Source organism: Cavia porcellus, unplaced genomic scaffold (assembly GCF_034190915.1).
Source record: "Cavia porcellus strain 051 isolate PalLab524CR breed Dunkin Hartley unplaced genomic scaffold, mCavPor4.1 scaffold_12, whole genome shotgun sequence".
Taxonomy (NCBI): Eukaryota; Metazoa; Chordata; class Mammalia; order Rodentia; family Caviidae; genus Cavia; species Cavia porcellus.
In genome coordinates, this window is record NW_026947495.1 from 63,201,525 (window position 1) to 63,345,703 (window position 144,179).

The following is a 144,179-nucleotide window of genomic DNA, read 5'->3' on the forward strand; positions in this document are numbered from 1 at the left end:
CAGAAAATTCCTAATTATGACCATAACATCAAATGTATTAGTAAAGAGATAGTGAGCAAAAATCAAGATAGTGGTGCTCTGGTCTAGATCTAAAACATCCCCCAAAGGTCTCACATTTGAAGTTGGCCCTGGATGAAGGCGAGTCACTGGGGTCAGGCAATGACTTGGCAGGGTATATTCTCTCTCAGCTCCTCCCTTCTGCTTCCTGGCTCTTATAATATAAGCAGGTTTCCTTTCTGTGGTCTTCCACCATGTGGTTTCTCTGTTGGAGTAGGCTGAACATGGACTGAACTCTCTGAAACAATGAACTAAAATAAACTCCTCTAAATTTTAAGTGCTGAGTATTTTGTCCCAGTGACAAAAACATGATTGATACAGGTGGGAACGTAGCTCAGTGGTGGCAGAGCACTTGCCTAGTGTGTGAATGTGTCTGGGTTCAATCCACAGTACTGTGTGTGTACATACATACATATTCATATATATGGCTATATATAGAAAGACTAGGTAAGCAAGAAAGACATGGTAAGCAAAATACAGAAGCAGGTGGGTAGGGATTTTGAGGATTTTATTAAGCCCAAACGATTTTATATGCAATTTAAATATCCTACCCAAATACTGGGTTCATGCAATTGAGAGATGAGCTCCTATACTGACACCCTACCTTGGCACAGTGCTTGGCTCATCTCCAGCTCAGCCCGTTTACTACAACAGGTACTGAGAACCCACTAAGGAATGAATGGTCCCCCCATCAATGTGCCCACAGTTTCAACTGTGTTTAAGCAGTTTCACTTTCCCAATTGTGTTATTTGTAGGGTTTCAGGTAGGCGAAGCACACACACTGGTATTAACGAAGTCCATTACTTACTTGTGAGAATCTTAAATTATACATGCAGCTGGTACCAAGCCAGGTTTTAGTTTGGTTTCCTTTAGTCCTGTTTTTGTTTGAGATTAAGAGGGCAAAAAAATAGAAACTGAGAAACATGGCCTATCTTTAGTGTTCACAGTGAAACGGGAGCAGACAATTAAATGAAGAGGTCTGGAGATGCTGTTATATAAATGGTGTAAAGTACAAGAGGAACAAAAAAGCAGATACTTGTTTGGAAAAACTAAAGAATATGTCAGATTACAGAGCATCTAGCATGAATAGCACCATGAAGAGCAGTGTATGTCACTCAGAAATACAAAATACTCAACTGTGACCAACATATAAGAGCGAGAAGTGGGAAACAGGCTGGAAAAGTGATTTAAAATTCTGAAAAGCTTCCATATAACCTGCCTAAAGAGTTTGCTGTTAAGCAAATCAGTATTTTTTAAAGGTTTGTAAGGAAAAATTATCTGGGTTTCTCCTGCTCAATAACTGAAAAATTTTGAGATTTAAAAAATTCCCTAAACTGCAAAATCTTTAGTTACATCATTTCCTCACCCATATACTCTAAATATGCATATGCTACCGGTAATATTGTTTCTTCTGTATATTTGGTACCAAGGATATAATACATTCAGCTAGTACCAAGCCAGGTACCCAGGACATGGTCCTTTTCATATCATTATGAAGTGATTCCGATGGAGGGTGTGTGAACAATCTGACAAATATGAGATTACGGGAAAAAAAAAAAAAAAAAAAAAACTATCCTGAAGTAACATAGTTACCCCTGTATTATAATCCAAATACTGAATATACTGTAATCTAAATATTGTAATTCCTTTTCCAGTCCACCCCACAATTCAGAAAGTTCTATTTGTAATCCCACAGAAATGTCACTGCAATCCCAGTGAGTTAAATCCAGTCTACTACCTCCAATGCAACCCATGGTAAAAGTAAAGACATCAAGACATATTCAAAGTTATGGGCAGCCAAGGGGTCCTAAGCCTGTTCCACTTGAGGATGTGCAGACAAAAGGCCTCTCTCAGAATTTATCTTGTGAAGAAAGGAGTAGTTCAAGGATGAGTGACAGTTAGGATGGGAATTAAATGAGCAAGGTGAGCGAGCTTAGCCAGGCAGAGAGCAAGCACCTCTGCAACATGCAGGGAGAAACTTATGCAGAAAGACCAGACTGCACAAGCATATGAATGAAGTTAGGAGGCTGTTGCTTCAGTTTCTCATATGTAAATCTTGTGCATTGGGAAGTCATAGCCTCTTATTTTGAGGCTCCTACCCAGGTGACCCTGGAGCTATTTGGCTCTGCCACCCTGCTGCATTCAGCCATTTTATAGGGAACACAGTGCAAGGAAACAGGAAGCTGTCAGTTGACCTTAAGGATTACATATCAGTACCCTAGCTGGCCTTATTTGAATTGCTTAGGACCAAGTGAAGGGAGAAAGACACAGCATAGACAGCTCTGTGCACATCAGTGCATGAAGACAGGGTTTGGTTTCACTAATGCTGAAGCAATTGTTCTGCATTCATTCAAGGGGAGTTGTCCAGGTTGTCTCCTACACCATAAAGTAAGTTATCACAAAAATATGAAAAACCAAAGACTTCTTTCAGCTACCTAAGAAGTAGTGTGCTCACTAGTAATAAAAACAGTAAAAAGATACTAGGTTCAAATTTATCCTCTCTCCCATTGGAAAATAATCTTTGCCTGATCAGATTCACTGGGAGACTTCTAAGAGAATGCATGTGATGTACCTAAAGTACACTGCCTGACTGGCCACGAGTGGGTAACCAAAAAATGCTTATTCAATTCTCTACTTTCTCACTGTTCGAACTCAGACATGTTTATTTCCATCAAAATAAATTATTTTTCCCAGTTCTCCTAAGTCAAGTGCCAGAGATCTGGTAAAAGTCTTTGGCAGCTTAAAATTTGGCCTGTTCTCAAAGAATCCTGGACTAAGAATTTTAATATCTAATTTATGAGGGAGATTTTTGAGAATACTTTTTAATCTTCCCAGAGTACTTCAAACTTCTATCAGTTTGGGCCCACATTTCCGCAAAAACAGAAGGTATAAATACTTGATAGAATGTGTTGTGCAGGATATTTGTTTTAAAACACATCAAATAACATGGAATTATATAACCAGACATAACTTGATATTTTCTTCTAAGTCCACCAATAGCACAAACAACAGGAGCTCAATAACAGAAATGGAAAATTAAGTGTAAAGTTTCATGAAAAGGCACCAATGTAGGAAGATACCTTCTATCCAATCAATTAAATGATATTTAAAAGGCATTTTAAAATAGTATTGAAGTGGAAAATATAGACTAATTTTTGAGGAAAAGTATTGACAATGTAAACAGTTCATGGATTAATTTTATACTTATGATTCTCATTTTTAGCAAATACACCTTTACATGTTTATATATGTGTATATTTACCTGTCAGTAGATTAATAAATTTAGAAATTTAATAAATTTGAAACAAAGCAGACCAGGGACTTAGTTCAGCAGCTCCAGCGCTTGCCTGGTAAGCACAAGGTCATGAGTTTGATTCCTGATACAAGAAAAAAACAATTGCAACAAAGCATTGAGTTGAGATCTAAGTTTTAGCTTGGCTCAGGTTTCCAGAATGCCAATGACTTAATCATCTAGCATTTCTGCAACTCAGCATACAATATTTAATGAAGGCTATATTATCAGAACCTCTCAATACATGCACGTTTACACACATACACAAAGCTATCAGCCTCCTGATTCAATATATTCTCTATGTTAATGTGTTCTGAATGCATACAACATATACATAATGAAAAATAAAAATTTTGTAAAGGGAATAGCTTAAGCAGCAGCAGCAAAAATTATCAAATGGGTTTTCAATGCTCCCTGTACCTATGAGTAGGAAAATTAGCTAGAAGGGTTTGAGAAGGCTGAGGCATTAGGGAAAACTCTGTACACTGTATACAGGAAACATTAGAATAGCCACAATAAAATCTGAGTAGCTGAAGGGAAGTGATAGGACTTGTATGAACTGATGGCAGAGGTCACTAGGAGCAAAGTTATACAGGGCTTTTTAGGTCATTGTAAGTACATTTGGACCTTATCCCAAGAACAGTGAGGAATCACAAAGCAATGGTCTTGCATAATTCACTTCCCATTTTTGAAAACGCAGGCTGCATTACACAAAACAGAAGGAGAAACAGTTAAGAAGGAGCTTTAGCAATCTATAGTGATGGTGGAGGCATAAATTAGAGGGCAGTACAACCACAACAGTTAAGAGTAAGGGCTTCAAGGAACAGAGACGTAGAGCAAAGGTGGAGCATACTTGTGTGTGAGGCAGGCCCAGGTTCAATCCCCAGCACTGAATATAGTAATGACAGTAATAGTAGTAATAATGTATTTTAAGTATTGTCTATATTCAATTCCCTGATTTTCTACTTACCAAATGTACAATTTTGAGCAAGTTGTTCATACTCTCTATAGCTGTTTTTGTTAATACACAGGTAAGAATTTTCATAGGACTGCTGACAAATAACAAAATCATACTCAGCAGTTATCATGTTGCCTGGTAGAATAATGCAAATGTTTATTTCATTATTAATGCAATGTGAATTAGAGAAATGAGATTATAAATGTAAGACACTTAGGAGATACCAATGAACAGTTTAGATATAAAGGAAAGGGTAACTGAGCAAACTCTAATTTCTGATTTTAATAGTTGTGCTATTTGGTAGATGAAAAACACAAAGTTTGAAGAATATGTGTTCATTTTGTTTAATACATCAATTGAGAGAGCTGTGAAGGAAACAGACCAAAGACAGAGATTTAACATTCAGAGAGCAACAGCAATTTAATCCACGGGCACTGTTGAGAGTTCCTAGAAAAACAGTATACAGTATGAGAAGCAACAACAGGCATAACCTAGGGAGCACCACTATTTAACGGTTGTGCGGGGGAGAAGTCTGCAAAGGACACTGAGAGCAAGAGGCCAGAAAAGAAAAAGAAAACAAAAACTCATTTCAGAAGAAGCACTCAATAAATCCAAACTGCTAAGCAATGAAATAAGAACTGAAAATTTTCATTGGATTTAGCAACAAAGTTACTTGTTCATACAATAAGCAAAGCACTGTACAAGGCTCTTAAGACACAGATTGTAAAAATCAGACCCTTGGTTACATTATTACAGTCTTGCTTATACATTATAGGCTTCATGCTGTGAAGACAATAAATGAATAAACAAATGAAACAATTTAAAACTGTGGTAAGGACAATGAGAAATAGAGTTACATGATAGAACCCATAAGCAAAGGCCAGCGTCACATATGGAGTTTAGGAGAGCATCTTTCTGAGGACAGAAAATTTTAGCTAAAATACACAAACAGGAAAGAACTAGTACGGCCAGAAAATCAAAAGGATGAGGCCCACGTGTCTACAGTTCAAAGATGGGAGTGGAAAGGGGACAGCAAAGACGATGTTTGCAGATTGCACTCAGGGCACAGAGGAAAAGTTTAGATGGTGACCTGTTGAGTCACACAGGAAAATTAACAGTACCCCTCGGTACTTAATAGTTCGGTTTTCCTCATTAAAACTATTCTTAATCAAAAACTGGACATATTACTACTCTTTCAGCCATTAATTATTTATTACAATTGTATCAGAATAAATTTTTCTATTATGAAAGATGCTATACAATCACAAGCACATTATCCAGTGCATTAATTGTACTGTCTGTTTTTAACTTTTTCCACATTTCTTTAAACATAGTTTTCATAATATCTGATTGGTTCTGTCAATTATGTTTCTCTGAGGTATTCATTTTCAAGCAATGCATTTCAGAATTTGAATGTTATAACAAGACTGCAAAGTGCTGCTAAAATGTGTATGGGCCAATAACACATAAACACACACACACACACAAACCGGTGAAATTCTTCTTAAAATAATTATATTCCAGAGTGTCAGTTTCCTGTTTTTTCAATCTATGCATTTATATACATATATGTATGGTGTGAGGCTGATAGAGGAAAGTGGCTTCATTCTGAGAAGTTCAACTGCATGTGTATATTATTTTTTAATTTCCTTATCTGCCTGAAGAAAGATTTATAGCCCCTTTCATATTTTACAAGGATGTCAGTAATAACAAATGCTATTTAGTTAACATTCATTATCAGTCAGTAAGGGCCCAGTTTTTGATCACCTCAATACTTCTAAAAACAGGTATTATTCTTTCCATTTGACTAATGAGGAAACAGTGTACAGCAAGGCTAGGTAACTTGTCCAAGATTTCAAAACTGAAATTGAAGTTCAGTTTCACCTGTTTAAAAATGTAGCTACTAGTTACCTCAAGATTAACAGATTGGGTTCTTTAGAAATATACCTCAGATATGAGATATTAAGTCATAAAAATGAATTTTTAAATAGTAAAAGTTTTATTCAACTTTTAATAAACTGTGTACACTAAAATATTGCCTAAACTCTCCTTATATAGTCTTCCCTTTGGCATAATTTGATTTTTTTATAATATTTGAGAAGATAATAAAAAGATAACCATCCTGTAGGTAGATTCTAAGAATTACCATTCTGGGCAACATTTTTTTCCTTCTTGATCCTACATATACTTATTTAATTCGATGAACTACTAGCAATTAACTGCATAGTCTCACAAAGCATATTTGTCTCCTCAAAATTAAAAACTACAATCAGGTGTGGTGGCGCACATCTGTAATCTCAGTAGTCAGGAGGTTGAGGCAGGAGGATCATCACAAGTTTGAGACTAGTCTGAGAGATTAGTCTGGGCTACAAAATGAGTTCAAGGGCACCTGAACTGCATGGAGAGACTTTGCCTCAAAAAGAGCAAAAAAAAAAAAAAAAAAACAGAAAAAGAAAAAATACTACAAACAGCCTACCTCTCATTTGTACTGCTACTGAATAAAAAGCATAATTTGCTCTAAATAAATTCATCATACTATGAAGCGCTTCCTAAGATTTTTCAGCTAGCCAAGTCATCCACACCAAGACACTATTTGAAGTCTAGATGTATAACAAAAATAAACTGCTACCACATTATCTTTATTTCCTTGATAAAATACACACAGAACACAAAATTCACTCATGGATCATCATTATGTAACAAGTATAAATAATACTAAGAATTCAAGTACAGTCAAGTGCACATATATTTCCTATACGTTAATATGTAAACATAAACTAGTTATATACATCATGTGCCTTTGGCCCAGCTGCAAAATAAAAAACATCAAAAGAAACACTGCACTTGACTGTTCAACTGCATTCTTATTGCAAGTTTGTACCAACGTCTAGTAGTTACAGTTACAACTTTCATTTAATGTAAACACCTAAGTAGAAATTTATTCCTCACTGGCAAATATCTCCAGTTAAAACTTTGTTTTTAATAACAAAGTATTGCATTTTTATTCCTAAACACTATTAGAGAAATTATTCCTAACCAAAGTCCTTCCTATGCCAAAATAGTATTATTTATAGATAATATGCACAGAAAACAAGAATGCTTTTTTGTTGTTTTGACTTTTAGAGTGGACATAAAATATCTGAAAGCTGTCTAAATAGTGTTCGTCTTTGTATGTTCAAACGGATTTTACTTCACTGATACCACTTGCTTATAATTTTAGCATCCAGTATATATAACTTTGACATACTGAAATTGATCTGAATTTAAATGATATAAAGCATATACTTAGAAGAGCCGAAAAAATACTTGTTTTTTAAAGTACCATCAAAAAGTAAAAACTGACATTAACAAGACAACAAATATCCAGTTGAAGGCACGTGGAAAGATTTACTACTTTGTCATCGAAGATTCTCCACCTAGTTCAAGATCACAAGTAGAATCCACTGTGGGAACTGCCGATTTGACTTCAGTTCCTGAGGTTTCCTCATTTGTAGTCTCTTCTTGTTTTTCCTCTAGTTCCTCTGAGCCAGATGCTTTTTCAATCAGTTGGTGTGTCTGCTCTGTAGGTGATATTTTGTCATCTGTCTGCTCTGTACTATTATCAAGAACATCTTGGTCATCTAAAGATTCTGAAAAGACAGAGATTCAAGACTTGAGGAACTTCCAAATGTTAAAACTGCTAAAAACAAAAAAAACCACAATTAAAAGATAAACATTCACACATGTGGGTGGGCATACACACACAACAGAACGGTCTAGATATACTTAAAAATCTTTCTTTTTTTGCCACTACTGAAGCTTAAACTTCAAGCCTCATGTATACTAGGAAGGTGCTGTCTCCCTGGCTACATCTCCAACTCATTCAAATCTTTTAAAGCAAGTACTGAATCCTCTATGGATGCCATTTATGAGTTATATGAAGAAAAAAATATTTTACTAAGTCCATAACCACACTTTTCATACTTTCATACAAATTAAGCTCCTAAAGATACATTTGTAAATTGAATGTCCAAAAGTCAAAAGTCCCAACAGAATCATGTGCTGTAAGACAACAGTACAGCACACACATGTACCATATTTATGAGGTCAGACTTCCTCAAAGGACTGTATCCCAGTAGCCAGCTTGGAAGCAATATGTCAAAGCGTACTTTCATGTGCATGTATGCATGCACACATATGTGTACGTTTACGTGGTGTATTCCTATCCTTATGTATCACTATATTCAAGGACTGGGGAAGCCAGGATTTCCCAGGCCTTTTTCCAAAGTCATGATCTCCCATTATCTCTCTGCAAGACCTTGCAATTTAAACCTCTGAAGCAGAATATGCTATGTACCTAGCATGCTAGGAAAAAGAAAGGAAGGCAAGTAAGATTCTTGATCTTGACTTGGAAATTTACTCTTTTTGGGTGTTATTAAATTTAAATTCTTTAACAATAATAACTTAATAACAAGTTTATTAAGTAAACTATCTTTAATTCTCTAAAGTATAAAGAACAGGATACAGGAGGAGATGACAGAAGCACATAAGGTTTTGGCCACGATATTTTCAAGTCAGCGATAAAAATAACAGTTTTGAGGTATTTCTTTTTGTTGTTGTAATAAATACCAATTAATACCCTAAAAGAAACCTGTTTAAGTCACATTAGTTAACAAACAAAAAAAGCTGGTATTTCCTACCCTCATGGAAGATTCTACTGCAAATGTTACTGATTCAAAAAATCTGGGGGCAAGCCAATCTACTTAGTAAAAAGTTTTAGTCAAATTCCCATAAAAAAACTTTTTTGGCAAAGAAAATTACGCACTATATTCATGTTAACATGGAAGTCTTAGAAATTCATGGTTTTATTGGAGACTTCTAACAAAAACAAATTATCTATTTTTCACATACAACATGACAGAGATTTAAAAATATTTTCAAAGTATTATGTTCTGGACTCTAAGTTTACCAAATTAATTACAACTACCTTCCTCCTTTTTATAATACAATGAAAAGTCCAAATATCCAGTTGGGAACATACAACTTAATGAGATTTTACTACATGAAAATTTCATAGGGTCACAAAAAGTAGGAAGGAATATTCATAAACCATATTTGTGACAAATATCATAAAAATATTATTTGTATCTTAATGTGAATATTTGGTACTGCTGTACCACTTGGACATTTAACAAAAATCAAGGTAGAAAAGCAGTAGGTCACTTGAGTTTTATATGAATGTTCCACAGCAGAAAGGCAAAGCAAAAGGGCAAACAAAACTCCACAGATAGGTACAAAATCATTTCTGATGCAAAGGCAAGTCGAACCTGTGCAAAACTTAAGAAGTGCTAACCATTTCTAATTCTACCCTCATAGAATTTATCCAATTGGAATTTTAAGTATTTTCCATAATTCTTCAGTCATAAAGCAATACTTGATTGGCAACAATTTTATAATCTGTTCAGTACAGTTTCTGAAACATACCGATAAAGCCACACAATTAAAAAAAAAAAAGAGCTCAGACTCTAGGATACAACTCACCAATCAACACGTGTAAGTGAACATAGGAACACACAGATTATCATAATTCAGACAGGTTGCTTCAATATACACTAAAACACAAGCAGTATCAAAGTTCAAGGTTTACCATTAAATTTTGTATTCAGAAACAGATACTTAACTAGTCAAAGCCAATTTAAAAATTCTTAAGTTTATAAAAAAATAGTTAATACAAAGTAGAAACAGTATGGAAAGTTTAAAATGTATATAATATATAAATTTAATATGCTACAAAGTTTCCTGTCAATACTGTATTTTAGAGAATATACAGAAGACTAAAAAAAAAATGGCAAAATGATGAGTAGGTCTTGAATATAATCAAACAGCCATTAATAACTACTTTTCTTTACTGGGTTGATTTTTAGAAAACCAATAGTATTAACAATACAAAAAACTTAGTATATGACATACCTATAATGTAAATATCAGTTGGTCTACATGAGATATGTATTTTATGTTTAGAAGCCAATTTCATGTTTAAGAAAAAATATGATCTAAACAAACTAGGTAAAATAAATAAGGTATAAAAGATGAACAGAAAACTGCATATCAATTTCATAACTAAACCTCAGAGATTTATAATAAGACTAACAATGCCCTACTTCAAAACAACTTATTTCTATGGCAGAGAATCATTTGATTAGTCAATAAAAACAGTATATTTTTCCTATGAAGTTGTAGATGAAAATAGCTTAGTGGTACAAAAAATGTTCAGACATATCTTTCTACAAGATACTAAAAGAAAAACCAAGCTTTGTGTTCTCACTAAATAAAAAGGCCTACTTTTGCCTTTTGACCCAGTTGAAGACTAAGGGGTCTAAATCTGGCCACCTAAAATAACAGTTCTGTCAGTGTAAAAAAATTTTAATCAAGTTTGGTGTCTATTATGCAAAGTAAACACTGTAACACAATGGGATACAATGAACACAAATTAAAATGAAAACAAAATGGAACTTCTTTTCCTACTCCTTTCCCTCCCTACATTAACATTACTGACAGAAAAAGTTTTTTCTATCAAATAGCAAATCAATCAGCAACTAGTTTTTTGGGCAAAATCTCAACTCAGACAAGTCAAATTCATATAACTGAATAATAAATACCATTGCCCCCATAAACTATACACATGCAAAAAAATGTAAGAATTTTACCTTGTACCTTTAAGTGTTTTAACCCTATCTCTTAAAAAAGTAATTTTCTAAGAAAAATAAAAAAATTATCTAGCAAAACAACTTCATTTATTTTTGCCCTGCTGACATAAATATTTCACCTTTCTAGCGAGAAGTCTGTAAACCCAGGTTGAACCAGGAAAATCACAAATACCAGGACAGCTTCGCTAACTTAGCAAGACCTTGTTTCAAAATAAAATTTTACAAAGGGCTGGAGATATAGATCAGTGACACAGTAGGTGCCTAGAATGTATATGACTGTGGGTTGAATCCCTTGTACCATTTTAAAAAAAGGCCTTCCTAATACATCAATGTTCGGTTTATATGTAAGACTTACAAACTTATACAAAGAGCATCATTAAATTAAAATTCGCAATTTGTCTTCAACTTCATAGGTTTCAAACAAGGTAGTTTTTGTAAGAACTCCTGTCTTATAGAAAAAGGCAAACATATTTAACAAACAAAGGCATGAATACTATTCCAACTCAACCCAATGATTCAATATGATTCAAATTATAACCACTTTTCAGAAAATACCTAGTTTTCAACACAGAATACCACTTAATTATTTACTGCCGGTGAACAAATTAAGCATTATTTGTTTCATTATTAAGCAATGAACTAAAATCTAAGTATTAGGTGGAGTTGTTTTAAATAAAGTAGTCAGTAGCCCAGCAGAATTTTAAATTTAAAATAGACATGCAACACAGGCAAATTGGTATCTTGAGAAAGCTGAACATAATTAAATATTTTAAAAGACATAAATTTAGGGGGTCTGATAAATACACAAAACTCAACAAAATGTTCACTATCACATAGTTTAAAGAGCATCATAACAAAAACACTAAAAGTAGAATTTTCCCTCACTTAACATAACCTAGTGACAAATATACTTTGTAAATGAAACAAACATCAGAAATCAGAGTACCAAGGAAATTCTCACCATATATAATTTTACTATTTTTCAAGTTTTTTAGATATCATGAGTTTTATTATTTACAATTGTATAAAAGCTATTTTCTGCCAAAATAATTACATTAGACCTAGAAAAACAAAACAGAACAATCAAAATAAAATGTGAACTTTTAAACATGCTAACCAAAATAAATCACTTTAATAGTATACTAACAATGCAGAAAAAGATTACCACATTAATAAGAATGCTATGTATCACATAATTTAAAAAGCTTATTTTTTAAAGGCAAAACTGATAAACCACTTTAATAACATTTAGCAGAGAATCAAGTATTACTAAACTTAATTTAATCATAAAAGAAACAGGGATCTAAAAACAGTTCTTTATTTGCACACTATATCTTACACGCTGTCATATAGAAAAAAAAAAATCCATACAGCCTAATTTCTTGTTACCAAAGTTTCTAATTTCTTGTTACCTAATTTCTTGTTACCTAGTTTCTCTGTTACCAAAGTATCAGGATAACAGTTATAGGGAGAAAAAAATTATAAATTCAAATGAACAATTTATGGGACAAATTTCTTCTAGGTCTCTTTGTTGAAAACCTTTCAAGATTTCCTACGTTGTTCTAAAGAGTATGCCAGAAATTCTAAAAGTCTTGTGCCTCATTTTAAGTCAAAATCTTCTAATATCACAATCCAGGCAAAAAACTTTAAAGGCTTGTGTCACGGAGTGTGGAAAAAGTTTCTTCTATTAATTCTAGATCATTCATACAAATGGTTATCAATACTTGTTGAAAGAAAAGTACAGATGAAAGAAAGTTACCTTTTGGGTGCGTCTATAAATTCAGTAACCTAATCTTTAGCTTCTGCTGCTATCAAAAACTTATTTCAGAATACAGAGATTAAAGTAAGTGTTTTTTCTTTTTTCAGTCCTCAGTTTTCCACATCACTGAAGAAATCAGAAATCTAAGCTTCCAGTTACACTGGCTGTTGGCAAAAGGTAGAGGAATGAGATGGTATCATCTGAAATACTTCCACTTGTTTACTAAAGGAATCCAGCTTGGAAGTGATAACCATATCACAGGGTGGTGACAGGAGTCTTTGAAAAAAGTTTCCATCTTCTGGAAAGCCAAAGAAGAAACAGATGCTCACGGCCATTTGAGTGAATCCAAAGAGAAGAAAGAAAACTGTTACTACTCCAGAAATGACTTTAACCGAATGGAACTGCTGCTTCAGTTTCATCAGACCCTGCCTCAAATTTGGTCTCACCTATTAACATTACCTTATTAGGGCTGAGTTTGAGCCAGTTAGACTTCTTTCCGGAGAGTTCAGACAGAAAATGAGACATCTGGGGTATTGCTCCTCCTAGATTAGATGAGAAGGAAAGGTACAGCTGGGTGTTGTTTGCTATCTCCCCATCTTGACCTTAGCAGAAGAAATAAAGCATGGGACCTATTATAAAACTTTTTATTTTCTTGAGTGCTTTTTCTGTTCTTTTCTTTTTAACATCTTTTTTTAATCCCAACTATTGGTTTTCAAGTATTCACTTTAGCTTTCATAAGCAAGGTTACTCATGGAAAGGACTTCAATTTTTCCTCTAGGCATCTTCAGTATGAAATCCTTTAATTTTCAGTTCCAAGGGGCTGCAATGGCAAGGCAGATGGTTTGCATGTGACAGCATGCAGTTCAGAGCATGACAAGCAAAAGAGAAAAATGTGACTTTGTTTGGAGTTGATGTTGCAGACTTGAAGAAGACGAATGCATTCTTCCAGTGTCGGAAGTATATAGGCCTCAGTCATAACTATCCGTAGGCAGATTCATTTTGGTGTTTGTTAGTAAGCCAAAAGCCAAGCCTAGTTCAACACACATTTTAGGTTCACTCTTCAAAGCCTAAAAAGAATTTCAGCTCTTACACTAAATTTCTGGTATCTTAAAATTCACTGCTTTCATGTAATAGTCTCATTAAAGCCAATTTTGTAATATTTAGTGCTTCTACGAGGAAATCAAATATATGCAAATGGTAATTCCTAGAAATTAAAAGGATGAATACTACCTGCTAAATAAATTGCGAACTAAACTTCCAATATACACACTACATCAGAGAGAGCACCAAAATATCATGATCTGTGTTATAATTTTAGCAATGTTCATAACTGAGGCAATTAACAAACTGACCAAATATTAATAGTAATAAATAGCTGGTTATTAACAGACCTTCTATCTCATCCTTTCAAGTAGTTTTTTATGAAACTTCCTCAAAAGTTCCTAAAATACAATGGCAAGGTAAATTCTAAAACACAAGTTCAGACAAATTCTATTTCTGTAAGACAAGTTTGATTTTATACCAAAGACAAATCTCACAGACCTCGAAACCATTTCAATAGAATACAGTTTTACTGATGTAATCATCTAAAAAATGCGAACTTCCAGTTCCAAAGTTTTCTGCTTTCTGGTAATTTTCACCAATCTGAGTGGCAGACACATACCTGTTATATCAATATTAATCATACCTCTTCAAAATACTTTGTCCTTATAATTTTTAATAATCTGATTTGCATGGATAAATTTAAAAATAATTTCATGAAAATATTACCAGTAAAGTCTCCCAACAGATTTTTTAGAAGAGCTAACTCTTTATAACACTTTAACCTAGCTGGTGCCAAATGCTGCTCATCACAATATCATCTGTATTTTAAAATTTTTTTTTTCTTTTGGTTTTGAGGACTGAACTCACTGAGCTAAGTCCCCAGTACTTAAAATTTGTATTTTAAAACTGATACATGTTTCCAGGTGTGGTGGTATACATCTGTAATCCCAGTACTCAGGAGGCTGAAGCAAGAGGATCGCTGCAAATTCAAGGCCAGCCTGAACTACAAAGTGAGAACTTGTCTCAAAATAAATAAATAAACGAACAAATAAACATACATACATATCATACCACACAGGAGGCCAGCAGAGCAACAGCAGAACATACACATGCTGCAAAACGGTAAGTTAATCCACTGTTATCTGTAAGCATTATGCTCTTAATATTGTTAAACGGCATTCATTATAAAGAGACAAAGAACTGACATATTCATACCTTCACTGAACTGGTTCTCTGATGAAAGCATACTTTCTGATGGCAAAAGACCAACTGAACTTGAATCTTCTACTGCCTGCTTTTTCTCAAAACTAAACTCTGGAAGCCTTGGAGCCTGAGGTCTGGTTTTTCTCGCAGGATTCAAGAAAAAACAGTAGGCACATCGAAAAGCTGCAGAGAAGTTTTAAAAAACAAGCAAAATCACAAACCAAACAAAGTTCAAATACTCAAAAGATAACTCAGAAGACTACTTTTGAAAATAACCAAGAATATTTCAAAAGTAATTTATACCTTGTGAAAAATATGTTACTTTAATAATATTATGTTTGGTATTCTAACCAGAACTAATTTTAAGGCATAGTTCCTAATGATTATTAGAACTCTAATTTTCAGGCAGGAATGTCTTAAGTTAAATAGCAGGTCAATGATAACAAAATGATATTAATAATAATTCAAATACATGACTGAACTTAAATTAAATGAATGAATAGAATCACTAGATGTTCTAAAATCCAGAAACTTGTTCATTTGCTTTTAAAGAAATGCAGTATGTCCTATTTCAAAAGTATGATTTATCAGATGAGAATTTCATATTGGCAGCAAGTGAGATACATCTGAGTTTAAAAGAAAAAAAGACGTTTAAACTTCACTCAAAAACCATTATATCAGACACTTGATACGTGGGTACTGGATTCCTCATTTTTTTTTTTTTGTCTTTTTCCTTTTTATCGATACCAGGGATCGAACTCACGACTGCCTGCTTGCAAGGCAGGCGCTTATGCCGCTGAGCTAAATCCCCAGCCCCCGGATTCCTCATTTTTAAAAGCTCTTCAGGTAATTCTGATGCACAAAGTTTGAGAACAACTGACCTAGAAGATGTTCATTATAAGAAGAAGAAACTTGAGCTTCTTACTTTGCTCAGAGTATTAAATATGTTTTGCCAATGTGTACAGAGACAGTATCTAAAACAAAACAGCATTATATGGGAAATGGCACAGAATGAAATATTTAAAAGTAAAATATTTAAGTCTAACTGCCCAGCAATTCTTACCAATGTATTCAAATTCTTCTTTCAAAGCCATGCCATTATGAGAAAAACACTGTTGACATATAAGGGCATACCTATAAAAGAGAAAAAAATGAATATATTAATTACAAAAGCAGACCCAGCTCATAAAAGGGCTATTTTAGCCATCACAGATAATATGCCATTAACAGATTAAAAATTACTTAGTATATCATAAACAACACTCCTTAAAGCAAAATTTAACTATTTAAAAACAAAATTTACATGCCAAGCTAAAAAGAAAGCTAAGCAATAGTTGAATATATCGTTACTAAGTTAGCAAAAAAAATCTGACAAAAGAATGCTTAAATTCAGTATTTCCCAGTGTATATTCCTAAGGATGACAGCTCCCAAATAGCTAGTCACATCTAAGTTTGGAAAAGATAGAACTCCTATAGAGTCACATTGAATATAATTGAAACCTCTGAGAAATCTTACAGAAAAGAACACCCCCCCCCAAAAAAAAGGCTTTTTTTTTTTTTTTTTTTTTTTTTTAAATAATCTGGACCAACAGTCACTCTCTATGTATTCTGGCATCTGTGCTTTTCTCAGTTATACTTAACCATCTTCTTCACTTTCTATTTATAAATATTCTCTATTCTCTGTGTCTATATTCAACAAATGCACGGCTTGATCAAAAGTCATTCTATTTGAACATATAATCGACTACATTAACATAAAAATCCAGTATCTTTAAAACTCATATAAACTAGTAAAGTTGTCAAACATTCATTTTACTATACAATGGTCTATGTGTGTTTGTTTTTTTGAGACAGGGCCCTGCTATGTAGTCTAGGCTGGTCTTGAACTCATAGCTATCATTCTGCCTCAGTCTCCCAAGTATCGGGATTATGAGTATGTGGTATCACATTGGCTGATTTTTCTTTTTAAGTCTATACTATGATCTACTCATATCATACCTAGCTTCTTAGAGTTATGGCAAAGGCCAAATAAGATAAGTGGAAAAGTATTTTAACAACTCTAAGTGTTAAACAAATGTAAGTTGTTCTCATCATATTAAATATGTTACCATCCTATAATGACACCTATTAAATTCTATTTCTAACAACTTACTAGGTTTTTATTATTTTTATACTCTTCAAGTTTAAAAGTTTCAATGAAATAATTCAGATTCTCTAAAATTAATCTTACAGCAGTTAAGATTATTTTTTCCAAATCAGTTTTAACTAGACTTTGTTCAAACTGAACAATTAAATATGTACTATTTTAGAGAGTTATAAATATTTTATCATGCTCTAAAAATCAGAAAGTAGGAGCCAAAAAATTAAGGAGCATCCAGTGAGTATACACACAGATATCCTGACAAAGTTTTCCATTTTCCTTCATCTACCACCCTTATAAAACAATACCTGTTCTGTGGACCATCACCAACTAAATATTCAACAATTCTATCCAGTGCACCTCGTTCTCGGGGAAGAATGGGTCTTGCTAAGGGTGGACCTGGAGGATGAAGACCTGGTAAATAAAAAATACACATCAAGTTTATATGTACAAAATATATATATAAAACAATTCAGTTACCAAGAACTACCTATACTTGTTAAGACTTTTTAAAAATTTTGGACAACAGCAAAACATTAATTTTTATAAATCTCTGTACAACATTTAAAGTTTCACTAAAAATACTGCACTACAAAAAAGTACTTACATATATGCTATGTCAAAACCATCAACATAATTTACTAGAAGATAAAAATATGCTAGGTTCTGGGCAAACTAATTTTTAAAACACCCCAACTCTAAAAGTCTTTAATAATAAAGTAGGAGACTTCCACTTTGAACTTGGAATACCAGGGATCAGACCCTACAAAAAAAAAAAAAAAAAAAAAAAAAGAAGACTAAAAAACAAGACACGCCCTACAAGTACCCCAGTTTATTGCCTGGAGGGAGAAAGGAGAGTACAGTAGTCTCCAATGGTTGAGAAGATACTGCTAGAGAGGCCAAGGTATCTCAGATTCACATAAAAGCATACCAACAAAGATGAGAAAAGGCACAGAGAATATTCATAATCTTTAGATCTTCAGGTCTCCCAGAGTGTTACGCAGACCATTGATTAGTACATATATTGAAAGAAACTACCTAAAAATAGAAAAACCATCCACAACAGATGAAAGAAAATAGTATTCATGCAAGGTCAGAAATAGTGTCTATTTTTACCAAAGAGAGTGGAAAATCTCGTAACACATGGATCACCAGGTAAAACAAAGACAAAGGTTTTATAACAGAATGAAAAAAAAGATCCAATAAGGTAAACTGTGTAATGTCTGGCATTCAATCAAAAATTAGTAGACACATGAGTAAATAGTAAAATACTATTCATAAGGATAAAAATTAAATAATATTGGCTCAGATATAGCAGAGATACTTAAATTAGTAGGCAAATATGTTGAAGCACTTATTATGTCTGTTTTCCATACATCTAAGACTCTGGAGGAAATGATTCAGTTAAGTAGTAACATGGAAAACTATCCCAAATGAACTTCTACAGATAAACATAAACAAAATATAGGATGAAAAGTTCACAGATGGTGTTGAACAATCTGGACATTACAAGAAAAAAAAAGATAACACTGGAGACCTTGAAGACATGCAACAATAGAAATCATACATAAACACTTCAAAAAGGGTTGCCAAATTTTTAAAGGAAAAAAATCAGTCAGATAAAGAGACAGACAAATATAGGGGGTGTGTGTGTGTGTGCATGTGTGTGAAGAAGAGAGAAGGAAATCATACAACAATCATACACAATTTTTTTCTAAATTCAATAGAAATTACAACACCACATATTCAAGAACATTAAACAAATCTCAAGCACAAGAAGCAGAACTTTGTATTACAAGACAATGGAACTGCTTACAAGATAAACAGAGAAAAGAAGGACAGCAATCTTTTTAACAGTGGAAAAAAAAGCAATCCAGAAGACAATGAAACAATATCTCTAAAGTTCTGAGAGGAAAAAAAAAGTATCACACTATGGGGGGGGAGGGGATCAAGTTATATCATATGCAAGTACAGATCCTCTATCATAAATGTGATCATGCATATCTAAAATGTACCAATAAAAAAGTATCCAACTAGAATTCTGAATGTAAACATTTTTTAAATGAAGGCAAAATGAAGACTTTTTTCATACATTCAAAACTGCAAGAATTCATTATCAAAAGCACTACACTACAAGAAATGTTAAAAAGAAATCCTGCAAGCTGGAACACAGTAATAGCAGACGGCTGAATCTACACAAAGGAATGAGAGGCATCTGAAATGATTACCATATGGCTATCTATGGGACACTTTTACACTTGAATTTCTTTAAAAGACAATTGAGTAAATAAAGGAAAAATAATATATTCTGGGTTTTATAATGTATGTAGAAGTAAAATATCTAATAATATTAGCACAAAGGTCAGGAAAAGGATACATAATATATTATTAACTTAAAAACTATGTGAAATGGTATCATCATTTGAAGAGGAACTGTCATGAATTAAAGATATATACTGTAAACCCCAAAATAAGCACTAAAATAACACAAAAAAACTTATAGCTAATAAGGCAGCCAATAAATAGATAGACACGATAGATACAGATATAGATATATGATCCAAGCCAGCTGTGGTGGGGCACACTTGCAATCCCAGTACTCAGTAAGCTGAGACAGGAAGATCTCCATAAATTTGAGGCCAGCCTGAGCCACACAGCAATACTGTCTCAAAAAACAACAATAATCATATAATCATAATCATAAGCCAGAGGATGGCAGAAAATAAAGCAAATACCAATTACAAAAAAACAAATGATACAATTAGGGGAAAAATCAGATGGGATATTTAAACCAAAGACATGTCATTAGAGTAAATTTATATGACCTAATTAACCTCATAATAAAGACAGAATGGATCACAAAAGCAGACATCAATATATGCTGTCTACACACACACACGTTATCAAAGACACGGAACAAACAAGTTAAAGGTAAGATGACAGAAAAAAAAAACATGAATATACTAACTAATCAAATTAAGTCTGTAGAAGTCAACAAGAAGCGCAAGCCCTCCCTGCAAATCGGAGTCATGCACAGGCTGCTGGGGGGACAGCCAGCCTTTTCCTATGAGTCAGTGCCATTCACAGACTGCAGAGGAAGAGAACAAGGCACTTCGAAGCAAGCCCTCCCTGCAAATCGGTCCCATGCACCTGCTGCTAGGAGAACCAGATGCCAGCCCCTTCCAGCACACAGGCTGGGAAACAAAAAAAGCCAAATTGCTCCCGTGGCCATAAGCCACGGGCTGATCTGGAGAAACACAGGCTGCAATGACATGTACTGCGGGGGAATACAATTTAATGCTTGTAGTGTTCAGAGTTTCACTGACTTTGCAAGTCTAAAGTCAGTGGTCTAGTCATCTTTCAGAGGATGGCAATAAGCAGTACAGCATCTATGAGGGATCGGATCTGCTTCTGTGGGTGGTGGCCACTGTTGATTCCCCATTGTCTTGTTTTGAAGTCCTGTATCATTTTCATTGTTTTGTTGGGTTGGGTTGGGTTTTGTTCTGATTTGTTTTGTTTGATTTTATTGTTACCTGAAGGTATGGACAAATATTTTAAAGATAACAAGATATATTAGGGTAGCTAGTTTAGATTTACTATTATCTTGTTTTGAAGTCTTGTTTTGTTTTTATTGGTTCTATTTTGTTTTTTATTTTAAATTTTTATTGTTAAATTTTTATGGTTTTGTTTTTATTGGTTCTATTCTGCTCTGTTTTGTTTGATTTTTACTATATCTGAAGATATCTGAAGACAGTAGGAGGCATTTTGTAACCATTGTTGATTTCTTATTGTTCTGAAGTCTGTTTCACTTACACTGGTTTGTTTTGATTGGCTTTGTTCTGTTTTGTTTTGCTTAGTTTTATTCTCTTTAAAATAAAAAAAAAATTTTAAGTCTGTTGTAGTTATATTAATGCAAGATGGGAGAGATTTTAAAACAAACAAAAAGAAAAGTAACTGCACAGTAACAGAAGAGTCAATTTATCAAGTAGAATAATAATCCCAAGCAAATATGGGGTTATCATCACAGCTTTAAAAATCATGAAATAAAAACTGATAAAAACATAAATAATAGACAAATACATAATGACAGTTGATAGTTTCAACATTCTTCTCAGTTGATAAAATAAGTGGATAGAAAATCAGCAACAATATGGAAGATCTGAACAAGATTCTACTACTAACTTAATCTAATTAATATAACACCAGTACTACCTAATACGTATAAAATATATGTTCTTTTCAAGCAAATGGAAAACATTCAAGTCATGACAAGGGACACAGAACAATTCTCAATATATTTAAGAAGATTCAAAGCCAGCCTGGGCTACAGTAAGTTCAAGGACAGTCTGAATTACATAGTGAGACCCAGTCTCAAAAGTTAAATAAATAAATAAATAAATAAATAAATAAATAAATAAATAAATAGTGTGTGTGTGTGTGTGTGTGTGTGTGTGTGTGTGTGTGTGAAACAAACCAAGGACCTGGTACATAAACATTCTACATTGAGCTATATTCCTAGCTCCCAAATTGGATTTTGAAAGCATTTCATACAACTTTTGCAACATTATTTTACTTTTGCATAAAGTGAACATGTCCTTAAAGCAAATGAAATATATAAAAGAATAGATTTCTAAGTATATTAAACCAACCCCTGCATAATAACTTAAAATGATATACCTTCACATTCATGCTGTTATGGACAACAGTAATTAACACAAGCATTGAAAGCAATCATTATAGGAACACTGGTCATTTTTATATCGTTTGGCAAATTATCAAGTACCTGCTGGTTATTAATTTTCAAACATATGGGAGCTCTGTGGTAATACATATTAAATTGATTCTCTTCCACAAATGTGGTACAATGAAAAAATGAATTATTAATCTATAATAAATCATACAATTCATTCATATTTTTACCAATGTACAACACAGCCTTTCACATAGAACTAATTAGAAACTTTAGCAAAATATGTGTTTACATACCCATGAAATTTAAGCCATTGTTCCTTCTGTAGTCTTACATGTACAATATAGTTCTTATTAGTATGTAAGTTGCTAAATTTTTGTTTCTTTAAAAGTAGATTTACAAATGTACATAAATATAAGTTCCTTAACAACCAAGATTGTAATTTATAAAAGATGAATACCCCAAATTAACTAGAAAACAACTGAAAGACAATACTTTTCAATCAGTTTAACTAATTTCATTAAAATATGGTTGTCTCATAGTAATGTCACTGTATGTCAAACAAAATCAATTTTCTAAGTTATTTTAAAAGCTGTAAGATTTGTACACATTTCATTTGTAATCAGTTTTCCCTAATTTGTTTATAAATGAATAATTCTCCAGTCTTCTAAAATTTTATGTTGCATTTTTTGAAGGAAAATGGGCCCAAAAAAAATCTAACATAAGTAACATTCAGATTTTTTAATTGATTTTATTACATTCATGATCTGATTATCTATGTCAATGACTTCTTAGCTTCAAAATTACTGTATTTTTATGTTACTAATTAGTCATGAAATACAAAAGTAATCTAAATTAGAATTAAGTTTCCTAAAATACTATTACCATTCAATCACAAAAAATTATGGAATATGGTTAACACTATATATTTCCATGCTCTATTCACACTCCAAAAGAAACCAAAAGAATACTATGTTAAATGTGCAATTTATAATGGAAATCTCCTTCAGAGATACCACACTAAAAGAGAATCCAAGAAATAAAATATAAAGGCAATGTTTATGGAAGTTTATAAAGTATTAATCATAAAATACTAAGGTTCTATGACTTAAAAAAAGAAAAACATCTGTATTAACTATTAACAAAAGTAACAGTGAGCATCACAACACACGACTATTTCTTCTGAAATACATTATTATATTTAAAAATGTATCTGCAAGAAAAAGGTATGCAGAAGGATTAAAGAACACAAATACTTGCCAAAAGTGTTCTTTTATCCCTATTATACATAAATTTAAAGCCATTCTAAAGTTGAATATAAAAAGATATGTTATACTGTTGACTACAGAATACTACAGTTTTATTGCCATTTAAACAAAGAAGCCATAACAGTTAAATGAGCTCAAGAAATAGGTTTCAGTATCACAAGGTGCCAGCTGTAAAGAGTTATGGCTAATTGAATATGGAACTCCTGCTTAATCAGATAACTGCTCTGCTATTTTCAAATGAAATGCCATTTCCATACTGTCTGAAAATAGCCTATTTTATTGGTAACCAGAGAAAACAATATAAACTGTAAATAACATTAAGTGCTCTGTTTACCCATTCCAGGCACTGAAGTAGCAGGGGATCCAAGACGTCTTTGTAACATGTTTGATGGAAGGCCTGGGGTAACAGTTCTTTCTGGTGGTCCACCGGGGGCTGAAGAGTCTTTTGGTGGTCCAGGAGATACTAGAACTTGTTGAGGAGCTTGCTGATTAGAGCTTGCTGGTGTTGGAGAAAGGTTTCTTTGAGCAGCTGTTCTCTGACGAATCTCTGAGAAAATAAAAATACTAGATTTAATACCCAATATAATAAATGACACTTACTAAAATTTGTGATACCAAAAGGTATTATACAGTCAAAATTGCTTATAATAAGGAATCCATAAAATATAACACTGACAACAGAGTATTCTGTTTCTGTTTCTAAACCTAAATTCAACTGTGTATGTATATGTACACATCATTATTCATCTACCAATATCAAAATAAATTCAATACAATAAAATAATCCACCCAATTATGTATCATACCCTTTTACATTAAAACTTCCTGTTTATGATAAAGGAAAGAAAGCTGATCAGAATTAGTGAAGACATCAAATATCATGTTTGCTTTTCTAGATTAAAAATGATAATTTTAAAGTAAATATATTCATTCTAGAATTATGAAATAATCTTAGTCATTGAAATGCTGAAAAAGTATTGTTTACTATTCAGATATTAGTCCTATTCTGTTATACTATTGCTTTTTTTAGCAAATCTTTTTTGCCAATACATTCAAAAAGGCAAACTCCTAGTTTTCTCACAAACAGATCTTTGCTATTAGTTACAGAAATTATTGTATTAAGATTTTCTGTAACACGAGTCAGCAAATGTGCCAAACCCAGACTTCTGTCTGTTTCTGTAGTTTTATTGGAAAACAGTCCTCCTCTCTTGTTTATGTATTATCTATGGCTACTTTCAGAGTTTAGTAGTGGCAAGAGAGACCATACGGCTCTCAAAGCCATTTACTCTCTGGGTTTTTACAGAAAATATTTTACAACTCCTACTCAGTAATATAAAATTCAGTTCTAACTCTTTTTCTAATCCAATCAATGTGTTACTTGAATGACAGCAGTAAGATCTCAAATAAAGAAGCCCTTACAACATTTTAATTTTACATTATCATTAAATTTTCACAAATTCTGAATTAGTGGCTGAAACTAAAGATATTTTAATTAGCATTAATTAATAGTAAAATGTAAGTAGTAACATATGTAAATGTAGTAAAATATGTAGTAAAATATGTAAATAGTAAAATTAATAGTAAAACTGCATACTTTTTGAAGCAAAACATTTAGACTTGGACTCCATTTGATAGACTTTCACAGGAATGCTGCTGCAAGTATAGCTCTAATGTCACATCTTAGCCTGCCGCAATCTCATCTACTACTTAAGGACCTGGACCCTGTAGAAGAGTTAGTTGGAATTCTGGTTGTAGCTATGTGACCTAAGATAGGTTTGAGAGATCTGTTTCTCTATCTGTAAAATTAACTTCTTAACCCATAAAATTGCTTAAGGATTATACAATGTGTGTTACTGTTCACATCTACTGAAAATTTATTTCAGATGACAGTGATTTTATACAACTGTTAGTGCGGGCTGGAATTGAACCTGGAGCCTTGCTCATGCTAGAGAATCACTGAGCTATATTCTATGCCCTTCCTATGTTTATTCAAATTATTTCACTTTTAATTACTGGGACCAACAAATTTTCTAATGCAGTCTCTAACAAGTCACAACAATAAAAAAAAAAAAATACAAGTATATTATCATTATATAAATGGGACCATATTTATATTTTGATATTTTCTAAGTCATTTATGTCGAAAATATCAGATATTACCTTAACTAATCATGTCCTGACATTTCTTACATATTAGCTGGTTATATAATTAGTTCTTAAAATGAATACTTAATAAACAGTTATACATTATGAAAGCCATTAAATATGCAAAAGGTATTGGAATCAATAAAATCATATTAAGATTTGGTAATTTAAACTGTTAATTAAAAAATAAGTCATTCAACTGTTAATTAAAAAATAAATGACATACTATATGTCAGTTTTAGACAATTTTCAGGTAATGTATATCTCAAAAATTATACCTTTCATCTACATAAATAAGTTTAACATATATTAGGCTATACTGAAAACAGCTATTAGTTTTGCTGAAGATTTAAGACTGCCGATGTGTGCACCACTGTTGCCCCCAATTGACGTGTTTTGAAATTTTTAGTTTTTTCTTCTTCTTCTTCCGGAAATAAAATAGATTTGGGGGAAAAGTCTATAAAATTTAACTAACATGCTCTTTTAATATTACTAATATGTTATTAAAAGATGAGGTCCATACTAGCAACAAAGGACATCATGTCTGTGTAATTCTTAAAAGGCACTGTTATGGTTTGTGTTTGATTGCCCCCTCCCCAAACCTCATGCAGTCATGGAGGCGGCTGAATCTAGTGTTTGTGATTGGCTCGTTGTCTAGCACTGGGATTGGTACTCACTGGGGGCAGGTAGCCAGCATACAATATAAGGGAAGGCAGGAGACGTGCTTTTCCCTATGCCCTTTTCCTTCTTGTTGCTTGCAGCCATAAAGGTTGCCCTCAGCCATGTTACTCTGCCTTGGAACTCCCCCCATAAAAAAAACTGTAAAGCAAATAAACCTTTCCTTCCTTCATTTTGGGTGTCTGGTATTTTGTTTTAGCAATAAGAAAAAAGTAACAAAACACTTGGCTTAATAATCCTAGATTTAAATATAGGCATATTATAGAAGAGTCATGAATAGAAGCAAATATAGCTGTATTATTTTCCAAGGAAAAGCAGGCTATAGAAGATTACTATATCATGAATAGTTTTAAACAGCTAAGCAACAAGGTACCAAATCTGTATTTGGTAAAATGTTACAAAACATTCCTTAGTCTCAAATTAGAAATATCTAAGATTTATCTATTCTAAGATACTTGGCACACATTTTTTATGTTACTATAAAATATCTAGTACTCAACAAAGCAGTGGTACTGTTTATGTTCAGTATTTCCTACATTTAAATACAAAATACAACCCTCAAAAAATAGTTACAGTTACAAGCATTGTATATTGATCAAAATATAAGGAGTAACCCATAATGTCAGTTCTTGATTAGAAGATGGCTTGATGTTATAATCAATGATCAACGATTCAACAAAAATCACACTAACCAAGTATGAAGACAACTTTTAGATTCAAAATGCAGCAAACAGAATCGAAATGAGATTTTTAAAAATGACTATGTTATAGTAAATGAAGTATAATAAGTAAGTACAGTCATGAAAAGTCAACTCTAGATTCAAACTTTCTTAATTTTGATTCCTGTTTATTTCATTGTACATGCAACCTTTCCAAGTTCATGACATTTCTCAACTCAGCTTCTTCATGAGAATACTCACCCATATGGTTGTGGTAAAGATTAAATGAGAAAATCAACACAAAGCTTAGCCAGAGCGCATGAAAAGTACTTACCAAGCAACAGCTATTAGTATTAACAGTACAAACTTAAAAGCTCCGGAAATTACAGTGAATCAATAGCCAAGCAAGCTAGAATTTCTAAAGCAATTATTTAAATACATACCTAGATAACTTATATGTACAGTAAATGTTTTCTAAGCATTTATAATTTATAATATATAAATTTATAACTTACATAAAATGTATATATAAATTTATAATATACATAAAAATTTAAGCATATAACTCTATTTTGCTATGTAACAATTACTGAGATGAATGTTTTCTATAATGCAAATAATTATCCCTTTTTAAAATCAACCTAAGCATCTACAATGTTCACATCAACCTTAACTCCTAGCTCAGTATTAATGGAAGTAATCTTAACATTTCAAAAGGACTGCAAGACAATGAATCACTCACAAATTCTCATCTAAAACAGTACCATATTTTAGAACATGTACCACAGACACTTCCCTTTTAGTGAGTTTCAAAATTTTGGCAAGCATCTAGATGACATCTTGACTCCTCCTCTAACCTCCCACTTTCCAAATCTAATTGCCATCAAGTCCTGTCAATCTGCTCCTGATTATCTTTTAAGTCTCTTCTTTTCTCTTTAACCACACTGCTGTAACTTTACCTATTAAATGCCTTTATCTCTTATCTATATTAGGTAATATTCTAATTGATTTTCATGTTTCAATTTTGCTCTATCTTCATCCATTCTCCATGTTACCAAGAAAAATGTTCTTAATCTAAAATTCAAAGCTTCCTCAGGTGTGGTGGCCCAAGCCTATAATCCCAACACTTAGGAGGCTAAAGCAAGAGGATCACCAAACTACCCTGGTTATACAGTGAATCAAGGCCAGCCTGAACTACATAATGAGACCTTGTCTCAAAAATAAATAAATTGAAATTAAATTAAAATTCAAAACCTCTAGTAACTTTTCATATATCATATAACAAAGTTTCACTTTATAATATTGCAGTACAAAGTTTTGTAATTTGATTCCTCTTTCACATTGTTCGACTCTCCCTCTTTCAGGGATAAGAAACCCACCTCTTTTTTCCAGTGAGAAGGCACTATTTGTACTACCTAAAAGGCACTATTTGTACTACCTACTATTAAAGGCAGTCAGACAGGGCTAGGCCCTTGAAAAAGGCGGCACAGAGGACCAGATGTCTGATGACCTTGGAGAAGACACACATCTCTGGCAGTGGGCCCTATCTCGAGACAAAAGACAAAACAAATGCAACCATACCCTTAAGTATAATCCTTAGGGATTAAGTCTGGATCACCTTGAGAAATTAGAGGAGTCACCATTCCAATCCTTAGGGAGGAATCACTGCTCTCTAAGAATAGCCACTTTCTATGTGACTCGCTTCCCTATATGCTCCCAATTTAATCAATTTTACCTGAGCTATTAATCTTATTGGCTAAACATAGCTCTGTCCCACCTCATGCCCATCTACCTCAAGAGTTCCCAGTTTTCTCCAACTTTAGACCACCTTACCTCATGGTTTTACTCTATAAAAATCCCTAGAAAAGACAGAATCTTTGGCAACCCACCCGGGATCCCTTCTGTCCCTCTCTCAGACAGATGCTTTCTTTCTCTCAATAAATATTTTTACCTTTATCCTCCGTTGTTCCTAAAATTCATTCTTTGATTTTAGAGAACACGAACTCATTCCAGACAAATAGGTCGGGAGTTTCATTCCCCTCTATCAGCACATCTTCCTTACCTAAAGAAAAATTTCCCACTCCCATTCTCAAAGAAAATTATTTTGACCGATGCCTACCTTCTACATTAGTTGTGGTCTTTACATACTGACTTTATTTACATGTGTATACCCCGTTTAACCAAGAGATAATAGGGAGGAACTGTATCTTTAAAGCCTCAGAATGTGGCAAAGTAACTGGCACAGGATATGAACTTAAGAAAGGTCTATGAAATAAATCTACTTCCATCCTGTATTTCAATTTTAAATTTCCAACTGCCCATTACCAAACTTCCAGTGTGATAAGGAGAATAACCTCCCAAAGATGTCCATAACCCTGTCCCTAGAACATGTAAATATGCTATATAATACTGTATTCATCAATCAAAACCTCAAACCTGCTTAAAACCAACTATCTGTCTACCCATGCCTACACTCATTTAGGTGAACACCAAAATCTTTCAGCCATGTTTTAATTCATGATCAGAAATTTATGCAGCCTTCTAGATACCTCAACATTTCTATATGTCTCTAATCTATTTATTCTTTCATTCTGCTAGAGAATTATTTCATGCTCCCAACTACACTTCCCCAAACCTCACCTTAATAAAGAATCAGAAACAACAGGAAAATAGTCTCCTCAACAGATATCCACCCCACATTCTCAACCAGCCCTGATTACTACAGAGGAAGTGCCACATTCCTATCAAAAGTCAAATTCTCCATTTGTAAACTAGGTATCTTCTCATCTACTCGCCAACAACTGTAAACTGTCTCCACTCTCTCCCTATGTCACTAATTATTTCATGTTTCTTAGGCCATTTCTAGAAGCACACAAACATGTTATTATTCTTTCACATAGTATGTTTGCTCATGCACAGCAAATGCTTCCTCCTGTAGCCATTCTTTTTTTTTTTTTTTTTTTTTTTTTTTTTTTTTTTTTGGTCTTTTTGAGGCAGGGTTTCACTATGCGATTCAGGGTGGCCTTGAATTCACTTTGTAACCCAGGCTGGCCTCAAACTCACAATAATCCTCCTGCCTCAGTCTTCCAAGTATTTCACTTTTTTTTCTTTTTTGAGTCAAGATCTTGTAATGCAACCCAAACTTCCTTCAAATTCATGACAATCTTCCTGCCTCAGGCTCCTGTGTGCAGGGATTACAGGCATGTGTACTGTCATGTCTGGCCATTTCTGCACTTTTACTCAAATGAGTTCTCTCTCATCATTTCAAATTCTTCTACCATCTTTTTCTTTCCTTCTTTTCCTTTTTTTTTTTTTTTTTTTTAAGGTATGAAGAATTTAGCTATACTTCAGTCTCCAGAGTCATGGTTTTAACACTATCACATATGGTACTATGAACACCCACATGTATATCCAGCACATGCATTCCTGTTGGTCAAACTCAGACACAAATGCTTTCTTGAAAGTTCCAGTCATACACGTAATAGGTATCTCAAACATACCCAAAATCAAATACAGATTTTTTTTCCACCCTATCTCAGTCTCCCTCCAAAATATGAAGCCCTTGCCTATAATCTCTTTAAATAACAACTCTATCTTTCCAGTTACACCAGCCAAAATCCTTCAGGTCATCAGTACCTTCTCTTGACTCTGTATCTAACCCAAGAGTAAGTTTTAGGTGTTCTATCTTCAAAACATATGCAGATTATGCTTAAATCACTTTAAACTAATGGCAGTGGGGAATTGGCAGAGATTATATTCAAATTTTTAAATAAATTTTTTAAAGAAAACTTTTCCAGTGTTACTAATCAAGATCCAAGCTACCTCCAGTGTTTGCCTATATGACTGCAATAGCTTCCTACTGGCCTCACTAATTCAAGAGTACTCTAGACATTCTCCATCATCCTGAGTCTGGACACTTACTGATTCTTCTGGAATGTCCTTCCCTGGAGACCTCCCCCCATGGCTCATACTTCTACTTTTTCCTGCTGATCAAATGTTACCTTGCCAGTGAGATCTTCACTGATAACTCCACTTAAAACTTCAGTCTGGTTGGCAATGCAGCTCAGTGGGAAAGTACTTAAATCTGCCCTCATTCTAGGCCTCCTTTATTTTCTTCAATCTAAAACTAATTTATTGTCTATCTCCCCCCCAACAGAGGGAGAGAAAGTTTTGTCTATTTTGTTCCTCAGGGCTTCTAAAGGACAGCAAAGATTTATGAAACATTTATTGGGATTGAAACATTGAAAACAAATTTAATTTCTCACCATCACTAGTATCTAGATTTCTTTATCCCACAGAAGCTATTCAGAAATTATATACTATGGCAAGTTCCATTTTTCATTTAAATTCAAATTTTATTACTTTTTAATCTAATGAGCAATATCCTTTAATCTATGATTGCTTTAGAAATAAAATACTAAACATTTAAGTAGAAATAAGTCTATTTAATGTGTGAATATACAGATACCTGTTTATTTAATCCTTCCTATATAGTAGCAACCCTGAAATAAATTCTCAATTTAAAAAGGTCAGGTCAAAACTTTCAAAGTCATCAAAAACAAAGTCTAAGAAATAATAAACACCATAAGTTGTTGAAGACAGGACAACTGACTATAATGTGGTATCCAGATGGAAACCTGGAACCGCAAAATAATATTAGGTAAAATTCAAATTAGGAAATTTGAATAAACCATGATAACAATAACGTGTTATACTGCTACAAATGTGCTATATTGATGTAACATGTTAATAGTGGAAACTTCGTTATAAAATTAAATGAGAGTTCTGTACTATCTCTGTAATTTGTAAATCTAAAACTATTCTAAAAGATAAAATTTATCATAAGGGGGAGTTATGGATAAAAAGGATTTTGATAACTAAGAAATTCTTTTTTAGTGTAAAACCTAAGCAAATCAAAGAATATTATCCTCTAAATTTATAATCTATGTATGCCTAGGATGTATCATTAACAACTCAGTAATGCAAAATAAAAGAAAGATCTCTACTATACATCATTCAGTTCTGACTCAAGCAAGTAAAATAAAGATACAATAGTTAGATTCATTTTGAAGAACAGATATTTTTAAGGGCCAAGGTTGTATATATGTACATCATTTAGTACTTTTTTCCCCACTTTCTGTTAAGTTCAAAAAGAGGCTAAAGTCAAAATACAAAATTAGAGAGACAGAGACACAGAGAGCAAGCATGAGAACAGTGGTTCAGCAAAGATGTAAAAGACTTAGATTTAAATTGACAGAAGCTGACAACTTAAACATAAACTCAGGGACTAAGTCATCTATAAATATGATTTTTAAAACTATAAGGTATTTAAGAAGATTAAATTAAATAAAGACAAAGTATAACTTTTTAAAAGCAGAATAAAGTTTGGGTGTCATTTTGAGTTTTTTAAAGTTAAAAAAAAATCATATATCAAGAAGACTGAGAAATACTAGAATAATATATATCAGAAAAAATAATTTTAAAAAACAATAGGTTTTAAGCTTAGTGGGACCAAAACAAATTCATCTTTTTATTCCCCTGGTGTCTGCACATAGGTTATTCAAAACCTTTTTACATAAATGATTCATTTATATTATTTCATTTATATTATAACTAAATTTGATTCTCTCTAAAAGAATATACAAAAGCAGAGAGACCAGCAATGGTTACAATATGACATCAGAAGGAAAAACTTTACTTGGGCTTCAAAAGCTTCTAAGAAAACTAAGTTTAAATTCTTGAAACAACTCAGTGTAGTCTAAATACAGAAGATCTTACAAACATTAAGGGTATCACAAAAGTTTGCTTTTTAACACAAAATTTTTAAGCAACATAAATAGCTTTCTGCAAAATATCACATTTTAAAAACATTTATCAAGATTATTTTCCTTTGCTCCAAGTATTTTTTTATATTTTGAAGTGATTACTATAGTCAAGCTAATTAATACATCTATTATCTCACGGTTACCTTTTTTCCATATCAGTGAGAACATTTATGATCTATTATTCTCTCTAACTTCATGTATAATATAGTATTGCAAAATACAGTCACCACACTATATATCAGATTTCTAGAAGTTACAATTTATCTACACTACTGAAACTTTGTACTCTCTGACCAGGGTGTTCCCATTTCCACAACTCCTTTTTTTTTTTTTTTAGTCTTTTTCCTTTTTATTGGTACCAGGGATCGAACTCACGACTGCCTGCTCGCAAGGCAGGCGCTTATGCCGCTGAGCTAAATCCCCAGCCCCCACAACTCCTATTTCACAACCATTTACTCTGTGCATCTATGATTCAACTGAAAACTATTTTTGAAAAAGTACCCAACATATAAAACTTATTTAAAAATTACAGAAACTTGGTCTATAGGCCAAAAAATGTCTATAGTAAAGTAAGTATAAACTGTAGAAAAACTGAGTAATTATGAAAAGTAGAAAATTCACTGCAAGTATAAATACAATTTATAATAACATGAGCTTTTATCAACCAATTTTTATAAAAAGACAAGAACAGGCTAATACATCTATAAACCAAAATCCTACTTAAGGATGATTGGGGTGGATGGAATTCATTCCACATAGCTTGCCAACCAAAAAAATCTAAAACTATGTCTTATTTAATACCCATGGCCTTTTGAATATTCATTAAAAAAAATTTACTTCTCAGTGTTCTAAATGTCATCATAACTTTTCAAACCAGTGTATAATTCTCATGAGCTGCAAGAATGGAAGTTACACCTTAAAAAGTACTAAGATCTACATACCAACAAAAGCCTTACAAATTCCATTACTGGTTTCTAGAGAAAAGAACAAAGAAGAAAATTTAAATTGAGAATTTATTTCAGGGTTGCTACTATATAGGAAGGATTAAATAAACAGGTATCTGTATATTCACACATTAAATAGACTTATTTCTACTTAAATGTTTAGTATTTTATTTCTAAAGCAATCATAGATTAAAGGATATTGCTCATTAGATTAAAAAGTAATAAAATTTGAATTTAAATGAAAAATGGAACTTGCCATAGTATATAATTTCTGAATAGCTTCTGTGGGATAAAGAAATCTAGATACTAGTGATGGTGAGAAATTAAATTTGTTTTCAATGTTTCAATCCCAATAAATGTTTCATAAATCTTTGCTGTCCTTTAGAAGCCCTGAGGAACAAAATAGACAAAACTTTCTCTCCCTCTGTTGGGGGGGAGATAGACAATAAATTAGTTTTAGATTGAAGAAAATAAAGGAGGCCTAGAATGAGGGCAGATTTAAGTACTTTCCCACTGAGCTGCATTGCCAACCAGACTGAAGTTTTAAGTGGAGTTATCAGTGAAGATCTCACTGGCAAGGTAACATTTGATCAGCAGGAAAAAGTAGAAGTATGAGCCATGGGGGGAGGTCTCCAGGGAAGGACATTCCAGAAGAATCAGTAAGTGTCCAGACTCAGGATGATGGAGAATGTCTAGAGTACTCTTGAATTAGTGAGGCCAGTAGGAAGCTATTGCAGTCATATAGGCAAACACTGGAGGTAGCTTGGATCTTGATTAGTAACACTGGAAAAGTTTTCTTTAAAAAATTTATTTAAAAATTTGAATATAATCTCTGCCAATTCCCCACTGCCATTAGTTTAAAGTGATTTAAGCATAATCTGCATATGTTTTGAAGATAGAACACCTAAAACTTACTCTTGGGTTAGATACAGAGTCAAGAGAAGGTACTGATGACCTGAAGGATTTTGGCTGGTGTAACTGGAAAGATAGAGTTGTTATTTAAAGAGATTATAGGCAAGGGCTTCATATTTTGGAGGGAGACTGAGATAGGGTGGAAAAAAAATCTGTATTTGATTTTGGGTATGTTTTATGCAACCCCTCCAATAAAAAAGTATTTTTCAAGTAGTAATTTTATTTTCTTCTCATCTCTAAATTGTTGTATTCTTTTCCTAAATAAAATTATTGAGAAGAAATTTTTTTTTTTTTGCATCGAGGATCATACTCATGATCTCGCACTTGCCAGGCAGGTGCTTTACGCTGCGGAGCCAAATCCCCGGCAGAAACTTCGTATTTGACAGAACTTTATCATATTCCTTAAGAATAAATCATAGAGCTGGAGCACAAGTTAGCGGTAGCATTTGTTAGTGTGGTTAAGGCCCTGGGTTTGATCTCCAAGACTGATGAAGTAAAATAATCATAAAATGTATTAATTTTCATAAGATATTAAAGAGATTATTATTATTAATATTGGAGACGAAAGGAATCTTACAAAATACTGGTAAAATTACATACATTTCAAAAAATTAAAACTAACCTCACATTTTAATTATACATTCAATTAATGAACTTATTAACATATTCCCATAAAATTAAAATAAAAATCATTGCCATCTGCCCTAAATGATATATCAAATAACAAAGTATAAGTTAACACAAAAGCATTCTAAATATGTTTTTACACACCAGCAACACACTTGGGAACTCACTTGGGTAAATATGGGTCTTCCCAACAGCAGCAGCAGTAGTTTCTACAAAGTTATTTACCTTGTCCAGGTCTTGGAGTTACAGCTGCTCCAGCAGATGGTGGCTCCAACTCCTGTTGATTACAGTAACATTACTACAGCAGCCTAACATAATAAGTAGTTCATAATAAAATGGTAGTAACATTACAGTCTTACCTTTGCTTTCTTCGAATCTGGATCAAATCTTTCAAGAATTAATTTAGCTGTCTTGTAAGTTTCTTTTTCCATGACTTCTTCAAGCTAGAAACAAAATTTCCACAAACTGTCATATTTTAAAACATATACACATTACTTTTCTAAATCTACTTTTCTAAATCCGATTCAAAAAGTATTCAAGTATCAGTCTTAAAGAAAGCAAAAGCCTTCCTTCGTATTGTTTTTAATGCAGCACAAAATATATGAAGACAGAATGAAAGACTTCCTTCAATTAAATAATTAAAATCTAGATTTTAAAATCATTTCTAACCTCTAATATGTTACTTGTATTTAACAGCTTTACTGCAAGGAAATACCAAATATTGCTAATTGTTTACATATAATGAGGAGAATAATTACATGCACCAACTTCAATAATGGAATGTGCAAAAATCTATCAGCCATCATTATTGGAAGTTATTAGACATGACAAGCAAATGACAGGCAATTCCTCAGATTTATTTCCTCACAGCACTTAATGCTATTAATTTAAAGAAGGTCGTTAGCCAAGAGCTTTACAAAATAAAATCTCTGTGCCAATTAAGTGCTGTCAGCATCGATTTTAGATTATTTATTAGCAGAAGCAATTAGCTTGCCGCAAATACAGTGAAAACTCACTAACTGGGAAAACAGACATGGAATTTGCTCAAATGATTTTAAATGCTAAAGCCCTCCCCAGCCTACCCTTTTTTTTAACTTAGATTTAAGCAACTTCAGAGGAAGACTGAACACAGAATTTAAGTAGAAATTTTACTGAGTTCTGAGTTTACACTAGAGCCTATAATTAAAATGCTTCATTATAATAGCATTTTATTTACCATGTACTCAAGCCACTTTATAGCTTCATACATGGGTTTAATTTTTAAAATAATCACCAATAAAGTATGACTTTTAGCAGTAACAGCCCAACATCAGAAAAAAATGAAGTTTAGTACAAGACAGTCATAGTTATGACAAATACCTAATATATGTGATAAAATGCGGACCTTTTCCTTCTCAGTGACCACTAGATTCATTAAAAGTCATATTCATTCCAAAAGACATTTATTTTAAAATGTAATACAGAGCACATTTCTGAGTTAAAACACAGCTAAAAATATGTTGCCACGATAGTAGTTAATAGATTCCTCATTAAACACTCAATTCAACATTTAAGCAGCTAAGGGCTTAAATGAATGATTTATTAACCTCAGTTTAGTGCAACGAAAGTATTTTCCTAATTATTTCAGAATTATGATAAATTCTCAAGACAAGTTGAATTGTCTAGTAAAAAAGAAATGTTTGCAATTTCAGAGTTTGGAAAAAACTAGGAATCAAGGTAGAGAAAGGGTATAATAGGATATATCTCTAAATCACCATAATCTACATGGAATACCACAGAACTGCATCTCTGATTGCTATAACTTAGATTTTTGGTGTTTTAAACCAGTATTGTGCAACAGAACTTTATATAATTATGAAGATGGTCTATATTGCCATCATGGAAATCATTAACACACAGATGATAAGTAAATACTTAAAATATTGTTTATGACTGAGAAACTGAGTTTTGTTTCATTTTAAGTAATGTAAATTTAAATAGTCACCTAGTGCTACTGGTTACTGATTTCAACAGCAGAAGTCTAGATGAAAACTACTTGTTTAAAAAGAGTAAATACAATTGTAACCTTTAAAATAATATATAAAACTCAAAACCAAAATGCTACTTCAATAAATGACTGGGACTCCTGGTACATTATTCAGTGAGTATTCCTGTGTGTGTTCCTATGTTTTATTTATTTATCTTACATAAAAGTCATTTTTAAAGTATTAAAATATACTAATCCATGTCATTTTGTTTTGCTGTTATGTCTTAACAAAAAGATTCTCATAATAGCTTACTTCAGACATTTATCCACATAATGTTTTAAATGAATAGTTTGTTTTAAATAGAGAGTCACTGGAAAGAACATGAGCTTGAAATTATAGAATCAGTAGAGATCTGGGTCCATGGATTGGGGATATAGTTAGTGAAGTTCAATCTCCAGCAATGTGGGTTCAAAGCTTACTTGTATTCTTAGAAATACTAAGTCTGTCGTTAGCCTCAGTGTCTCCTCTCCTAAGAAAAATATAGTAACACTTTCTTCATAGTACTATTCTAGAACTTAACGAATATAGGAGGAAGAGTCCACAACCATGAATAAAACACTGACACAAAATTTTCAGTGATACTTCAATTATTCAAACAGAGTTGAAATAGTGTTTCTAAATACCCTATTAATCCAAGAATTCAGAATTAAAAATTGGAATTTGTGAGACTTCCTTAAATCATTAATATCCTGTATTTTTCATAATGTATTTTAAACATAACCACTGCAATTATAAAGAATGAATCTTTCTGTGATAAGGTTTTACTAAAAGTTTCATGGGGTTTTTTTTATTTAAAAAACATAAAATAATCAGGTGTGGTGAAGTATGCCTATAGTTCCAGCTATTCAGAAAGCTGAAGCAGGAGAATCCCCTTGAGCCCAGGAGTTCAAGGCAACTGAAGCCAAAAACAGGAAAATTATAGTCTCTAAGTAATAATTAAAAGAACAAAAACACCTGTTTATTATGAATAAGTGCTGCTATGGCAAGGTTACAATCAACAACACGTAAAAGTAATTTCTATCTGATATAGTCATTTCATTATAGAAAATATTAAAAGAATAAAACACTAATTTTACACACCTGTAATCCCAGCACTTTGGGAGACTGATGAGGGAGGATCATGAGGTTTGAACCCACCCTGGGCAACTCAGCAATTTAGTGAGACCTCTCAAAACTTTAAAAAAAAAAAAAAATTAAAGGGCTGAAGATATAGCTCAGTGCAAAGGCCCTGGACTACATCTCCAGCACAGGGCACTGGTAGGCAGTGGTATGGTGGGTGGATAAGAAATGTCCAAGTAATCTTTTAAACTGTGAAACATTAATTCTATCAATATCTAATACTGACATTACCATTCTAAAAAGAATTAGGAATTAAAATGTATTATATACATGTAACAAAAATCCCACAATAACTGTAATGAGGTACTATGAACATGCACTAATAAAAAAATGAAAATTTTACCACAGAGAAAGCATAAATTACTCAACCCCGGTACACGTGACCTTTACTTCATAAAAATATGCCAGATATAGAAAACCTTCTTCCATTTTTCAGTCACATTACTGTGAGTCCAAAAACATTCTCAAATCAGAGTATAACAAAACATTCTATCACATAAACTCCTACCATATTGATGAAAACCCTGTCTGCTTACTCTAGTTTTCATTTACTGTTCAAATTAATGAATTTATTAATTCAGATTTTATATCACTTTCTGATTTCTAATGGTATTTCACACTCTGTTTTTCTACATTTCTTCTGTTAATGGTTAGCCTCTCGTGAATATTTAAACACTGGAAAACATCAGCAATTATTTGAACATACAACTGTAATTTGAAACTTCCAGTAAAGTTAACAACCCTACACAGAAACAGATGCTGATATTACCAATTAATTTATCGACCTATTTTTGCTTCCAAAACTTATTTCATGGGATATCATTCATAAGATTTATTTAAATTATACTATACACAAACTTTATTTGCAAGAATGACTTGCCATTAATAAGAGACAGCAATAACGGCATGCTTACAACATGGCCAGAAGAGCCACACTAATCAGACTGTGCCACTTCTAGTCTTCATGGCCTGTACCCAGAAATGTTGACATTAACCTGTAGCTCAGCCCATCAGTATTTCTTGCTCTTGTTTTCAAGTAACAGAGATTCCTTTGATCTATTAACATCTGTATTTGATTAAAGAATTTTAATTTAATTCTCAGAGAATTGTAACATTTTTTTCCCATGTTCCCAACTTCTCAACTGGTTTTTCTTAGGATTTGGAAGACCATAATTTCCTGAGAATGTCAGGAATTACCAAATAGAAACACTATTCTGGAAAAAAGCACCACATTTTTAAGAAGCCATTTAAAGAGATAATTTTGAGTCCTGCATTTTGGTAAGTCTTGATGTTGAATTGATGGATAAGAAATGTTTAAAATAATAAACATCAATGCAGAAGGATTATCTTATTATTCTACCAATTATACAATGATTACAATTAAAAACAAAAAGGACTTAAAGAACCACAAAATACTTAGTGGCAAAATACACAGGTCTAAACTTGGGAATTTCTAGGTGACTAAAGATTAATTCCTAATGTAAATAAATACTTACATTAGCTCTTATAATGTAAACCATGATGCTATTCATTTTGTTTGCTAAGTAACTTTTTAACCAACTGCTAATTCATATTCATCACTACAAATTACACCTTTATAAACTTCAAATTACATTATGAACCTATCCAGCTTAAAGAGATGAATCCCTAAGGAAATCGCCTTCAGTAAAATACCAAGTAGTAAATAGAACTTGTATTAATGTTGTTAACCAAAGAGAAGGGATGAGACATACATAACTGGATTGATAACCATTATTTAAACCTAAATACCAGTGAACAACGTCATTTTGATTATGTTTATCTGTTGCTGAAAAATAACATCCCTCTTTTGCCTCTCACTCATCAGCACTGTCCTGCCTACTAATTCACCTTTAACACTCATTGTTCCAAAGGGTAAATCTACTCCAACAAAGCAGTTCTGTTAAGGGATTAAACAATAAAAATCAAGGACTAGCTTCCAACAGTCACAGTATTATATCCACAATAACAATCGAGCAAATAAAAATTACTTTCTCTAATTAATCAAGTAAGTTAAAGTCAACTTATTTTCTTTAGTCATGCCACAAGAGAAATGACCTATTCTGTAATACTGATATACACAGTTATGGACCACTGAACTGAATTTCCCAACTGTCATCAAATGTAGTATTTTTCATGTCATAAGGGCAACTGAAGTAGTATATACTGTAGAATTAGGCTTCCACAGAAATTTTCAAGCCTGCACTGTTACTCTACAAGATATTTTTCGCTTTTTTGTTTGTTTGTTTGTTATCTTTTTCGTTTTTATCGGTACCGGGGATCGAACTCACGACTATCTGCTCGCAAGCCAGGCACTTATGCCGCTGAGCTAAATCCCCAGCCCCTACAAGATATTTTTCAATCACACATTCTTGAAGAATCTGTTTTCTGGTCATGTGATATTACTGACATTATGCTGCTTCTCATCCTTAAGATTTTATTTGTTCTTCATGGAGTTGTTTTGTTTTGTCCTTTTTTTTTCTAGGGTAGTCCCCTTGTAATTCATATTCATCACTACAAATCATACTTTTATAAATTTCAAATTATATAACAAACCTATCCAGTAGTCCCCTTTTATCCATGAGATATATCCCAAAACCCCCAGTGAATACCTGAAATGTTAAAAAAAAGTACCAAATTCATTACCTGTAATAGTTTATTCTACAAATTAGGTACAATAACAAATAAACAATATTAACTAATATAAAATTTAAAGATCACAACAATATACTATAATAAAAATGAACTTAAAATTTATATATTGCTTATTTCTGGAATTTTTGATTAAATTTTTTGGCTTTGTTTTTGAGACAGGGACCTCAGTACGTTGCCCAGGCTGGTCTCAAATTCATGGGCTCAAGCAGTCCTTCTGCCTCAGTCTTTCAAGTAGCTGGGACTACAGGCATGTATCACCACATCTGGTTCATTTCATTATTTCTGTACCACAGCTGATTATACAACAAACTATGGAAAGCAAAACCATAGTTAAGAAGGGAACATTTTAATCATTACTTTTCAGTTTGGTACTGGCAGGGTTTGGAACTCATTACTCTCAGCATCTCTTTTTGTCTCATCAGCAAGCCAACCAACCTACAACTCCTACATCACTGAAATAATCATATTTCTATGCTTAAATTTCTGGTTGTTCCACAATGTACACAATGGCAAAAATAAATAAGATATAATGAAATACTTCTTTGTTTTAATATAGAAACATCAAAATTATCAAGGCAATTTTGACAAATACCTCACAAAACACTGAAAAAGTATCAAATAAACAGACATATATAAGGAATCCTTCATTATTAAAAAATTCCTTTACTTTTCAGGCACTTAAAGTACTGAAGCTCACAGAACAACTTTAAACATTAATCTTAATTCACCATTTTCACTGGTTCCATACATAAATACTATTTGTTCTATACTTTGGATCTGAATTGTTAAACTTTAATTACCAACTTCTGCAGATAGTAGATACCTTCAGGTGGCAGAGCCAAGGAAAAAGAAATTAGGTTGCTAGAAATATACCCTTGAAAAGAATGCTAGAAGCCCGGTCTCTTCCTCTTTCTCTTTGCCTCTCAGCTGCCATGAGTTAAAGAGACCTCCGCAACCACAAGTTCCCATGATGCACAGCAGTGTCACCGCAGGCCCAAAGCAACAGGGTTAAGCAACCACAGTCAAACTACGAGCCATGTAAACCTTTCCTCCTTATCTAGGTATTTTGTCAAAATGATGAAAAGCAGACAAACACAACTTATTACACACTAGACAAAAATGCACTGATCATTTGAACCAATTAAACTTGATTTAATAACATGATAATACTATCAGCAAACTATTTTCAAACTTTAAAAACAGTCATATTTTAAAAATATAAGATCATCAAGTCAAGCACCAAAACCAATTCACTATTAAATACCTTCCTCTGATTCTTGAACCTCTTTCCAGCACGTACAAAAGGATGTATCTAATTGGTCTGATATAGACACCCATGTCATCAGTGTAACTGATAGAAAGTGGAAGATGGTGAGGAAAAAAATTTGCTCTTTCCCACCTGTTTCAGCTTTTAATGTTGAATTTATCTCTTATAACCAGTCTTCTTGATGTTATGTATTTGGGTGTCCCCCTCAAAATCTCATGTAGCCAGGGAGGCAGCTGAATCTAGCATTTGTGATTCGTTTGTTGTCTAGTGCTGGGATTGGCAGTGTTAAAGAGTTGCATCTACCCAGGGGCAGGTAGCCAGCATACAATGCTTTTCCCTTTGTCCCTTTTTGCTCTTGTCATTTGCAACATGAACAGCTGCTCCTTAACCACCCTGTGCCACCCTGTGTTGGAACCAGCAAAGTATAGACTGAAACCTCCAAAAACTGTAAGCTAAATAAAGCTCTCCTTGCTTCATTTTAGGCATCAGGTATATTGTCTCAGCAATGAGAGAAAAGTAACCAAGATACTAAGAACTGACATATGCAGATATTTTGTCCATAATATCTAATGAACAATCTAATAAACAATCTAGGCACCCATTGTTTTACTCTTTGCCTTATTTAATTCTCCAAAATAATTTATTTAATTCCGGCTGACACAGATTCTTACACTTTCAAAAGTCCATCTAAACTATTTTTCTTGTCAATAATCATTAACTAGTAAAAATATTCATAATTTAACTTCATCATTAAAATATGATCTAAAAGCGTATTTTTGCTACTTGGAAAGTCATTAAGTTATAGTATAAAAACATTATCCAGTTCTTAACTTAGTTTATATAAATTAAGTAAAAGTTAACTTACTATTTTTTTCTTCTGGGATTTTAAGTCATCCAATGCTTCATCTGCAAAACAAGATTAAAATTAAAGTTAAATCAGATATTAAGATACTTATTTAAGGAAAAAGAATCATGTCTAATGATATATATTAGGAAAACTTTCTCATTTCAGGATTTCTCTAAAAACTCTTAGTGACAGTGCTGAGGATTTAGCTCAGTGGCATAAGGGCCTGCCTGGCAAGTGTCAGGTCATGAGTTCAATCTCTGGTACCCCCCAAAAAAATTTTTACTTGACAAAATTATCTCAATCTTTTATACATATATATATATATATATATATATATATATATGTAAGTATTATTTATTTATATTTATGTGTTTCCATCTTTTCTTCCCTTCTCAGCATGGGGGAATTGAACCTAGGGCCTTTGCAATGTGCTGCACCCCAGTTTTTTTTGAGACAGATCTCACTAAGTTGCTAAACTGTCCAGGGAGGATTCAAATTTCTAATTCTCCTGCCTCAGCCTCCCAGGGTAGTATAATTACAGGAGAGTGCACTATGTTGTTATTTATTTATATACATTTATTTTTGACTATGTTATATATGACAAGCCACTTAGAAATGGACTTTATGTAGCGCTGCAGTTTGTATCTAGACGTTCTCTCAAAACCTCATGTTTTGAGGTTTCAGAGGTGGGTGATCTACGGGGTATGATGTTGGGATCAAGAATATCATGTTGTGACTGATTCACGGTGTTGCTAGGAATAAGGCTACCTCACCATGGGTGTCAGTGCTACCTGCCCAAAGGCTGGGGAACCTAAATAGATTATAAGGAAAAGAGGATTGCTGTGTGTCACTTGTCAGTTGCTGCTATTGCGACTTTGCTGCTTGCTGTCTACCTGCCATCTGTCTGCTATGAATTGCTTTTCCTCTGAGAAGCCCCTCTGCCATGCCATTCTGCCTTGAAGCCAAGCAATTACGAATTGAAACCTCTATAAACTGTGAGCCAAAACAAACCTTTCCTATATTAACTTTGAGTGTTGGATTTTTTGTCTCAGCAAAAAAGATTAAATAACTAAGACACATAGCATAAAACATATTTCAAATTTAAAGCTGAATGTATTCACATATATTAAATAGTCCTAATATTTCTCCCTGAACACTCCATTCTCATTAATTTCTAAAATTAACACCAAATTTCTCTTTATACATTGGTATTAAAAATGTTATTCTTTGTTCATTTAAAAAAAAAAAAAAAAAAAAGGATAGAGGGGCCAGGGGTTTAGCTCAGCGGCAAAAGTGCCTGCTTGGCAAACACCAAGTCGTGGGTTCGATCCCCGGTACCAAAAAAAAAAAAAAGGATAGAAAACATTTAATAATGTTAGTCAACATTCCAGGTACTGAGTACTGAAAAAGTCTTCATTATTACACTGGAGGAGGGACTTGGAAAGGAATAATAATAACTTTCCTAAGATTTACCTGCTTATTCAGGAGGACTTGATAGAACACAAAGAATTATTTCTAAGGCTATTAATTAAGAATATCAACTTCCACTTTACAAATTTATTTAGGTTTCCAGTTTTTCTCTAGAAACATTTAACTAGTACAAATAGAAATATTACACTGTATAAAAAGAATTGACCTGAATTAAACATTTTATCAGAAGATTTAAAATTTTGTTCCTATATTTTAATTAAATATGTAAGTAATATTACTGCTTCTTCACTGAAACTCTAACTAGCAAAACACTGAATATTTAAGTCAAAGTATATTATGCATATAAAAATTCAAAGAACACCCACTTATAAAAAGATGATTTTACCATATAATTTTGTTTCTAAAATATTAGGTACTTTTTCATGCCTCAATATATTTACTACTTTAAAAAAATGATACCATTAAAGAGAATTTTTTAAATTAAAGACTAAGGCAAACATCTACCCTTTAATCCACATAGCAGCACTTTCTCTCAAATATTCATATCGTATATTTTAGGCTCTATGAGACAAAAAGTAAAATTAAGTCTGTTAAAAAAAGCTTCCACAAACATTTTATTGAAAACATTAAAATATAATATTTAGTTCAACTTTTTATAATATAGATCTCATTAATTGGAATTGGAGAACAAATAACTTTTCACATAACTGAGGTTCAAAGCTACTATTCTCTATCATTATAATTGATTGCAAATATTTATTTAGAGGTGTTTGTGATGGCACACTTCTGTAACCCCACCACTCAGGAGGCTGAGGCAGGAGGATCACAGGGAGTTAGAGACCAGTCTGGGCTACACAGTAAGTTCAAGGCAGACAAAATACTGTCTCAAGAATAAAAACAGTTTATCTCTTAATGTTGCTCTATAATAAGATTTTATATGAACCTATGACTTTAATGAACATAGTCATCATTTAGAAGGCATTTATAAGTCTGTTTGATTCTAGAAAATATTATAGAAGTCTACTATATTTTTTGACATGTGCATTTTAGCATGTCATTTTAGTTCAAGTTTAATCACTTCCAATCAAAGATTAGAAGACACTCAATTATACATATAATTAGAAATTATTCTAAATAATTTTAGAAATAATGACAATTCCTTTACACTCAAATTAAGATAGGAAAAATATCACTCGAGTTGTAATTTGAGCTCAGATAATGCATCTGATGATACAAAAATACATGGGAATGAAAATTCCACGTATGTGCTATTGAGTAATACAATAAATAACACCGAACTTAAATACATTACTTTCAGGAGCTTTGAAAATGTGTCCAGTTCTTGTTTTAACTTTTCATAATATTTTTTAAATTAGTTTTGTCTTGCAATGGCATTTGTTTCGTAAATGACTTTAGCACACTGTTCTGCAGGTACACGTAACTGTGCCTTGCAATCTTAGGCTACATTCACTAAGATCCAGTATCCAATGTGAATATGCACCAAAAGCTAATTTCCCAAGCCAGTCAATATTCAAACATAGTATTTGAAAGTGGTTCTTCTTATTTACAAACTTCTGTGTGGTAAAACAAGTCAAGACATTTAACTTCTATTTCTGATAAAAAAAAAATTTACCTGAAAATGTAATGTCTATGATAGTAAATGAACTTCTGATCCAACAAGACGATAACATAGTTTGCAAAGTACCCATGGTTGAGTAACATAGTGAATAAACACAGAACTTAAATACATTATACTTTCATGAGATTTGTAAATGTATACAGTTAGGCCTTTTTTTCCCTTCATGCATATTTTTAAAACAGTGTTTGTCGGTCTGTTTAATGTTTTTGAGACAGGGTCTCCCTGTGTAGCTCAGGTTGTTCCTGAACTCACTATATAGCTCAGATGGCCTTGAAGTCTTGGTTATCCTATCGCACATAATCAGTATTTCTAACACATCCAGATTCCACTTCAGGTTAACTAAATTAGTATCTTCTGAATTTCTTGGAAAATAATCTCACCTAAAACTTATTCCACATACAAGTTTTACAGTCAATAATTCTACAGACACTGCAAGATCAGAAGTGACTCCTCAAAAAATTACAAGTGAGCAAGACACATAGTCGAGACTAAAGATAATCCTGAAATTTTTTGCCTCATTTTAAATTGACTATGCTGCTTTAAATTTTCTTAATTCTCCAAGCAATTGTTTTTGCTGAAAGGCTTTTCTCACAGCACATTTCTTCTGCTGCTGTAACTCAACACAATTTAATTAACTCACCATTGGTAAATGCCTTTGTGTCACAAACTACTTAGACTGCTACTTTGGCTGAAACCTCATTTTTGTTTTTTATTTTTATGAAGAAATTCTGCAATGATGAGACATTCCATTTTAATTTTTCTTTTCTTTTCTTCCCCCTTCCCCTCCTTGGGTCTGGGTCTCATTACATCGTTCAAACTGATCTTGACCTCACTATGTAGCCCCAGGCTGGACTCAAATTCTTGGTGATCCTCCTGCCTCAGGTTCCTTAGTTCTGGAATTACAAGCATCCACACCTGGTTGTGATGTTTTGTTTGTCTATTTGTTTTTCTTTGTTTTGTTTTGCTTTTTGTCTCTCTGAGACAGGGTCTCAGGACATAGTAGTAGCACGGGTTGGTCTCAAACTTGCAAGGATCTTCCTGCCTCATTTTGTAGCACAGGTTGATCTCAAACTTGCAAGGATCATCCTGCCTCAGCCTCTGACAGCTGGGATTCCAGGCACATACTACAGTGTCTGGCTCACAGCTGGTTTAAGTTTTATAACTTTATGACCATTGCTTTTCTGTGAATTGGGAATATCACAGAGTACTTAATACAGTAACATCAATATATTGATGAGTACTTAATACTGTAACATCAATATATATTGTATTCTTTTAGCACAGCTTAAATGCCTTGCATTTTGATAACAAAATAATCCATGTTCCATGGTGTTCTAAAGTGTAAGTCTACCTTTCTTCAAAGTCTATTTTTCTTGTTTTTACATAATGAGTATGCACTGATAATAAAAATAAAATTGTCACAATAAAACAATACACACAGCACTTAAAATGCTGTCAAGCTATAACTGCATCACTGTGATTTATGGCAGAATAGTCTGAAATGAGATGTGATCTGTCCTCTAGCAGTCTGATGTGATGAGAATGTCACATACAGTATTAGACAACCATGGAACTCTGCCATTACAGAATGAAAGCAGTCAGAGACAACACATAAATGTGTTTCAGTAAGAACTTAAATCTAAATTTTCTAAGAACTTAACTATATATGATTCTTTTCAGTGATATTAAAATTATAAAAAATATTTTTACAAGCTGAACACAGTAGTGGGTAGAACTTGGTTCACAGGCTGGAATTTGCAAACCCCTGCTTTAATCTATACTAGGGCCAATTTGAACTAAAACTAATACAGAACAAGAAGCAAGGACATGACTAATAACTTCATGATTAAAAACATATAGGTTGTATACCTGACTGTATGTTTTTAGAAAGGGGAAGATTACAAGACAATCTTTTATAAAATCTATTTTAAGTATATATGTAATACCTATTTAAGTGTGTTAGTAAAATTTTAAAAATAAAAGACTCTGAAATAAAATTTTAAAGCAAAAAAAAAAATAAATAACTTCAGGGGGTGTAAAAGCAAACAAAACTTCTTTTATATAATCGCCACATCTGGATTTACTATTTATAATTTAAAATACTCATACACTGTAATTTCCTTAATATATACTAATAAGGACCCTTTTAAAAATAAAGTTTTTACAGTATGTCTTTTACTATTTTGTTATTCCTGGAAGTGGAAGAGTATATTTATTTTAAACTACTTCCTGATGCCATCTAATATGTCATTAAATTTCACTGAAAACAATATTCTAAGATTAATTTCTTTAAGTTGCTTAAAAAATTCATTTTTTAAAACCAGAACACATATAGTGAGTAAAAATGCCTATTATTTCCACTTGAAGCAAATATTATGCTGGGTACTAACTCATTTAAAGCAAGAAAAAAAAAAACACACAAGAATAAAGACTGGAAAAAGAAGAATCAGGGGCTGGGGATTTAGCTCAGTGGCTTAAGTGACTGCCTGGCAAGCGCGAGGTCGTGAGTTCGATCCTCGATACAAAAAAAGAAAAAGAAAAAGAATAATCAGTACAGGGCCAGACATACAGCTCAGTAGCCTAGCTCCTGCCTGGCAAGCAAAAAGTCATGAGTCTGATCCCAGTATCAACAACAACAACAACAAAAAGAATAAGAATCAGTACAATCAACTCACACTTCTGTAACACTTTGCAATTTTTACATACTTTCACATACAGCTAGATTTAATACTAATAACAACCCTTTAAAGCAAACATTTCTGACCCCACTTTACAAATTAGGGAACTGAGTTTCTGAGAATCTGGACAAAAAGATGGCCAGTGCGGCTGAAATAAAATTTAAAAAAAAAAAAAAAGAGTGGAAGATTAAGTCAGAGAAAAGGACAAAAAACAGAAAGAGTAAGAATTCAGATTTTATTCTGGTTACAAAAGGAAGCAATTAGAAAATTTTACACAAATGAGACAAGACATCGTTATTGCAATAATCATGTATACCCATGTTTATAGCAGCAGAATTCACATAGCTGAATCTCTGACACAATCTATATATCTTTCAATAGAAGAGTCAGAATATATAGAATTTATACACAAAGGAGTACTACTCTGCCAGACAGAAAGATAAAAGGAGTCATCTGTAGGAAAATGGATGTACCTTGAGACCATAATGCTAAGTAAAATAAGATACATAAGCTTAAATATCTCATGGTTTCCCTTATATAAGAAACTCTAAAGTGCAAAATGAAAGACAGATTAATAAAAAGAAAGGAGATACATCTTTCTCCAATGGGAAGGGAATCAAGAGATCAGAGAAAGGAAGAGGGGATGATAAAAGGAATTAAGATGTATACACATGTATCAACTACACAAGGAGTATAAACATGTTCTATGAACATATATTAATAAACTTTTTTTAAAAAATAAATGTATAGGGACTGGGGATTTAGCTCAGCGGCATAAGCGCCTGCCTTGCAAGCAGGCAGTCGTGAGTTTGATCCCTGGTACCGATAAAAAAAAAAGGAAAAAGACAAAAAAAAAAACCAAACAAACAAACAAAAAATAAATGTATAGCTTAAAGACAGACAAATTTTTAAAAAGACAATGGAGTAATGGAAGCAAGAGATGATAATGACAAATTAGAACAGTAACAGATAAGGAGAGAATTGGTCAGATTTAAGGCAATTTCAAGGTAAAGGTGATACAAAGTAATTCAAATAAGGTTTATAAACTAGAATGCACTAAAAAATGTATACACACTTCAGCAGTTCACCATACTAATAAATGTCTGGAAGCTAATGGCTATCACTTTGAGCACCTCTTATAATCGTAGACACCAAAGGTAATTTGCATTAATCTTACGGTGTCTCAATAAATTTAGTATAAAAAATATTTAGTATTAAAATTCAAGTTTTTCTTTTCCTGATGCATACATGTATGGCAGACTCTATGTGAAAGAGTAGTATGATACTCATAAGTGAAATAAATCAAATTCATTTATAAATATTGTATTATCTCCCTAATGTAAAAAAAATAATAATAAAAAACTGAAAGAGTAGTAAGATCCAAAATGTACAATAGATATTATAATAATGAAAAGAAAGAAAGAGCTCAAAAGAAAAAACAACTGGGATAGGGGAAAGGAGAAAAGGAAGAAAGGAAAAGATTGTGTGTATGTAGGTATACATATATAAACGTATATATGTATGAAGATAGATAACTATACTACTAATCTCTGTTAGTTCATCAAAAACAGTTTGTGCTGCCATTGTTTGATCACTTTTTGTGTCTAGATCTTGAAACCTGCACAACTACTCTAAGATAACAATATGCAATATATTAACTAGAATTAATTTCCTACTTTAAAAAAAAAACTTTGTATCACTTCTATTCTTTTTTCTGCTTGGCTTTTTAAAATAAAAAATAATATGAATATATGAATAAGTAAATGGATATGAACGAATAAAGAATGATTTCCAGATTTTAAGTCTTATGATAATTTTACATTTGTTTGACTGGGCTATAGGTTATCCAGATATTTGGTCATATACAAATCCCTATTTCTGTGAGGGTGTTTTGAGGTGAAAAATAACGTTTGAACTGATAAACTAGAGTAAAGCAGATTGCCCACCCTAATAAGTAACACAAATCTTCTCAATTGAATAGAACAAAAAGGCTGATCCTCCTGCAAGTAAAAAAAAAAAAAAAAACTCCTCATACTTAACTGCCTTGAGTTGCAATAGCCATCTCTTTGTCTCTTTTGAGTCAAACTGAAACAATCTCTTCTGGGTTTTGAACCTACTAGCTTTCATACCAGAATTTATACCATTGGTTCTCAGAATAAGATTGGAACTAAAATATTAGCTCTCCTGAGTTGCCAGCTTGTTAACTGCAGACAGACAGACAAACAGACAGACAAACAGATGCTAGATAAACAGACAGATGTCTTCCATTGATTTTGTTTCTCTAGAGAACCATGTCGAATATAGACATTAACAATTAGCTGTATAGCATACACATACTTTCTGATATGGGGAAGACAGAGATGAGAAGGTATGGGGGAAAACGAATAAAAGAGAGAAACAAACTCTGTTTGGGTCATGTTAAGCATGAGGTGCTTACTGGACTCCTGAGTGGAAATGTCAATTACAGAATTAGATATACATATCTGCAGTTGATGGGAAGAATCTAAACCAGGAATTTAGGCTTGAGAGTCATTAACAAAAAAAAAGATACTGTATTTAAATCTGTGGGGGCGAATAATAGCACCCCCAGATGTATCATCCAACATCAAGGCCATTAGTCACATGTGAAAATTTAAATTTAAACTAAGTTAAATTTAAAATTCAGGGGCTGGGAATATCACTTAGTGGCACAAGTGCCTGCCTGGCAAGCACAAGGTCCTGAGTTTGATTTCTGGTACCAATAAATAAATTAATTAATCAGTTAACTTAAAATCCAGTTCTTCAGTTTCATCAGCCACAGTCTCACCGCCCCAAATAACTAGGAGATACCATACTGACAGTAAATATAGATTATTTTTATATCATTGAAGGTTCTGTTGAACAACACAAATCTAAATCATCAAAAGGAAAAAGTCACGGCAGAGTCTAGTAGAGAAGGTACAAATAAAACTAAAACAGTGAAATGTTGTCAAAGAGGCTTAATGATACAAACATTTCAAGAAAGAGTAGATAAATAAATTAATTCAAACACTATTAAGAAATCAAATTGGAGGGCGGGGGATTTAACCCAGTGGTTTAAGTGCCTGCCTGGCAAGTATGAGATCGTGAGCTCGATCTCTAGTACCAAAAAAAAAAAAAGAAAAAAGAAAAAAACATCAAGTTGATTAAGAAAAGAGAAAAACTGGCTTGAACAAAAGGCATGCAGCAAAACAGATCATTAGTGACCTTGAAATAAAGCCACTGCACATCAAAAGTGGTAGAAATAAAAACCCAAGTAAAGTAGATTGAGAAGAAATGAGACAGGGAAAAGAGATACCAACTGTAGACAAAGTTTTTAAGAATTTGAAAAAGAGAAATGGGGAATAGCATAAAAGGAATAGGTCAGGGTAGGTCACCAGCCCTTTCTGTGGTTGTAATGAGGCAGGATTACATGTCAGTAGGGAGTAAGCCAATAGGAACAGATGCAAAGAGAAGATAACTGCAAAAGGAGTTCTTCAGATGGTCAGTGTCCTAGAATCCAGAGTTTAAACGAATATTAGCTATAGGTAGAGTCAAGGCATCTTCTAGAAGAGCATGAAAAAAATATATACTTCAAAATTAACATCAAACATTTGGTACCAAAGATAGCTCTCATCTATTTACATCTATTTTCTGTATAAAGTAAGACTATGAGTTAAGAATAAATAGGTATATTTTGTAGAAGTTACTGGTTTATTTGTAATTTTTTTATGTGGCTGTTTTGTTTATGCTGGTGAAACAGGTATTAATGATTTAAGGGAATACTCAGTATCAATAATGCTTTTAACGAGAAAAGAGTAAGTTTATTAGGGAACTATAATAGGACCATTTATATACAAGAACTGAATGTAAATTTGGTATTTGTAGTCATATGTAAAAGTCTAGGCAGCATTTTTCTTTAACAAATTTAGCTGCTCTCATAAGATTAGACAATTTAAATGTATTTAAATAGTGTTTACCAGCCATGGATCAGGCATATATTTAAAATAGGGTAGAGTCGGGGCTGGGGATTTAGCTCAGCGGCATAAGCGCCTGCCTTGCAAGCAGGCAGTCCTGAGTTCAATCCCCAGTACCGATTAAAAAAGAAAAAGACAAAAAAAAAAAAAAAAAAATGAATGTTTTAAAATAGGGTAGAGTTGGTCAGATACATAGGATGGGAAAAGCAGATAAAAGAATTAAGGGTACATGCAAAGAAATGGCTATCTGAGCTATCCCACAGACCCTAATATGGCTAAAGAAAGGTCATGAGGGACGAGGACAGTTTGAAAGTCATATATTTGTACAAACATATACTTATTTGAATCCTGAATCAAAGAACCATTTAATAAGCAAATGACACTTAGCAGGAAATTGGAAATTTAATATTTTATTATATTAAGAATTGTTTTCTAAGTACAACAGCACATTGTGTATATATTTCTAAATAGTCTGTTGTGGATAAATTTATCTAACATACAAAACAATGCAGACAGTGAGGAAGTAGATGAAGATAAAAATGAAACAAATTTGGCTATGCGTAAGTAACTGGGTGACAGATTTATGTGAACTCATACAATTTAGTCTATTTTTAAACACTGAAAAATTGAAACAAGAAAAAGATCATATGGGAAGTTCATTTAAAATAAAACATGTACATCTCTAGTTATATAATACATATTTTAAACATCTAAAAAATCATTTAAACTTGCATATATATAGGATAAATACCTACTCAAACTTTGTCATAATTTGCATATTTCAATTGAAACAAAAGACAAAGGGCCAATAAGGTTAAAAAAACTGGTAGGGGGCGGAGCAAAGATGGCAGATAGGTAACAGCTGGCTACAGAGGCTCCCTGAGATAGTCAACTGAGAATTCAACATAATACAGTGTGGGAAGCCCCGAACAGAGGGAGATGAATTCTCTCGCCCCAAGAAGAAATTAAGGTCAGCAGCAGTTTGACTGATCCAGAGGGGAGAGGGGAGCAGATGCTGCCCCTGTCTGCAATCATTAGCACACTGCAGTGGGAAGGACCACCTAGCCAACATGCTTCAGAAGAATTGTAACAAAGAAAGAAAGAAACTGGGGCCTCCTGGAAGAAAAAAAAAAAAAAAAAAAGATGGGAAGAGGAAGCAACAACAGAAAGTCCCCAGGTCCCAACCCTAAGAACACTGACCCAAGACAGGTAAATACAAAGGAGAATCAGAACAGCAAACATGCAATATCAGACATAGCATGAGTGGACATAAAGAGATATCTTCAAGACCTCATAGACAAATTCAAAAGGAAAATATTTAGCCAAGTAAAGCAAGATATAAGAAGATTAATAAAAGAGATGCTAAGCACCCTAAAGATGACACAGATGGAGAAAGGGAGGAACTCAAACAAAGGAGAGAACCATTTGATGAAGAATATAAACAAAATATAGAATACATGAAGCAGATTCAAAGAGATTACCAGGAAATTAAAAATTCTATGGAAAGATGGCAAATCTGCTTGAAAGAAACTAAGGATAGATTACCCAAACTGGAGGACAGTTTTACAATGTGGGATTATCAAAGGTAAAACTTTTTAAAAATAACAAGGAAACAAGCAGTAACAATACAAAGGCTAGAAGACAACAAGAGGATTTACAACTTGAGAATAAAGAATGTGAATGAAGAAGCAAAGGTAAATACAAAGGGTAGTCACAAAAATAATTAAGGAAAACTTCCCAAACATAGGAAAAGGAAATGATATTCTGATGTATGAGGCATACAGAACTTCAGCCACCTACAACCAAAACAGAGCTACACCCAGGCATAAAATAATCAAGATCCCAGAAATTCAATATAAGAACAGAATATTAAAAGCTGTTAGAGACAAGAAACAGATAACCTATAAAGGAAGGCCCATCAGAATAACGGCAGACTTCTCGACACAAACCATCAAGTCAAGAAGAGCCTAAAGCGAAATATTCCAAGCCCTGCAAGAAAACAACCTCCAGTCCAGATGGATATACACTGCTAAACTGTCTCTAGAAATTAACAGAGAAACAAGATGCTTCCAAGACAAAGAGGAACTTGGGAAATTCACAACCACCAATCCAACTCTACAGAGAATACTGCAGGACATTCTAGAGAGAGAGAAGAGAAAAGTACTAGGATTCCAGAAACAGTGGCAGAGAAGCCTCAATGAATGGAGCAGAAAACAGAATGAAGAAGATAAGCAGACAACTGATGGCAAAAAAAGAGTATAACAGAAACAAGGCAGAGAGGGTTGGTTATAATCTCTAATACAGATGGCCTTGATACACTAAATTTAAAAACAAACAAACAAAAAAAAGAACCACACGTGGAGTAGATCAGGAGGTAGGGTCCACCGAGATGCTATTTATAGGAAATATAATTAAAACATGAAAAAGAGTACATGGACTGAAAATCAAATATGAGAAAACAATGCTCTAAGTGACAAGAGAACCAGAGAGTAATAGGGGCAACTAGACCAGTATTTGTGGATAGGTTGGAAAGACAGGCTTTAATAGGTAAAGGAATACAATTAGAGATCAAGTCCAGGAGAGAGAAGGTTTGGAACCACTTAGGTAAATAGCAGGTTGCCCCGCCCCATTTAAAACTAAGGATCTTGGTCAGACCCAAAAATGCACAATGCACCCTGGGGAAGTGAAAGGGGAGGGAGAGTCTTTAAAAGGATGGCAGAAGATATTGTTAATAGTTTATCAGGATTTAAAACCCACATTACTCGCACCACTCTGCTTAGATAGATTTTACTCTTTTTTTTTTTTTTGATAGATTTTATTCTGTCCCAGTTTGTCTACGTGCATTAGATTTGAGGGCACAGACACCCATCCCAAAAACATCAGGATATAGCACAGTAATCATTTTTAATTTCCTATTATCTTAATCTGGAGCCCTGTATGACTTATACTGCTTTATCATGACTGAACTTAGTTAAATCTGGTTTGTTTGATTGCTGTTTGGTATCAACAGATTTTATTCAAAACTGATGTGATTGATAGTTTCAAGTCTGAGATATAGGCAACTACACTAAAGATGACAAGACTCTACAATACACACTCAGGTTTGATAACTGCCTGCTTTTGAAGTTTTATACTATATACAAAGTTCTGTTCTTGTTAATACTGTTATGTACTGGTATATTCAATTATACTGTGTCTGATGATATAGCCAATTCTATTGAAGATAACAAGAGACAACACAGGAAACATGGTAGAACTCCTTATACAACGGTCTTATGTCTTTTTCATTTCATGTGTTTATAGGAATATGTTTTGTTTTGTCTTGCTTATTTTGTTTCTCCCTTTAATATAGAAAGGATAGAAATACATGTTAAGACTCATGCATGTATAGGATCTATACACAGTTTATGAGAGCTGATCTTATAACACTTGATGAAATGAACAGATACTTTGAAGAAAAAGAGACACTAAAGTACCTGGAGTGTCATAATGTGAAACCCAGCAATATTCTTTGTTCAGAGTGGTATTAGCCTGCTTGGGTTTGTTCAATCTCAACATAATTAAAGATATGGGTAACTGCATTTATGTTTAAGTGTACAGGATTGATAACCATATTTTTAAGTTTTTGTTGGATAGTTGAACAGAACTGGTTGCAGTCTCACTGTTTGAATCCCCACTTTATATGCTCCGCTTTAGTATCCTGAATAACTATTTGTAAGAGGACAATCTGTAATCATCAACTAGTGATTTCTTACTGTTTATTTTTTTTCTTTGAAAGTATGTATTATTTCTACCCATTTTCTGTTTTGTTTAGTCTTTCTTTAAATAAAATTAAAAAAAAAAAAAAAAAAAAGACACTACAGTACCCAGTGCTGATCCTGGAATGTCATGATGTGAAATCCAGCAATACTATTATTCTTTGTTCAGAATGACTTTAGCCTGCTTTAGTTTGTTTAATCCCAACATAAATGAAGATATGGATAACTGCACGTATGTTTAAGTGTATAGGACTGACAACCATATTACTAAGTTTTTGTTAGATAGTTGAACAGAACTGTTGCAGTCTCGCTGTTTGAATTCCCACTTTATATGTTCCACTTTTATATCTTGAACAACTACTTGTAAGTATGTAACCATTATCTAGTGATTTCTTACTGTTTATTTTTTTCTCTGAACATAAGTATTATTTCTACCCACTTTCTGTTTTGTTTAATCTTTCTCTAAATAAAATTAAAAATAAAAAGACTGGTACAATTAATAGAATAAGTCAAATTATGTGTGCTGTATTTTACTCGGCATAGTATGTTTTCTACAAAGATCTAATAAAATTTGTCTGAATTTATCCCCAGCACTGCAAAAACAAAGAAATAAATAAAAATAGCTTTATTTTTTTTAAAATGTCTTGTTTTTAAAAAAGAATTAATAGCCAGGCATAGTGGCCCACACTTGTAATTCCTAGTGCTCTAGAGGATGAAGCAAATGGATCGCAAGCAAGTCTGAGGCCAGCCTGGGTTACAGAGTGAGTCCAGGCAAGGCTGGACTGCATAAGAAGACCTTGCCTTTAAAAAAAAAAAAAAAACTTACTAAGAAAAAAAACACAAGGGGCTGGGGATTTAGCTCAGCGGCATAAGCGCCTGCCTTGCTAGCAGGCAGTCGTGAGTTCGATCCCTGGTACCGATAAAAACGAAAAAGATAAAAAAAAAAAAAAAAAAAAAAAAAAAAACACAAATATGTAACTATTTTAATCAATCATAATCTTTCTTACACTCTTGGCTTGCCTGGGCTACACTGAGTAAAGAAGAATCACCTTGGATCGCATATAAATCACATTATATAGTTAATGTATATAAGTAAGAAAACTTCCTTTTCCTTTACATTTTTTAACACAGGCGTAGTGAACCATGTTTCAATATTTAGTATAGTTATTACAATATACCATTTCACAATCTGCCTTATAAACAAGCATATTTAAAATACTTTAAAATACATTTATAAAAATTTGGAACTTAAACTTACTATTTCTTTCTGTTCTCTTGGAAAAGAAGAAAATAAGCACTGTTCTTATGCTCCAGATGCTAAAATAGAAGCAAAAGTCAGAAACAAAAACCATCATTAGAACAGGTTCATTAGAAGCCATATAATATGAAAATAAATATATATTTCCAATTAAAGTTAGGTATACCGTTTCCCTTTATATAATGAAATTTTAAAAGCACTACTTTCTATCAGAGAATATTATAAGACTGAGCTTAAAAAAAGGAGTTCTCAACCTAAAATCCATGGACCTTCTGGAGGGTCTCCTGAATTGCAGAACTGTCGCTGTTGTACATGAGCACATTTCTCTAGAGAAATCATTGCTTTCATCAATTTCAAAGGTGCAGGGGTCCATGAAACCCTTAAAAGATTGAAAACTGTTAAAGAATACCTCCTAAGTAACTATCAATTCCAAAAAATTTTATCTACTTCCATGCATGAAGGGAAAGCATGTTTTTCTTTTACAAAGGTAACAGCATTATACGAATATAAATTGCTATTCCTCCCCTACTATTTAACAGTGGAAGGAATCTTCTCTATTCAATAATTTGTCTGGGAAGTAAAACAAAACAAACCTTACCTTCACATAAATATTTGACAAAAAAATTCAGCTACATATCTCCCTTTAAAATTATTATGCAAATAATTCTTTTTTATTATGTTTATTAGTACATTTTAGATATACATAATGATCATATTCATCATAGAGAATTTATACACATACACAATATATTTTGATTTCTCTTTTTTTAACAATCCCTTCTCCACCTTTTAACTCATCTTCCCCTCCCTATTTATAAAGCTTTGTTTCCATTTTATCCTTTTTTATAATCATTTTTTTCTTTTCCCTTCCTTCCTTACCCTCTTTCTCTACCCTAGCTCTTCTTTGCTTTTGAACATTTTCTTCCCATTTTGCAATATTTACTGTATATTTTGGTCCTTATTTACTCTTGCAGTTTATGAAAAAAATTCTTTAAGCCATGTATTAGTAAGACATAAAATGCTATTGAATTAAAAGAAATTCAAGAAATAATCCTAATCACAAACTTTCAAGGTTATCTCTCAAATGTAAATATAACAAAATATTTCTTCCTCCATAAAACATAGCGGAATATTCAAATATTATTCGTACTTTAAACAAAAATACATTGTTGCTGAATATAAATTGATACTTTAATATAAAAATTAGTTCTTCACTTGGAAATAGTATTGCTCTTTTGGGATGTCAAGTTTGCATGGGGGTCACCAGTGATTTCTTACTCAGATCTTTGTGTAGCACTCTCTAACCAATGTAACCAATGTTAGTCTCTGTACCCAAGGATATATGACAGACTTGACAGTATGGAGGTAACCAGCTCAGGAGGCAGGCAGCAGCTAGCCCTGACCCCATGCTCTGCACACTCCAGCAGCCATTAGGAAACATTGCCCACAGGAAACCAGCTCACCAGGGAGGCAGTAGCTAGCCCTGTACCACTGCATCCAAGTGGCCACCACTGGATATCCATAGCCAGTACTGGCCAGGACTGGCCAGGAGAACCCAAGAGAACCAGTCATGCTCTGGAGTAATTGTAACTATTGTGGGAAGTGCTTGGTACCCCACTACCTGCTTGTTTGGAAGAACTCAAGAAACTGTCAAGATGAAGAAGCAAAAGGCAGTCCCTGGACTCCAACTCAATCACAGCAAGTTCAGGAGATGAAAACATGGAAGAGATTGGAGTCGTATAACCTGAAGTTTATGATGTGATGGCAACTGAAGTAAAGAGACAACTTCATGAAGTTACAAAAGAAAGCAGAACAGAAACACAATCTCAGGTAAAAGAAGAAATGAAAAAGCATAATAAAAGAATTACAAGCATCTCTAAAGACACATTAAAAAAATAGAGGTGCATAGGAAAATGAGGGAAATCATGAATGAACAATACAAGAGAAATTTAGAATACATGAAACAAATTCAAAGAAATATCTAAGAAATTAAAATCTCCATTGAAAGCTGGCAAAACCACTTGAAAGAAACTAAAGATAGACTATCAAACCTTGAAGGCAGGATTGCAGCTTGCGATTGCGAGAGAAAAGATCTCTTAAAAATAACAAGGAACCAGGAAGTAACAATACAAAGACTTAGAAGATGACAAGAGGATCGATAACTTAAGAATAAAAAATGTGAAAGAAGCAGGGATAAACATAAATGAAATACAAAAGCTGTTTACAGAAATAATTGAAGAATATTTTCCAAGCATTAGAAAAAAGAAATGATATTCAGATAAATGAGGCACACAGAACTCTAACCAGCTATAACCAAAATAGATCTACACCCAGACATATAATAATCAAGATCCCAGAAATTCAGCACACAAGAACAGAATATTAAAAGCTGTTAGAGAAAAGAAACACATCACCTATAAAGGAAAATCGATCAGAACCACAACAAACTTCTCAACACAAACCATCAAATCAAGAAGAGCTTGGAGTAAAGTATTTCAACTCCTGAAAGACAACAATTTCCAACCCAGATTGACATACTCTACAAAACCATCTTTCAAAATTAATGGAGAAACAAGATACTTCCATGACAAAGAACAACTGAAGGAATTCATGACCACCAAACCAACTCCACAAAGAATACTGAAGGACGTACTAGAGAGAGATTTTTAAAAAACAAAAAGAAAAAGAAAAAAAAAAAAACAAAACCATGGTTCCAGGAACAGCAGCATGAAGGAGATCACCAAGTGAGGCAGACAACTGAATCGGAGGGGAAAAGTAGACAGCCAACAGCAATAAAAATAGCATGGCAGCAAAAAAAAATAGCATGGCAGCGACAAGCCAGTGCATGTTGGCCATAACCATTAATGTAGATGGCCTCAGTTCACCAATAAAAAGAAACACAGGTGAGTCTATCAGAAGACAAGATCCATCAATGTGCTTTATTCAAGAAACACATGTAACTCAAAAGGAAATTCACAGACTAAAAGTCAAAGGAGACAAAATAATGCACTATGTGACAGGGAATCAGAAGAAAAGTACACGTAGCTTGCCCATCAACTGCAGAATAAGAAAGATATGGCATTTCTATACAATGCAAAGCTACTCAGTTATAAAGAAAGAGAACCTTGAGCCTCTTGTAGGTAAATGGATACAACTTGAGATACTGCTCATGGGTGAAATGGTCCAGAGTCACGTGGGTGAACACTGTGTTATTTCCCTAGTATAAAAACACTAAAGGAGACAGTGGAATCCAAAATGCACAATAGATGTTGTGAAGGTGAAAGGGGAGGAAATATCTAGAGGGGAAAGGAAGTGGCCCTTGTTAATCTAAATCCTGTTTTGAAACCCTGTATTGTCTTCATTGTTCTGTTTAGCTTGGTTTTATTGTTGTTTTGTTTGATTTTATCATATTTGATGGCATGGACAGCTATTTCAAAAATAACAAAATGTATTATAGTAGACATTATTGATTTCCAATTATCTTGTTTCAAGTTCCTGTATTGCTTTGTTTTCTTTTGATTGATTTTATTCTATTTTGTTTGATTTTATCATGTCTGATGGTATAAGCAGCTACTTTGAAGATAACAAGATACATTACGGTAGCCACTGTTATATTCCCATTGTCTTGTTTTGAAGTCCTGTATTGCTTTCATTGTTTTGTTTTGATTAGTTTTATTCTGTTGTTTTATTTGATTTTATTGTGCCTGATGGTATGGAAGTTATTTTGAAGATAGCAAGGGGCACACTGTAGCCATTGTTGGTTTCTTTTATCTTATTTTGAAGTCTTATATCATGTTTATTTGTTTTGATTGTAGCCATTCTTGTTTCCTTTTATCTTATTTTAAAGTCTTATATCACTTTATTGTTTTGTTTTGTCTCTATTGTTTTATTTCTTTGTTTTATTCTCTTCAAAATAAAAAAAAGTGACAGTATGTTGCTTGTTAGATAAAATTGTAAAAGACCAAAGCTTCCATTTGAGGCCCCTTCTTTCTGTCCCTTCTCTGTTTTGGCTTATCCACTCCGACAGAAGCTAGCTGCCATGACATGACAACGATTAAGGAAATCCATGGAAAGGCTTGTCCCTTTGGAAGACATCCAGCCAAGCACAGAAGCCTACTAACAACTGAATCAGCATGTCTTTGTGTATGTGTCCACTTAAAATAAGAACTAAGTAAACTTAGCCAAAATGTATACAATTAGGCCACATGCTAAGTTTTTATCTGAATTCAGAACCCATTTTGGAGGTGGCAAAATACTGGCTTTGGCAGGATTTATGATTCCTGGGATTATGCAAAGAAAAATGAGGCAGAACAGAATGAGGAAGTACTGCTACTGGCAAGAAGAAAAGAAATGACTAGCAGTGAGCTGAAGACTGGATAACAAAAGAAAAGGGTTCTGCAATGATTAGCTGCTGTGACTCGGCAAATTTAGTTAAACCTTGAAAACACTAGGAAGCCCTAAGCAACAAGTTAACAATTTATTTAGGAACAAATGACTCGAGACAGAACCACCCAGTTATGTGCAATCAATGTTCTTCAGAAACAGTGAAACATAATAAACATTTGTGTTTTAAGCTAAATTCTGGGGCAATTTGTTATATAGTAATAGATAATACACATTTTTTATACTGTGATGATCTATTTTTATGAGATGAAAACACTAAATAACTGGCAATAGATTTCCACATGATACTTTGTAAAACTACCTAAATGGTTAAAAAACAAACAAACAAACAAACAAGAACACTGCCTTAGCAAAGGAGGGAAGAAAATTAAGCATGGTACTCATAACCCTCAAGGAGTCTACAAAAGTACAAAGGCCCCTCATAAAGAAATTCCCCCTTGTTCCCAGGGGATATGTTCTAGGACATGCATTCACCCAAGCCGATGCCTAAAACCACTGATCCTTTATCCTATATACACTGTGATTTTTCTTACATGACCTGTAGCACTGTCACACAGTACTAGTGTGAGTCCTTTCATATTGTGTTTTTTGGCCCTTCTTTTTGTCACTCTCTTGCATTGAGGCCATTATTAAGTAATATAAGCATTATCTGAACACAAGATTGTGTGATACCTCAACATTCTGACAAGCAGAAAAAGCTATTAAGTGACTAACGGGGTTGATACCTCGTACACCACGACTATGCTAGACAAAGGAATGACCCTCGTCCTGGGCAAGGATGACCCTTCACCTGGGTGGCAAGGCCTGAGATTTCATCACACAACTCAGAACAGCATGCAATTTAAAACTTATGAGTTACTTACTTCTGGAATCTTCTATTTAAATATTTTCAAACTAGTTGACCACAGATAACCAAAACCACAGATAAGGAAGAACTGCTATATACTACTTCTCCACAACAAATCCACTGAAATACACCAATCTGAGAAAGAAAACTTGGAAAAAGAGCATACAGAAAGCAAACAGAAGTATTGAGAGATAGTGACTGGAATTCTGTAGAATACCAGCATACTCATTGTCTTAAGTAAGCAGGTATTTTTTTTAAAAGCATGTATAACGTACAAAACACAAAAACTGCAAGAATTGAAATATACTCCCTTCAAAATTAACCAGTCCTCCTTTGTGAATAATAAATTTTCTTCTTGTTTTTATCTGAACTACTCTTGGGGAAAATAAACTATCAATATTTCTTTCTATGTGTCAATTTATTGCATAAAGAATGTTAGTCTGTTTTTTTCTTATTCTTTAGGACTAAACAAAATTATTTTGTATTTTTTAAATAAAATTTTTTAAAAAGAGCAGTGCTTTAGGAACCTATGCTACTGTTATCCCAACAAAAGTTTCATTTTCTCAAAAATTAAACATAACTTAGAAAGTACAGCAAACTGGGAATATAATAAGATTCTATTAACTAACTTCTAGTTTAAGAACTGTGGCATCATCTCCATTTTCCCTCTTCCCTTCTTAGAACTTATCCAAATAAGGAGAACAAAAATAAAAATGTAAACTCTTTTTCTGGCAAAATTGAGATAGAGATAAAATGTATTCTTCAAAATGTGTGGAAAGGCACTCACTATACAGATCCAGACAGGGACTCAGAAAAATAGAAGCAGAAAAGTAAAAACTGCTTAAATACATAGCAAGGTAAACCTTTCCAAGTATAATGCCTAAAAGGCATATTTGTAACAAGCAGAGTAAGATACATAGCTACAGACAGAATTCTTTTATTTAGTTGCAACAACGAAACAAAGACTGAAGAGAAATTCAGAAATGTTCTATTTACAAAGAGCTTAATTTTTCTTTAGAGCTTAATTTTTCTTTGATGGCTGAGGGGAAGGGTCACTGGCTAGGGAAAGATAATAGCTAAACAAACTCAAATTTTTGGACTCTAAGGAAAATTCTAGTTAGCATGATATATAAGAAGATACTTCTTTAAATCCACACAAATCTACAAATAATTGGCCCAAAGTAAACACACTATATCATATGAATTTTGTTGGGGGGGGGCGGTTTAAGTCAAAAAAAATTTTTTTTCCTGTTTCAAAACTTAGACCAGTTTCTTTTGTATCAGTAAACTGATACAAACTTACTAGAGTTTAAGAAAAAAAAGTTCACACTCAGTTCAGACTCTTTAAAATAAACTGACCTTAAATCTAAGTGTTTTAAAATAACTTTACACTAGAGGAAGATCTTTATACATAGTTTAAAAGAATATGCTTCATACTTCCTTTCCAATAAGTGCTGCTAGGACAACTGGTCATTTATCGGAAATTTTTAAAAAAAGAACCTCAACCTGGATGGCATGCCTAAATTAACTCAAAATGGGTTATACACCTAAATGTAAAAAGCAAATGAAAAAATTAAATGCATACAAAAAAGTAGAAGAAAATCACCAAAACTTAAACATACACAAGAGGTTCTCAGACTTAAGAGAAATACAACTGATAAAAAGAAAAGCTAAAAAACTAGATCTCATCAAAATTATAAATACTTCAGCTGACTTTGGTAGCACATGCCTGAAATTCTAGTGCTCTGGGAAGCTAAGGCAGGAAAATCACAAGTTCAAGCCCAGCCTGAGCAATTTAGCAACACCCTGTCTCAAAAAAACTTTTTTTTTTTTTTTTTTTTGGTACAGGGGATCAAACTCACGACCTCGCACTTACCAGGCAGGCACTTAAACTACTGAGCTAAATCTCTGGTCCTAAACTTTTCTCTAAATCAAAAATATTTGTTTACCCAAAGACCCTACTGAGAGAATGAAAGGCAAGCTACACTGGAAAAACATATTTGCAAACTACATATCCAAGAAATAACTTGTAACCAGGAGATACAGTTAGATCTCTGTACCTGTAAATTCTGCAACTATTGATTCAACCAACCACATATGTGGAAGAAAAAATTTGTTTTGTACAGAAAAAATTTAAATTCCCTTAAATATACCATGTAAGAACCACTTACAAAGCATGTTACATTGTGTTACATAGTATAATTAACCTAGAGATGATATAAAGTATATGGGAGGACTTACATAGATGATATACAGATACTATGTCCTTTTATACAAGAGACTTGAACATCAGCAGATTTTGGTATACTAGTTTGGGGCAAAGTTGGCAGATAACCAATTCCTCATAGTTACTAAAGTATGAAGGGATGGCTATACAAACAACGCACAAAATTTAACTGTAAAATCAAAGCAATAATTCAATTAGAAAACTGGACAAAAGGAACAATAGACAAAAGCAAGAAACTACTGATACACTGAACAACTTAGATCTCAAAAATACACTAAGCCCCTGGCATATACCTTAGTCCTAGCTACTGAGAAGGCTGAGTAGTCCCACTACTCAGAAGCATCAGTTGAGCCAAAGAGGTTGAGATCAGCCTAGGAAATATAGTAAAACTACATCTGAAAAATAACAAAAACAAGAAAGGGGACTGATGATGTAGTTCAGTGACAAAGAACTTGCCTAGCACGTGGAAGACCTTGGTTTGATCTCTAACACAAGACAAAGACAAAGACAAAGACAAAGAAGAAACATAGTGAGTAGAAAAATTTTATACATATATATAATATATATATATAGAAAGAGTGAAAAAGCCAACCTCAAAAGGTTATACACTATGTGATTCCATTTTGTAACATTCTTGAAATAACACCAAAATTACAGAAATTAGAAATAGATGAATGGATGGAGGTTAAAAAGGGGTACAGAGAAAAGGGTAGGTGTGGCTATAAAAAAGGTAGTAAAAGGAGCCTACTGGTGATGGGACAGCTCTGGATCTGAATTGTGGGGTCGTTACACAAAGCAACACACATGATAAATTCAGAGAAATATGAAATATATAAATGAATGCCTGTAGAAGTTAAATCTGAATAGAGTCTGGATTGAACTAATATCAATTTTCTGGTTATGATATTTTACTGTAGTCATTCAGAATGCAGAAGGCTGGAAGATACATGCAACCTAGTTCGACATTTTGTTTTTGCAGTTTTATAAAATCTGTAATTATTTTAAAACTAACAGATTTTTAAAGGATGTATGTTTACAATGAAGATATTAACAGGAATATCTATATATCAAACAGCAAAGAATCATCTTTCATAATATAAAAGTAAAAGTAATACAGGGAAGAGTGAAAATACACTGTGATTCAATATTTAATAATAATCTACCTGTCTTTACCTGGATTATTTAAGCTTTTAACACTCTTAAATTCTGCTTTCCAAAGCCCCAGGGCATGGATACGATTCAGCCAGGTTCTTTGCCAATTTTGTAACAAAGACAGGCCTTTATTCTAGTTTCCAACACCCTGCTATTCATTTCTATTTGTGACCTCATTGGAATTGTTTTTTACCACGCACATTCTACCAACATTCTTATCACAACCACTTAACTCATCTCTAAAAAGTTTTGGACCTTCTCTATAGGTATTTTCTTCTGAGCCTTCACCAGAATATTCCCTCACACTCCATTAGTGGCAACACAGGCCATTTCCAACATTCTCTTCAAAACCATTGCAACTTCTACATATTAATAGTTTCAAAGCAAGCTCCACATTTTCAGGTATTTATAACAGCAACAATCCCATTCCTGATACCAATTTCTAGTCTGAGTCTGCTGCTGCAACAGAATGCATAAGATTGGATAAACTGTAAATAACAGAACATGTTTCTCAGAACTCTGGGGTCTGGGAAACTCAATATCAAGGTGCCAACATCTGACAAGAGCCTCCTTGTCATATCACCCCATGCAGAGTGTAAGTAAAGTACAAAATGGGGCCAAACTCCCCCTTTTATAATGATTCCACTCTACAATAACAGCATTCATCCATTATTGTCAAGGCCTATTTACTTCTCATTAGGCCCTACTTAACTACACTACTGCACTAGGAACTAAAATGCCAACATGTGCTTTTTGGGGGAAATATTCAAACCACAGCACCATTATATCAAAAACTATAAGATGAAAAATCATACAGGTATCTCCATCAATGATGAAAAAATTTAACAAAACTGAACAATTTTTATTTATTAAAAGAAAACTGAATAAACAAGTAGAAATTAAAATGATAAAATGCATGTGCCTCAACTCAAAATTTAGGATAATCCCCAATTATGAGAACAAGTCTTAAGGGACACATCAAGAATGTCTACTATTTTCTCTATAATTAATCACTTCCTTGAATGTATTAGCTACCATAATTAGCTGCCAGCTACCCTCCCAACAATAATCAAGCAAAAAGGTGGTAAAATTATTGCTATTTTTAAGTGATATATTCACTGCATAATTCTTTAACTACAAAATTCTATCAAGCAAGGGATACTTGCAGAATGATTTTCTTACCTACCAAAACTAAGTTACAATTCTTAAATCTCAAGAGATGTTTACACTTTCTCCTGTAAGCGATAATTATAGTGAGAAGACATTTTGTCTTCTTTTTTTTGTCTTTTTATCAGTACCAGGGATCGAACTCACGACTGCCTACTTGCAAGGCAGGCGCTTATGTCACTGAGCTAAATCCCCAGCCCCCGTTTTGTATTCTTATTAGAGTGACATAAAATAAACATTCAGCTTTCTTCAAAAGGCTACAGATTATGGATGCCAACCTTCTATCTAGGCTGAAGAAATATCTACTATGTGCTCACTGGAGAAAGAGAAAGAAAGAAGCATGAAAATTATATCAGATCACATCCCTATTCTTAAAAGCTTTCATTCCTCAATGCTCTATCTTAAGAACCTAATTAATTAATTAATTAATAAACAAAATAATGAAAAATACAGCTAAACCTTCAGGAAAGATCAACATTTTATGATAAATGATTTCTGAAATTACGGAGGATGGAATGTCTCAAAAGTTGTAATTTGTACAAATAAGCTATTTAAGAATAAAAGTCTGTAAAACTGCTTATAATGTTAAGGGTAGAATGTGCTAAGGATGTAGCTCAGTGGTACAACGCTAACCTATCAGTAAGGCTCTGGGCTAGATACACTGAACTGCTTAAGAAGAAAAAGTTATTGCTTGAGGTAATACTTAATGATTGTTCACTTAGCAAATAAACCATCTCTTGAAGTAATGTATTATCTGCCAGCATAATAGAGAAATACAAAATTGCACGTGTAACTCAAGTCTTTGCCCACTTTTGTACCTAGCTTTAATAACTCTTACGAAATAACTTTGGTGTTTAGATTACAATTTAAATGTAAAGTTGAAAAAGATCAGATAAATGTAAATGTATGATTGAGCCTGAAAAACAGAAAAAAGGGGCTGGGGATTTAGCTCAGCGGCATAAGCGCCTGCCTTGCAAGCAGGCAGGCAGTCGTGAGTTCGATCCCTGGTAGCAATAAAAACAAAGAAAAGACCAAAAAAAAACAGAAAACAATAATGGAATCATACCAAGTTCTTCCATATTACACACTACCGAGAAGACACAGTAAAATCTCAAAGACTCTTATGCTGGAGTATTGATATTCTCCCATAAAGGACAATGTGGGGATAGGAAGGATTCTACATGACATATGCTCAGTTCTAATCCATTACCTCACTAGTAAAAGTATTTTGGAAAATGGGAATGCACAGAAAGCTGTCACATATACAGGACAGATTTTTTTCTAAGTCATATAATCAATGTAGATTGTGAAGAGTAAAGCCACACATTTTATTACTTCTGTCTCCAATACTATTTAAATAATTCTAGCCTCACTCTCAAAATTGGAGTAAGCAATAAACTTGGGCAATGGGTCATATTACACACAAAAGAAAACATCCCATGGTAAGTCTTCTATTTAACACAAACTCCACTTTCACATTGTATTTTATTTCATGCTTTTTTTCTTTGATTGTCCTCACTCAGAAGAACAATTCTATTCTTTGTTGGATAACTAGACTATGCTTCTAAAAATGAAGAGCTCACTGACACAGAAGCTACAACAGTTGAGAATGAGGTCACAAAGGTGAATGAGACAAAGTAAGAAATGGCTCTGAAGTTTAAAGTCAAGAAATACTAGAAGGATATGACGCACAACAGTCAGAGAGACACAGTAAGGTTTACTAAGCTTCATACTCAAAATAGGAGCAAAACGCAACTGAAAAAAAACTATACTTTTAAAGAAACAAATTGTTTTCTATTTTAAAAAACAATTAGCCAGCACTATAAAATCCCTATCACTGCTAAAAAACAAAAACAAACAAAAAAAAACAAGGCTACAGTATAGCTAAGTGATAGAACACCTGTCTATCAAATATACTTGTAAAACTAGATATAAATTCTTGTGTGTGTGTGTTTTACTAGAGATTGGATGCATGATCTTCATACTAAGCTGTATCTCCAGCCTTTTTTTTTTTTTTATTTTAAGACAATGTCTCACTAAATTGCCCAAGTTGGGCTTGAACTTGTGATACTCCTGTTTTATCACCCAGAGTGCTGGAGTTAACAGGTGTGTGTTTGGCTTGGATACAAATTCTTTAAACCAGAAAATTTCTATACACAAACAGAAGTTAAAGGGAACTTAAAGCTTTAAGAAGTTTTAATCAACTGGACATCTCATACTTATTCCCTTTTTAAATTTATTTCTCTGTTCTTTCATGAAAAAATAGGATATAAATCAAAGAAGTTCAGCATCACAAAATGTATATTACACCTGAACAAAAAAAAAAAAAAAAAGAACCTTCCAAAAGATTTCCAAGTAGAAGAAAAATAAACTTTAGAAAGAGTGGTGGTATACTTCAGTGGTAGAACACTTGCCACGTATATATGAAACCCTAATTTAATCCTAAGTGTCCAAAAAAGCAAGGGGAGGGAGGGTGTGCAATATTAATCACAAACTCCATTTCAGCTTCGGCATTTGAAAACACAAATGTCTGTTTAAAAACACAGAGTTGAAATTTTATGAACTTCAGAAATTCCAATTTGAAAATACTCCCCACACTAACGACTAAACACCAATTTTTACTATAGCAGTCCCAAAGAAAAAGTTCCTGTCTCCACCAAATCACAAATCAAAAATATATCCCCTTTGATTTCGTGTTCCCTTTCTTAGCATCAACCAATTTTTCCTTCAAAATATTTTCAAGTCAACTGTTCACTTCCACTGTTACTAGGTGTCCATATATCCGTACCTTTAAACTTCTACAACAGATCCCATTTCTATTCTTGTTTCCCCTTACCCAATCTCCACATGATAGAATATATGTGCTTCTTAACTTAAATTTCATCAAATTCTTCTATTCTACCAGCTTTTCATGTCACATAAAATGAAATTCAAACCACTTGCCCTCACCCTCCACGATCTAGACCTTCCCTAATTCTGTATGCTTACTTCACATCACTTGTCCTCTCCATCACACATTCTAAATGTGGTGGGCAGGGGGAGGGGAGTTTGTTTGGCCTCACAAATAAGTCATATTCTCTTCTGGTCACAGTCTTTGCATTTTCTGATCTCTGTGCTCTCAACTCCTGGATTTATAATCTTTATAAATTCCAGCTTTTGCTGACTGCTGACATTTGAATTCTTTAAATTCAAGTACTAAAGAAATCCTCCAGAACCATCTTAAAATAGCCTAATTCTTTCAAATCAGTTTATCTTCTTTATCACACATTTTTCCAAATTACTATTTTCTTGTTTTACTCATTACTATTTTTTGTCTTTTCAATTCTAGTAGAATGTAAGCTCCATGAGAGCAAACTATTACTATCTTCTCTATCACTAGGCTTAACCCAAATCTAACACATTGTAAATGCTTCATGTTTAACAACATCTTCAGTTAACATCTACAATAAGTTAACAAATATTAAATTTATATCTCTCATCCAAATTTCTCTCCTAAGCTTCATACTTAACCACCTACTTGTCAGTTGTCTCGAAAACAGTCTCAGTGGGGTCACCAAATCTGTTCCTTCTCACATTGTTCCCTAAGTACATGAAGACTTTACATGTATTACTCTACAGAATTAGACAAAACAATCCTAAAATTCATCTGGAATCAGAAGAGATCTAGAATAGAAAAGGCAATCCTGGACCACAAAGACAAAATGGGGGCATCACAATCCTTGACTTGAAATTGTATTATAAAGCCACTGTGGTTTAAAAAAAAAAAACAGATCTGAAGATCAATGGAATAAATTAGAAGATACAGAAATAACTGCAGACACATTAAGTGACCTTATCTTTGATAAAGGTGCCAAACACATTCATTGGAAGAGAGATAGTCTCTTTAATAAATGGTGTTGGAAAACTGGCTTTCCACATGCCAAAGATTAAAACTGGACCTGTATCTTTCACCATATACTAAGCTAGAATCAGAATGGATTAAAGATCTTAATATTAAAACAATCATTACATCTGCAGGAAGATAAGAGTAGGTAAAACTCTTTAGGCAATGGTGTAGGTAAAAACTTTATGAATAAAACCCAGAGTGCACAGGACTTATTGCAAAAAATCAACAAATGGGATCTCTGAAAAGCTTTCGCAAGAGAAACCACCAACAGAGGGAACAGACAACCCACTATGTGGGAGAAAATGTTTGCCAGCTGTTCCTCAGATAAAAGATTATTATTGAGAACATATAAAGAACTCAAAAACAATCAGCCCTCCTCAATTTAAAGACCCAATCCAAAAATGGGCATATGAGATGAACACACACTCCTCAGATGAAGTACAAACAGCAAATATGTGAAAAAATGTTCAAAAGCACTGGCCTTTCAAGAGATGCAAATTAAAATTACACTGAGATTTTAATCTCACCCCAGAAAGAATGGCTAGTATTAAGAAATCAACCAATAACAAATGCTGGAGGGGCTGTGGGGAAAAAGGAACCCTTCTCCATTGTTGGTGGGAATGCAGATTGGTGCAACCACTGAGGAAATCAGTGTGGAGACTCCCCAAAAAACTAGAATTGGAGGTCCCATTCGATCCAGCTATTCCCCTTCTGGGTACCTTCCCAAAAGAATTAAAAACATCATACCACAGCGATATACGTACACTATAAGCACCAGTTTATAGCAGCCAGATCTTTAAAACAACTTAAATGCCCACTGACTGAGGAATGGTTAAAAAAGATGTGGTAGTTCTATATAATGGAATGCTACTCGGCCATGAAGAATGATAAACTGGACATTTTTATAGGTCAATGGATGCACCCTGAAAACATACTTAATGAAATAAATATGTCATATATGCACAATCATCATATTATTTCATTAGTATGATAAAAAGAAAACATGTACTTTGTCCCAGAAAGAATGACTTCAGCCAAGCAACAACTTGGGCCACACCTCCCTTCACTTTAACCCACTGTGAGCCATTTTGAGTTGACTTTTGGATGTTTTAAGAAATTTTTGATGTGCTATAAGGTTTAGGTTTTTTGCATGTGGATATCCAATTGTTTCAGCATATTTATCCTTTCTCCACTTAATTATTTTTGCATCTTTGCCAGAAATCAAATGTCTGCTATGTGGGTATTTATTTTGGGACTTTATATTGGTACTCTGGTGGTTTGTCTATTTTGATATCAATGCTGGTTTGTCATGATTGGTGTAACTCTGTGATAAGTCATGGGACTGCAGAAGGCTGGAGCTCTAATTGTGTTTCTTTATCAAAGCTGTTTAGACTATTTTATTTTTACAGAAATATAAGAATCAAAATGTTAATCTATATGAAAGATAATGTTAAGAGTTTGATAAGGGATTGTGTTTTCTGATCTTTATTATTTTCTTCTATTTGTTTTTAGTTTCACTTTTTTAATAAAAAAAAAATTACCACCAACCAAATTTCTCATGCTATAATCTAGAGTTTTATACTTGATGTGATCTATCTCATGCCATATCCAAGCAACCACCCAAAGTCTCTGCATCGCCTCAATTCTATTTTCTAAATCTCTTCAATCCATCTCATTTCTTTAATCTCACCACTTAAGTACAAATCATCACCATTTTTCTATCAACTACAATGAACTTTTAACTCCCCACTTTCTCCTCTAGTTTATTCTCTAAGCAGTACCACCATGGTTATGTTATCACCTCCATCAACCCTAAAGCCTAATGCCCACATGAACTACACAAACCACAGGGCCCACATGAAGTACAGTTGGGCTAACTACCTGCCTTTTCTCTAGAATCCAGTTTTGGTTTTTTCTTTCAAGTCTACTATGCTTGAGCCCAGTGGTGCCAAACCTATCGCACACAAGCCACGACGAGGTGATTTTATCATGGAAAGGTCTAAAAGGTATGCCATCTCAGGGCAGTTAAGTACATTTGTCTCTCTAGCCTAAAAACACTCTGTTCGCCAAGTCACAACACCCTAGAATTCACACTTATCTTTTAAGTCTAACACTTAAACATCAGTTCCTCTAGGGGTCTGAAGTAAGCAAAATTCTAAAAATATCTTTCCCCAAACCCAAATATTTCCATCGTTGGGTTATACAGTCACACAGTATTGTAGATATAATTACGCAGATATAATTAAGGTTATTAGTTTTAAAATAGGGAGATTATCCTGGACTATCCTGGCGGGTGTAATATAATCACTTGTGCTCTTAATAGCAAAGGTTTCTGCCAGCCAAGGACAAAATAGAAAGGTCCAGCATAAATTGGCCAACAATCTGACTGGACCTTGAAGTAATTCTACCCCTGGAGATTTTAAGTCAGTCCACAAACCAGCTGGTACCTTGAGGTACATTTGTGAGAGTCCAAGCAGAGACCCAGTCAAGCCAGCTCTGTTTCTAACCTATAGAACACTAATAAATGGGTGTTACTCTAATATGCTCAATTTGTAGCAACAATAGAAACTAATGCCAAGGCCCTTCCTCAGCCTCTATCCCCATGCCACATTGGGTTAAGTGCCCTGTTAAATGTTCCTATAGTGTTTAACTTCTCTTTCAAAATATTCATCGTACTTAGGACAACAGATGCATTCTAAAATTTATATAGTCAGAGATGTACATTTTTGCACACCATTATAATCCAATGTCTCCACAATTGGTATCCATAAGTGTTTGTTGATTGAATGAATAAACTTTTTATTCATTTCTCTCTCAAAATTCTCAATAATGATGTAACTCTTACAAAGTGCTGTATTAATTAAAGTGCTATATCAATAGCCTCACAGCAATAACTTTAAAAAATGGAGAATTGAGATAAACAGAATATATTCAATCATTCAAGAGATCATTATTTTGGTTTTAGAAACCCTTCCTCAGTCATCACTATTCTCTACTGCCCAAAGCCTCTACAAGATCATGGTTATCTATTAGCAAATCACAAAATATTGCCAGATAAAACCATTATTACTAATAACCCTAGTTAACATCCCTCAGGCATACTGGATAATAAATAAAGTTTTAAAATAATTTTTCTATTTCCAACTGCAAAAAATAATCCAAATTTATTGAACCTCAGACCTTACTACTTCATAATAAAAAGACATTGAATATGTTAAAACTATCTGGTCAGAAAAAGGAAGGATAAACAAAAAGAACAATTTACTTACATCAATGGAAAAGCAAAAAATGGGAGTGTCATGGCAAGTCTTGCAGTAAGTTCATCAGGAAGATACCATAAATACACAATTAAGCATGTAAACAGGTAGAGAATTGAGGAATAAAGAATTAATCTTCCAACCCATAATTTTTGTAATCGCTGATTTTTTTCCCTAAATTCTTCCAATGCTTGAATTTCCTGTTAAGAGAAAATTATTCTGTATTACCAAATTTCAAAGTTCATTTTAAAAAACCAAAGTGTTAAAAATTTTTAACAAGATAGAAAGGCAATTAAGATTCAATTAAATAAAATACTCTAATATTTTAAAATAAAACATAATATGCAAAACTAAAAGTTACAAAATGTATAATATTGTGACAAATCACTTTTCAAAATTAAATACTATTATTAACCTATCAAACTGACAAAGACTAGAGGAATAGAAATAGCATATCTGTTGAGTCACACACGTAATAATTCTCCATATAAGCGGCTTTTAAAAACTTAGCAGTAAAAAAAAAATTAATAAAAATAGCCCACATAGATTCTTTTATCTACTCACTATTCACAGTACTTCCAGGCAATAACCATTTTCATAGTGAAAAAATAAAATGCAAAACTATTACTACTTTTTAAGGTGATAACAATTGTTGCAGATTATATTACAATCTATTTTAACCAATCCGTAACATTGATTATACCAAGCTATTGATACAACTCCATTCTAACACGTTCCTATCATTTGACATAGGATTTATTGCATAAGTTATAGACTTACGGTACTTTTCTTGACATCATGTAACTAAGTTCACAGGCTTATTCTATATCATTTTTAAATATTCATAGTAGATCTGACCTCCAAAATAGCATTTAGTATACTAAAATAATATTTACTTAATATCTAAAATGAATTAAAACACCTCCAAGTAAAAGACATACCTTGTCTATACTTTCTAGAACTTCTACAGTTGAAGGTTTTGTCTGTTACAGAAATAGAAATTAGAAACAGCATTAAAACCCATTATTGTAAACTTAGAACACTTTGGTTACATAATCAAAAGAAAAATCCTAATTCAAGATTACTTAGTTCTCAAATGTTGTCAAACTATACATATTCTCATTTATTCATAACTAAGATTTATTTAAGCGAAGAAAGTACAAAAAAAACCCATATAACCTGTTTAAAGCCTGTTTTCTTTTTTTTTTTTTTTTTTTTTTGGTACTGGGTATCGAACTCATGACCTTGCACTTGCCAGGCAGGCACTTACACCACTGAGGTAAATCCCTGGCCCTTTAAAGTCTTTTTCTATTTAATTCCTTTTTAGTCCTAGAAAAAAATTTAATTGTGATAGCTCAACTTTTGCTATTCTTAACCTCAACAGAACATACCATTATACAGAGAAACAAACTTTACTCCAACAAAAACGTTTTTAGATAACAATTACTGAAAAGAGTTCATATGGCTTAGTGGCATGGCAGAACACTTGCCTGGCCTCCATCATCAACAAACAAATAAATAAATAATTCATATACTTAAAAATTCACAAACTAAGATGGTCTGAAACTCTACTGTTGAAAGTTCACTTAGGACTCAGGAAGTCAAAACTAGTAAGTTACCTTCCCTGTGAATCCCTAAAGTACATATAATACTTCAATATGGCAGTTTATTTGCCCAAGAGTTTATATCACCTAGCCTATAAAACAAATGGCCTAACAACACTCAAGAAAATATTTACCAACTCATGAATCCAAAAGAACAAATATCCATTCATTATAGTTTCCCAAAAAAGCTGTTAAAATCAAATTGAACCATATGAAATTGCCATTTTGTAAGTCAAAACAGAATATGGTAATTTCATATGGTTCAACCTAATAAGACAAAGGAAGAAGACATTATTATGATCCTCAGGAAGAACTGCCATAGATTTTAAAGAAGGGGGCTCGTCTCATTTACATGTGCAATCTTAAAAGAATTGATTTTATAGAAATAGAGAGTAGAATCTAAGGAACCTAGGGGAGGACACAGATGAGTTGGGCTGGAGGTCAAAAGCTACAAAATGACAGGAATAAGTTCAAGAGACTAGGATACAAGATGACAACTACAGCTAGTGAGCTATTAATGTATTCTTGAAAAACACTAAGTATATACATTAAGCACTGTCACCACATACAAGGTAAAGTACATTAGCTAAATTTAATCATTCCAGTGTGTACATATTCAAAGCATCATGTTTTACAATAACTAAATATTATTTCATCTATCAATTTAAAAAAAAGAAAGAAAAGGGAAGGAATCAAAGTATGGGTTGTCTACCAATATTCAAAAAATAATTACACAGAAAGTATTGCTAGGCTCCATACTACTATAATGTCAAAAAATAAGTACTCTATTCTAAATTACATTATTTCCTTTAACATTACAGAGCACTTATTAAGATAATTTATATTTTCTGGCTCTAAATTTGATGTAACCTCTTAAACTTATTCAATAAAATCAAACATTTTTAATTTTGTTTACTCTACAATTCTTAAAAGCATACTTAGTGTGATTTCAATAAATATATGTGACAAGCATTAAGTAAAAGCATAGCATGTAAAAAAAATGAAAGGATGGTATAGAATACTTAATTTCAACCACCTTTAAAGTAAGTTCAAAATTTAGACAATTATGAGAAGAAAACAAGAAAAGATAACCAATTTTACATGTAAATATGGAAACAAAAACAATTTCTCAAAGTGAAACAATTATTTTAAAGAGACATTAAGCACTTATAGAACTGCAAAGATAAAGTCCAAAATTTAAAAAAATTCAGAGCAAAAAAAGAAAAAAGTTAAAAGAAATTAAACAGATATCAACTAAAACTGAAAGCTATACCACAAAGGAGACTTTTACAAATATCTGTATGAATATAAACTACCAGTAAAGAAAAGTAACTTACTCTCCATCTAGAAAATAATCCACCCATCTTTTATTTGTAGACACGTGGTGCAATGATAAATATCATTTGTTGTCCAAAGTCACACTAGAAATAAAGCAAATATTTTTAAAGTTTTAAGTTAAACACACAGCATACCTACTAAAAAACTCAGATGTTTTACGAAACTTACATTTACACAATTTGAATTCAGATAATCATTGGGAACAAATCCATCTTTTTTAAACCCTTTCTTCAAAGGAAGAACATATTTAAAGGTAAAAATACAGGTAGAAAGGCTTTTTAAATAACAAGGCATTCTAGAAGTCTAGTCAAATGACTTAGTGATTTTCTGTTCTTTAAAGTAGGTCCAATGTGTTCTTGTAACAAAAGTGCTATTGTATTACTTTTATTCTGCAGGCCTAAAAAAAACCATTTCTATTATTCAGCTGATGACTCCCAACTAAACTAATTTATCTGAAATTAAGGGTGTTTTACAATGTTCAGAATAGCAACACTTTATAAGTAATCATAGAAAATCAATTACATTCTGAATAAGAATATAAGGATTACAAGGCTGCTTGTGACCTTGAGCAAATCATCTAATGATGCTGAAATTTTTTCTATAAATTAGAACAACAGCAACATTCTCACAAGATAGCTTTTCGTATTACCACCTTATAAATTAAAACAAAACTAAATAAAGAGGTTTAAAGATTTGCCCAGAAAAAGCATGGCCCCTCTTCCTTTGGAGTTCTGGCCCTATTAGTAAACATAACTGTTCAGCATTCCAAAATAAACATTTCTTCACAAAATTTTGTATAAGTTCCTCAGGCAAGTTGACCTTCATTTCAAATAGACACATATTCACCTTTTAATTATTTTTCCATGACTCAAGTTATTTATAATAGACTCAGCAATATTATATTCAAAATCAGTTTGCTACTCAGTAATCATATAAAGTTTTACTTTTTTAGTTGACATGGTAAAAGTACATTTTGAAACTAATATATTTTACTAAGATACAAGTATGTACTTGCAAATGTGTGACATTTCATTTATTCAAGTGCACAGTTATTAAGAATGTATTTCATAATAAATAAAAAAAGTATTTCACACATTTTTTAACAATAAATATAATCAGAAAACAGCAACTGTGTCAAGTAAGAACTGCAATAATTTATACACTGGAATTCACATCAGATATAGCTATTAAAGTAGCAAAGAGTCTAATTATAAATACTTTGACTTACAAAGTGATCTTTAAGAACCAAAACATCTGTAAATCCATCCTGAAAAATTCTAAAGTTTGTAAATGTAGTAAGTGCTACAAACTACATTTAAGTTACAAGCTAAATAGTAATAATCTTTCAATATTAGCTCAGTATTCAAATTCCTAAAATGTGAGAAATCCTGGATCCTGAATGAACAAAAAAAGAAACTTAGTCAAGACATTAAGTAAATCTCAAAACCTTCTTATAAAGCTAAAAATAATCAACAAGAAAGGTAGACCAATTCAGTTGACCCACTTGATATTCTCAAACTATACATCATCTCACTATTACACCCGGCCCACATATGTTGGTTTGTAAATTACACCCCTCTAATCAAGTTTATAACTATTATATACTGTGTTATGATTTAGATCTAAAATTGCCCCCAAAATCTTCATATGCTCAGAGGTGGGGTTTTCAGAAGGCAATCAGATCATGAGGGCTTTAACTTCAGATTAATCCATTGATGAAATCATCATTTGATAACATTATTGGGAGGTAATGAAAACTTAGGAAGTAGGGTCTAGTTGAAAGGAGTAGGTCAAGGGGCATGCCCTGGAGGAAAAAATGGAACTAAGGGCTGGAAAAATAAAATTCTAAGGATGTCACTATGCAGTTTAGACTGGCCTTAAACTCACTTTGTAGCCCACATTGGCCTCGAACTCGCAGCAATCCTTCTGCCTCGGCCTCCAGAATGCTGGAAATACAAGAGTGCACTACCACACTCTCTGAAGGACTGTATCTTATCCCTGGCCTCCCCCACTCCAGCTCTTTCCCTGGCTCTCTGTTTCAGGATTTCCAGACTTTCCAGCTTTGCTCCACCAGGCCCTTCTGTCTTGTTCTGTCTCACCACAACAATGGAATTAGTCAACCCTGGACTGAAATCACAAGCCTAATAATTCTTTCCTCTCCCTTTTATTCTTTTCTGTTAGTACATGTTTGTAGTATATAATATTTACACTCCTTGTGCACAGTTAGGACATGTACATAACACATTTAACTCCCACTTTCATCTGTCTTCCCTTTCTTCCCTCCCTACTCCTTCTATTTCCTCATTCTCTTCTGAGAAAGACCTATTTCTTTACTTCCTCTTATCTTTTATTTTCCTCTTTATAATTTGGGTGTCTCATGTAAGAGAAACTATGGGATATTTAAGCTTGTTGTCTAATTTATTTCAGTTAACATTATGGTCTCGAGGTACATCCATTTTCCTACAATTGACTCAAGTTAGCTTTCCCTAAATTGGCTTTCTCAGGTTATTTTATCACTAACAGAGGACTAACACAACCTAAAACCAATTTTTTTTCCTTTGAGTAGCAATGGGAATTGAACCTAGGGCTCCAATTTCTATCTACCACTGAGATATATCCCCAACCCACAAATTTCCATCAGAAATGAATGACAACAATAGTAACAAACAATCAGCACATCTTTAGCAAACATTAAGACAAATGCTTGAGATGAATTTTATCATTTAGATATACTATCACTCCATTTTATAAATGAAGAACTTGAGGCTACAACGAAGTAATATGCTAACACTCTAACAGTATTAAGTAGCAAGGCCAACCATAGCATTTTAATTTTGATTTTTTTAAAAAAGCAATTGGTTAGTCCCAACTGCACAAAATAAGAATGGAGATAGTTGCTTTAATATAGACTGGCCTGGAATATTTATATATAAAATATACAAAAGCTCCTCTAATACTCTCAAATAGAAGTAAACAGAACTATAGAAGTGGAAAGGGAGCCAGGTGTGGTGGTGCATGCCTGTAGTCCCAGCAGTCAGGAGGCTGCGAATGGAAGATCACTGCAAGTTCGAGAACAGACTAGGCTACAAAGTTAAGCGCATGGCCAGCCTGAACTGTATAAGGAGACCCTATCTCAAAAAGACAAAAAAAAAGTGGAAAGTGAGTTACAAACACAAGACAGTACAATGAATGCAGCATTAGCCCAATTTCTTCATCTAATTAAATATTAATACTTTTCAGCAAAGTTACATGGCTCTGACTAGAAACAGAACTTTGAAAGTACAGTTTTTATTTTATTGCATATCACTTTTAAAATTAGTATAATTGATATATATGCATATCACAATTAATAACAATTCTCATTATTTGCTTGGAAAATTGTTTGATGTTAATGAAACAAATTATAACAGTCTTAAAGATTCCTGAAACAGCGACTTATGCTTCTAAATTTGTCCTCTAAAACAACCTTAGGATGATACTAACCAAAAGCCACATCCATGCTTTCATATTCACAGTCAAAGAAACTGTCAACCCTCATTGTTTCAGCAATTTTTTTATCAAATTCTGATATTTGTTAAAGAAGCTAATTTATCATAACACACATGTGGTGATACTTTTCCATAGACATGAAAACACACCAAACTATTAATTTCACATTTCTATTTTCAACCACTGGTCTCTCATTTCCATTCAGACATCTTTACTCCAATTCCTGTGGCCCAACACTTACTCTGAAATTATAGGCAAATAAATTACTTAACCTCTTTCTTACTCAACTTCCTCATTTACAAATGAGGTAGAGCCTCTTCAAAGTTGAAAAGCTTAAATAACAGTATTTTGTGAACTATCATAGTACCTAATACAGAATAATTACTAAATACGTATTTTTTTAATGCTGTGGTCATTACTATTTTCTAGTTCATCTATGCTTTCTTTCAAATACTGTAACTAGAAAATACATGGAAACCAAATAACCCTGGCATTCCTTTTGAAGCATAAATCAGTCTGCTTGCCCTTGAGTAGACAAATGGCTCAACCTCATGTGGCTTGTCTCCAAGAATCTTCTATGAATATGCACAAGTCTCTTTCCACTCTGATACCACAATTGGGACCTGACATGACCTAAGAGCTCACGATACATAAATGTATTTTTCAGTGAAAGATAATGTCTACTATTTTATTTGTTTCCTGCTATCACACTCAGGATTGAGTGTTATAATTTAAAATCCTAAGAAATGCTGCTTTGTTTGTTTGTTTTTTAATTTTCAGCTGACTTTAAGTCACATTAGAAACAACAGAGTAAAATATATCTGGATTCAAAATATGACTCAACCACATACTAGCTGGTATATGATCTTGGGCAAACTAAACTCTTTAAGCCTCAGTCTGTAAAATGATGAAAATAGCTGCATAAAACTGTTCTACTGATTAATTGAAATTATTACTTGGCATAGTACTCAACACAAAGCAAGCATTTAATAAATTGTAGCCATTATCCTTTCTATTACAGAAAACACATGTGGTACTTAAATGAAACCTTTCTTTCTAACTTCTTGTAAAAAAAGCACCTACTTCATAATTTAAACATTGAAAAAAAATTAGTTTGTGTTTTTACTAAAAGTATACTGCTCTCAGTTATTCTAGAGTGGGAGAAAAAAAAGCAACATCCACTTCACTTAAATAACCATGTAGGCCTCTGGAGAAAATAGCAAGGAAAGTTTAGTTTTATGTGTATCACATTTCAAACTTAAACTAGCACTTCCTTAACACTGTACTTACTGTATTGGTGGTTCAGTGGTAGAATTCTTGCCTGCCATAACACTGTACTACACAATTTAAGATTAAAAGGGATTTGTTCTAAAATGCGAACTATTAAATATCTATTTGAAAAGGCAATTTTAAATATTCCAAAACATCACATTTATTGCAAAAATAAAATTGATGGAAAGTTTTAATACATGGTGATAAAGTGCTTCCTTTCATAGTTAAGTAAAGCCGTACTCTGAAATAATACCCCCAAAATGACTAGTTGATTAGAAGAATTTCTACATGAAATCAATGTTTTTGACAACCATATATCCTCCTTTTCTTATACTCTTTCAAGTTAATAATATACAAACTGTAATTGTGTAATGATGCTGATGAAATTAATGATCTCAACAGACAGAAAACCTTAAAATTCTAAGTTTAAAAGCTCAATGAAGAAAGTATAAACTTTGTTCTCCTAAAAAGGCACTACGGGAGCTGTTGAGCACAAGGGACTAAGTAGCATTCCCTGCTGGCTTGAACATGTCTTGAAACTATGCTTCTCCATATCCAACACACTGCTGTTGAATACAATCAGTTTTGTCAAGGGTGAAACTCAGGCCCCGAGTAAGGAGAAAATAGTAAGACTAGAAGTACCACAAAGCAAAAGAGATAAAAAGCAGAACCTGGAAAACTGCGAGTCACAGGTCTTGTTTGGTACTGTGAAAAAAGCATTGGCAAACCGTAGTTCACCACGCCTCTCTATCCTTAAAAAGTCCTTAAAGAATGAAACCTATTGACGGCATAGATTTGCTCTTCTTTTGCCGCGCCTAGTACATCTACCATCTTCGCCCTTCCCCTCCACCCTTCACACCGGCCATCTCTCAAAATAAGGACAATGGTGTAGGGCTGCTCCTCTCCCCGCGCAGAATCCACACCCACACGCGAGCTGAGCAGCATGACACTGACAGTTTCAGTGCCTTCCGATTTTTACAACTCGTGGAACCTCGTACAACTCGCTGAAAAAGGAGACGCGCAGGCCCACCCAAAGCGGAGAGTTCTGCGAAGGATGTGCTAGTTCGGGACCTCCTGGCTCTTCTCAACCCAGGTGGGCCAGGAGCCCAGGCTCAAGCCGATCACTACCAGGAATCTCTGAAGGTAGAGCTGGGAAACCACCGGCCCTCACGAAGCAGAACATGGTCTCGAGCATTCCAGAGCCACCTCTGTCACTGCGCTGGCAAACCAAGGGGACGAGGCGGCTCCTAGAGGTCAGCGCCCACCTCAAAGGGTGCCTAACTGGCCGCCGCCGCTACCGCCGAGCTCTTAGGCCACTGGGCTCCGGGCGGGAGGCAGTGGGGAACTCCGAGAGCGTTTGTGTTTCTTGGGCGGAAAGCCCAGCGCGCCTCCTCTTTAATGAGCCCCCCCAAGTGCTTTCATCTTAAGCACTCTACCTGTGTGAGGCGGGCGCAGCCTGGCCCCGGCGTCCACCCCTGCTGACCTCGAACGCCAACTCAGTCCGCCTCAGCTGCAGGCAGCAGCGGCCACAAACAGAGCCCCGGGCCCAGCCAATTCCTTCCCATAAAACCCCGCGCTCTCTCCGCCAACCAATCAGCGACGCAACCGGCGCGCGCCGCTCCCCGTCACGTGACCCAAGCAGCGCCGGCCGTTGGGGGCGGGGATCCCGGCGCACGGCCCGCCGACTGCCTGCCTGTGCCTCAGCGGCTAGTGGAAGGTGCGCCTTGTCGCGTCGTCTCTGAGCATATTGCCCTTTACTGCGACTGCTACCAGTACTGTGTGCTTAGTCTCCCTTTGCGTCTTTCTCTTTTAAAGCCCGTTCTGCCAGCGCTCGCTGGAGAAAGAAAAAACACTGACACTGGCCCTAGTGGTCCCACACCGCGACGGTCAGAGTAGAATGGTGGAGGAAACACAGGGCCATGAGGAGTGGGCTCAGGGGTCCGACCTGAAGAGTCGCCGATCACCTGTCATCAGCCGGCAGCAGGGCAAGTTCACATCCCACAACTTAGAAGCGGTCAGTTCCCAAACGTGCCAGTGGGGAAATGCTGCCTAGACCCCGACAGTCCCCGAGGCTACTGTCGTCAAAAAGGGCCATTTGATGACACTTACCTCTTGTGAGGTATGGGAATTTCAAACCAAGGTCAACAACAAAAAGCTGCGTTTCCTTCTTAAAACGCAAGACCAGTCTTCAAATCCCGATGTACTGGCCCCACGACTATAATGATACCTGAGTAACAAAAGGAGTGTGCACACAGTTACATAGAGAAGGCTGGAGAAATTTTAGCGAACGTTTTTATTGTATTTTAACTCCCGTGACGTTTTACCTCGTGTGCAAACATTTTTCATGTTTTTTCTATTTTAATTATATATGCATATTATAAACAGTTTCTGTGGTTTTCAAAGAGCATACGAGTTTGAATATATTTAAACTTTGACAACACAAAGAAAGAAAAATGCATCTGGTTGTTAAGAATAATTTATTATTCTGGAAGCTTCCGGATGATTCATTGAAGTTGCTTGTCCTAGATGCTGAAATGTTTAGTTAGGGTTCTATAACCTTGAATCGATGAAGGGAAGAGAACTAAAATTTAGTATGTAGTGTGCCTCGGTCATTTTACAAATGTAGAACAACATACTAAAATATTTCACCTGTTTTGATGTGGAAATTTAACCATTTTGTTTTTCATCGTTTGCAGTTTCAAAGTATTGGAAGTCCTCTGCAGCTATACTGATAATCTTACCTTTCAAAGATCTTTCCTAAGAGAAATTAATGGTTTTTACACTTGCTAATATGTTCTCTGATTTTGATTGAGCTATCAAGTTCTATTGTAAAAGGGATTAAAAGCTGGATATAGATACAAAATAAGAGCTAACTAGACACAAGAGATAGAAAAAAAAAAAAATCCTAAGACACAATTCCCAAGGGGTTACTCTAGGAAAAGCAAAGATTTAACCAAGCCAGCAGTGGGAAAGAAACATCAGTATTCTCAACAACCTTTTAAATTGCTTTTCAAATGAGAAAAACTAAAAGTAGAAAGAGTATGTACATTGTTACACTTTACCACTGCTTCCTTTGTATCAAGTGGAAAGGGGGGGGGGGGGATTGTAGCTCAGATATAATTTACCTAACATGGTCAAGGCCCTGGATTTTGAACCCCAGCCACACACACACACACACACACACACACACACACACACACACAATTTGTGTAGTAAATACTGAGGGAAAAACATAAGAAGTGATTCCAAACAAATTGTGTTAAGTGCTAAGAAGACAGATAAAACAGCTGTCCTAACACATCTGCCACAAGTGAGAGAAATCCCACAAAAAAAATAACAAAAATAAATTCATAAACAAGTACTGCAATGGAGGCTACCATGCAAGGTATTAGAAAATAAGACAACAGCCGGAGAAGGGAAGTCAATGAAGGTGCTGCTTTAACAGAATCCAAATATTAAGATTTATTCCCTAGTAAACCTAATGATCCCCTAATATGTTTGTTTAGGTGCTGTGAAGCATGGAGGAGGGGCATATATTGATCTTGCTGGGAGGTTAGAGAAAGCATCCTTGAAGAAGTCACAGTCAAATGGAGAGCTGAAGAATGAGAAACTGAGTGAAGGGAAATGCAGGAAATAAGTATCTTGTGTAAAGATCTTTTGTCAGGAGAGGATGTTGCAAGTCTTAAGAACTGAAAGGGGCCATTGTGACTGAAGCATAGGTTGTAGGAGAGTGCTTCAAAATGAAGCTGGAAGCCAGACTGGAGCACGTCACTGACCATATAAAAATCCAAATTTTGATGAGTATAGAGTGGGAAGGTATCTAACATCAGATCGCACATGGCCAGCATTAGACCAACGCAGATCTGCAAGTGGTGGGTGCTGATGGATGTAGTTCAAGTGAATTGGGATAGTTATAACTGGAACTCCAATGTGCATAAGGTAGGTTTTTCTCCCCTAGAGACAAGTGGCTTCTTGAGGCCTAATTAATGAGCATTAATGGCTTCCCAGATCTCTCCTCAATCCAGATGAAGGAACAGAATATGCAGATACTGTCAAGTGAAGTTTCCTTTCCCCTAGAAAGGGGACAAGACAATGAACTGAAGATCGCTAAAAGTGATAAAGCAAATGTGAAGATTTGCATCGCTTCTCAGTGCCCCCCCTCCTTTGTTCCTTACTATAAAAGACCCTTGCTCACAGTACACAGTGAGATGGCAACTTGAGGCAAATAGGTCCCTCCATCTCAGAGGTAGCATTCAGCTTATGAAACTAAGTGACCAATAACAATAGGAGCAAGGAGATGACAAATGGGAGAATTGAAACAATTACAAACAGCTACTTATAGATAAGCAGAGCACAAGAATTGTTCAGTTGTTTAGTGGCCACCAATCACAGGTGACACTGTGGATTTAAAATGACCAATTGAAACTCAGGTTTTCTAACCCAGTTCTTCAGCTTGTAGGGGGTTTCAAGGAAACCAAGATTTACAGGGAAATAAGAGAGAAAGAGAAACTGGTTATTTTGCATTTTAAATTTTTCAAAACTCAGGAATTTAGTAGGAAATAGGCTGCTTTCCAGGTTGCCTGAGGAAGTTCATTCTTGGTCCAAGATAGCTGATAACCTGATTGTATCTCAGGACCTTTCTCCAACTAGCTGCTTTGTGAACTAAGTAAGGTATTTTCTACTTCAATGATAAATTCACATACAATGGTGTTAGCAGGGTTCTGGGATATTGTGGGGTCCTTCTGGAGATTCTTTTTAGGGTTCTTTTGGTCAAAACAAGCAAAAAGGTAGCAAGGTTTTACATTTATTAAAGGTAGGAAAGGTGGGTCAGTTCAAGACAGGAAAATAAGTGTACTCTGGAAATTACAGAATGAACCAGTGAAAAAGCTCACAGCGGCCACAAGTGTAGGCCGCAGCAGCTGCTGTCTTTTATATCCCCATGCTGATGTCCAATCTAGGCCACCCTATTGAAAGCCTGCACAATCAATCCCAGGTGCGGGGCTTGGAACAGTTTTTCTGTTCATGTGTCCTAGATTTCTGTGATTAACAGGTCATATCCACTTGCCCAGTCATTTTGCCATGCCCTAATCTCCTATCTCAGGAGGGATGGATGTAGATGGAGAGTCAGAGATGACTGAGGATTTCTGTTGGGCCCAGTAGATGAGTACTAATACCATCACCAAGATAAGAAGTACACTGTATTTAGACAGCCCTCATAGAGTGCATATTGATGACAGCTTTCCTGGCTCTCAGCCCAGGCCTCTAATTGTTTTCTGGGATGTCTCACTGCCTACTCAAATGTCTCTCTTACCTTTCCCATGAAGCCCTATCTTTCAGCCTCCCTAGACCCAGAATTTTGTTTAGTGTTAAGTTCCAACACCTTGTCTTTCCACTCTTCTCAATTCAAGTGTTTTTCACCCATCTTGCTGGCCAGGACTTAGACAAAAAAGAGGTCAAATGCTGTTTCAGTCTCAGATATTTTTATTCTTGAAACCTACTTTTGAAATGTATTTAAAGTCTGAACTGTGTCAGGGAGAAAAACATTTCCTCTTAGGTTATTTAAAGTCCTGCAAATTAAATTCATAAAAGACATTAGAAAGAGAAAAAATAAACACACACCCACACTGGACATTTACAAAGAAATATCAGTCCAAGAGAGGGTTAGTATTTGGAGCTTGTATACCATCTTCATAGGGAATGGAGATGGGCAGAGGGTGATTCTTTTTCAAGAGGGGTGGAAGAGTAAGAGATAAAACAGATAACTTTGGGTTGGGGATTTAGCCCAGCAGCATAAGCATCTGCCTGCCAAGCACAAGGTAATGAGTTCGATCTCTGATACAAAAAAAGGATAACTTTTTGGAAAGATAAAGGAGAAAAGATGAAAGATACATTTTTGTAATGGTGTCTGGGTGTAATACCAGTTTCTCTATGAGACCACTAACAGTGCTTCCAGGAGATAATTTATAGCAATAGAGATTGTTGACTTTTAGGCAGATAAAGGATTTCAGGAACTCAAATGCCTTCAATTCAAAACAATTTTTATGCCACAGTGGCATACACTGGACTCCTGCAATTGTTTTTTGTAATCTTGCTGTAACAACTTTTAAGTCCCTGCTAGACACAATAAATGCATCTAACTAGGCAAAGAACCAGTAACTGTAAAAAAAAAAAAAAAAGATTAGAATTATGTTCTATGAGAGCAAAATATGCAGAAAAGTTCATACAGTAGAACTATACTACTTGATGCTATAATAAAGACATTCATGTAACCCACCTGGGTCATCTCAAAAGATCCTAGTGTGCCCCTTCATTTATAACCAAGTGCCTAGAGATACTTTCTAATTTGCTTGCTTCCTTTTTCTGTTTGTTTGTTTCTTTTTTTCCAGTGGCACTGGGAATTGAACCTAGGTCTTTCATGTCAAGCTACATCTCCAAACTCTTTTTTTTTTCCTTTTTGAGATGACATATTAAATCACTAAATTGCCTAGCCTAGGCTTGAACTTGTGATTCTTCTGCCTCAGTTTCCCAGAATGCTGGAATTACAAATATATGCCACTCACACATGGCACTTTCTGCCTTTCCATTACAACTTTACTGCCTAATTACTCAACCTTAAATAATGTTTTTTATATGTGACCTCTATGTAAATGAAGTCATAGAGTGAAGCCATGTCTTGAAGTTTTTGCTCAACTTTATGTCTTTAAAATTTACTAATATTGATATGTTATTAGTTTATTGATTTTCATTCATGTACATTACTATATTGCATGATTGTACTATAATTCTACTGTTGATGAGCATAGTGTTTTTGCTGTAGGCTATTGTAAGCAATGCTGTTGGGAAAATTTATGTATGCACACACATACAGAGCACATAAACACAGATTTCTTTGGAGTCTTTACCTTTTTATATGATTCCAGGTTTGTAGAACATGCATGTCTTTAGCTTTATCATGCCAAAACTTGCCAAAATAACTGCACTTATTATACCACTAATAACAACGTATAAAAGTTATTATTGGGACTCCACCCTGGCTGGGCTGCTGGGCATGCCTGAGCGCATCAGTACCCCTGGCCACTGCTGGCCACCCCTCCGCACGTAGGCAGAACACCAAGAATCACCCCTGCTCGGGCCCCTGGGCATGTATGAGTGCCTCAGCACCCCCGGCTGCTGCCCACCTCCCCACCACATGGAGGAAGAACACCAAGCTCCTCCCTGCTCAGGCAGCTGAGCCAGACCTGCCCACCTCTGCTTCCTCCCGCTGCCGCTGTACAGAGGAAGAACACCATGCTCCTTCCTGGCTAAGGCTGCTGAGCAGTGCCTGTGACCCAGCACACTCTTCCCATGTGCTGACCCATAGGACCACCACACTCATGCTGGCTCAACCTGCTGCCCTCAGCTACCCTCCCCATGTCTTAGACCAAGCACTGCTGTGCATGTTTGGCTCCCACTCTCCCTCCCAGAACCTTGAACTGCAGTGGACTGCCAGTGCTTATTTGAAGGGAGGCTTTGTAGCCCCTCGCCCAGACAGAGGGCCCTGGCAGGTTCCAGTCACTATGTACCCAACAGTTGGGTGGACATCAACCACACAGTAGGACCCTAGGACATACACTGCCACCAGTTGTGACTACTGGGATTAAATCATCAGATATTGGCCCATAAAGTGAAAAGACAAAATGAAAAACCAAAATGCAACCTTAAATATCAAGTCCATCAGATGCAAGAACAGGAGATAGTGAATTGGAGGACTTTAAAAGTCGTACCAGAAATATCTGAAAAGATAACGAAGTAAAGAAGCAAATCCATGAGGCTATAGAGGAAATCAAATTAGAAATAATGTCTTATGTAAAGACAGAAATAACCTTAGTAAAGGATTTGCTCAACATGGCCAGGGAAGAAATAGATTTTAAAAGTACAGAAGAATGGGAAATTGATTGAAACAGTGAATAAACAATGTAGAAAACAAGCAGAATCCATGAAACAAATTCAAAGAGATATCCAAGAAACAAAAAATTCTATTGAAAGGTAGAAAACCCGTTTGAATGAAGCTGAGGATAGAATTTCAGACTTTGAAGACAGGATCACAGATAACAACCATGAAAAGACAAAACTTATAAAAACAACAAAGTAGCATGAAATGACAATCCAGCAGCTTCAAGATGATGCCAAGAAAAACAATGTAAGATTAATAGGCATCAGTGAGGATGCAGGAGACAATGCAAAGGACATAACTAAGCTGTTCACAGACGTAATAGCCAAAAATTTCCCAAACATGGGGAAAAATCTGACATACAAATAAGTGAGTCATATAGTATTCCGAACAGTCATAACCAACAAAAATATGCACCCAGATATATAATAATTAAGACACCAGACATGCAGCATAAAAACAGAATACTAAAAGCTGTTAGAGAAAAGAAACAACTCATCTATAAAAGAAAGCCTATTACAATCATGGCAGACTTCTCAGCACAAACCTTCAGGTTAAGACAAGCTTGGAGTGAAGTATTTCAAGCCTTAAAAGAAAATAACTTTCAAGCCAGGCTTATGTACCCAGAAAAACTGTCTTTCAAATTTAATGGAGAAACAAGATACCTCCATGACAAAGAACAACTGAAGAAATTCGTATCTACCAAGCCAACCCTAGAAAGAGTTTTGAAAGACATACTAGCAAGAGACAAAAATGACCACGATCTCCAGAACAACAGAAAGAAACCACCAGGCAGGACAAGAAATTAAACAAGGGGGGAAAGTGGGAAACCTACAACAGGAACATAATATGGCAAAGTCAAGCCAGTACATATCGGTAATATCCATAAATGTAAATGGGCTCAATTCACCTGTCAAAAGAAGCAGGTTGACAGAATGGATCAAGAAACAGAACCCCACTATATGCTGTATACAAGAAACACATCTGACTAAAAAAAAAAAAAAAACTCACGACTAAAAGTCAAAAGATGGAAAACAGTATTTCATGCAACAGGAACTCAGAAAAAAGCAGGGATAGCTGTTCTGTTTGTGGACAAAGTAAATTGCAAGCTGAAAATGATTAAAAGAGATAAAGAAGGCCACTACATATGTGTAAGTGGAAAACTACAAGAGGAAGAACTAACAAATATATATAAATAAATATGCACTAATTTCATATATATATATATATATATATACATATATGTATAGATATAGACATAGATATAGATATACAGAACAACCCAATTATGTAAGACAAACACTAATGGACATAAAAAACCAAGTACACAAGAACACAGTTGTAATAGGAGACCTTAACACCACTGTCACAAAGAGATCAACTAGACAAAAAGTCAGCAAAGAAATAACAGAACTCAATCACACCTGTGAATGAATGGACTTAGTGGATCTTTACAGAGTGTTCCAACCAACCACATCAGAATATACATTCTTCTCAGCTGCACATGGGATGTTCCCCAAAATAGATCATATATTACCTCATAAAACATTCTTAAGTAAATGCAAAGAGTGAAATTACCCCATGCATAATATCTGATCATAGGGCACTAAAATTGGAAATCAATGGCAAAAACTGCAAAACCTGCAAAGAGACATGGAAATTAAATAACAACCTTTGAAGCAACCAGTGGGTTACAGACAAAATTAAACGAAGTAAAACAATACCTACAATATAATGAAAATGCAGATACAGCATACTGTAACCTATGGGACTCAATGAAAGCAGTCCTAAAAGAAAATATGTAGCAATAAGCGGTCACATCAAGAAAATGGAGCAAGCACAAACAAATAACCTAATGTTGCTTCTCAAGCTCCTAGAAAAGGAAGAGCAAGTCAAACCCAAAGTTCACAGAAGAGAGGAAATTGTAAAAATTAGAGCAGAAATTAATGCAATTGAAACAAAAAATGCAAAAAATTAATGAATTAAAGAGCTAGTTTTTTGAGAGGATAAACAAAATTGATAAACTTCTAGCAAACTTTATCAAAAAAAGAAAGAGCTCAAATCCATGCAATAAGGACTAAAAAGAGGGAAATTACTACAGATCCCATGGAAATTCAAAAGATCACGAATACCTACTTTGAAAATCTCTACTCACATAGGGTGGAAAACACAGAGGAAATGGACAGATTTCTAGAAACATATGAACTACCAAAGCTCAATCAAGAAGATATAGCAACTTTGAATAACCCAGTATCAGCTACTGAAATTGAAACTGTGATTAAAAACTTACCAACAAAAAACGCTCAGGTCCTAATGGATTCACAGCTGAATCCACAAGAAATTTAGAGATTTAATGCCAACAATCCTTAAATTCTTAAATGAAATTGAAAAGAAAAGCAATCCTCCCTAAATTATTCTTGGAGGCAAGTATTACCCTGATACCAAAACCAGAGAAAGTTTCAACCAAAAAGGAGAACTATAGACCAATCTCACTAATGAACATTGATACAGAGATTCTCAAAAAAATACTAGCAAATGGAATACAGCAAATCATCAAGAAGATGATATACCATGACCAAGTGGGATTTATTGAAGGAATGCAGGAATGTTTCAACATATACAAATCAATAAATGTAATATACCATATCAACAGCCAAAAATAAAAATCACATGATCATATCAATAGACATAGAAAAAGCTTTTGATAAAGTTCAACACCTGTTCATGATTTAAAAAAAAAAAACCCTACAGAAACTCAGAATAGACAGTATTTACCTCAACCTCACAAAGGCCATTTATGACAGTCCTACAGCCAACATTATCCTAAATGGAAAAAACTGAGAGCCTTCACTCTAAAATCAGGAACAAGACAAGGATGCCCACTATCACCACTCCTATTCAATATAGTTCTAGAAATACTAGCCAGAGCAATGAGACAAGAGGGAAAAATAAAAGGAATAAAAATAGGAAAAGAAGTTAAACTATCGTTATTTGCAAACGACATGATATTCTACATTAGAAGACCCCAAGAACTCCATTAAAAGACTACTAGAGGTAATAAACAAATTAAGCAGTGTAGCTGGATACAAAGTCAACACTCCAAAATCAATAGCATCCCTGTATACAAGCAAAAACTCACTGAGAGAGAAATTATGGAAATATCACCTTTCACAATAGCATCTAAAAAACTCAGATACTTAGGAATCAACCTAACCAAGAATGTAAAGATCTATATGCTGAAAGTTATACTACATTTAAAAAAGGAGATTGAAGAGGATATTATAAAATGAAAGGATACTCCTTGCTCTTGGTTAGTTAAGAACCAACATTGTGAAAATGGCATACTCCCAAAACGGTTATACAGCTTTAATGCAATCCCAATCAAAATACCACCCACATACCTTACAGATCTAGAAAAAATATTCCTAAAATTCATCTGGAAACAGAAGAAACCTAGAATAGCAAAGGCAATGTTGGGCAACAAAGGCAAGACAGGAGGCATCTCAATTACTGACTTGAAACTATGCTACAAAGCCACAGTAATAAAATCAGCACGGTACTGGCAAAGAAATAGACCTGAGGATCAATGGAATAGATTAGAAAATGCAAACACTACTACAAAGACACTCAGCCACATTATATTTGACCAAGGGGCTAAACATGTTCACTGGAAAAAGATAGCCTCTTTAATAAATGGTGTTGCAAAAACTGGCATTCCACATGCCAAAGACTGAAAATACATGCATGCTTTTCACCATACACTAAACTAAAGTCAAAATGGATCAAGGATCTAAATATTAAAACAGAAACACTAAATCTACTGGAAGACAAAGTAAGTAAAAACCTTCGAGACACAGAGGTAGGGAAAGAATTCATGAATAAAACACAAACTGCATGGGAAATACTTCAAAGAATCAACAACTGGGATCTCATATTACTAAAAAGTTTTTGCACTTCAAAAGAAATCACCAACAAAGTAAAAGGAAAATCCATATAATGGGAAAGAATTTTAGCCAACAATCCCTCAAACAAAGGGAATATCCAGAACATATAAAGAACTGAAAAACATCAAGCACCCCAAATTGAAAGACACTCTTTCCAAAAATGAGCATCTGAGATGAACACACAGTTCTAAGATGAAGATACACAAATGGCAAATAAATACATGAAGAAATGTTCACCATCACCGGTCATGCGAGAAATGCAAATTAAAACAGCTACATCTCATCTTGGAAAGAATGGCTGCCATCAAGAAAACAACTGATAACAAATGTTGGCAAGGGTGTGGGGAAAAAGGAACACTTTTCTACTGTTGTTGGGAGTGCAGACTGGTGCAACCGCTGTGGAAATCAGTATGGAGATTCCTCAAAAAACTAGGAGTGGAAGTTCCATTCAATCCATCTATTCCCTACTGGGTATTTTCCCAGAAAAATTGAAAAGATCATGTCCCAGAAATATATGTGCACCCATGTTCATAGAAGCACAATTTGTGATAGCTAAATCTTGGAAACAACCAAAATGCCCATCAACTGCAGGGTGAACCAAAAATGTGGTATTTTTACACAATGGAATACTACTCATCTATTAAAAAGGTAAATGGAGAAAACCAGGCTATCCTCATTAGTGAAATAAACAAGACTCACATTAGTTAATATCACATTGTCTCTCTCGTGTAAAAAATAATAAAAACTGACAGAATAATGGGATCCAAAAGGTATAATAGATACTATGAAAGCAAAAGGGAAGGTAAGTACTCTAAAGAGTATAATGGTGTGTATAGTGTGTAAGATAGAGGACCATATTACTGAATTTCTGTTGGAGCATAGAACAGAAGGATTTGTACTGTCAATGTCTGAGTCTCTAGCCACTATTTATGCTTTGATTTTGTGACTGGCAACTATTTTTTAAGATGACAATGAGTAATGTATCAACTAGCAATTTTACGATGATATTTTTTTTTGAATTTGGTATTGTTCTACTCTTCTTTTCTGGTTTTCTATTTTCTTTAATTTTATTTTCTTTATTTGAAAAAATGAGAACAATATGCAATATAACAACGATTGTCAAATTTCTTTCATTCTGTTTTGAAGACCTGTATTGATATTGTTTTGAGTTTGCTGTTGTTTATGCCTTTGCTTTTTGTTTTTCTTTTCTGACAATTCTCTTTTTGAAATAAAAATATTTAAAAAATAATAGTTACTGTTGCTCTACATGCTCACCAATACTTGATAATTCCAGACATTTTATGCTACAGCAAATTGAGGAATATGCTTTCTTTTTTCTGACCAATTGTCATTATTTTTATCCATTTATTTTTCTTGTCTTTGGAGTCAGGTTTCAAGAAACTCCCAGAAGTCCATTTGTATTTTTATTAAAATCTATTTATTTACATTAATTTCAGAGAAAGTAATACCTTCCACGTTAGCCTTTCCTTTCTAGAACATATTATGACTACATTTGTTCAAGTGTCCTCATATATTTGCCAAAATGTTTTCTTAGTTTCTTTGTGTAGGAGTATACGTTGGTAGAAAGGTTTCCAGCATGATGACCACATGAGAAGGCAGAGCTGCCCTCTGCCCGTTCTTTCAAAGGCCAAGATAATTGTTTCTCTGTGGGAGACTGTTGAACTGTCAGCAGCCAAAATAAGCCTTCAGGCAATGATTCTTCCCCACCCTTAACCTTAATACAGCAGAGTTTCTGGAATTTCAAGATACCATGACCTCTGAACAGGATCAAGAACTGACTTTTCATATGTCAGTCCTTTCCTATCTCTCATGCCACCAAACATCATATCCACAAACATGTTGCAATGTTGCTATCTGAAGGCCATAATTCTGACGTGCTCTTTAGATTTCAGGTTGGCTGATACTGGATATCTTTCAAATTTATGGATGAAGCCCTGGCATGCTGGACAGAAAGAATAATAAAGTATGCATTCTTTGAATCACCCTTGAACATTCACCTCCCAGCTGCTCTCCAGCCTTGTGGCTGCTAGGATTTTGGCTCCTGGTTGCAAGCTTCTGGTTGTAAATTCACCTTACTAGAAATGCAGCTGTTAGGTGAATCAGGCAGTAGTCTCACTCAGTAGGTCATTTCCTTGGCTCCAAAGATCTGGGTGTGTTTGTGATTAAATCCATGGTGGGAGAACCCCAGGTCTGGGGAGGAGAGAAGTACAATATAGCCCTACAGGAGGAGCCAGAAACTACAGCTGCCAGAAACCACCATAGTAGACAAGGCTGAAAGCAACATTCTTGGTACAATGACACATGATGAGTTTATGTTACTTTTCACTGTAACTATTTTGTGTCAAATCAAGAGGTTTCAATCTTTTTCCAGTGTGTTTATATTTATTATTAACTGGATTATCAATCCAAGAGCCTCTTCATTTCTTCTATTTGAAATGCATCCATTCTAGCAAAGTCCTGCTTTTGATTTGATGTGAAATCTTATTTAGTTGGTTTACTTCTTGATATAAGAATAGTTTCCACTGATATCACTGCTCATCTTTTCAACTTTTGTTTCATATCTCATTAATTTTTATCTGAATTTTTCTCACCTGTAGACACATTTAAAGATGACAAAAGATGATCTCCTTCATATGCGACTCATTTTGTTGGTTTTAATTTCTTAAATGTCTTCCTGAAATGTTCCAAAAGGACTTTCTGAATTATTGTTTAAAACTGTGTATTCAATCTTTAACTTTTTTTAAAAAGTTAAAGGAGGAAAAGAAAAAGGAGAAAAAGAAAAAAACAGAAAAAGGATACAAGTAATACAGAATTTCAAAAAAATAAACAGGCAATCACTAGTTAATAGATTACATATTGTCATCTTAGAAATAGTTGTTCAAGTTATAAAATTAAAGCATATAAAGGGGACATTCAAACAGTGAGACTGCAAACAGTTCTGTTCAATGATCCAACAAAAACTCAGTAATATGGTTATCTATCTTATATGCTTAAATATACATGCAGTTATATACTTCAGAGCACTTTCTTTTCCTCTCTTTTTTACAATGACAATTACACATTTTGAGTTTTATTACTCTCATAGTTCTTATTACTTTTTTTTAAAGAGAATAAAATCAAACATGACATAACAAAACAGAGTCCATCAAATCAAAAGGATGGACATAGTACATAATGTAAAAAGAGAATACAAGGTGATCAACAATGGTTACCATAAGGCCTCTTGCTATCTTAAAAAAAACTGCCTATATCATCAGTTATAATAAAATTGAACAGAACAGGACAGAACAAAAATATAAAAGAAAGCCAACACATTGGAGACATTACAGGACTTCATAAGAAGATAATAGTCAAACCAGAATGGGCATCATAGTGAATCTTATTGTCTTCACAGTCGTTACCTATACTCTCAAACTTGGTACTATCAAGCAAAACAGAATAGAGGAAAATCAGTCAAAACAAGATGGTGACAGCAATACAGGATTTCAAATCAAGTTAATAGGAAATAAAGGTGGGTTACTATAATATATCCTGCTACTTTTTTCCCTTAATTAAAAAGATAAAAATAAATAATAAAGAATAAAAAAAGGAGATTGAGATAAAAGAAGACATAACAAAACAGCACAGGTCAGAACATAACAATTTAAGCAACTAGTGTTTCACCACAAGATATCCCGACATAAAAGTAGTTACATAGTGTCTCTTTCCTTGAAATATTTGAGTATAACTTTGCATACTGTAGCATCAAATATATCAAGACAATGTAAAACCATTCAAGAGAATGACAGTATTACAGGGTATTTAGAACCAACCTACAGAAAATTTCTATATTATCTCCTTGTCCATAAAAATTTTTGTTTATATTATCACATATAGTAAAATCCACTAAGATGCAACATGTTAAGACTGATGGAGACAGAAGAACAAAAGTTTGATGGGACTTCAAAACAAGATGATATTAAATCAGCACTAGCTATTATGATGTCTTGTTTTCTCCAAAATAGCTGTTCATACCATCACAGACAATAAAATCAAACAGCCCAGAATAAAACCATTCCAACTAATGAATGAAAACATTAAAAGGTTTCAAAGCAATATAGTGGGAAATCATGATTACCACATACTTTTATGTGTTGTTATCATTTCTTACACTAGGGAAACTATTGGATATTTATACATGTGGGTTGATTTATTTTGCTTGTGAGTATGGTCTCAAGCTATGCCTATTTATTTATAAATATCTCAGTGTTATCATTCTTTATAGCTGAGTAGTACTCCATTGTATAAAAATACTACAACTTTTTTATCCATTCCTCGGTTGATGGACACTTAGGTTGTTTCCAAGATCTGGCTATTACAAATTGTGCTGCTATAAACATGGGTGTACATATATCATTGTGGTATGATGCTTTCAGGTCTTCTAGGAATATGCCTAGAAGTAGAATAGCTGGAACAAATGGGACTTCCAATCCCAGCTTTTTGAGAAATCTCCAGACTGACCTCCACAATAGTTGCAACAGTCTACATTCCCACCAACAGTGCAGGAGAGTTCCTTTTCCCCCACAGCCTCTCCAGCATTTGTTGTTGGTGGTTTTCTTGATCCTGGCCATTCTTTCAGGAGTGAGATGGAATCTCAGTGTGGTTTTAATTTGCATTTCTCTAATGAGTAATGATGATGAACATTTTTTCATGTATCTATTTGCCATTTATGTAACTTTTTAAAATACATTTTTTGCTTGCACTTTAGTTTTTCTTCCAAGTTTCTGAAGAATATATTTTAGGACTTCTGGGAGAACATGGCGGACAAATAACAGCAGCCACAGAGGCTCTCTGAGATTACCAGTTTAGAATCCAGGAGCGGTGCCATGTAGGAGTCCTACGCAAGGGGAGATGTATCCTGCCAACCCAGGAACGAAGTAAACTGAAAGAAACCAACTGGAAATGCAATCCTGATGCTATAACAGGAACAGATAAAATCTTAGTGCAGAAGCTGGATCCTGCACCACTGGAAGCTGCGATCTGAATTTCCTGCTGCCGATACTGCATTCCAATCCGCATGGCAGGGAGGGAGACACGCAAAAGCTCTGAGAGCTGGAAATCGGTAAACCAAACGGCATTGAGAGCGGCACTGGCAGGGAGCCCTGCATCACCTGCGGCGAGTGAGAGAAATGGGGACCCTTTCATGGACTAGGAAGCTCCAACAGAGGACATTCTGGGAACGAGCAGACTAGCCAGAACACAGCCCTGCAGTGACTTTAGTCGCATATTCCCCTCTCAAGCAGGAGTGGTGAGGAGCGCTTGGCCTGGTGATGCCGCAGACTAAGATTCAGTAGACTAGCCCAAATCAGGTCCCTGTGCCTGGTGGTGCACCCTAGCAGTGAAACATTCAGTAGGTTGACCTGGACAGGCGGGCCCAGCAGAGGCCGCCCAGGTCTGTGTCTCCCTAGTACACTGCAGTGGGCTGGAACACTTAGCCAGCAGATTCAAACAAACTGCCACAGACAAAGAGAAAAAAAAAACTGGGCCTCCTACATATGCTTGTATGGAAGGAACAAAAAGTATGGGAAAAGGAAGCAACAAGAAAGGGTCCTCAGTCCCCAATCCTGAGAACACTGATCCAGGAAAGGTAAATGCAAAAGAGAATGAAGACAGAAAACATGCAATATCAGACACTGCACCTATAGATATAAAGCGGTATCTCTGGAGCCTCATAGACGAGTTCAAAAATAAAGTATTTAATGAAATAAAGCAAGAAATAAGTAGAATAGTTAGAGAAATCCTAGCACTGCCCAAGAAAAAACAGATGGTGGAATGGAAGAACAGAAAAAAAGCGGAGAATTGTTTGATGGAGAAAATAGAGAAAACATAGAATATGTGAAGCAGGTTCACAGAGATTACCAGGAAACTAAAAACTCTATTGAAAGCTGGCATAACAGCTTGAAAGAAACTAAGGATAGATTATCAGAACTGGAGGACAGATTTGTAAGGTGGGAGCATGAAATGAAAAACTTCTTAAAAATAACAAGAAAACAAACAGCAATAATACAAAGACTAGAAGATGATAAGAGGATCTATAACTTAAGAATTAAGAACATAAAAGAAGTAGGGACTCAAACAAATGAACTACAAAAGCTATTCACAGAAATAATCCAGGAGAATTTCCCTAATTTAGCAAAAGGTAAAGATACTCACATGTATGAGGCATACAGGACCCCAGCCACCTACAACCCAAACAGAGCTACACCCAGGCATATAAAAATCAAAATTCCAGAAATCCAATATAAGAACAGAATATTAAAAGCCATCAGAGACAAGAAACAGATCACTTACAAGGGAACACCCATCAGAATTACAGCAGACTTCTCAGCACAAACCATCAAATCACGAAGAGCGGGGGAAAATAATTCAAGCTTTGAAAGATAATAACCTCCAGCCAAGATTGATATATCCTGCACAACTGTCCCTAGAAATTGATGGAAAAACAAGGTGCTTCCAGGATAAAGAGGAACTAGGGGAATTTGCAACCACCAATGCAACTCTACAGAGATTACTGCAGGATATTCTAAAAATGAAAAATATCAAGATTCCAGAAACAGTGGCAGAGAGGCCACAATGAATGGAGCAGAAAGCAAAATGAAGAGGACAAACTGACAACTAATGACAGAAAAAGAGCTCAACAGAAATGAGGCAGAGAAGGTTGAATGGTAGGAACAGCCATTTTGGAGAAAACAAGACATCATAATAGGTAGTGCTGATTTAATATCCTCTTGTTTTGAAGTCCCCTCAAGCTTTTGTTCTTCTGTCTCCATCAGTTTTAACGTGTTGTATCTTATTGGATTTTATTATATGTGATAATATAAACAAAAACTTTTATAGACAAGGAGATTATACAGAAACCATTGTTCATTTTCTGTTAGTTGATTCTAAATACCCTGTAATACTGTCATTCTCTTGAACGGTTTTACATTGTCTTGATATGTTTGATGCTACAGTATATGAAGTTATACCCAAAGATTTTAAGGGAAGAGACACTATGGTAACTACTTTTATGTTGAGATTATCTTGTGGTAAAACACTATTTTGCTTAAATGGCTATGTTTTGACCTGCACTGTTTTGTTGTTATGCCATCTTTTTTTATCTCAATCTCCTTTTTATTATCTACTTTTTCATTTTTATCCTTTTAATTAAGGGAAAAATAAATAAAAAATAGCAGGATATATTATAGTAACCCACTTTTATTTCCTATTAACTTGATTTGAAACTCTGTATTGCTCTCACCATCTTGTTTTGACTGATTTTCCTCTATTCTGTTATGCTACATAGTACCAAGTTTGAAAGTATAGGCAACAACTATGAAGACAATAAAATCCATTGTGACGCCCATTCTGGTTGACTATTATCTTCTTTTGAAGTCCTCTAATGTCTCCAATGTTTTGGTTTTATTGGTCTTATTCTTTACTGTTTTGTTCAATTTTATTATAACTGATGATACAGGCAATTCTTTTTAAGATAACAAGAGACATTATGGTAACCATTGTTGATCACCTGTATTTTGTTTTTACATTATGTATTATGTCCATCCTTTTGATTTGACTGACTCTGTCCTGGTATGTCACATTTGGTTTTACTTTCTTCAAAACAAAAAGTAGTAAGAACTGTGGGAGTAATAAAACCCAAAATGTGTAATTGTCATTGTACAAAAGAAAGGAAAAGAAAGTTCTCTAAAAGATATAACTACATAATATTTAAGTGTACAAGATAGATAACCATATTACTGAGTTTTGTTGGATCATGTAACAAAACTGTTTGCAGTCTCACTGTTTGAAAGTCCCCTCTATATGCTTTAATTTTGTAACTTCAACAACTATTTCTAAGATGACAATATGTAATTAACTAGTGATTTCCTACTGTTTATTTTTTCTGAAATTCTGTATAATTTGTACCCTTTTTCTGTTTTTTTTTCTTTTTTCTCCTTAAATAAAATTTTTTAAAAATTAGAAAAAAAGAATATATTTTAGAATCCATAAGATGTATTTCACTCTTATGTGCAAAGCTTGAAAAAAATGTATAATAGATAATTCACTGTATCAAACTTAAACTTTTCAAACACTCCAAGTGGACAAATGTATTTTAAATATCCACTCATGAAAGGAACCTGAAAGGAAAATAACTGTCATAAAACACCAGTGTGGTTAACAATCATGGAGGCAGGTTCTTCCTTCACCAGCACAAATGAGCTGTATGCGATGCTTTTCCTGCACACTTACTAATATTTTTAAAGAGTGCCGATAGCGCTTGTCTTCACCTCACACAGTGGGCAAACAACTCCCCATGAACATTTTCAATTACAGGATTCTATTGTCCAAAACTTTTTTCCCCCCACATTATTGAATAAAGCTATAGTTCAGTTTTTAATTAATAAAAAAAGTCAAAAACTGCTCATAAAGTTTTTGACCACAGCAGTAGGGTAAAATAATGGCCAACTAATCTGTGTTGCTCATGTCTGACACAGAGTCTATTATAAGGGAGCATATTTGGTATCTTTTTATTTAATTGTTAACTCTTCCCTTAGATATATGTTTTTCCTATTATTTCAATTCATTCTTCATAAACTAATAAACTTTTTTTCATTTCAGAACCTCTCACATTTTCATTTAAAAAATGAGTTAGATCCAATAACTATTTCTAGAATTTCCATTAAATTTATATTATTTGAATCATGATTATTATTTACATCAGTAACTCCCTAAGGGCCCCTTTTAAAAGTGTAATAACATCAATTACTCTTCTTGTGTAGTTTTTTTTGTTTTGTTTTGTTTTGTTTTGTACCGGGGTCAAACTCAGGACCTTAAGCTTGCCAGGCAGGCACTTACGCTGCTGAGCTAAATCCCCAGCTCTGTCAACTAGTCTTTTTAAGCATTTCAAAATAACATGGAATAATATTATCTGTTCTTTACATTTAGTGTAAAAATCTTCTTGCACTCCATGCTTTGAGAGTTTTCAATATGTTCTTTCAATCTGAAAATCTACCTAATACAAATAATGTCTGTCTTGTTGAAATGATTTATTAATTCAACTGTTTGTAAACATTTTTACCTTGGAATAAGCTTACTATAATCTCCTAAGATTATTTATTTTCTCCAAAATATTTTTTTAAAATCTTTCCATTGTTATGGACTGAATTATGCTTCCTCACAATTCATAGGTTGAAACCTTAACCCATGAAATGACTATATTTGGAGACAGGCCCTTCAAAGAGGTAATTAATGTCAGATGATGTCATAAAGGTAGGACTCTTAACTAGTATCAACAGCCTGACTAGTATCATAAGAAGGATCACCACAAGTGTGTGTACATCAAAAAAAGTTACATGAAGACATAGCAAGAGAAGGAGCCCATCTGCCAGGCAAGTGGAGTGATCTCAGGAGAAACCAACCCAGCCAGCATCTTGAGCATTCACAATATGAGAAAATAAATTTATATTTTTTAAGCTACATAGTCTGTAGTGTTACATTATGGGAGCCCAAGCAGACTAACATACCCATTTTATATTGTTTGATTCTAGATAAATATTTCAAAGTTTATAGAAACATATTGTCCTTAAGGGCTAGCTGACATTATTATTTTCTGTAATGAACTCACAATCTTAAAGAAAAATTATTGCCTTTAAGCATTAAATAATATAATACATTTTGTGATGGTCTATGAAAGACCACAGTCCTTGTAAAAACTAATGAAGTCATCAAGCTGAAGCTACTTCTGACCTTTGTTGACTATAAAAATTGTATTTTGCCTACATATTGCCTGCATATTGCCTTATATATTTTCTGCTTTTTCTTCTTTTGTAGTGTCTTTATTCTCCTAATTCTTATCTCTTTGTCATTTTGATCATTTATATTTTCCTATCATAAACACTTTCTTTTCTTTGTAATTTTGACAGTTTTAGTGTACATTCCAATATACAGCATTTGATAGCGTGAAGATTTTGTGAATTTTCTTAAATTCTGTTTAAATATAATTTTCCAAAGAGGATATTTTCTTCCAGATGTATTTGAATCATAATATAATTAATAATTGTGAAAATATATGAAATAATCTTGAAAGTTAACCATGTAAAGAAGCAAGTCAATGACATGCATATTTAAATTTTGCTGCAGAATTGTGAAAAAATTGAAGAAGCGAGGATGGAAAGAGACAGCAATCTTTGATTGATTGAAATGGAAATGTGTCACATGAATAAGGCTGTAGTGCATGCCTGTAGTCCCAGCTGGAGGATCACAAGTTTAAGTCCTACATGGGCGATTTAGTGAGACACTGTCCAAAAATGTTTTAAAAACAATAATTTTTAAAATCTGGGGAAGTAGGTCAAGTTACAGCACTCCAGGTTTGATACTCAAGTACCCCACCCCAATCTTTCTACATAGGGAAATTTTGAGAGACAGAGAGTGAGATAGACAGACAGACAGACAGACAGACAACACATTAGAGTCTCTGCACGGCTTTGTAAGGATTTTTTCTGAGGGACCCTGAAGTTGCGGTTTCTTTGCTTCAGGATAATCTGCCTCTACCTTACTTTTCTGCTTTATTCACAGTCCTCTGTCCCTTAAATATCTCTCTTTCTCTTTCTCTTTCTGATGAATCCAGACACTTCTTTCAGAACTTGATTCAAATGTCTCTAATTCCCTGACAAAGGATGGGCTTTCTTTTGTAGATTGATAGAAGAAAAGACTGAGCTTTTACACTGTAGTGTAACATTTGTTTGCACATTGTAAGCAAATTATTGTCTTGTTTTCTTCACTTATAAAATATAACTAAGCCCATGTCCTTGTTAAATTGCCAGACATTATTTTTGTTTAGTATTTCATCAATCCAACTTTTATGCTACTTTAATTTCTTTCAATAGTATCCAGGAATATTGATATAGGAATGCTTAAGAGAATTTTTAAGTCATTTATTTATTTTTTCAGGCACAATTTTATTATTTGAGTGATGAACAGAATTGAGACTCAGTACAATTAAGCAGGTAAGGCATTTGCCTCAGGCATAAAACAAAAGGGAGTACTGAAAAACTCAGTAATCAATATGAATAATATTTTAATTCAATGTTTTTAGTGAATATTAAAAAATCCATTAAAAATTAGAATTTTAAATAAAGGCAAGATCAGTATTATTCACTGTTCCTTTTGTCTCAGGTTTTTTTTTTTTTTTTTTTTTTTTTTCTGTACCAGGGATTGAACTCACGACCACCTGCTTATAAGGCAGGTGCTTATGCCACTGAGCTAAATCCCCAGCCCCTTTGCCTCAGGTTTTGATATGGTTCAGCTTGGTACTGGTGATCAAATCTTGATGGAAAAATTTGGAATAATTTCACTTTATAATTATTTTGAGAAAGTTTAAATTATCCTATTTTCAATTGTTTTTACAGACACTATCTGCCAACATCTCCCTAATTCATTTTTCTAGCATAAACTTAGATCCTATAGAACAAAAGAATATAAACAAATTACTTTTTGTTTTATCTTAAAAATTTCTTGTGGTATTGAAAAGTAGCTTCCTGTTTTGAAAATCTTAATTCCTATTGGGGATAACTTCACACCTGATGGTCTTCTCTATTTCTATTTATACTGAATAAGTTCAAATTTCAGTTTCAACTTTTAGCAAAATGACTCAATAATGTACTTCTGAGACACTATAATTCCTTTAGGCCTTCCACCTATTTCTCAATAAGTTGTTCTTGTTTTCCATCTAAATTATTTAGCAAAACATATATCTGACTTTCTGAAATGCTGAAAACAACACTTCAAATATTTTGCTTTAAAAGTGTTCATAAGGAGTACTCTCATGCACACTTAATGGAAATATAAACTGATATTGTTTTGGTCAATTGAAAATAACTATCAGGGCTGGAGATGTAGTTTAGCCGGGAATACCTCCTTGCTTAGTCCACATGATGTAGATTCAAATTCAGCATCATAAAAACTTACAAAATTTTAATTAAGTATAGCACCTATCACTTTAATTATTAAAATAATGTACTAGAAAATTCATTTTTCTTTTTCGTGTCTTCTAAGTGAAAAAGCACATTGTTTCTGGCTTCAAAGATCTTAGGCTGGTGAGAAAGAAAAGAATGATTACTTGTGGTATTTACATTGGGTAATATTTTAATGTTGCTTTGAGATGTTTTCATGTTTAAATATTAATTATAACTCAACAGAAAGTGTTAGCAGATTCCATTTTGAAACTGACCTCACTCTATACTTTGAAATTGAAGATAATTTCAAATTAAATGTAAATAAATCCTCAAACAAAAGATAAATGAGTTAGTATACCAAAAACCATATTTCCTTTATAATTATAACTATGGCTTAATTTTTTAATGGATGACACATTATCTCAGGACTCACAGTTCTCCTCCCTGGAGCAATGAATATTAGAATTTTTTTTTTTAATCAGTACTGGGGATCAAACTCATGACCGTCTGTTTTCAAGGCGGGTGCTTATTCTTCTGAGCTAAATCCCCAGCCCTTGGAGCAGTGAATATTAACAGCTCTTGGGTAGCATTTCAGATTTATTCTCTCTCTCTCTTTTATTTTTTGTGTTGGAGAGCAAACCCAGGATCTCTCACACTAAACTACAACCCCAGCCTCTTGCTCCTTTTTTTAGAACAAAAATCAGTAATTCAATTTTTTTGCTACATGTAATACAGCCATTAAAAAGAATGAGAAATTTCTTAAAACATATGCAGAAGGATTTTAAGAATTTTCTCATTCTTTTTAGTGTCTGCATTACATTCCATCAAGGGAATTTTAACTAGTCTCCTACTGGTGGGCATTGAGGTTATTTCTGGGTTTTTTACTATTACAAACCACACAGCACTCTATAACCTTGTGCATATGTCAATTTTTGTGTGTCAATAAACACTGGTAGCAAAAAATTTCTGAAGTAGAATTACTGGATTAAACAATATGTGCAATTACAATTTCCATAGTTACTGCCCAAGTGCCTTCCATAGAAGTTATACTGAATCACATGCCAAGAAATGTGCCTCTTTCCCACCCTAGGCAACACAGTTTATGATCAGTTATTTTTATTTTTAACAACATGATAAAAAATTTTAAAGGGATCTTATCATTTTAATTTGTATTTTTAAAACGTGCATGAGGTTGACCACCACTTCATGTGTTTAAAAAAGTATTTACTTTTAAGCTTCACTACTTGAAAAGCAGTCAATGATGTCCTTTTAAATCTGGCTAGATTCTCTCCTCCGCCATGAATAAAAGCCTCCTGCTGAGTTGTAACTTGACAACATTTACTATGAAAACAAAGCAAAATAGCACACCATTTCAGAATATAAAATCCAGATCTTTTGCTGGGCATGGTGATGCATGCCTAATCCTAGTACTCTGGGAGGCTGAAGCAGGAGGATCACAAGTTTGTGTGCCATCTGGTGAACTGAGAAACTCAACAAGATCTTATCTTTAAAAATGAAAAAAGACTGGAGAAGAAGCTCAGGTGAAAGCCCTGGGTTCAATTCCCAGTACCACAAAACAAAACACTTTTGGAATTAGAGAAAGTTTCATCTTTGGGCTTCCAACAAATATTTACAGTTTCATTAAAATGATTTATTATTTTAATGAAACTGGAAATTCCCAAAGTATAGAAATTCTCAAGTCCAAATGTTTTTCACTATACCAGGTTAAAGAATAAAATACATATCTACCAACTACCAACTGTTTACCTTTAAAACATTTGGTGTGGTATCATTTAATCAAAAAAGTAAACTTTAGATTTAGGAAATCTCTCTTCTCATAAAATTTGTCTTTAGGGATCTCCTAGTCATGATTATGAATAAGTAATACAAAATAGTGTAAATCTGTATCACAGCACTAGTGTAAATAAATCTTATAAATGAATATCAATGATTGTTCTGTTCTGTGGAATTTCACTGTCAATATTAATAATTATTCTATCATTGCAAGAGCAGCTAATCTTACTAAAATCAAGTGTAACACTTTAAATGTATCAAAGGTGAGGACTTTACAAGTTAATTTTTTGATTATGTGGAAATTATTTACTATCTTAGAATTTAAGTGCAAAATATACTATTTAATTTATTTTCATCAGTGAGTCTTCTTACTACTCCACAATTCACCAGCGTTACCCAAAGAAATAACTGTCTCTAGTTATAGATGTGAGCTGCCAGTTAATCCGTCAGACTGGTCAGTGAAGAGAAAGATGTGCTCACAACTCCCCAGAATACTACTGAAGTGGCCTTCTGGAATTGAAAGGGGGCCAGTCCAAAGAGTCATTTACCAGACTCCTCTCTTCCTGCAAGGCTCTGCCTGAAATCTCTAAGACAGATGGTTTGTCCTTAAAATTCACCAGGGACAGAGATTCCACAATATTACTCTAAAGCCTTTTCTAATGTTTAATCACTATTACTGTCAGATCAGTTTAAGCTCTTTCCTATTAGTTTTTCCCCTCTAGACATGGAAAACAGTTGGTCAGTAGCCCCTTATAGCCAGCTTTCCTGGTCAGAAACAGTTGCCCTGGTGCCTTTCATACATTTTTTCTGTACTATAATTTACCTTCTCCCCATTTTTAATGCATCAATCTTTTATCATTAATTATTTGGATTATTTTTCCTTAAGCTTTTTCCATTTGTTCCATACCATTCTTAACATAGTATTACAATGTTGTTTAATTATAATGTATTTTATTTTCATTATTGTAGAGCAACAGTTTTTGCGAACCAAACTTTCTTCATGCATGCTAGGCAAGTGCTGTACCACTGAGCTACACTCCCAGTCCTACACTTTTGTTTCTTCCCTAAATAGTTATTTGGTACCAGCAAAAAAAAGAAAAAGGTATTATATGGATTAAAGTAGGTGAAATCAACAACAAAGCCTAAAAATGTATCAATATATTACACTATGATTAAAATAAGACATCTTTGTTAACTAGAAAATAGGTTGCTATGATAAAAAAGACCCAAAAATAATTCAGTGGCTTGAAAAAGAGATGTGCTTCCTTACCAAACAGACCAAGGTGATGTTCTGTATCATCACGAAGCTCTGTTTCATGGAATCATTCAGGGACCTCAGCCCTTCTAGCATTACCATTTCTCAGGTCATTGTCATTATCTGTATAAAATGAGCTCAGTCATTCCACATCCAGCCAGCAGCAGAAACAGTACAGATGAGGCTACTCTAGACTCAGAAGTGTGAGCATCATTTCCACTGCATTCTACTTGAAAGAACACAGCTACATGGCCACACTTGGTGTGGAAGACTGGGAATGCAGGCTAACCATAAGCCCAGAGAAAACAACAGATTTGGAGGTACCAGAGAAGGTGCTGCAAACACTACTATCTTCTCAATAACTTCAGATCCCCTCTGTGTTTGTGCTCCAACAGCGACACCGTTTTTCTTAAGATTCCCTCAGGACTTTGGATCCCTTTTGTCAACACTGGAAAGTGCCTGGGAATTTACTTCCCTGATTTCACATCAATCCCAATGGGACTGGTGGTGAAAAGAGTATAAAAGGCCAGAAGCTGCCCTTACTCTGGTCAGGACAACTCTGAGGCATAACTTACATTCCAGAAGTCCCTATAAACACAGGCAGAAGCTACCCTCTATGGGAGTTAGCCTGAGAGTCATCTTTACTTGGCTATTTTCTCTTTCTGGTCTTAATTTCTCCACCTCTTTACTGGTTTCTCCCAGGAGAACTCTATTTATTTCTATTCATGTGTGCATGTGGTGCTGGGAATCAAACTCAGGGCTTTGTTCTACTGTCAGGGACCAGAAATTATAAACTGAGTCTAGAGGATGTCCAAGGCCGTCCTGTCCTACCCTTTGAGCCACTGGAATGTGGAAACTCCCTGTTCTATTCTGGGCACAGCTGGAAACTTAGGGCTAGTGACTGCTGTGTTATTCAGAGAGCAAGGTAAGATGAGGAGGCACATGGGTATCCTTACTGGCCCTCTGTCTTGTCTTTGTGCCTGCAAGAATGCTTTGTTCTTCTTAATAGTCTGTTGTGGTCGCTGTTTGTGTTCCTAGAAACACAGATGTAATCAGTATATACCAAGGTCCTGGTGCCTCATAGCCTTTTGTTTCCCATGAACAACTGGTCATCCCAGACTCCTGCTGCACCACTATTTTGTCTCTTGTTCTTTTTTTCTCTATCATTCACCATGACACCTGGCAAGAGACTGGAACCCACCTCAGGGGTCTCCAATATTCTACCACTGAGCCACACACCCAGCTCCAAAATGAACTTTCTTGGTAAATCACTTGTGTACAAATCCTCATTTGATGTTCTTTTTTTTTTTTTTTTTTTTTTTTTGAGACAGGGTCTCGCTATGCAGTTCAGGCTGGCCTTGAGCTCACTTCGTAGCCCAGGCTGGTCTCCAACTTGCAAGGATACTCCTGCCTCAGCCTCCCGAGTGCTGGGGTTGCAGGCGGGAGCCACCATGCCCGGCCTGATGGTGTACTTTTAAAACACCTAATCTAAGATATAAAATAAAGGGTTAAAGTACAATAAAAGATACTAGATAATTTTTAGTGACTATCGTAATATCAAAAAGAGTAAAGAAGTTTTTGTGAGCCAGGGTCATGTGATGTAGCCCAGACTGGCATTGAACTTACTAGGTAGCCCAGGCTGGCTTCAAACTCACCAACCTCCTGCTTCACAAAGCCCAGATCAAAAACAATATTTAGACCGGTAAAAATTATTTAACATTAGCTATCACTACCATTACTTTTAAGATTACCCTAAAAACGTGTGTTTTTGTTGTTGTGTTTGGTTCAAATTCATATATAGCACATAAATTCAATATTTATGATGTAGATATCTACAACCTGTACAAAAAGTGAATGCATCTATATTGTATTCTGTATGATCAAATTAAGCTTCATTAGATCTTTGAAGATAAAGGGAATGTAGTGAAGTGGGTAGAGTGAATGGACACAAAAGTTCTCAGCACTCCTCGGCACTACACATTACCCAACAGATGTGGAGTGTTTCACAATACAGGATATTACCTATTCTGAAGTTGTTAAACACTTAACAGTGGCATCTTTCTGTGGGTCAAAATATCACGCATAATTGGTTTGCACAAGGATAGTAGGGGACTGGAGAACCTTACCAAAACCTGGGGATTAGACATGAGAAAGAAAGGATAAAACTCTGGAAGAACCAGTCAACAAAAGATTAACTGATCAACTTTTGACTTTACTAATTCTAAGCAACTATGATTCTCTTCTGTGATCTTAATTAATAAATTAATGTAAACATGTGTTTCATGGTGCTTTTTTACAATAATACTAGAGTATATATATATATGAGATGTATTTGTGTATTGCCGAATTTCTAGTTTTTAGCTGAGCAATTGACTAAGTATGGTAGAATTTTAAGGTAGGTTTCTAATTTAAAGTGTCATTTTTAGCCAGACAAAATGGCACATGCCTACTATCCCAGCTACTCCAGAGGCTGAGGCAGGAGGAAAGCAGGTCTGAGGCCAGCCTGGACAATTTAGTAAAACCTTGTCTCAAAAAGATATGTGTGTTGGGGGGGCTGGGGATTTAGCTCAGCGGCATAAGCACCTGCCTTGCAAGCAGGCAGTCGTGAGTTCAATCCCTGGTACCGATAAAAAGGAAAAAAGACAAAAAAAAAAAAAAAAAAGAAAAGAAAAAGATATGTGTGTTGGAAGTATAGCTTGGTGATAGTATGCTCCTGGGTGAACCTCCAATACAAAATAAACAATTTTAAATGAAACAAATAATTAAAAATAAACCAGGAATAATATTGCTCGTGCCTGTAATCCCAGGGTTTTCAGAACACCCAGATTGTGGGAGGGGGTTCTGAGCAGGCTACTATTAGGACTCTTTGTCTAGAAGTTTTTAAATGAGTTTAGAAAGGAACTCAGGCTATTGTATAAACAATAATCTCTATCTTATAGGAGGCCTGTCTTAGTTACTTTTCTCTCATTGCTGAGACAAAAATACCCAACACCCACAAATTAAGGGAGGAAAGGTTTACTTAGTTCATAGTTTGTAAAGGTTTCAGTTCATGATCAGCTGGGTCCAAGACACAGTGGCACATGGCAGAGAGGCAGCATTCCATGGCAGTGGAAAACAGCAAAAGCAACAAGTGAGCAGAGAGAGCAAGCCTCTTTGTGTTCATTACACTGTGAGCGGGCTCCCCTCCGCAGGGTGTGTGTCACTTTGGCTAACAGTGACACCTTAAATTAGAAATCTAACTTAAATCCCAGCATTGAACCTATGAATCAGTCACAAATTCTAAATTCAACTACCTCAGAAAAGCCTGTCTCCATGACTTCGAGGCTTTGGGGGAACATTCAGACACAAACTATAGCAAGATTACATACTTTTTAGGTTCTAATTTATGTAGTGCTCATGTAGTGCTGTGCAAGGCTGAGCCAGTGGCTTGCCTGATCATGCTCTGGGGAGGTTCCTTTTAGCCACAGGACACCTGGCAGATGTTTTTGTCACATCCCTGGAGAATTGTGATTTGACAGGCTCTATTTTGGGTTTTGCAGCGCCATTTAGGGGCCACAGTCCTTACTGCCTAATAGAATCTTGACACCTACTTCACTCATTTTTGTTACATCAACACTCTTAGAAGCTGAGGAAGGAGTGTAAGTTCAAGCTTGTTTTGGGCAACTTAGAGTCTCAGGAGGACCTTGTCTCAAAATTTGAAAAAGTTTTTAAAGGGCTAGAAATGTAATTCATTGCAAGGGCCTTGGGTTCAATTTCTACTACTACTAAATGAATAAATAAATATTATCAAGAAAATCAGGGAATACAAATGTTACTTAATGTAATATTAACTTCCACTAAAATTATACTTGTTTTCTCACAGCTCTGAAGATTAGATATTTATTTTTGTGATCAGTTGATTGTCTCTCTCACTGAGCTATATATGTACAATTTTTTATCACCATTATATATCCTAGGCACTAGGATATATAAGTATAAAGTAGTACCTGGTGTATAATATGTTCTCAAAAAAACTATATGTTGACTTTAAAAATCAACACATATATAAATATAGTAAATTTTATATTAATTCTTAAAATACTAGTCTTGCCACCTAAAACACATAAGTATTATTATTTTTTGTTCAGTATAGGAAATGCATAATACAATGATTTTTGTGTATAGAAATGCAAATAAATTGTATCCAGTAAATGCAATTGATTGTTATTATATGGATAGATTGATTTTGCATTTGTTTATAAATGTATTTATAATTGTCTTCAACATTCTTTATGCCATATGTATGTAGTTCTCGGAATTCTTTGAATTGGTTATAACACTTTACTGGTTCTCACATTTATTACTATTTAAAATATTTGATGTTCATTTTATGTTTGCATGAAGTCCCAATTTTATCTCCTTTTAGAAACTAATCTTTAACAGCTTGCCACCATAGATAGTGCTACCTATGTTCACAAAAGTATAACAAGAATGCACTGCATGAAAAGCACTGTGCTATCTCTGAAAATAATAAACAATATATGATGGAGGCTGGGTTTTAAACTCAAAGGCAGAAACTGAAAATCTTTGCAATGCTTCAACAAAGAAGTTACTAATCAAACTGCAAAGAGATAACTCATGCATGTTTTGCTTTTTATCATTATTGTTGGTTCATGTAAATAACTAAGCATTAGCACTGCACGGTGCCTGTGGTACCCTATCCAAGAGCTCTTGGATTTGCGTACAGGAGAAATATTCTGTCTCAACCATCCATGCGAATGTTTCACTATGTTCCAGTCTACAGTAAAGCTCATTCTTTTATTTTCTGTTTTCTTTTGTGGTTGTATTTTGTTCTATTTTTCATACTTTATATCTGATGTAGAATTACTTAAAACTGGAAAAAGAGATAACTCAAGTGTTAGAATTTCAACTCCACAGGTCTCAAGGAGTGCGAAACATTATGGTTTACAGGGTACAAAAATTACTAAAGTTTTTTTTTTTTTTCACACAAACCCCAAGACCTGTATCTGCTAATAAGTTTTGTCCAGCTTGGAAACCAAACTCAACCACATAGTATGAGAACACCAGATATACGACAATAAATATTTTGGCACAGTTTCAAAGCTACATAATGCCAGACATAGACATGTAAAAGTAATGGCAAGAACTACAAAGATTATAAAAGAAATAAAGTCACAGTTAGTAATTCATATGATTCTGTTCAACAGCAAGCTTAGACAGCTAGTCACATAATAAGATCCACATGTAAAAGCATCAATGTGAAAAAAAAGCATCAATGTGTTTGACTCTGAAAAAGATAAATATTAAATGGCTTCTGAAAGTAAAACTTCATTGAGAGCTTGTAAATGTACTTTTGCAAGCCGAAGGAGAGTAACTCAAATTGATATTTTTGTTTTTATTTAGATACTCAACTTCTGCTTCCTTTTTTGTCACATGTACGCAAATTAAGTAAAAATACAGTGCAACCTCAATTACTGGAATATCTTTTAAATACTGTCACTGTAATTTGTATATTATATTGTAGTTTAGGAGGAAGACTATTGCCCTAAAATCAAATGAATTGTACATCGCATTTAGAGAAAAGGTGAAGGAAATGTCAGATATTCAACCCTTGATTTGACAACGGGTAGATTTGGGGGCTCGTAGTAAAAATTAATAGTCCAAAGCAACTTCATTATCTCCTCTGCTGTAAGGCAAATATATACAGCTGGCTTTTCAGGGATGCTAGATCTATTCTGTGCTACTAGGAATATTTTATTTTAGGCCCAGGAAAATCAAACTAAATTTGTGATGGGGTCTGATTTCCTGAGATAACAGAAGCATGCTTTTGTGTTTTTATCAGCTTGATTTATGGATTAGAAGTGGTCAGCCATCAGGGTGGGCTAATGAAAAGCAAGACTAAAGGGAAAAGCTAGTGAAAGGAGGATGGAAGAAACTGTAGAATCTGAGATAAACTGTCAGACCCTGACGCAAGATAAGCCAGAACACCACAGTGCCAGCAGCAGCGAGCCCGGGTTCAGTTCCCAGTCACAAGCAGTACTGTGAACTGAGAATTATTTTTTAAAGGAATTTTACCAGGATAGAAAATAAACATTCAGTAGGTAAGCTAGAAATAGTCATCTTTTACATTAAATACAATAAAATATGATGGTTAGTGTTGTAAGTCTATATTGCATTGAAGTTTTAATTCTGCTGTGTAAAATATAACAAATTATTTTGTTTCAAGTCAGTGAATAGAAGCTAAATGACATAGCATCTATCAACTACTATGGGAGAAGAATAATAATGTTTTACAAATACTATTTCCTTCCAAGTTTTGCGTGAATTTTGAAAATAATCCTCTAGTAAAATACTGTTTGTGCTGACTACACACATAAACCATAGTTAGTGACACACTTTTTTCCTAAATGTGGGTGAAAATATTTATTACTGAGAGACACTTTCCCATTGAATTCTATTCCCATCTACACATGGGACCCTTTAATAGATGTTGAGAGTCATGATTTAGAACTTTTAATAGGCCTGTTTACATTTTGCAAATCTCTACCTTTGAAATAAAAATGCAGTGATCCACCCATCTGCAGACAATTAAGACCAGCAGCCAAGTATAAAAGGGTGGAGAACTTTTAATGGGTGTTTATAGATTGGAAGCACCGACCCCCTTTTAAATGAAAGAGCTCTAAGAAGAAATAGTAAGTGTTAAGGATAACCATGAAATTCATTTAACCCCCCAAGCAGAAGATCTGCTATCAAAGAACTGGCAGAATTCTACACCTTCCAATTCAAGATTCTCATATTAAGTATTTAACAAAGTACTCAGAAAGAAATATTTTACTTAGCAGTGTTTTTTAATTATAATTTCTTAGCTACTTTAAGGTCAAAACACAAGCTAGCAAGAAGACCAACAGTAAGGTATGTGATATAAAAACAAATATTTCCATAAAATCTTTGCCCTAGCAAAAAGAAAAATTCTTAGTAGGTTCAAGGTGGGAATTTAGGGAATAGTATTTTTTTTTTTACAGGAAATACTGGTTAGGCATTTTATATAGGGGGTTCTGCATTTGTGAAGGGATAATTTGCTCTAAAATATGTGGGCAACCAGCCTAAATTCTCTAATTGAGTAGTTTGCTCATAACCTGAGGCCATTAGGTGAATGTAAACTGTTACAGGCTTAGTAAGAAAATAGTCCCATTAGGATTTTTGTATTCGTATGAGGTTGTGGGCTAAGAGTAACTGTTTCCAAAATCATGGATTAATGAAAAGCTCTTTTTTTCTGAGTTTGCAAATACCAGCTTTGAAATGCTCAAACTCACTTTAAGCCAAGGATTCTTTTTTTTTTTTAAGGTATTTTACCAGTTAAGATGTTTTTCATCTTAACTATAGGTTCCACTGTCGGTTATCTAGAAACATTAAATATTTAATACTCGACTAGCTGTTAATAATAAAAAGGGAAAGTCATAATTGCTTTGATAATGTCACTCAAATACTTTGCTTATGTCCTAAAATTCCATGTATTGTCAACTCCCAAAGGCTTTGATATCCAGAAGATGGCTATGACTTTTAGAACATAAAGATTCCTAGAGAAGTCAAGAAATGTGCATTTCATTCAGTAAAGCTCCGCTGCCACACGTGCTGTGTATGGGCCCGGGTCTTTGTAAAACAGAGCACAGATTCATGTGCTGCTGCTTGCTTTCTGCTCTGGACACCTCCTCAGGATGGATTTTATAGGTAAACAGTCTACTTCCTTTCCTGTTCCTGACTCCTCACTAACTCCGCACATTGTGTTTCTTCCTAAGTATGACATATGTGTACATTACATAGGAGGCAAGGAAAAAGCACACAGTTGACTATGTAAGAAGCTGAATGAGGTGGTACATACCAGCTTCTGGTAGGCTAAGACACGAAGATCCTAACCTGGGCAATTTAGCAATTTATCAAGAACTTATCTCAAAAATAAAACATTAAAAGAGCTCAGGACATGCTCAAGGTAAAGGCCCTGGGTTCACTCTCCAGTACCAAAAAATGATTACATATTGGGACTGGGGATTTAGCTTGGTGGCAAAAGCCCCTGCTGGCAAGCACAAGGTCCTAAGTCCGATCCCTGGTACAAAAAAATAAAAAATAACAAAAAACATGATGTTTCTTAAAATCAGCTGGGCCAAGTGGTGCACACCTGTAATTCCAGTTACTTTTGAGATACTGAAGCAGGAGGATCACAAATTTAAGGCCAGCCTGGGCAAGTTAGTAAGACTTTGTCTCAAAATAAAAAGGGCTGAGTTTGTAGTTCAGTGATACAGTACTTATCTAGCATGCATAAGGTTTAGGGTTTAATGTATAGTGCAAATAAAATCCTTGTGAACAGTAACTGTAAATGTAGAATAAATTCAGTCAAAGGAAGAAGTTTAGCTGAGTACAGTAGGTAAATTCAGTAGGTATACTCAAAATTGACATAATTCCTGTTTTTTTTCATGCCTCTATTTCCCCTTTGAAACCGGCTCTAGCATTGATAAGGTCAGGGATGCTAGTATCACATAAAATGGTGTCTTAAAATTGAAGTGCAGTTAAATAAGAAGAGAATAAAGGAGGAGGAGGCAAAAGGAAGTAAGGAAAGTGATGACATGGATATGATCAAAATATATGCATGCATGAAAATGCCACAATGAAAGCCAGTATTTTATAAAATCAGCGTGGACTAATCAAAATGCATATATACCCAAAATACACAAGAACATCTCTTAACTGAATTGAAAAAAGAAAATCACAATTAGAATCCATCAGCACTCTCTTGCATACATGAGACAGTGCTAGGTTTTGTTTGTTCGTTTTTGTTTTTGATTTTTAGTATTAGGGATTGAACCCAGGGGTATACTACCACTAAGCTGAATCCTTGGCTCTTTTTATGTTTTTATTTTGAGACTGGGTCTCACTAAATTACCAACACTGGTGTGGAACCCATGACCACCCTGCATCAGCCTACAAGTCACTGAAATCTCAGACATGTGCCACCCACTCAGCTAGGTGAGCTTGTAACAGAGTAAGTATACCATACCTCTTACATTCCATACTACATATACAGTGCTTTAATAAAAAGTTTTAGATGAATAAGAAAGAATAAAACAAACTGATCATGATGCAACATCTACCTTAAAAAAAACGCAATATGATAAGTTTAAGTAATTGCTCAGGTTTACTGAAATATGATTTAAAATAGATCCCTGGTAGATAACTACTGATTCAGGGGAGTGAGTTTCACTACATTCTCTCTTTTCCATATGCTTAATATTTTCCATATTAAAAAGTTTGAAGAAGAAAAAAGACAGGCTTGATACCATACACTTGTAATAATCCAGCAGACAGAGGCTGAGGCTTGAGGATTTTGCAAGTTGGAGGCCAGCCTGGACTCTGTCTTCGAAAAGCAAAACCAAAGCAAATTAACAAAAGAGAAAGATTTTAAGATTTGTAGTATAGATAAGCAAGTAGTATTTGCAAGTTCATATTTAGTAATCAAAACTTGGAGAGTTACTATAAAAGATCTTCTCTGGGAAAGTTTTATTGAGGAAGGAAAAATAACATGACATGTGCTGTGTCTAGTGATAACAAGAAAAAGAGACAGAAAAGGAAACCAGAAGGGAGGGACAGGACAGCATTTTAAGCATGGTGGCTATTTTAATACTACAAGGCTTTGTTTTTCTGATGTTTCACCACCTCATTAACCTACATATCATTCTGAAGTATTTTGCCATGCTCTGATGATTAGAGACTCACTTGCTAACAACACAACATTTTAAATGCAAGCTCTTCCCTGGAGTCACGGTGAATTAATTTTCAATTAGTTTTCATTAATGAACTTCATTTTTATGGGCCTAATTGCTGTCCCAGCTTCAGGAAATTCAGCAAGTACAGTACTTTGGTGAGGTGCATGGGGTCACTGTAAGAGTCAAGAACATCCCAGGCCATTGTCAGAAGATTTGCTTCAATCATTGTCCAAACCAGAAATTATGTCTCAATTATGACTCAAACTCCCACCTGTAGAACCCTTTTATCTAGTTTGTGGTCATGAGAGGCATATTTTAATGGTAGCTGCATCCGGTGTTTATCTTAAGGGAAAAACTCAAAACTTACGCAGAGAAAAAGAGCTACCAGAAGTTCTTCAGAAAATGACAAGGAAAAGGAGTCATTTTCTCTTCCAAGGGAAAAAGAGATCAAGGACGCTTATGATTGTCTTACTGTCATAATTACATCTATGTTTTCAGTGAATAGATGAAATTCTAACAACCAACTCATTCAAACTTCTTTCTTAAGTGACGAGTGGGTATCACACTTCAGAATCTTCTTGTTTCTGTAGAGAAGCAAATCATTTCTTTCTATTAGCATCATTGCTAAATCAGAGTAGGCTATTATTCTATCTTGGGAAATATAAAATATAACTGAGTATTGTTTAAAACTATTTCCTCCTGTTGTTAATACTTTTTAAATCTATCTGCCATGTGGAAATTCTGAGTTGTTTCCACAAGAGACTGCTGCTAAATGTCTTCCTACTTGCATAGTGTTAAGTCAACATAAATTAATATCACCATGAGAGGTTTACTTAGCTTTTTTACAAGTATAATGTGTATAAATACTACAAATACTAAAAGAAGTAAGGTTTGTACCTGATAGGGCTTTACTCCAAGGCTTATAGTTTAGGAGAATCAATCAGTCTTTCTACACCTGGGTTTCTTCTTGTATTAAAATATTTAGTTCAGATTTTCTAAACTCAAATAATTAGAATCTACAGTAGATGGTAAATAATCACGAGATAAATCTAATACATACAAAGTACACAGTAAAACCACTGTTGTTGTGTTCCCAGTGAAGGACCAATCACCTGAGTAACAGACACACAAACCAGCGCTCTAATGACCTCCCAGGAAGCCACTGTGATACTCTGGGCCCCAAGACAGAAATATAAAATATTTGTTCTCTGTCTCTTTTTACTGTATCTAAAGCTCAAGAAATACCCAACACCCCATAGCCTGTAACTTCACTTTTATAAATGCTTTTCTTTTTATTTAACTTTAGTGTGTTTTTGATACATAAAATCTCAAAAATACATATTATAGAGTACTATGCAATATTTTCATACATGCCTACATTGTATAATGTTTAAATCAAGAGAAACATGTCTATCTTCTCTAATACTTAGCATTTCTTTATGGCAAAGCATTTCAAAATCCTTTCTTCTAGTTTTTTTCAATAGGCAATACATATTGCTGTGTCTATTATAGTACCATACCAGAGCTCACCTTTATACAATTCTATACTCATTTTCTTCCATGGTTTTTCCATGAAAAAGTAAGTTTCTTGATAATTTAACCCCTTTGTTTTGCTCTTGAAGAGGCCTACATTTTAAATTTTATAATTATAGAAAGATATTTAATCATGTCACTTAGACTCAAAACTAAATAAAGACTATTTCTTCATGATATTAATTCCTCCCTTTGCACAGAATTGATTATTTCAGTATTCCTCAGTCTTCATTTGTGGAATGCTGATTTACTCATCATACTGAGGTCTTCTGGATCATATCTCAAAAAGAAAGAGAAAGAAAGAGAGAAAGAGAGAAAGAAAGAAAGAAAGAAAGAAAGAGAAAAAACCTTGAAGGTGAGGTCCTGCTCTGGGAAATTATAAAGTATTTGAGATGACAAAATAGGAATGGATGAAACTGGAGCAGGGAAAAACCAGCAAGTGAATACATGGAAATTGTAAGTGTGCAAAGCTCGCAGAATAGCATATATTGTGATGGCTATAAACCTTCACTGGGTTTATTTTCTTCACTTCATCAGAAGACATTTTGTGTGGTTGATGGTTTTAGTGTGGGGGAAGAAACCGTCAGGTTTTAGTTCTTTTTGAATGAGTGGTTTCTTAGAAATACTTCTTGGCATTCTGTTATTTTCCACAGAAAGGCTTGAGAGTGAAACTAGGGATCTTTTGGGATGACATAAGGACAACATCTCCTACAAAACTCAGCAAGAAATTACAGAAGCGCAATGCTTTACTGTGCAAGTCACTTTGAAAGATCTGGACCATTGCTGTACACATCAGAATCCAATCTGTGAGAATACAAACAACAATAGACAACAAATTCATGGACTGTGGGAGAGAACAAAAAGGCAAGAAGAAGGTGAGACCTCCTGTGAGTCAGCGCCATGTGGCCTGACTAGGGAGAGCCCGATGCCAGTCCCTTCTAGCACAGGGGCAGGGAGACAAGAGCCAACTGCCTCCCTCCCTGTAAGTGACTGGTTCATCCAGAGATGCACAGGCTGTGATGATACCTAACTAGGTAAAACACGCTTTAATACCTGTAGTGTTAGTGTTTCACTGACTTTGCAGGCCTAAACTTGGTGGTCTGATCATCTATTAAGAGGATAACAAAACACAGTGCAGCTTCGATGGGGGATCTCCTTCTGAAAGTGGTGGCCATTGTTAATTCCCTATTATCTCTTTTCAAAATCCTGTACTATTCCCATTGTTTTGTTTTATTTTATTATATCTTGTTTGATTTTGTTGTATCTCATGGCAGCTATTTCAAAGATATATTATGGTAACCATTTGAGATTTACTATTGTCTTGTTTTGAAGTCCTTTATTGCATTCATTGTTTTGGTTTTATTGATTCTATTCTGTTTCTGTTTTGTTTGATTATACTATGTCTGAAAGTATGGGTGGTTATTTTGAAGACAACAAGAGGAATTATGGTAACCATTGTTGATTTCCTATTATCTTGTTTTGAAATCCTGTGTCACTTACATCATCTTGTTTCAAGTGGCTCTATTCTGTTTTATTTTGCTTGGTTTTATTCTCTCTAAAATAAAATTTTAAAAAACAAAATTGAGTTAATAGTGTGCAGGAGGAAGAGTCACCCACAAAAGAAATACCTTTATAAATGCTGGTTATATACAATGGATTAAGAACAACATGTAGGAGAATTTAGAAATGGTTACTCTTTAATAAATATCTGAGGAAACACTGGAAATTGAATCCAGGGCCTTCACATTAAGCTACATCCCCAGCACATTTTTTATTTCTGTCTAGAAACAGGAGTTTTCTAACTCACCAAGTTGCCCAGGTGGAGCTCAAACCCATAGTCCTCCTGCCTTAGCCTTTCAGAATGTTGGGATTATAGGAGTGGGCTATCATGCCAGGGTAACTTGTGTATTTCTAACAAATAACTGACTAATGAAGTTACTGTCTACACAGAGACATAGTAGGATTTGCTTAGGTTTTAGAGTCAGACAGACATGATCTAATTGCCCTTCTGACTGTGAGCAAGTCTTGTGCTTCTTCACTTCTCTGAGTCATAGATTCCTTATTGATGAAATACAAATAATAATAATCCTCACATTATAAAGTGTTAAGTGAATTGAGATAACTCATTTAAAATGCTCTACATTTGATAAGCAATCACTAAAAATGACCTACAGCAATGGCATATACTCAACTAAGCACTCAGAAGCAAGCAAGATTCTAGGAGGATGATGGAAGTTGTCCTGCAGTCATCTGATTAGTAATTGCAATGTGGCATTTTTATTAAAATCACTAATAAATTTAGGGACATAACCAAATAAGAATTATTTGGCTGCCATCACTTGGGCTACCTAGGCACCAATTCAAAAAAAATGATGGACTGTCACCATATCTCGACTTCTGCCACAAAAATGAAGCATCTAAAATAATTTTGCCTTCATAATTCCATGAAATACTAGATGATTTGTTCTACATTTGTCCTAAACTAGTCTGTTAAAATCAACAGCAGTAGGCCCGGGGGTTTAGCTCAGCAGTGTAAGTGCCTGCTTGGCAAACGTGAGGTCATGAGTTCTATCTCCAGTACCAAACAAACAAACAAACAATAGCAGTGGACATGTTCTGTCTTCCCATGAATGAAACACAGATGAACACAGGTGGTTTTATTAGGTCAGCTTGAAAAATAAACTCCCCCTACAGCCGTGCACCTGTTTTCTAAATATGCCAATATGGCAAATGTCAAATCCCTTAAAAGGTCCACTTTGACATTGGCTTCTAAATATGATTTCCTAAAAACAGCGGTAATGAGTATTTTTTCTTATACATTTTGTACTTTTCTAAAACACTAAAGGATTTTTTTCAGGCTTCCTTATCTTGGTCATAATGTCCTTATAAAATAATGACATTACTTTAATCTCTTTTAGAGTCAAACTATAGTAAAAAGAGTCAAGTACTATTTCCAGAAAAAAAGCAGTAAAAAAGACTTAAATAAAATTATAATTTTTTTTTCTTGTTCCTTTTTATCAGTACCAGGGATCGAACTCACGACTACCTGCTTGCAAGGCAGGCGCTTATGCCGCTGAGCTAAATCCCCAGCCCTAAAATTAATTTTAAGTCTGCAAGATATTTTGTTTTAAATAAGCTATCCTATCTGTAGTAAAACTAATAGAATGCTATTGCCTCCACTGTAGCTTAATAGAATGCTAATTTTTCTCTTTTCTGTTTTACAAATGGTACTACATGTATATATTTTCAAAAATTGAAAGTTTCTAAAGGATATGTTCAACTCACTGATTTTACAGTTAAACTTGATTCTTCAAAGCAGAATTCAATCATGTACATTACAAATTAAATTGCATATTGATTTATTCAGTACCGAGATGGATACATTAGAAACTTTTACTTCTGATTTAACATACATAGTATTATTATATTTAATAATGCATTATAATTTTAGTTTAAAATAACTAATCAGAAGTAAATTGGTAAATAAGACATTGCTGTAACACAATTCTGAACAAAATATCTAGCACCCGAAGTCTGATGTACTATAATATAATCTTTAAAAGGCGTTCTCATCTTAGTACATTGTTGCATGCCTATAATTCCAGCTACTTGGGAGTCTGAGGCAGGAGGATTGCAAACCAACCTGGACAACTTAGCAAGATCATATTTCAAAATAAAATGTTAAAAAGGTAGTGATGTAGCTCAGTACTTCCCGTGTTCAGTTTCAGTGGTGAGGCAAAAAGTTCTGAAACAATTTCACTGACATAGGAAGTCAAAAGCAAATTTGAAGCAAATATTGTAATCTTCAGACACCCAAATAATCAGCTTGCTTTATTGTCATGAACAGTGATAACGATGATTCCTATTGATGGCCCCAAGATTTTGAATGATGAAAGTGCTTCTGAACCACAAAGCAGTACAATTATGTTTGATGTAGTCTTGATATTAAGGTCTTCTTGCTGCAGTATATTCCATTATATTCCATTTCCCTGAGGTGTATGATTTAGAGCTAAAAGCTGTATGTGTGGTAATATTTTTGTTACTCAGAATGTTAAGCTCCTCATAATATTTCATTATCCTTAAATTCCTTAATGAGTTTCCTTTAACATAGAAATAAGAGGGCTTGTGGAGAGGAAAAAAGATGATCTTTGTCCATCTGGCTTTAGAAGGAAGAATTCTGTTTGACCTCAGTCTTGACTGTATTAGTATTAATATTGTATTAAAATATATCAAGCAATTATACTGTTTCAGTCTTTCCTAATAAACAAATAACACATAGTCAAATATAGACATTTACTTAGTAGATTTGGGTTCTTTGAACACAGTATTTTCAGTGCATATAAATGTATTTCAACTAACTACAGTACAATGATGTATCTTGTACAAGGAGAAATATTCTTTGGTAAGCAAGTAATTCTGCTACCATAAATGTACAGTAAACAAATATTGTCAGTTTTATGATTTAACAATTTAACACTATTGTTTTTATGTAATTTTACTAATTTCTTCATAGCTAGTTTCCTCTATTTTTACATCCATTTTAATAACATTACATATAGTTTGAATAACCACCTTCAACCTATCTCTTTCTCTCTCTCTCTGAATCTAATTTGGAAAGTACATTATCACATAGAAAACTGTTAGAGGTTCCTGTTGATAATTATAAAAAACACTTATGTATGCTTTGGAGTTTTAAAAATATTTCAAGCACATTAAATTGTTGCATCATTAACTATTAAGTTTTCTGGTTTATATCAACATTAAAATACTTCTGTTTCAACAGAGAGAAACCAAAGGAAGCAAGAATATATTTATTTAAAACAGAAAGACGCTGGGCGTGGTGGTGCATACCTATAATTCCAGCATTCCAGAGGCAGAGGCAGGAAAATCTTAGAGTGTGAAGGAGCCTGAGCTTCATAGTGAATTCAAGGCCAGCCTAAACTATATAGCAAGACTCGGTCTCCGAAAACCAGAAAGATCCTGTACCAGGCAATACTCAGACACCACCGAGTGTGTTGTAGGAGTTATTAAAATGGCATTCTGTTAAGATGACAGATGGTAGGCTCCCAAAATTAATAGTATTTTGCTGCTTATAGTCTTGTATCACAGGCTTCATAGGTTCTTTTGAAAGGCCCAAGGGGAAAGGGGTTTAAAAATGTCTTAGATATTTTGGTAAATCTTTTTGGGACCCTATGAATACTAAACAATTTCAGATAGGTGATTTTGGGTAAGAATGCACTCCAATCACATTTCTGCTGTTTTATTAGTAATTCTCTACAGTTACCCCACTCTACTTGTTTATTGGGGTAGCTTTTCTGTGCTCTTCCTCTCAGCCAATCTGCATTTTTAAAGAATATCTTAAAAAATAGATTAGTGTAGCTATGACCTGGTTCAGCTGCGCTGTTTCTTACACCCGACCTCACAGGCCGGGAGATCCCCTTGACAGCTCACCCGTGTAGATAAGGCTCCATTTCTGTGGGCCACGCAGGAAACCCTTGACTCTCACAATATAACTGCAGTCACTCTTACTTAACTTTGGCTTATAAAAATATTGTTTATGCCATAAAAAGTTTCTGCTGTATAAATCAAATTTCAACATGATGCCAAAATATAAAATAGATTGCTAAACCACAGAGAAGAACAGAGAATCTCATTTCAACCTCTACATAGCCAGGTCACTCTGTGACCCCTGCTGTTTTAAAAATAAAATGAAGACTTTCAGCTTTACACAAACTCAGCTTCAAGGCCCATGCATATACTTACTAAATATTAATTAGGATACCATTTGTGGCTTCAACAGTAGTGAGGTCAGCCGTCTGAGTCTAAAGCATCCAGTAACCATTTGTTTCACCAGGAGTCAAATTTCTCACAAGCGTGTTACATGCAGGTTTCTGATCAAGATAGCAATAATGCTTGGCTCTATCTCCCCACCGACTTTGAAAGAATTCAGTTGGCAATAAGACTCTGAGACCGTTGACCCTGTGATTTAGAAGGAACTTAGACATGCACTCTTCAAAACACAAAAGGTAAAGAGGTTCTCCAGCATCCACCATCATCAAGTTGCAACGAGAGGTTCCAGCCCTACCTGAGCTCCATTTGCACATGATGTGCCACCTCATAGCATGGATTCAGATTACCCAGGCAACGGAATGCTGGAGTGTCATGTGTTACATTTACCTAACTTTCTCCTCTTGGAGCCAAGGGGGAAATTTGGACATAGCATATTTAAGAAAATTGGGAATGTATTAGACAACCCAGGTTTGAATCTCACATACTGCCAACTGCTAACTGACTATAGGCAAGTTAATTAACCTTATGTCTTCCTTTTAAATTAAGATTTACTAATGCAAATGTCAATAATAAAAATAGAAATTAAAAAAGAGTTAATAACATTGGCGTTCTCGGGCTTAAATGAAAAAACACATGTGAACTACCTAGTGCATGGGTAGCTCTCAGTGAGTGTTGATTGTTACTCATTCATCTACTCATTCAACCAATTTCAACCACCTCCTGCAAAGCATTCTGTGGATGAAGAAACTGAGGCACAGAAATGTTGGGTAGTCATTGAACATATGATATTGCAAAATACTGAATGCATTCAGTCCTGTTTCCATTGACCAGCATATGACTCCTAAAATCCTTGCAGTCTTCAAAGTGGCAAATATCTTTGTTTTATGCTAATGGTTAAAGCCCCCAGATAGGTTCACAGTGAAGCCTGGTGACCAGAAAGACTGAGGCAGGGTTGGAAGGTTAGTACTTTCAGACTCTCCTTCTAACCTCCAGGAGTGAAAAAGGGGCTAAAGGTTAAGTTGATTACAATGGCCAACAATTTCGTCAATTGGTACACAGTTCCACAAAAACCCAAAGTCAGACAGCAAGCATGTGGAGGTTTCTCTTTTTTTAAAAAATCAGTACCAGGGATTGAACTCACAACTGCCTGCTTGCAAGGCAGGCGCTTATGCCACTGAGCTAAACCCCCAGCCCACTGTGGAGGTTTCTCTTGAAGGGCAATGTTCCCAGAGATGGCAAGGAAACTGCACCTCTGCACCTCTTTCCCCATATCTTACCCTGTGCATCTCTTTATCTGTGTCATTTATAATTTCCCTTACAATAAATTGGGGGGATGAAAGTGTTTCCCTGAACTCTGTGAGCCACTGTAGCAAATTAACAGGATCCAAGAAAGACTAAAGGAAACCTCAATTCATTGTCGGTCAAGTAGAAGAAAAGGTGAAAACAACTCTGGGCTTGTGATTGGCATCTAAAGTGAGCAGAGGAAAAGTCTTGTCACGTAGCCCTCAGCCTGCATAACTGGACATTGTCCCCAGTGGACGGTTTCAGAGCTGGATCGAATTGGAAGACATGCGCCTGTTGTTTGCTGCCTAAGGATCACTTTGTGGGTGTATGGGGGAAACCCCAACAAACATAGGGTCACAGAAGGATTTTGTGTTGTGAAACGATAGTGGAAACTGAGTTTATTATTCTTATATTTCCATGAAGTTGCTGCTGAATACATTTGAATGACTTTGAATATATCTGTAATGTTTTCATGAGCAAAACAGAATGAAACTGAGATATAAGGGTAATCCATTTAAAAATTGCCACAATTCTTAAACCTCCAAAAAATCCATCTTACTGTTTTACTTTTGTCTTGTTCAAACTAAGAAAAAAAAGGCCTTGTCAAGGAACTAGGATTTTCATTTGTTTAATTTTACATATTTTGTTTTTATTTCTTCATAGAGTCAGAACCTCATAAATTTTGAACAATACTAAAGACCAATATTGAGCAAAAGGGGAAAGTAGTTATTTGGATCATTTATTCTCTCAAACAACTATGTCCAAACCTTGCCGAAAATATGAAGGTGTTATACTTAATAGTTTAGCCTACGTTAACCATACCAAATGCTGAAAAGGGATTCCTTGTGGGACAAATGTAACTCAAATCCTGAATTTCTGTAACACCACCTCTGATTTGAAATTTTCAGTTCCTATATGCACAAACTAGCATAATATATTTTTAAAAATCCAATCCAGACATGGTATATACCTGTAATCCCAGCACTTAGGATGCTGAAGTCAGAGGATTCCAAATTCAAGACCAAATTGGACTGCACAGGGAGACTCTGTCTCAAAAATTAAAACAAAACAGAAAAAAAAATAAATTGAGAGCTATGTGCTAATGGTGGAAACTCCTTGCCTAAAATACTCACAGCCCTAGAATCAATTCCCACTATGGAGGCAGACTATGAAATGAAAACTAAGTGCGTAGAAATCATTATGGAGATTCCTCAAAAATAAAGATAAAAATTTCACTTGATCCCAACTATTCCCCTCTAGAGACCTTCCCAGAAAAGTTAAAGACATCTTATTACAGTGATACATGCATACCCATGTTTACAGCAGCACAATTAATAGCTAAATCTTGGAGGAAACCTGTATGTCTATTAACAGATAAATGGATAGGAAAAATGTGGTATTTATATACAATGAAGTGCTATTCTTTCTGCCATGAAGGATAAATTTGAGTCACCTATAGGAAAATGGTACACTTTAAGACAATGTTAAATGAAGTAAATCAGACACACAAGCTTAAATATCATGATTTCTCTTATATAAGAAACCTATGAGCAAAAACAGAAAGCTTTCACTCTAAAATCAGGAACAAGACAAAGATATCCACTGTCCTCACTCTTGTTCAATATAGTCCTGGAAATATTAGTCAGAGCAATTAAACACAGAGAGAAATAAAAGGAATAGTGACAGTGCCGGGAACTCAGTTCAGTGGCATAAGCGCATGCCTGGCAACCACGAGGTCGAGAGTTCAATACCCATTACCAAGGGGGAAAAAAGCAATAGTGATAGGAAAAAAAGTTAAATTATCGTTATTTGTGGATGACATGACACTCTACATAGAAGGCCCCAAAAACTCCACCAAAAGACTTCTATATTTAAAAACCAAATACAGTAGTATAGCTGGATACAAAGTCAATGTCAAAAATCAATAATATTCTTGTACACAAATAACAAAATCACTGAAATCATAGAAATTAGGGCAACAACACCTTTCACAATACCATCCAAAAGAATGAAATACCTAGAAATCAATCTAACAAAGGAAGTAAAAGACCTCTACATTGAAAACCACCGTGCTCTGAAAAAGAATACTGAAGAGGATATAAGAAAATTGAAAGATATCCCTTAGTCTTAGGTAAGAAGAACAAATATAGTGAAAATGGTTATACTTCCAAAATTGATATACAGATGTAATGCAACTCCGATTAAAATCCCAACAGAATATCTCACAGAATCAGGGAAAACAATCCTAAAATTCATTAGGAATCAGAAAAGACCTAGACTAACAAAGGCAATTCTGGGTAACGAAAGCGAGGTAGGGTGCATCACAATCCCTGACTTGAAATTATACTACAAAGCTCCTGTGATGCAAACATCATGGTATAGACAAAAAACAGACCCAAGGATTAATAGAAAAGATTAGAAAATAGAGAAACAACTCCATACATGCTTAATCACTTTATCTTTGATAAAGGAGCCAAACACATTCACTAGAAAAAAGGCTCTTAAACGAATGCTGCTGGAAAAACTGGATCTGCATGTGCCAAAGACTAAACCTAGACTCACATCTTTCACTATGCACTAAATAAAAATAAAACTGGATCAAAGACTTAAATATTAAAACAGAAACACTAAATCTGCTTGAAATAGAATAGGTAAAACTTTTTTTGATAGACATTAATGCAGGCAAAAACTTAACAAAATCTCAATCACATAGGAACTATCACAAAGAATCCACAACTGGAATCTCATCTTTTTAAAAATCAGCAAGAGAAAACACCAACAGAGTGAAGAGACAACCCACAGTGTGGGAAATAAATTTTGCCAGCCATTGCAAAAAACTATTATGTAGAATAGATCAGTTACACAAAAAAAAGCAGACCCCCCAAATTTAAAGACTCAGCCCAAAACTGGGTATCTGCAATGAATAGACACTTCTCAGATGAAGAAGTAGAAACATCAAATAAATAAATGAGAAACCTATACAGAAATAAGTGCAAAATAAAAGACAGACAACAGGGGGAAAAAAGGTCATTGCAAAAAAAAAAAAAAATACAAATTAAAGTACAGCTGGTCTCCATTTCCATAGGTTCTGTATCCATAGATTCAACCAACTGGGGATCAAAAATTTTTGAAAAAATGTTGCATCACTATTTTAATAAATGAAATCAAAGTAAATATAAAAGTTTCCACATATTCTAAAATAAATCTAAATATATAACACTTTGGTTGTTATCCACAACTGATTGTTATATATAACAGAACAAAAATTCTGTTACCAAGTGATAAAATCAATAAATAGATCACTGTTTATTGGATCAATGAAACAGTGAGTTTTTCCCACAGAAAAGTACAGGAAGTAATTATATTAAAGCTGTCCAAATAATTTGACTATTTTTATTGATGCTCTATAAATAGGACTTCCCAAACATCTTTAACTAGAAAACTGAGGCTTGGTGGAATGGAGTACACCCACACTTGTTAGCATGAATATTTTGAAATATTAAAATTTGAGTTTTCCTAAATTTTTTGTTTTAAAAATGACTCAAAATTGGCATGAAAATAAAATTTCAACCAACCACAAGTCAAAATGCATATTTTCAATGATAGCAGTTTCACCAGTTTATAATTCTTTCATAAACCCAGATAAAAATCTGCAGTTTATAGCTGCAGTTCCATGATTACACATTTCTAATACAGCTAATTATCATAAGGAAAGTAAAATAGCCCTGGTCAGTTTACAGTGCACTTAAAAATGTGCTCTGCTTTGATATATAACCTTCATAGCAAGAAAGTGGGAATTAATATTATTACAAAGTGGGGCTGGGGATTTAGCTCAGTGGCATAAGCGCCTGCCTTGTGAGCAGGCAGTCGTGAGTTCAATCCCTGGTACCGATAAAAAGGAAAAAGACAAAAAAAGAAAATATTATTACAAAGGACAAGATTTTTATTTGGAACTGGCATTGGACAGAATAATTTATAGTGAGTGACTCCTAATCCACGGCCTTTCTGGAATATCTTTCTGTTGCTCTTACCAGTTTTTGATCCCATTGTAACATAGCTGTGAGTTTAGTAGTCACTTTTATATCTTACTTTGTCTAGCATCATGTCTTTGCATGTATGTGTATGTGCATGCATGTGTGTGAGTGTGTGTGCACACATGCATGTGTTAGTATGAGTGTGTGTGTAAGTGTGTGTGTGCTGGGAATTGAGCCCAGGGCCTGAAGCACACAAGGCAAGTGCTTTGCCTTTTTTAATTTTTTATTTTGAGACAAGATCACACTGAGTTCCCTAGGCTGGCCTGGAACTTGCTGTCATCTGCCTTAGCCTTTTGAGCTCAAGTTACAGATTTGACCACTGCACCTGGCTACCATGTCAATTCTGAAGCTAATCAGAATAATAATTCTCTCAACCAGGTGTGGTGGCACATGCCTATAATCTCAGCACTCAGGAGGCTGAGGCAGGGGAATTGCTGTGAGTTTGAGGCCGGCTTGGGCTACAAAGTGCGTGTAAGGCCTGCCTGAACTGCATGGTTAGACCCAGTCTCAAAAAGACAAAATAATAATAATAATAATTCGCATATTGAACAGGCGCTGAGATGAATCCCTTCATTGATTCCCACATCTTCATAAAATGTGTCAGTTAGGAGGAACCTGGGCTGAGTTAAAGTCATGGGCCCTGTTTTCACATAGTCCGGAGTTTAGAGGAAGAACCAGGCTTTGAATAAATAATCACAAATAAGTACATATTTTAAAGATGATAAGTATTATGAAAGAAAACTATAGAGTGTCATGAGTTAGAACAAGAATCCTGGGCTGGGGATTTAGCTCAGCAGCATAAGCACCTGCCTTGCAAGCAGGTGGTCGTGAGTTCAATCCCTGGTACCGATAAAAAAGAAAAAGACACACACACACAAAAAAAAAAAAAAAAAAAAAAAAAAAAAAAAAAAAACCAAAGACTTGTAAAAAAAAAAAAAGAAAAGAAAAGAAAAAAGAACAAGAATCCTTTAATTTAGTTTGAGAAACCAGAGAAAGCCTGTCTGCAGGCTTGACATCTAAAGGTGAGATCTGCTGAAAGAAGGCGTTTTACCCGCCACCAACACTGAAGCGACGGAGTAGAATTTACCACTGCCTCTCCCTGTACCCTCCTGCAGACTCCCTTACATGCAGGCTAGCCACTGTTTAATCTGGCATACGGCCCGCCCTCATCTTATGATCTGGACTCCTGACTGGTCTCATTAAATCTCTTTGCCATGGTAAATGATAGGCTGACCTGAGCCAATCAGCTTATGGCAATCTTCACAAGCCACAGAAATTGGCTGAGGGATAGGCATGTGACCCAAGCTGGCCTAAGCAGTGTGAAACTTGAGTGTTGTCTTTCAGGGTGGGAAAGAGCAACTTTGCCTTCCTGGGCATGAATAAGGCCTTGCAGCCTGGGAGCTAGCAGCAGTCACCCTGCTACCAAAGAGAAAAGTCAGCTTGACAATAAAGTCAGTGTTCGGGGGGACAGAATCAAGAGAAACCCAGTGAAACACATTGTGGACTGCCATTGAGAGCTACCTCCTGGTCTTTCCAATGTTGGTTTTCTATTAGTGGCCTCCAAAAGCATTCTGCTACTGGGGAAGAGGATTCTCAGCAGAAGAAACAGCCTATGTGAAAATCTCAAAGCAGGAGAGTGTGATAGTGTGGAACCTGCTTGTGCCTCACTTAGATCCATTCCTTTGGCCTTCTGAGAATACTGGTCGACCCCAGAGCTGTGCTTGGGCTGCTCTCTCTGCCTCTGGGGTTTCTTCTTCTTCCAGTCTATCAAATCTTACCCATCCTTCAAAGCCTTCCTTCTCCACAAGCCTTCTCTAACTACTCTTTACTGTAATGATGCCCTCCTTATGACAAGTATTTTTTTACAGATCCTATGTCAGCATCTGTTGTATACTCAACACACACTAATCTTTTCTCCAGTGCACTTTTGCAACCCTTTGCCTTTTCCAGTGTGCTTCCTCAGCTTCCTCCTAGGTCACCCACTGACTGTTAAAGAAACAATTGTGAAGTGTTACTTATTAAAGATTAGTAAGGAGACTTTATTTAGGCCCACTGTGATACATAAAAGTATCATTGCAATGGGGTCTGGTAGTACAGGCTGGGCTTAACTATGAATACAACGTAGGAAAGTGAGAATTTATAACTAAAGAACCATAGTTAAATTACTAGCAGGTAACAATAGGGCTAAGGGGGATTCTTTTTAAACCAGCATAACAGGATTCTTGCTAAAGACAGGCAGGGTGACCAGACACCTGACAGAAGATGGCGGAAGATGAAGAACCTGAGCAGATACTAAGGATGGCTGGGTATGAAGCATAAGGTGCTCTGTGGAAAGTGACTTAACAAGGTTCTTTCCTGAAACTGGATTGTACACAGGGTCACAGATGGGCCTAGAAAGACATTCAGAAGACTGGCTAAAGTCTGGCAAGAAAAGGAACTTTTGTCAACACTCTATGTGCCTTTAAACATCCACAATGCTACCTTCCCTAGAAAGTCTTTATTAATGCCCTGTAGGGTGTGGCATATCTATCTCCCACTAGGTGGTCTTTCATTGAGAACAGAAGCCATCTTTTATTCTACTAGGAATGTCTGAAGCATGACCATAGCAGAGTGGACATTAGAGATGAATGTTAATTAAATAACTGTTTGAATGGATGGATGGTGAATAGATAAAAGGCTTTCTAAAGGATAAACAATAGAAATCAACAGATATAAATATATTTAGATGTAAATATATTAAATTCTTATAAACAAGGACCCCTGTATAATTTTTTATTCTCCTTAGTACAAAGCAGAATATACGTGCATGTTGTGAGAATTAACTATGCATGTTTATTGGATGTAAATGATGTATGAGGCGCTAGAATTTTAAGCATGAGAATTTAAGCAAGGGTGTGTCTGATGTTTCTCTTTCTTTTCTTTAACCTAGAAGCTACAGAATGACATTGAGTTGCTTTTCCTTTAATGCCAAAAGTTAAGCACATTTTTGCCTGAGCTATCAGTCATCAGAGGCAATTATCAGAGTCATTTATGTGCAAGGACAGGAAGCCAAGGAAGCTGCAAGTGTGACCTGCATTTAGAGAGCAAGCAGCGCTGGTCTAAGAGAACCCAAGACCAATGCTTACTTCCCTCCTTGAAATGCTCTGGGGATGCGGCAGATAGACCGCCTCGGTGAGGATGTCCCTCAGAGCATCACACAGGAAACCTAACTGCTTTATTATCTCTGTAGATTTAGTAGCCTTGGTTTTTTAAGTTGGGCTAAGATGCTACTTAATGCTACTTAAAAAATGTTGGTAGGAATATAACTGGCATAAACATTTTCCCATTTTTATTGTTTTCAATCCTTGTTCTTGTATTAATGTTTACAGTACTCGAGGAAAGTTGGCACATGTACGTAACACAACTGAATTCTTTTTTTTTTTGTTCTGTTCTCTCCTTCCACTCTTCTTCCTCTATCTCCTTCATATAGAACTCATGCAGTATTTAAGCTTGTGTGTCTGAGTTACTTTACCTAACACTATGATCCCAAGATGCATCCACTTTCCTACAAATGACTAAAGTTCATCCTCTATGGCAGAGTAGTGCCCATTGTTTATAAATATCCTACATTTTTTCAAGTTTTTATTTTTATCAGTTCACATTTGCAGTAGCAATAATCATTTTCTCCATGGGGAGTTGATGCATATGTATAATGCATCTCAATTCTTTCTTCATTCCCTTCTTCTCCCTTCCCACTCTCCTTTGTATCATGGTCCCCTTCCCACTTGCAAAAGACTTATCTCCCTGTTTTCTATTATCTGTCTTTAATTTCACTTCTTATTTATATTTTAGGTTGCTCATATAAGAGAAAACCATGTGATATTTAAGTTTCTGTGGCTGATTTATTTTAGCTAACATTATGGTCTCCCAGGGTGCATCCATTTTCTTACAAATGGCTCACATCTATACTCCTCTATGGCAGAGTAGTACTCCACTGTATACAAATGCCACGTTTGCATTATCCATAGTGATGTAACTATTTGCTTTTTCTTTTCTTTAAACTTGGTGTTTTTCTTTTTGAAATGTGTTTACATCATATACTTCTCTGCCAGCTGCTTGGCTCAACCAAGCGCAGGGCTTTTTGTAGGAGCAGGGAGCTGGCAGCTGTCCTTGTCCAACGCTACTCAGCAGGGCCCACCTACGCCCAGGGTGACGCCTTTCCAGTCCCTCCAGACAGCGCTGGCAAAGAGGCCAGCTCTGTGGTCCTGAGCCAGCCAGACCCCTCCAGTCCCCTACCAGGAGCAGTCCCCTGCTCTGCAGAAGGGTAGGACCCCAGGCCCAAGAGGGTTTTCTGTTTCTCTCAGGACCAGAGGGCTTATGTTTTTGCCCTTGCTCCAGAGGCAGGAGATCTTTGCCCTGCAGAGGGCAGCTTTGCTATCATCTCTGCCTCTCCACTACTTAAACTCACATCTGTTCAAAAGTTAACGTTCATAGGATTGGAACAATTGTGCATATTACTGTATGGTGATCTGAGGAACTCTTGATGATCATTATGTAAAATAACAACCCTAGTTATGCTCCTAATACCTGTTTGGAAGGCCTATATTGTCAGTGTTTTGGGCTCTTTGCGATTGTTATTTGTCTTTTTTGTTTTGTGTTTTTCTCGGAATTTGTTTTGTTTTTCCCTCTAATGCAGAAAGGACAGGTATACATGTAGAGACTCATACATGCGTAGAACTTCTCCTAAACAGTTTATGAGAATCGATTATATAATGCATGATGAAATGAACATCACTACACAATCAGCACAATTCCAAAAAAGGAAAAAGAATAATTAATTAATTAATTAAGATAAAAAATAGCAGGATTCCATACTGGCATTTGTTATTGTTAAAATGTCTATATCACATAGGAAATGATCCCAGCATGGTAGTGTGCATTTGTAATTCTATCTACTCAGGAGGCTGAGGCAGGGGGATGCAAGTTCAAGTTTGGCTGGGGGTCCTTTGTAGACCAGTGGTACAGTGCTCCTGGGAAAGCCAAGAAGAAAGGAAGGGAGAAGAAAGGAAAGAAGGGAAAGAAATGGTGGAGGGAGGGATGGGAAGAAGAAAGAAGGGAGAGAGAAAGGGAGAAACGAAGGAAAAAGGGAGGGGAAGCCCAAAGAGAATGTGTTCACTGAACTAATAACAGTGAAACAGTAATAATAAGGAAACAGGACACAGGTTAGAGTTCATGTATTGGGAAGCAGGGTGAGATTTTGTTTATAACTGTATACACTTCTGTATTTTAATTCTTTCAGCAAGCATGTACAAAGTGCCCTTATACACTTTTTATTCTATTTTATTTGTATGTTTGTTCATTGGAGCAATGGGGTTTGGACTCAGGACCTCCACGCTAGGTTACATCTCCAGCTTTATTTATTTATTTATTTATTTATTTATTTATATTTCAAAACAGGGTCTTGCTATGTCACTGAATTGCCCAAGCTAGATTTAAATTTATGGTCCTCTTGCTTCAGCCTCTCAGAGTGCTGGGATTACGAGTTGTGCCACCATTCCCAGCTGTAAAAATCTTTCCTTTGAAATAAGTATATACTCATAGGAAGCTATAAGTACAGAAAGAGAGGTCCTAGGTATCCTGACCAAGGTTCCCTGGCTAGTTACACCTAGGACATTGTCTTAATTACTTTTTACTTGTTGCTGGGATGAAATACCCAGCACCCAAGATTAAGGAAGGAAAGGTTTATTTCTTACAGTTCTTGGAGTTTTCAGTCCATACTCAGTTGGCTCCAAGGTAGTATGTCATGGCGGCTGCAGAGGTCAACAAGAGCTGGCAAGAGTGCGAGACACATCTTCTTCCCGCCATTACATCATATCCTGGCTCCTCCCCTGGGCGGGTGCAGCACTCACACCACCAATCCAAGCGCTAGACAATGAACCAATCACAAATGCATAACTGCATGAGGCTTGGGGGCCACTGACATAAACCATGGCAGACACTGAGGCTGACACAGTCCCAGCCCCTTTAGCCTTCCAGTTGCCCTTGCACCAGGAGACAGGAGGGCTGCTGCTCAGGCTTCCACGGCGACTCAAGCTCCATCCAATTACTTCAGAGGATGGCTCCAGGTGATGTCACTGGGACTGGAGGAATCAGCCTTGGGAGCCCTGAGACAGGGGATCTTGAGACGTGGTAGGATATTTGCTGTTCGGAGCTGCCAGGTTTGGGGATGAGCTGTCAGTAGGGAACAGAAAGCCAGCATGTGGTCCTGGTGATTCTCACCCGAACATCTAGGAGTGATATGGGTTAAGAGCGTTCAGTCAAGCTTTGGGGAAGTGAGGGAAGTACCTGGACAGTACGCAGCCCTGCTCTCCCTCCTGTGGGCCAGGACAACCTCGAGCTCTTTCAACAAGGTCTCTAACCCGCTGCTGACTGCTCTTGGCATGCCGAGGCCCATCACTCTTAAATCCAGATGTTTACAGATGGTGTGTTATTTTCATTCAAAATTAAATTACTTTTATTAAGTCTCAAAGGAGGAATGGAAAATCATAATATTATTCCCTTTAATGGAATGACAAAATGATAAAGAGGAACATGAAACTCTTCCATGAGCACACACACACACACACACACACACACACACACACTACTATTTGATGATATCTTAGCTGCAAAATTTTGATGGTATAACTTCTTTTTTATATTTGGTCTTAAAATTGGAAGGTGGGAGCTAGGGATGTGGCTCAGTGTGGCTTAGCATGCACAAGGCCCCAAGTTCAATCCCCAGTAGCACAAAGATAGATGATAGATAGATAGATAGATAGATAGATAACAGATAGATAGATAGATAGATAGATAGATAGATAGATAGACAGACAGATAAGGTTTCATGGCACCTGTGAACAGAGGCCACTTTTCAGTGCCCCAGGAGACAGGTGTTCCTTTAAAGCAAAGACAACTGGCACCCCATAGACAGTGAGGTAGGGCAGGTGTCAGAAGAGGTTTTTGTTCCTTTCCACCCGCACTGTGGACAGGATACATAGTCTCTTCCAAAGTCAGCTTCCTCAGTCCCCAGAAAGCAGCTAGCGGTTTCTCTAGTTGCACACTGGAATCAGCAACCTGTGCGTGGTATAACATTTAAAATCTCAACAACCATGCTGCGCCCCAGACCAATTGCCCCGGAATCTTTGTGGGTAGGAAACACACTTCTAGGATTTTCTTTTTCAGTACCAGAGATTGAATCCAGAGCTACCTCCCAGCCCCTTTTACTTTTTTATTGTGAAACAGGATCTCACTCAGTTGCCCAGGCTGACCTTGAACTTGCAATCCTCCTTCCTCATCCTCCTGAGTACTGAGGTTACAGACATTTGGCCCTGCACTCAACTTCACAGGCCTCAATATTTTTTGAAAGCTTCCTCCATACTGGTGCTGGTGTATAGCTGCCATGGTACCATGGAGCACATAATAGAGGTCAGTGGTAAAGCATATGCTTAGTTTAACCTCCCGGCACACGAGCATGCCTGTGCACAAACACACTTACACACAAAGCCATACACGGAGTCAAAACCTGCAGCACTGCCGGAGAAACAAGAGCACAGTGTGAACGCAGGTAAGTAAAGGAAAGCAAGATCTGCCAGGAAACAAAGTTTTAGTCTCAGAGATCAGCAGCTTAAATGGTTGGACTACAACCTAAAGAGAAGGAAAGATGCTACACGGTGAGTGAAAGAGGACGTTTCCAAAGCCCCTCCTGTTTATTCTTCCAATATGGTACGCAGCTGGGCCCACCTTCCCATTCCCTACCGACACCAACTTTCTCTACATTTCTATTAAAGCCCCACTGTACTTACTGAAGTCAAAGGTGGATCTTCTGCAGGCCAGCGCACCTCTGGGTAACTGATTGTGTAATGGCTAAAACTGAGAAACTGGGGCAGAAGTGTTACAAACTGGGGCTGAAAGGATGGGCAAAGACCCAACATGCAAAGAAACCTCATGCACACAGAGGAACCTAAGCAGTGACTGCTTAGTACTGAGAATAACTCAGTGCAAGTGTCAACTCACAGCAACAGATAACCAGGGACTTAAATAATCAGGAGGAGTCCTTAAGCTTCTTTCATGTACTTTGTTCTTGGTACTAGGAATCAAATTCATGATCTTGTACTTACCAGGTAGGTGCTTAGGCCACTGAGCTAAATCCCTGGCCCTTCATGTGCCTTTCTAACTACAGATACATCATCAGATACCTGACAATTATAGAGCCCCTGAGTTCTTAGACGGGCAAAGTTCCCCTTGTTTCCTTTCAACAACCTTCTGTCTTGCCAGTTAATTCATTAAACATGCTATATAGCATGAATTGCTATTGTCTTCCCTCATTTGTGCTATTATGAAAAGTTATTTAAAAAGAACATTATTTGATATTTGTTTGTTTGCTTTGTTTTGCTTGTTTGACCTTGTTTAATTTCCTGGTTGTGCTCAAACTTGTGGTCCTGCCTCAGAGACTCCAGAATAGCTGAGATAATAGACAGCTGCCCAGGTATTGATACTGTTTTAAAAATGATCTTTTTGCCACTTAAGTTTTGTGACATCTTTTTGTAAACCAGACACTCTTCTGGTTGTGCATAGCTTTTTAAATTCCCCAATACTTTACAATCCTAAGACAAAGTTGAGAACCACTGACTTGGAGGAACGGGACATAGAAAAATCTTTAAAATTCCTATAGCTGTCTAAAAATTAGACAACCTAATACTCCCAAAAGTTACATTTCTTCAATAACATTAATCACATTCAGTACTGTTTTACACTGGGAATACCAAGAGGAATTCAGCATTCTAGGTAACATGGGAGAGAGAGGGAAATAACTCACATAAATGTAGACAGCATTCAATCTTGTTTTTCCCACTGCTGGGCATCAAACTCAAGGCCTCATGCGTGGTAGGCAAGTACTCTGCCACTGAGTACAAGCCCAGCACATTCAGTCCTAATTCAGTGGTGTGAATAGAGTGATCAATTCTGATAGGATGGGAAAGAGATCCAGAGAATAATTTGTCCTCAGTCTTGGTCGATGATTCGACATTGAGTAAAGGTAGGGCAGTAGTGAAGGATGCAGAAAAGCCCTCTCCAGTTGTCCAATACTCTGGTGCATAACACTTACTCATAGGAAGTTGCTGATGTAATTAAATTAGAAACTTCCACTTTTGTGAGCCACTTTCCTGAGAAAGCTTTGTTTGTGAAGAAGTAAGTGTCTCAAAGGCAGTGTGATAATGCAATGAATAATGGCCACCATTTACGAGGTGCTAGTACAGGCCAGCACTGTGCTAAGCACCCAATATTCATGAGTTCAGTGATTTTCTGATCACATAAGCAAGCCACCTTGGAATATTCAAGGGCCATTATGTGGTGAATGGCCTCGGATTTTTTCTGTGTCATCCTGTATTAGAACTAGGGTCAATGAGCCACAGAAAGGCAGATTTCAATTTCAATATTTTAGAAAAAACTAGCAAAGTGTCTACCCAATGATGGATTGAATTACCTCCAGCCAGTGTAAGTCCCCCTTTCCTTAAAAATCTCAACACTTTCTTTTGCAATTAAAAAATTAGACCCCCCCCCAAAAAAAAAACCTCACAAAAATCTGAAACTTGAAGCTGCTCCAGCAGTTGTGACTAACCCAACATTTGTGGTCCCTTCCTCCAGCCACAGAGCGAGACTGGCTCTCAGACTGCTGGTTCCAGCCAGCAGCTCCTTGCCTGGGTGGGTTTCTGTCCTTCCTGCCCAACCATCTATGGAGGCTTCCAATTCATTTGCCTTTTTTTTTTTTTTTTTTTTTTTGGTCTTTTTCCTTTTTGTCGGTACCAGGGATCGAACTCACGACCACCTACTTACAAGGCAGGCGCTTATGCCACTGAGCTAAATCCCCAGCGCCCCATTTGCCTTTTACTCCGAGCCCCTACATTTGACAGATGGCTTTAACTTCAAATTACAGATAATTCTCTCTCTGGGTACTGTCTCAGTCCCCAACTTACACTTAACATTTTAGATAATAGCCCGCTGTTCATCCTTTTAAGCCACTTACAGATTTAAACTTCCAGTGTATGTTTGTGCATCTGTGTGTAAACATATGTGCGTCCTAATACAAATAACCTCCCTACTTCATTATTTTCATACACAAACCTTAAACCAGAGGAGAGTAGAAAGGACAAGCCTCCAGGATGCCAAAGATTCCCCCTTTCTACCACCTGTACACCATATTTAAAGAATTCCATGGCTCCAAACTTGTAGAAATGGTGAAGAACCTCTAAGTGTCAGGTGGAAGCTTCAGTCCGACAACCCTATAATTGTTTTCTCAAGTTTAAGAATCTGTTATTCTCTGATCATTAACTTGAATTGAAATCAATCTTGACATAGTACTACTTCTCATATCTATCCTTTAGTAACATGTTATCAATCATCCTTGATTGGTCAGCCTCATGGTGACAAAATATTTGAGATAATTAACTTATGGAAGGAAAACTTTACTCCAGCTCATGATTTCAGAGGTTTCCGTCCATGGTAAGTAGGCACCATTACTTTTAGGTCTATGGAGAAGCAGAAACATCAGGACTGAAGGGCAAGGCAGAAGAAAGCTGTTTCCCTTATAGTGGCTAGAAGCAGAGAAAGAGGGAGAGGGAAAAGAAGGGGGTGATGACCAAGATATAGTCCCTAAGGGCACACCACTGTGCCACACTGCCTTCAACTAGACTCACATCCTGATTTTCTGTGGTCTCCTAGTAATGGCGTGAAGCTGTAAGTCTATAGATTAGTCCACAGATGAAGTTAAAACCTTTGTGATTCAGTTACAAGCCCCACCTCGAGAGCACTGCTACCTTGAGGACCAAGTCTTCAAAGACTGCACGCTAGGAGATGGGATGTGCAAACCATAACACCCACTGAGATAACTGAGGAGGACAGAATGGCAGGAGAGATCACAAACAAGGCCATTAATTGGTTGATTGCAGTCAAGATATGAAATGAATCAGACTTGGTCCTATGCTCAAAAATTTCACTGTCTAATGGGGGAATGAAAATATTCCAAATCACTTTCTAAAAATATGACAAACAAAAGTGTGTTTTGCATGTTAGGGGACCTGAAGAAATAGTTCCCAGCCCATCTGGGCTGGATGCAGAATGCAGGATTTGAAAATTATGCAGAGGGAGTGATTACTTTCATGGCTCTTAAACTAATAGAACTTATACACAGAGAGAGAGCGAGACAGAGAGAGATGGAGAGACAGAAAGAGACACAGAGAGACAGAGAGACAGACAGAGAGACAGAGAGACAGAGAGACAGAGAGAGAGAGAGAGAGAGAGAGAGAGAGAGAGAGAGATTTAAGCATTCTGAACAGTGTTGCATACAGAAAAGAAAATTCCACTTGTGAACAGAGATATTAAAGCCAGAGTGGCTACATATATTCCTGTTAAAATCTACTTAGGACTAGGGCTAGAGATGAAGTTCAGGAGTGGAACACTTGGCTAGCATGCATGAGGCCCTGGGTTTGAGCCCTAGCACCCAAAAATATACATTCCTTAAAGGATATATGTCTTAATTTCCCTTGAGTAAATATCTGGGAGGGAGATATCAGGTCACTGGATAGATACATTTTAATGTTATGTTTTCCGAAGTATGTTATTTTCTATGTACATCAATACATAACTTCATAACTTTGCCAATGTAGGTGCTGTTGAGCCTTTTCATTTTAACCTTATGAGAAGACAAAAAATACAATCCATATTTTAGTATCTTCTAGCAATCTGAAACATTCCATTATTATATAGAGAATTTCACATATTTAATGCATCAAATGGACCTATCATGCAGCTTTGGTAATTATCAACTCTACTAATATGATTTTAGCTCTATATTCATCTATTTTTCCCTCATATTATTTTCTTATGAGGGTCAAGATAGAATCTCACTTTGTAGCTCAGGCTGGCCTCAAATTCATGGCAATTCTCCTGCCTCAGCCTCCTAAGTGCTGGGATTTTTATAGGTATGGATCATGACATCTAGCTCCCTTTCATATTATTTTGAAGGAACTCCATCAAATCATATCATTTTACCAAAAGTATTTTATTATGTATCCCTAAAATACAAGGACTCTTTTAAAATCTAAAATGGGTTTATGGGTGCTGGGGCAGTTAGCTCAGAAGAGTAAGTGCCTGCCTGGAAAGTGTGAGGTCATGAGTTCAATCTCCCATGCCAAAAAAAATAATAAAATGCTTTTACAATTATATAAATACCAATGTCTTAATATCATTACATAGTTAGTGGGAAAATTTCCAATAGTCTCAAAAATATCATACATTTTTGTACAGTTTGTCTGCTCCGGTCAGAATGCAAATGAGTATATATATTCATTGCAACCCATGGATTTATCTTGTACCTTTTAATTCAAAGATCCTCCTCCTCTTTTATTCTTTGCAATGTTTCTGTTAAAAGTCTGATTTTTCTGTAGTTTCCTAAAGATTGGATTATGTTAATTAATTATTAAAATATTTCTCTGTCCTCTGTACTCATAAATTGTTATTTGGATCTCTGACCTTCACCATATCTGAACTTCTTGATGAAGCAATCTGAGACCATGTTCTTTCTTCAAGGAGTGGGCGGCGTCTGTAGGCTCTTTTTCAGTCAGCATTGGTGTTGTGAAGTAGCTAGATCTT

The 144,179-nt window shown here is 34.9% G+C and overlaps 1 protein-coding gene across 5 annotated transcripts; it reads right to left on the minus strand.

Moving 5' to 3' along the window:
* Positions 1-4,626: 4,626 nt before the first annotated feature.
* On the minus strand, positions 4,627-83,795 carry Lnpk (lunapark, ER junction formation factor). 5 transcript variants are annotated; one of them, XR_010050880.1, is made up of 15 exons: positions 83,638-83,795; positions 77,440-77,523; positions 75,440-75,481; positions 74,511-74,698; positions 57,559-57,617; positions 42,839-42,879; positions 35,247-35,330; positions 35,113-35,164; positions 23,432-23,644; positions 17,448-17,553; positions 16,063-16,133; positions 15,012-15,182; positions 13,212-13,294; positions 12,753-13,050; positions 7,753-7,936 (listed from the first exon to the last, which is right to left on the minus strand). XR_010050880.1 is itself a non-coding variant. In XM_063259336.1 (14 exons), exons 2-14 carry the CDS (start codon positions 77,464-77,466, stop codon positions 7,928-7,930), a joined length of 1,206 nt encoding a protein of 401 aa, XP_063115406.1. In that variant the 5' UTR covers positions 77,467-77,523; positions 83,638-83,795; the 3' UTR covers positions 7,761-7,927. The 5 variants fall into 5 exon arrangements, 3 of the variants coding, with proteins under 3 accessions (XP_063115405.1, XP_063115406.1, XP_063115407.1); XR_010050879.1 differs by having other exon boundaries at positions 13,212-13,354; XM_063259336.1 differs by lacking the exon at positions 12,753-13,050 and having other exon boundaries at positions 7,761-7,936; positions 13,212-13,354.
* Positions 83,796-144,179: the final 60,384 nt, after the last annotated feature.

What these genes read in the sequence shown, in the direction of transcription:
- Lnpk (XM_063259335.1), bottom strand. Translation starts at nt 77,466, where the DNA reads ATGGGTGGATTATTTTCTAGATGGAGA. An exon ending in TTTTTTGCTTTTCCATTGAT is followed by an intron (nt 57,618 to 74,510) that starts GTAAGTAAATTG and finishes CTTCTATTTTAG; the next exon opens with CATCTGGAGCATAAGAACAG. An exon ending in CAAGAGAACAGAAAGAAATA is followed by an intron (nt 42,880 to 57,558) that starts GTAAGTTTAAGT and finishes CTTGTTTTGCAG; the next exon opens with ATGAAGCATTGGATGACTTA.